At 37.0% G+C, this 106,079-nt stretch overlaps 3 protein-coding genes across 3 annotated transcripts; 1 reads left to right on the top strand and 2 right to left on the bottom strand.

Annotated features, from left to right (window-relative positions):
• Positions 1–2,268: 2,268 nt before the first annotated feature.
• On the bottom strand, positions 2,269–9,980 carry zgc:113531 (uncharacterized protein LOC541359 homolog). The gene is made up of 3 exons (XM_067363410.1): positions 9,448–9,980; positions 6,468–6,597; positions 2,269–3,181 (listed from the first exon to the last, which is right to left on the bottom strand). The coding sequence occupies exons 1-3, from the start codon at positions 9,796–9,798 to the stop codon at positions 3,000–3,002; spliced, it is 663 nt and encodes a 220-aa protein (XP_067219511.1). The 5' UTR covers positions 9,799–9,980; the 3' UTR covers positions 2,269–2,999.
• Positions 9,981–11,014: 1,034 nt separating this feature from the next.
• Positions 11,015–40,362, top strand: ccdc24 (coiled-coil domain containing 24). Its single transcript, XM_067364075.1, has 8 exons — positions 11,015–11,146; positions 12,785–12,954; positions 19,099–19,251; positions 19,340–19,444; positions 25,486–25,540; positions 39,067–39,118; positions 39,738–39,849; positions 39,957–40,362. Exons 1-8 carry the CDS (start codon positions 11,015–11,017, stop codon positions 40,360–40,362), a joined length of 1,185 nt encoding a protein of 394 aa, XP_067220176.1.
• Positions 40,363–47,018: 6,656 nt separating this feature from the next.
• slc6a9 (solute carrier family 6 member 9) lies at positions 47,019–104,766 on the bottom strand. The gene is made up of 14 exons (XM_067362754.1): positions 104,665–104,766; positions 94,232–94,498; positions 60,580–60,736; positions 59,477–59,608; positions 58,186–58,456; positions 56,620–56,752; positions 53,753–53,887; positions 53,562–53,665; positions 53,057–53,294; positions 52,165–52,299; positions 51,979–52,078; positions 51,786–51,886; positions 51,521–51,691; positions 47,019–49,418 (listed from the first exon to the last, which is right to left on the bottom strand). The coding sequence occupies exons 2-14, from the start codon at positions 94,259–94,261 to the stop codon at positions 49,194–49,196; spliced, it is 1,932 nt and encodes a 643-aa protein (XP_067218855.1). The 5' UTR covers positions 94,262–94,498; positions 104,665–104,766; the 3' UTR covers positions 47,019–49,193.
• Between the last annotated feature and the right edge of the window lie 1,313 nt (positions 104,767–106,079).

Genomic DNA, 106,079 nt, shown 5'->3' with positions numbered 1-106,079 from the left:
TTTTAAGAAACTGATAACTTTTATTCAGCAAGAATGCATTTGAATCAGTTGATCAAAACTGACAATAAATATTTTGTTATATATGTTTGTACACTGCCGTTCAAAAGTTTGTGATTGGTACGATTTTTAATGATTTTTAAAAAAAAGTCTCTTATGCTGATCAATGCTGCATTTATTCGGTTAAAAATGCAAAAAAAAAAAAGCAAAAAAAAACAAAAAAAAACAGCAATATTGTGAAAGATTATTACAATTTAAGATAACAATTTTCTGTTTGAATATATTTTAAAATGTAATTTATACCTGTGATCAGAGCTGAATTTTCAGCATCATTACTCCAGTCTTCGGTGTCACACGATCCTTCAGAAATATTCTGATTTGATACTCAAGAAACATGTCTTATTATTATCAATATTGAAAACGGTTGTGTAATTTTTTTTTCAGGATTCTTTGATGAATATATTTTTAAATTTATGTTTTTACATTTATACATAATTTATATTATATAAAAAGTAAATATTTTATATATAAACTATTTTTGTTAAAATACGTAAATGCACATGTGTGTATTATATATACATAATAAATATACACACAGTACACACATATATTATGTAAACAAACATTTTTTTTGCACGCGGTTAATAGTTTGTCATATATATATATATATATATATATATATATATATATATATATATATATATATATATATATATATATATATATAATGAAAGGTAAGGCAAGCATAAATGCATCAATTCATACATAAATTCTTTAGAACTTTCTGTTCATCAAAGAATAATGAAAAAAAACATCAATGTTTCCACAAAAATATTTAGCAGCACTGCATAATAAGAAATGTGAGCACCAAACTAGCATATAAGAATGATTTCTGATATGAAATGGCTGCAGAAAATTTAGCTTTGCCATCACATGAATTACATTTGAACATATTTTAAAATGGAAAACATTTTTCATTTGTAATACTTCACAATATTACTGTATTTTTATCAAATAAATGAAGGCTTGGTGAGCAAAAGAGATGTATTTTACCTACATAGATATAAAATTACTGAGTGCACCTTTAAGGGCTTCTTGCTTGACCATGTGAAAAGTACAGTATATGGTTCTTATTAGTTAAGATGATGAAAAGCACTTTTTTTTTTAAAGTTAGTCTGGTGATACAATTAATTAATTTGATCTTAACTCATTCTTACTTTTTTTATCCAGTGACAAATAAGCTGTGTTAAAGTCTACAATGGAATTCGATAAGATTAGAAATGTTTCATTGCCATTTATAAAAGTATATACATTTGAATCATCTCATCATTCCCTCCATACATTACTCAAACAACGACAAATGCTAACAAATGCAATCAAGTGAAGCTTGCACAACTATCATTACCAACCTTGCGAAGCACAAATGCTGTCCTTGAGATCAGGATGCTATATATTCAGCGTTCACTTCAGCAACTCTCGCTTCATAGTTTGCGAAATCACACCAGTGCCACGGTGAATGCGTTTTTTATTTTGATGCCATTCTTTTATCTCACCCTTGGGTCAGCAAACCCTCCCATCCTGAGAATGCGCACACACACGTACTTTAGATATAATGCTCACCCTCTCTCCTTCATCACCCTTTTTGCCCTCAGTCTTTCTCCAGAAAGAACTCCATCTGCGCTCAGTGCTTGTTTATGTGAGAGAGGAACAGAAGTGGGCAAGTATTCCACACCTACACAATGACTTGCATTAGAAACTACTGACGGCCTCAGGTCTTCATGTCTGGGGCACATTTTTAAAGACTTACTGTGTCTATCAAGGTTTTTTGTATATTGAATGTCAAAAATACTATATCTTATATAGAATGCATTATGTCATATCAAACATACTTTTTGTATACAATCAATAAATCTGATGCTACAAGAATTTTATGCTGGGTTTCTGGGGTTGAACGAGTGTAGAATGACATGTTAACGTCTGTGTGTGTTCAAAATACAAAATATGGAGTCTTTTATGAGGCAAAATGGATCTGAACAAAGTAATAAATCTCATATTTACACCTGATTATTTTAACAGCACCAGTCCAAATCACTGCTCAGGGACATGGCAGTTTATTGGAAAGGGAACATTGTATCTCTACTGTCATCCATGTGGAGGGAACTCAATAATATGGTCCTCAAAAAGTTATTTTTTTTATGTGACAGATGTAGCAATAAACTAGTAGATCTAAATTTAAATATGGGATAATAAGACAAGACACTTAGATCACTTGTGGTTTATTTATATTTGTGTACATTCTGTGTCACTGCTGCAAATACAGACCTCGAAAAAAGTAGCAATGTTCTTTTAACGAAGTGAAATAAAGCAAAAATGAGCCTACTTTATTTATAAATGATTAATTTATGATAGGTTAGTTTGTTTGTATTTAATGCTACATTAGCTGTTTCCATGCCTGCATGGCAGTAATGTAAATCTTACAGTCTGAACATACTTTGGTTTTCATGCACTTGAAGCAGAAAATGATATAAACGTACATAGTACTTCAAATACTATATATATATATATAAAAAAAAAAGATCACAAAGATTAGTGTAAGATCATCACATTTGCATGTGCAAACTTGCACTACACATTGCCCAATGTCAAAATTTTTAAACTACTGTATGTAGATACTAAAAGGCATATAAACAATGTAATATGCTCACTGTGCTATTTTTAACCATGCCAAAAAGGTGTCTCAAACTAAGATCTAGTATCTGGTTCATTAGGGAATAATACCCTCAGTAAGTCAAAGCAATATTATACCCACTCAATTTACATTAACAACTGGAATGTTAAACGGTTAATTAAAATATTAATACACTTGTTTTTAATCATTAAAAGCTTGTAGGCTATATAGCCTCGACGCCTTCATCAGGAAGTGTGGTTTAGATATCTGCTGAGTTTTTGTCATCCATTGTATAAATAGGGATGACAGATGACCCTATTTTTGACCTCTTTCCTCAGTTTAGCCCCTCTTCAGGCTGGCAGTTGCGGACATGGGAACACGTTGCCAGGCGGTTGCCCTCCCAGTAACCTGCATCCTGACCATCATGACATCGACATTTAGTACAGGAGTCGACCCACACTGGCTCACCTCCAGGGATCACTTGGGTCCTAGAGGCATTCACGTAACAATTGGGCCCTGGAGCCACAAAGAGAGGTGATTAATGAGGCACATTATCTGTAGTTAAAGGTGAAGTATTCTATTGTTTTCCTATACCATCTTAACAAACAAAGACAGCTATATAAAAAAACATTCATGGGTTGATTTCTCGGTAAACACTGTAGTGTTATTAAAGGTGCCCTAGAATGAAAAATTGAATTTATCTTGGCATAGTTGAATAACGAGTTCAGTACATGGAAAAGACATACAGTGAGTCTCAAACTCCATTGTTTCCTCCTCCTTGTGTAAATCTCATTTGTTTAAAAGACCTCCGAAGAACAGGCGAGTCTCAACACCGACTGTTGTGTAACTGTCTGGATCATTAATATGTACGCCCCCAATATTTGCATATGCCAGCCCATGTTCAAGGCATTAGACAAGGGCAGCCAGTATTAACGTCTGGATGTGCACAGCTGAATCATCAGACTAGGTAAGCAAGCAAGAACAACAGCGAAAAATGGCAGATGGAGCAATAATAACTGACATGATCCATGATTACATGATATTTTTAGTGATATTTGTGAATTGTCTTTCTAAATGTTTCGTTAGCATGTTGCTAATGTACTGTTAAATGTGGTTAAAGTTACCATCGTATCACGGAGACAAGAGCCGTCGCTATTTTCATTTTTAAACACTTGCAGTCTGTATAATTCATAAACACAACTGCATTCTTTATAAATCTCTCCAACAGTGTAGCATTAGCCGTAAGCCACGGAGCACCTTCAAACTCATTCAGAATCAAATGTAAACATCCAAATAAATACTTTACTCACATGATCCGACGCATGCATGCAGCATGCATGACGAACATCTTGTAAAGATCCATTTGAGGGTTATATTAGCTGTGTGAACTTTGTAAATGCACTGTATTATAGTCGAGAGCTCGGGGGAGCAGGGAGCGCGCGATTTAAAGGGGCCGCAGCCTGAATCGGTGAATAGGTAATGATGCCCCAAAATAGGCAGTTTAAAAAATTAATTAAAAAAAATCTATGGGGTATTTTGAGCTGAAACTTCACAGACACATTCAGAGGACACCTTAGACATATATTACATCTTGTAAAAACTGGTTCTAGGGCACCTTTAAAGCATCGTTTTGACCCTGAGCAGTCTGTTTGTCCACCCAATGGCAGATTTTGACTTGAGGACCCCAACACACATATTATATACGGTATCTTTTCTTCTGGTATGCACCGCTTTCATTATGACAAAGTAGCATTTTTTCAAACTTTTCAAAAAATATAATTTTTATTAAGAGAAACTGAGTGTCAATAATATATGAAATTAACCACAATGAATTTTAAGTTTTTGTTGTTGTTGTTGTTGTTAATAGTTGTTGAGGGAGGAAATTAAAAACAAATAAATATATTTAGTTTATAACTTTCATTTTTATGTTGTTGTTTTCTTAGCATTATTTTACTACAATTTTCATTTTAATCATTTTTAGGTCATCCTGCAGCCCCCTGGCTGAGAATCATAGAGTGCAACAGTCGTTCCAGAAGTAAAAACTCTTATTAATTTTCTCCATAGAAAAATTGTTTTTTTTACGATAACTTATAAACCTTTAAAGACAGCCTTACTGTGAGCTACAAGGTTGTTAATTGATAGTATTTGCTTCTGTTTAAGCTGTCAGCCCGCATTATTTTAACTTAGTTTTAAAATAATCATGTTAAATAGTTGAATTTGTGGTACTGTACAGCATGATGCTGTGCAGAAAAGTTCACCATTCAGTCGAAACAAGCAAAAATGTGCCAAAAGATCTCTTTAGCTCTGCCCACTCCCATGAAGTGCTGCAAATGGCGTTATCTCTCTACGCTCTCAAAATAATTAAATATTTCAATATATATGCATATTTTGCAATAAATTTAAAGTCATCATTTACTCCTCCTCAAGTTGTTCCAAACATGTATAAAGATCTGCTTGGTTACGAAAATTCTTCCAAATATCTTCCATCCTTCCATTTTTGGATGAACTATGCCTTTAACATATAGCCTATTGTTTATATATATTTAACATTTTTAAATGTGCAGTTTTATATTTCTCTATCGTTTTAAACTCGATTATGCTGTTTGCAATGCTTCATGGGATGGTAGTTCATTCTATCGCTATAGCCGTTAAGTACACAGTCTAGTATTTTTGTCCAGTTTTTAAATATTGTTGTTGCTTCAAATCAGAGTTTGTGATGTTATGATTCTCCTCATAGCTGGTTGGCTTGGTTCATGGATTATAATGCTTTAACGAAGACTATGTGAGGAATGAATGGAAAAAATACTTCTGGAACAAACGCTGCTGAAAAAGTGGATGAGCACTGTTGTGATCTATACTAGGGTGTTGCTATACGATTGCTAAAGTGGTTCTGAGCCATTTATTACTGTCTTGTTGTATGTTTGCAATGGTATTCTGAGTGTTGCCTGTTGTCAAGTGGTTGCTTTCTGATCCATGTCCCCTCAAGTCTCTTTAATTCTGGATTTTTTTCTTTCCTGTTTTATCATCTGAATTGCATCTAAATCCAGAATGCTTAAAAAAGAAACATAACAACTCTCCACATAAGGCTGCACAAGTTTGGGTATCATTCATGTCTGTAGCACAAACGATGCTAGACAAGTTATTTGCAGAATTTAAATACTTAAAGTCAAAAGTTTTTGCAAAACCTCAGCCAGCGCCACTAATTAGAAAGCCTTAAAGTGTAGATAATGGAACGTTGCTCTTTTTTCTTTTCTTTTTTTGAGTGTTTAATGTTTAAGATAAAGTTTTACTTTAATTTTGAAGTTACGTTAGATTAACTGAAAACTTAATTTAACATTTTTCACCTCCGAGGCAATTTTTATCAACAAAAATGCAGCATCATTTGAGGAACTGACCATTTATCACATCAGTATATGCTTTGATTTATGTGTGTTGTTTTAGCTGCCTACATGCTTGCCTTATCTTTGCTCTCAGTAAACACTATAATTGCCTTCATACTTCACAGTGTACAGAGAAAACGGTGGAAGCCGAACTCATAAGGAGCGTTATCTTATTTCAGGTGCAGAAACCAGCCTAGCACATGGCCCGGCATCTGAACCTCCCCATCTGTTATTGAATGAATTATATAAAGATATTACGTACAGCATCATTACCACAGACCAAACGCAATTGTGCCTTCCATGTACGTGAGGCTATGAGAATGTCATACTGCATTAGCCGAGACTTAGGCAATTGCATAGAAGTTTAATCAGCCTTACAGACATGCCAGTGTTTTCTCCTTAAATTCTAAAAAAACACTTACCATCCTTGCACTGAGGGCAGCATTTTCCTTTCTGATAGACTGGATTAACACATGGTGGAGGGGCACAGTCTGCGACCTGACAGCGGGCGATGCCGTCGCTGTAACAGGTACACTGCTCACATGCGGAGGGCTGTAAATCAAGTGCAAATCATCAGTTGAAAATAGGTTATCAATTGATGCAATTCCATCAATAGACATGTATCACTCTATTCTTTCAAAAGGCTTTTTAAACAGAACCAGCAGGACTATCAAATTGCTCGCTTGTATACATAATGCAGACATCTGATGTTGTGCCAATCCAACACTTCACTTTAACGTCCTACAATGTGAAGAATGTGATCAAATTCCACTCCCACACGGCTGTTTAAGTAGGAGCCGCATTACCACCTGTGGCTCAGTACTGGAGGTTGGGTTAAATGGACTGGAAGAAAATGATGTCAGCTCAGGCAAAGTGTATTCCTTGGAGTCTGTCAGAAGGCTTCAATTTTCCCCTCAGGGATTCCCCATTAGCCATAATAACCAAATCAAGGAGATAATGAAGCACATATAAGCCCCGCTTCTTCCAAGCCTGTGCCACCAGAGATATTTCATTCTTCAACTCCTTAAACAGAGTATTAAATTGCCCTTTGTGATTCCAGTTTAGTGTGCATCAGATTTGTTCTTCACCTTGACAAAAGAAACCTACTGCATTAGCTTTTAACTTGCACAATGAATAAATATGTTCATGAATGGATATGTAGGAATTGGCTCAAATCAAATGATTATCTAGACAAAGAGCTGCTTTTGTTCTCAGTTTATAAAAAAAAAAGAAAAAAAAATTATAATAAAAAAAAATAGAAATGTCTGTTACTACTTTGCATCACAGGAATAAATTGCATTTTAACATATATTAAAACAGAAAACATTTCTTTTAAATTGTAATCATACTGTACTTCACAATATTACTGTTTTTACTGTATTTTTAATCAAATAAATGCAGGATTGGTGAGCAAAAGAGTTCTCCTTTTAAACTGCCAAGACCCAGGAAAAAAAAATGTTTTTTGAATTTAAGAAACAAATGGAGGAAAATAAATGAAAAATTATATTTTATTCATATATTATGCTATGTCCTCATACTGTCGTACTGTAAGTGGACATGAGGACTCATTTGTTTAAAAAAATGAAATGACATGTATAGGCAAAAACAATGGGATTTTTTTCAATCACCAATCAATTTTTAGGTTTCAGGATTTTTTTAAACTTTGTTTAAAGATGATTCTCAACTATGTTATGAAAGATATAATGGAATAAACTGATACACCATTTTAGTTTATGCAACATGTGGGTAAAATGGCCATTCATGGGTTTTCCCATTCAGTGCAATGTATCTAATTTGCAAATTAATATGTTTTTGGAGGAACATGTAATGAAAAAAAGAAGTGTAATAATGGAAGTAATAGTTGGCAACATTTTCATAAAAATATCTAATATTTCATAGGAATATTGATATGTAATTTATTTCCCTATTCACTTATTGTGTCTCCTAAAATGCCTGATAAACATTGTTTAAGTCCTGGTGTCCTCTACTGAGGACATGTATGAAATCAATGCCTTCAATCAATCAATGCCCAAATCAATATCTTTTAACAAACCATTTGAAAATCAGTCAGATTTAAATGATAATTACAAAATATTATCATATTTCCACAGAGTGCTAAATTTGATCATTCAGACCCACATGAAAAAAAATACTATAGTAATTTATAGTAAATACTAGTGTTTTTAAGCAAATTGTAGTATACTGTATATATTGTCAAATTTACAACACTGTTAATGAATGCATACTGTAGTATTAACTATAGTGAACTGATAAACTGTAATAAATACTGTAGTATACTTTAGTTTTTATTGCAGCAGAAAACTGTAATGTAATGTAGTATAATATACCCTATAGTTGTAGAAAACTTAGTACAGTATTGGGTAAAGTAGTTTGTTTATATTACTATAGTTGTTATAGTACCACAGCAACTATAGAATTACCACAACAAATTAATTCAAGTACTTACTATAGCATGGTTCAAAAACACTACAGTATTTACTATAAGGAGAAGTATTTACTAGAAGGAGAAACATTTGGTATATATGAAAAGCCCTGGATGTGCTATTTACAACTGTGACATGTGTCAGAGAAATTCACTAAAATATAATGTCCTCGTACGAGGACAGAGGGACCCAGGAGGCTAAGGAGCATTTCATTCGATGGAACCCAGAAGCTGCTTGGACATATTGCACCAACATCCCCCCCCTTTTCACTGATTTAAATATGAACAGTCGGCCAAGACTCCAAATTTGCATGCCTACCGATTTACTCAGCAGATCCTTGTTAACAAACTTGATCCATTTTAAAGGATAAGAAAACGGGTATCGTTCGATTCAGTGTTTTAACGAATCGGTTCAGTGAATGATTTAATAACACCCTCACTCATGACACACTCACGCTCTGCCACCTACTGGCGAAAAGATGTAACCTGCCAAAAGAGTCACTGAGATTAATTAAAACCTCCACCACCACTAATGGTGACATTATTTTTATCATGAACCACGTGATGGCGCTACATATATTCTGAAATTTACTTTTGGGACCAATAACTATGAAACAGTCTAGGGAAAAAATACATAAATAAAAAAACTGAAATGTGAGGTAGCTTATAGAATTTGTAAAGAAACATTGAAAAAACAATTATTCCTGATGGAATTACAGTGTAGGCCTATTATTAATTAAGATGTCTTATTTTGTCAGTGTTACGTTCAGTTTGACATCAACTAGAATTACAGGTGTTTAAACTGCAAGCAATTAAAACAAACATTATAAAGGCAGAAAGCATTCAGACCTAAATCAATCAACTTAACACTGTAAAACTATTGTAATTTTGTACAAATAAATGACATAAAAACTTTTTTTCTATATGTGACCCTTGTATGCAGACACACTGAACTCCACCTGAAACTGCTGCCCCAGTTCGTAGACTTCTCCGCCGTACTCGCAGCCGATCTTCTCGCATCTCGGGCAGCAGTCTGTCGGGTAATGGCTGACATGGATGCAGGCGGCCGGCAGGGATGTGCACTCAGTCCGCGCGCAAGCAGACCCGTCTGCTGTACATTCGCATTGGGTACAATGATCTGAGTCTAAAAAGTACCATTCACCCACATAATAAACACTGCCGTTCGCCTCACAGGTCGTCTCTTGTTGTCCAGCGACCGAAAAAGCCAAAGCACACTGGCCGCAGATCAACAGGGGAAGCCAGACATGAAGAAAACTCACCGGGGAACCCCAGAGCGCAGCCATGCCCATCACCGAAAACTTCTCAGTGCCAAAACAAGACTCGCAAACGCACCATAAATAGAAACTGCTACGTTATTTTCAATAACTTGCTATTGCACACGCCTATTTAACTACTAGATAAAGTTTAAAATGCCTTTCATGGTCAGAATAGGTTGTGCGCGGTTTGGAGGCAGTTGCGCGCAGGGAAAGTTTTACGCCTCCTGGGTTATGTTTCAATTTACACGTGACAGCCGAATACCAGGATATTGATAGGTTGTAGTTTTATGAGGCATTCCCTTTTATTGCAGCTTTGTGCGTCTATTGAGGTTTTAAAATGGTTTGCTTTTGAGATCTAAGCTCGTTTTATGCCATTTAACACTGCGCATTGTCCAGTCTTTTTGCTATTAGAGAGGAGTCATGTTGCAGCGACACCAAAATATGCGTTATTTCTACTCTAAATGAAGTTATACATGCTAATGAAATAAAGTAAAAGGATATAATTTGTTTTAATAGTCATTTCCCATGACAAAAGACATGTTCTGAACAATTCTTTAAATTACATATATATATATATATATATATATATATATATATATATATATATATATATATATATATATATATATATATATATATATATATATATATATATATATACAGTTTTATATTATGTTATATATTCAGGCGTAAAACTCTAACAAATATTAAATAATAATATAATTTAATCACTGGTGATTTGTAATGTACACTAGTTCCGAACGGGTTAATGAAGATCACTATCACGAGCCCTTCAGCCAATCATATGACTGCGCAAGTTTGTTTCCATAGGAACAGGAATGTTTACACTGATACAGGAAGCTACGATTGTTCTGGTGAGTGTCCGACTGTGGGGAATGAGCTATTCTGAAACTACTGTAATGCTTTCACAAATGTATACCAGCTTAAATCTTCCTTCAATCATGCTTGTTTCATTGCTGTAAACGTTTAAAGCCACCAAATATTAGTTTAACGTTTTTTTTTTGCCAAAGTTCATTAATAAGGTCGTAATTGTTTACGCATTATGTGTGTTTATCGTGCTCTTTCCCGTGTATCACTTCTTTTGAATCTGTATTGGATTTTTAAATGTATGCAGGGCTATATTTATTTATCTATGTATGTATTTCCAGCTAGTTTCCCTCCAGTATGGACCCACCGAATGCACTCCAGTGATGAACTTTTTGTGCTCGGCTCTGGAAATAACGGCCTCATGGACAATTTCCAACGCCAACAATCTGTGTGGAATTTAGTGCAGGAAAATGTTCCCTGCTCTGAGCTTCCTGAGATCCGAGCTGCACTTGGAGATGCATTGATTGATACATACACAGAGTTGTATTCAGAGGTAATGAGGCATATTTATACATCAGACAGTCTAGTAAGATGCAACAGAATGTGATTGCTGAAAGTATATAATAGGTCAGTCATTTTATAATCATTTATAAAATAACTGCAAAGCCCAGACTACATAATTTACGTCTTCACCTATTGATGTTTAATACAGTACATTTATTTTCCTTCTGGAATGCAAATGGAAATATCCTTTCAGGCAGTGGCTATTCTTTTTTGTGTATTTATTTAAGCTAGACTATGTTTGGAAGGAGGTAGGAGAACATAATAAAATATAAATCTTTTAAACATTTGTGCTTTCTAAAACCTCAGAGATCTTTGCTTAGATAAAGTTTAGTGTTAGGCAACCTACAACTTTGTGCTTTCTGCTCTGCATTCACAAGTGCATTTTATTTTATGATTTTATGCACTAAATTATAACAAGTCACCATTAACAAGTGTGCTAGTATACCTCTGACGTGTAACTTCAAACCAGTTTTGAATTACAACTCCCAAGAGTGAATTATCTCAGTGCATGGAATGCAAACCTTATTTGAACAGATACAGAGAGCTGACTCTTTCAAAGATAAATTGTCTTTCACAAACTGCATAGGCTCTCACTATATGCAGACAGCCATGTGCATATGGAAATAGAGGGTGGAAACTTGTCTGTGGAGAAGATGAATGTGATTCCTCCTTCCTCTGAACATTAAATAGGATTTATGACCTTCTGTTTAAAAGCACCTCTGCTGTTCAAATGTTTACAACGAATAAGGACTTTTTTGACATTGTAAGGCATGGTGCGTTCGAGGGAATTTTATACATTTTTGCTACAAATAGTGATCATGATATTGAATTGTCTCAGCAACCAAGGCCTTCTTACCTTGTCAGTAAGACCTATTTTGAACCCTATGCTGCAAAACAAAAACACAAGAAACTTTGCTCTGCTTAGACTCTTGTTTTTCTGTCAATTTTCTGCCTCACTTTTACCTTTGAGCTTGTCCTTGAGAACATTTTTCAGTACAAAGATGAAAGTCAATAAACAAGAAAAGTGAAGTGCTCTTTTGTATCAAAGTTTGCATTTAGCTCAGCAACACCTGCATCCTTACAGAAATGTCTCTCTGGTGGCTGTGCACATCACAACCTCCAGGTTCTGCAGTGGAAATAAGAAGAAGCTGGCCTGTGTTCAGCAGAGTTATTTAGGCTTGAAGTTGGTTTCATGCAGGCACAGCAGGATCAGAATTCTCAGGGAGCTGGTTTTACTCTGTCTTGCATTGCCTTCGACAAGCTTTGAAGTGTATTTTCAGAGTCCGAGGGAAACTTGAAAGTCCCAAGACAGGTGTGGAGATTGGTAATAGAGTGCAGACATTGTTTGCCGGTGCCGTGACGGGCTTTCATTTCCCTCTCTGGTTTTTCACCTCACGTGAGGTGTTTGTGAGGATAACATGTGGATTTTTTTTCTGTATCCTCTGAAATTTCCAGTTTCTTACACACATTTCAGAGATTAGAGACACTTATGATGGGATTTTAACCAACTGGCTGCATTTCTCTAGTTGTAGAGCAGCTTGTAACATGGATTTGGAAAGTGCATTTCATACAAAGCTGAGCCAAATAGCACTCTCCTGTAACACTTTCTTCTGTTGACCTGTTCTAGGTGGAGATGTGGGAGAAGATTTGGCAGGAGCTCCGTTACTCAGAGCGGGGCAGCAGGCCAGAAGCCCCTCTGTTCCCTCTGGCTGACCCGCCGGCTGTTAAAGAGTTGCTAAAAGCAGAGATTCGGTTGTTGCTGCTCACACTGAGGGAAAAGGCAGTCAGACAGGGCAGGTGAGGAAGATACAGGATTATAATATTACTGCTATGCAACACGGATCCTCAACTGTTACACAAGCCTCAAATATTATATCAACACAACAGTTAAAGGATTAGTTCACTTTCAAATGAAAATTAGCCCAAGCTTTACTCACCCTTAAAGGGTTAGTTCACCCAAAAAATGAAAATTCTGTCATTTATTACTTACCCTCATGCCGTTTCACACCCGTAAGACCTTCGTTAATCTTCAGAACACAAATTAAGATATTTTAGTTGAAATCCGATAGCTTCCGTGAGGCCTCCATAGGGAGCAATGGACACTTCCTCTCTCAAGATCCATAAAGGTACTAAAAACATATTTAAATCGGTGCATGTGAGTACAGTGGTTCAATATTAATATTATAAAGCGACGAGAATATTTTTGGAGTGGCAAAAAAACAAAATAATGACTTATTTAGTGATGGCCGATTTCAAAACACTGCTTCATGAAGCATCGGAGCATAAATGAATCAGTGTGTTGAATCATGATTCAGATCGCGTGTCAAACTGCCAACGGCTGAAATCACGTGACTTTGGCGATGCGAACAGCAGATTCGACACACTGATTCATCTGTGCTCTGAATCTTCCTGAAGCAATGTTTTGAAATCGGTCATCACTTAATAAGTCGTTATTTTGTTTTTTTTGGTGCTCCAAAAATATTCTCTTTGCTTTATAATATTAATATTGAACCACTGTACTCACATGAACCGATTTAAATATGTTTTTAGTACCTTTATGGATCTTGAGAGAGGAAGAGTCCATTGCTCCCTATGGAGGCCTCACGGAGCGATTGGATTTCAACTAAAATATCTTAATTTGTGTTCTGAAGATTAATGAAGGTCTTACGTTACGGGTGTGGAAAGGCATGAGGGTGAGTAATAAATGACAGAATTTTCATTTTTGGGTGAACTAACCCTTTAAGCCATCCTAGGTGTCTATGACTTTCTTCTTTCTGATAAATCAATCGGAGAAATATTAATAAATGTCCCAGCTTTATAATGGCAGTGATAGGGATCAATGAGTATGAGCTGAAGAAAGTGCCTCCATCCATATCCATCCATCATAAACACGGCTCCTAAGGGTTAATAAAGGCCTTCTGAAGCGAAACGATGCGTTTGTTTAAAAAAAATAAATAAATTTTTAACAAGTTATTAAGTAAAATATCTAGCTTCTGCCAGACCGCCTTCCGTATTCTACTTATGAAGAAAGTGTAACTCGTGCAGTTTAAAACGCTTACACTACGTCCTACGCCTTCCCTATTCAGCTTACATAAAAAAATGTAAAAGTGCCCTAGAATCAAAATTTGAATTTACCTTGGCATAGTTAAATAACAAGAATTCAGTACATGGAAAAGACATACATTGAGTTTCAAACTCCATTGCTTCCTCCTTCTTATGTAAATCTCATTTGTTTAAAAGACCTCCAAAGAACAGGCGAATCTCAACATAACACCGACTGTTATGTAACAGGGAGTGCGAGATTTAAAGGGGCAGCAGCCTGAATCGGTGCATAGTTAATGATGCCCTAAAATAGGCAGTTAAAAAAATTAATAAATTAAAAAATTTTGAGCTGAAACTTCACAGACACATTCAGGGGACACCTTAGACTTATATTACATCTTATGAAAGAACGTTGATGCCAGTTTACACTTTCTTCGTAACTTGAATATGGAAGGCAGGTTATACGTATAACCCGATAGTGCAGCACTGTATTTACTACGTCAACAGCTAAGGAGACTGATAGTGAATAAAGTCATTATTTTTGTTTGTCTTTTGCACACAAAAAGTATTCTTGTTGCTTCATAACATTTAGGTTGAACCACTGTAGTCACGTGAACTATTTTAACGATTACTGCCTTTCTGGGCCTTGAAAGTGGTAATAACGTTGCAGTCTATCGGAGGTCAGAGAGCTCACGGATTTCGTAAAAAAACGTAATTTGTGTTCCGAAGATGATTGAAGGTCTTACAGGTTTAATATGACATGAGAGTGAGTAATCAATGACATAATTTTCATTTTTGGGTGAACTAACCATTTAAATGAGCTTGTTAGATGACGGCAAATGTAATCTAAATAAAAATAAAAGATTATTGACAGCTACCAATGAATTTAAAAAATCTGTTAAATGAGCCAAAAAACGATATTGTACCAAAATATCGTGCATCCCTACAATAAAGTCATTGTTTGATGAGCTAACTCTAACTATATTACTTGTATTGTAGTCATTTTAAAATGAACATTTTCAATAGATTCCAACTGAAATGTTTCATCTGAAGATCTACAATTCACTGTTAAGTCTGCGGGTGCCGTGTTGTAATTGCTTTCCCTGACTTGACGAATGAATGTTCTGACCTTAATGGAGACTCGAGGTATTCTTTTCAGCTGACTGGGGGTGAGTTCACAGATCAGGGCTTTGCTTTTGTAAAGCAGCATTGCTTTAAAAAATGCTTGCTGATAAATCATTGACTTTTAAAGCTTGGGAGCACATCACAAAAGGACTGCTTTAAATGAAGAGAATCAGTTACGTCAGCAGTCAAGACAATGTCTGGTTTGTTTGACAGGTCATGTTCTGTTTGCTTTTAAATTTGTAGCCATTTATGATTACATTTCAATTTGTTGCCTAGTGACTTTACTTTCTTGGGGTTCTTTGTTACTTTTTGTGGCTCCTTGTCTAATATAACAATGCACCGGGAAGAAGATATTTACAGGTACAAGTCAGGCAGAGGAGGGTCGATCTTCTCTCAGCAACCAGCTAGACAGTCGAAAGAATGTCTACAGAAGGTCTTCTTTTGAAAGATTTTTAATGTACTTTAACACGTTATTTCAGCAATATTTCAACTTTAGGACGATTTGATTGGATAACTATTTACATTATTCTTCGCTGAGCCTGTAGATCCATTTTTGGCCTGTTTGTATTCTCTCATAGTAGACAAACAGCTCTCTTTTCAACCATGGCAAATCAGGAGCAGGTGTTTGGCGACTACCGGTACAGTCCATCAGAGAAAACACTTTCATTCATTTTCAAATTGCTGAAACGAATTGGCTCTGTCACCCGGAAACAAATATTACATATGAGCATTGGGGTGTAAACTTGTTTGGTTTCAATGTAAGTTTTTGTTCGTTTGTTACCAACTTCCTTTAGTGATGTAATTTAGCTGCTGATCTGCTTTGAGGACAAATCTGGATTGCTTCCCTTTCATATTGCTCCAGGTTTGGAGCTTTCCCGGCACCTGACGCGGGCCAAAGCAGGAAACCGTCGACTCAATGGCATTTTTCGCGCTTTAACATGGGCAAGAAAGCTTTTGAAAGGAGTTAATTTAATGGATCTAGTTTGCAGCACTTTTCCCCCTCTCAGGCGATGGCATCCCCTCCCTCCTGTGTGGTCTAAGTCCTTGTCTGCGTGATTTGTTGTGGCTGTATGGAGTCAAGCTGCACCTGTTTCTTTATGCTAAGTCTCCGTTCAATGGGCATTGAGAGGGAACCTTAGTTCATGCGTGAACTGCGAGCGGCTGAGACTTTAAAAGCCGCCCAAAGGAAGGTTCTTAAATCTCTGGAGAGTCATACCACAACAATCAGCGCAGGAAGGCTGGAAAGAGAAAGCTGTGTGCACAGCGTATTTCACATGTAGGTAAATTATCAGTGCAGATGGAGGGGCGTTTTGAAAGGGCCTCTTATTTTACTCAGATACATTGAGGGATTTTTCTTTTCTCCCTTTTTTTGATGTGGCGGCTCCTCTGTGCCATCTTTGTTGGCAGGAGTGGGGCTCCTCCCTCCTCTGTGAACACCGCTAAGCTGCTTACTGATCTGCGCCCACAATGTAGCCTCTGTTCCTGTTGGTACATCCCCTCTATATGAGCAAAAGCAGAGATGGGCGTCAGACCTCTGCTCGTAATGCACGACTCAGTCAGAGATGCTTGTTAACTGCTCCTGGCTCTGTTCATTAGGCTACAAAAGCCCCACAAACTGCATCCTGTCAGTTCTAAAAAAGAAAGGGGGAAGATGTGAGCAACGATGGGCTGAAAGCGATACACAGCTTTAAGTCTGAATAATGTCTTTGAGCGAGAAAGGACCATCTGCTTGCTTGCTTTATCTTTATTGTATTTCTGGCTATTCAGATTCTTTCTGTAATCTAGCTCTTCTGCCTCATATGTTTGTATTAATAGATTAAAGGGAAGTTGTCTGTTGTTTATAAAGGATTGAATGGAAATGGTAAATTGTGGCTAAACTGAAGCTGTCAGTCTGTAATTGTTACCAAATCTAAGCTTAAGATGTATTAGTTTGATGCATTTTCAAATGCAAAGCTTTGTGCTCAGTTTACAGTAACATTTCAAAGAGGTGTCCATGGACTGTAACATCAAGTCCAGGCTTGATTTATAGCTAAGGATAATAGGCCTTCGAACCCTTGTTGTGTGTTGCCATCATCTTCTCTCATGCACTCTGCAAGGCTGTTTTAAGATTGCAGAGAAGATACTGAGAGCCATCTTATTTCTCACTGAAAACATCAGAATTCTGTTCTTACTATTTGAGATGTACGAAATAACAACACCATAAGGTAATTGGGCAGTTGGATCTTTTAAACCTTATATATGCATGCATTTATAAATCAGTTCATAAAAACTCATATATACATAATCTTATATCTTTCTGTGCTATCTGTAAAACTTATGATTTCTTAGCATTCTTATAATTGTTAGTTAGAAATTCCATACTATGTACCTCATCTATTAACTTTTTCCTAATATACTAATTGGGGTGGTATTAGAATTTTTTTTTTTTTAAGAAATTAATACTTTTATTCAGCAATTAAGGTTGCATTAAATTGATCAAATTTACAGTAAATATATTTAGAATGTTACAAAAAAAAATGTAATTTCAAATAAACGCTGTCCTTTTGAACTTTCTATGCATGAAAAATATTAAGTACAACTGGTTTCAACATTAATATCATTCAGAAAACAAATCAGTATATGTGACCCTGGACCAAAAAAAAACTGTCATAAGTTGCACGGGTATATATAGCAATAGCCAACAATACATTGCATGGGTTAAAATGATTGATTTTTCTTTTATGCCAAAAATCATTAGGATATTAAGTAAAGATCATGTTCCATGAAGATATTTTTTTTCTTGTCTTTTTTTGCACCCTCAGATTCCAGATTTTCAAATAGTTGTATCTCGGCCAAATATTTTCTTATCCTAACAAACCATACATCAATGGAAAGCTTATTTATTCAGCTTTATTATATAAATCAAATTCACAAAATTGACCCTTATGACTGTTTTAGTGGTCCAGGGTCACATATTAGAATGATTTCTGAAGGATCATGTGACACTGAAGACTGGAGAAATGACTTCTAAAAATTCAGCTTTGCCATTACATTTTTAAATATATTAAACAGAAAACTTAAACATAAAATATACACAAAATATTTGTGCTGATATTTTCCCAATATTGCTGTTTTTATTTATTTTTTAAAATCAATTAAATGCACTCTTGTTTAGCACCAGAAACCCCAAACTTTTGTAATAATGTTCATTTATTGTTGCTTTGGGTATTTTACCCCAAACTGTTACAATTCTGATCTATTATTAGTGCTGTGTTTTGGTTGGACATATGGGGTCTTGAATAAATAATGTTGTATCTTCCAAGAAAATCCAGAACTTTTTAAAGTAAAAATAGTTTGCTAGATCAGTGTTTCCCGACTTTTTTTAAGCCACCCCATCCCCATAGCTCCATCAGTAAATCTCAAATACCCCAATCATTGAAACCAAACCAGAAATGTGTTCCTCTTAACTGATATTATTCTGGATATCATTCAGCATCTTTATTATTTTTAGTGCACTTTTAAACAAGAAAACATCAATACAGTGTGGAAAGAGAGCTATTTTGGCTTTCATGGTTTCTTGAGAGGTTTCTTCACAGGTTTCTCAACAGCACATTTATTTATAAATTAAATCTAAATAAGGCGAATTTTCTTTTTAGGTTTAACAAGGCAAAATCAGTTTTTTTCCCTTTCTTGGAGTCACTGTGCTAGATGATCACAGTAAAACTGTGCTAGAACTTTCCACTTTCACCATTCTGTCATTCTCACTGTCAGTAAATGAGTCTGTGTGTGTCTCAGGGATGAAGAGGAGGTCATGTCCCAGTACAATCCTAATGTGGTGAGTTACGCACTGGGCAGCAGTAGCACACAGAGACAGGGAAGTCCAGGCAGCTGGTGTGAAAAGAAATCACCTTCCAGACCCTCATCAAGCCAGAGCGAGATTGGAAGCAGGTCAGTGTTTCAAAAAGATATACTTGTGAGTGAAGAAAGTTGATAATATTGATTGGGTTAGTAAGTATTGAATAGCACTTTTTTCCAGGTCAATCTCCAGACTCTCATCTCACTCCAGCTGTGAGGAAGAAATCAAGGCCTTAAGACACAAGTTAAACATCACCCATATAGATGAAGTTGTGACCCATCTCAGGTGAGGCCATGTGGTCACTTTATTAGTCAGTGAGTGAACTCCATTTTTTTGGAAACTATGGAAGGGGATACTACTTGAAAAGTCACTCTAAATGAAAGTGAGCAACTAAAAACACTTCACGCAGGTCTGTTCCACTTCAAGAAAGTCATTTTGGGTGACGATTATGTTTAAAACCTTGGGTTGTTTATTTATCTAACCTGGGATTTTAAAACCTTTAGTTACTCTTTGACTTTATCAACAGGAAATATTCCTTACATATTTACATTTTGATTGTTATTACCAAGTGGCACACAAAAAGCCTTTGAAATAAATATTTTTTTTGAAAGAAGTCTTTATGCTTGCTGCATTTATTTGATCAAATTTACAGTAAAACAGTAATATTGTGAAATATTATTACAATTTAAAATAGCTCTTTTCTATTCTTATTTTTAAATCATTTATTCCTGTGATGGCAAAGTTGCATGATCCTTCAGAAATCATTATAATATTCTGATTTGGTGCTCAAGAAACACGTTATATCAATTACTCCTTTCATATCAATGTTGAAAAAGCTGTGCTGCCTAAAGGGGTACTTCACCCAAAAATTAAAATTCTGTCATAGTTTACTCACTCTCTTTGTCGTTCCAAACCCGCATGAGTTCATAAACAGATTGCAAAACTAATCCTTATGAATCGAGTGTTACGGTTGCTGGTGTAGAGAGATGAGGCAGATACGGATTTCCACAATATAGATACTTCTTTAATAGATACTGGGCAGGAACACCAAACATACACGGTAACACAACAGTCAGAACGGACCAGGAGTGAAGGGAGTGAGTGTCATATAAAGGGAGTGCTAACAATAGAGTCCAGGTGCAGGTGATCCGTGATGATGGGGAGATGACGAGGGAAGTGAGTGCAGGTGTGGAGAACAGGAGGATCTTGGGAAATGGAGTCTAGGAGAACAAGGGATCTGTAACAGTACCTCCCCCTCCCGGTAGGCGCGTCCTCGCGCCGTAGATGTAACAACCGGGAGGGGGGCGGGCGCCCTGGAGACCTCAAACCGGAGCAGGGGGAGGAGTAGACTGGAGTGGAGGTCTCCAGGGCAGGCTCAAAAACCATGGCGGGTCAGGAGCCGTGGGCAGCCATGGCGGGTCAGGAGCCGTGGGCAGCCATGGCGGGTCAGGAGCCGAAGCCTTGAAGCCGTCGAGCCCAGGCGGCGCTGAAGGACCGGCGGGAGATGGCGGAATCCACGGCTCCGCCGACCGAAGCGCAGCCGGGGCTCCAGAAAGCCGCAGTAGAAGGCAGACGACATACAACAAAGTGAACACCGGGGAGAGTGAGGAGGCCAACTGGAACTGAGGGACGGAGGGACGGAGCAGAGACGGAGGAGTGCAGTCCAGAAGTGAGGGCAGGCCGACGAAGGAACAAGGTGTGAACGGGGGCAGGATGGAGACTGGTGAGACTAGTGGACTGATGGGCCATGGTGGAGACGAGGGAGGTTGGAGCCAGGGTGTAGGTAATCGCCCAGAGGTCCGAGGTGGAGATCTGGGCGAAGGGGCTTGAGGTGGAGGTACAGTGCAAACATAACTGGATGGAGGTGGGAGAGGGAGGCAGGGAGGGGAAACAGTCTTTGGGCTGGAGGGTACAAAAACACAGTTCATAGGAGCAGTTGGTTCGGCGGCAGCTGGAGCGGCTGGCTCGGCGGCGGCGGCTGGAGCGGCTGGCTCGGCGGCGGCGGCTGGAGCGGCTGGCTCGGCGGCGGCGGCTGGAGCGGCTGGCCCGGCGGCGGCGGCTGGAGCGGCTGGCTCGGCGGCGGCGGCTGGAGCGGCTGGCTCGGCGGCGGCGGCTGGAGCGGCTGGCTCGGCGGCGGCGGCTGGAGCGGCTGGCTCGGCGGCGGCGGCTGGAGCGGCTGGCCCGGCGGCGGCGGCTGGAGCGGCTGGCTCGGCGGCGGCGGCAGGAGCGGCTGGCTCGGCGGCGGCGGCAGGAGCGGCTGGCTCGGCGGCGGCGGCTGGAGCGGCTGGCTCGGCGGCGGCGGCTGGAGCTGTGGGCTCGGCGGCGGCGGCTGGAGCTGAGGGCTCGGCGGCGGCGGCTGGAGCTGAGGGCTCGGCGGCGGCGGCTGGAGCTGAGGGCTCGGCGGCGGCGGCTGGAGCTGAGGGCTCGTAGGCGGCGGAGACTGGAGAACTTTGCTCGGCGGCGGAGACTGGAGAACTTTGCTCGGCGGCGGAGACTGGAGAACTATGCTCGGCGGCGGAGACTGGAGAACTTTGCTCGGCGGCGGAGACTGGAGAACTTTGCTCGGCGGCGGAGACTGGAGAACTTTGCTCGGCGGCGGAGACTGGAGAACTTTGCTCGGCGGCGGAGACTGGAGAACTTTGCTCGGCGGCGGAGACTGGAGAACTTTTGCGCGGCGGCGGAGACTGGAGAACTTTGCTCGGCGGCGGAGACTGGAGAACTTTGCTCGGCGGCGGAGACTGGAGAACTTTGCTCGGCGGCGGAGACTGGAGAACTTTGCTCGGCGGCGGAGACTGGAGAACTTTGCTCGGCGGCGGAGACTGGGGTTGAGGGCCATTTCATCCCCTCAAATACAATTAAAATCCCCACAGGCACTGGAGCTGGCTCTGTGGGGACTGGAGCTGGCTCTGGAGATACTGGAGCTGGCTCTGGAGATACTGGAGCTGGCTCTGGAGATACTGGAGCGGGCTCTGGAGATACTGGAGCGGGCTCTGGAGACACTGGAGCGGGCTCTGGAGACACTGGAGCGGGCTCTGGAGACACTGGAGCGGGCTCTGGAGATACTGGAGCGGGCTCTGGAGACCTTGGGGCCGCTTTCTTCCTCCTCCTCCGCTTACTGGGCCCAATGGAGGAGTGTGGGTTCCGTGTGGGGCAGGTAGGGAGTTCGCTGGAGGGGTATGCGGAGGAAGACGGAGGTTGACTGACTGGCCCGGCCAGCCGTGTTTCTGGATGGACTGGAGACATACACTTATCCTGAACCTCATCCACGAAGAATTTGGAGCCATTTAACCACAAAATAAAATTGATTGTTTCGCTTAAGGAGAAACGAAAAACAGGTTCATCAAAACGGATAGTGTTGTCGTCCAGTCCATCCAGAAACAGGGAGATTAAACATGCTTCAGGCCAGTCAGACAAGAAAGCAAGCTCAACGAACTCCTCCACATACCTTTCCAGCGAACGACCCACCTGAAGAAGCCCGATGAGCCGATCGCCAGTTGCCAGATGGGAGAGAGGCCTTGGAGGAGCAGGAGCCAGGGAGCTGGTGAAAGTCTCCATTCTGTGGAAATCCAAAGTTTTTGGTCCGTTCTTCTGTTACGGTTGCTGGTGTAGAGAGATGAGGCAGATACGGATTTCCACAATATAGATACTTCTTTAATAGATACTGGGCAGGAACACCAAACATACACGGTAACACAACAGTCAGAACGGACCAGGAGTGAAGGGAGTGAGTGTCATATAAAGGGAGTGCTAACAATAGAGTCCAGGTGCAGGTGATCCGTGATGATGGGGAGATGACGAGGGAAGTGAGTGCAGGTGTGGAGAACAGGAGGATCTTGGGAAATGGAGTCTAGGAGAACAAGGGATCTGTAACATCGAGTGGTTTAGTCCAAATTTTCTGAAGAGATTCGATTGCTTTATATGATGAACAGACTGGATTTAGGCTTTTATTCACATATAAGCATTAATCAGTGAACATAAACAGAAGCTCAACTGAACCTACTTGATCCGCAAGAACAAACCTCTTCTGGAAGCTCAAATGTGCTGCGTCACATGAGAATGAACCTCATTGGTTCTCACATAAGTCAAGCAAACACGCTTGATGTTCCGTTTACCACAAGTGCATATTAGTTGATGAATGTTTACATGTGAATAAAAGCCTAAATTCAATCTGTTCATCATATAAAGCGATCGAGTCTCTTCAGAAAATTTGGACTAAACCGCTCAATTCTTATGGATTAGTTTTACGATCTCTGACTTCTTTTTGAAGCATCAAAGTGTCAGTTACATAGCTGTCTATGGAAGGACAGAAATCTCTTCGATTTCATCAAAAAGATCTTAATTTGTGTTCCGAAGGTGAGTACTCAATTCAGTTGTTCTGCCCTTTAGAGTAAGTAGGGCACAGTGATGCTCACTTTCAAATGGAACTCGCCCAGACTAGTGTGAGTAAATGTAATTATAACTAAGGATTGTTGCTTTAAGCATATTATGAAAACTATGAACAACACAGTAAATTGTCAGACCTAATTCCATGCATATAACAAACGCAATTACTTTTTTATCGAGCAGATAATATTGGAATTATTTGTTTACACCTGAGGCAATGTAGATAATGTAATGACTTTTTAGCCAGCGAGACTGTCCGTTTGCAGTTTGATCCTGTTGTGCAGTGAAGTTAATATTGTGGAACACACATTCCTCAGGATAGAATTCTCCCAAATTGCTCAACGTGTGCTCATAGCCTCATACTGACTATGACTATGGATGCAAACCAGACACGCTCCTTCTTGTGCTAACATGCTGTTGTGAGAGCAGAATGTTGGATTTCCTCAACTTCCTCTCTTTCCCTTGCTCATGCTCACTTTCATCTACGATTATATTACTTACTGCTGGTTCTAAATTGGTGACTACATTTTGATTTTGGGTTGTCTGTAAGCTGACACATACACTACCGGTCAAATGTTTGGACACACTTGACTCAACTATTTCTCTTGATCTTAAAAAGCTTTTCATCTAAAGTGCTTAAATGCTAGACAAATATAAATAAATTAATTCATTTTAAATTAATTAAACAGTAATTAATTAATTGTCATTTTTAAAATGTTAAATGTTAATATGTTTTTGTTAAATAAGTACAAAAATAAATAAAAAACAAAGATATGACATCCAAAGTATGTGAGGTAGTACAACTAGATCTCTTTTATTGAATCCAAAAGGTTTTAATTATATTTTATGCTACATATAAAAGTATTTTAAAGATTTTGAAGTGTCAAAAGGCCAATTTCATTTGTGATTATATTTCACATTTCATTGTGTTTGAAAATATCATCAGTCGGTACAACCAAAAGTGTCATTCGGTAAAACTGAAATTTTGGTTAAACTGAATGACTTTTTTGGTGACAAATTTTGTCCATCTTGTAAAAAATGACAAAAGCAGTGTTCATTGATTAAAAGAAAAACACATAATCTCATTGTTAACACTTAATAAACCTTCAAAATGAATTATATTTTTTTTTTTTACACTTTTAAAAACCTTATTCGTCAATGACCCATATACCAAAACTTTAATTTATTAATATATTAACCATCTCATACCATCACTGTGTCATGGTACCACCTCAGTCCCTCTTGAATTCCCTCTCTTACCAGTCTCTCTCAGTCCAACCTTTCTACCCAACAAATACTTCGCTCAACCCCTTTTACCACTCTCTCTTCTCTACCTTTCATCCTCTCCTACTCTGCCAGGCATGTGTAACCCTCCACCCAGCTAAGAGGAATGCAAACAGTAAGTCCTGCTCAGCAGGGAAGCAGGGTATTGAGATAGAGGGAGGGGAGCTGGAGCGAGCAGCCCGATCCATCCCTCCATCAGAACAAAAGACCTCATTGTGAGCAAATGAATACCAGATCCCGACATATGTAAGATTCCTCGGCCTTAAAAGAAAAGTGAAGAGAGTTTAAGTGACTATATTGCTTATGTAACAGAAGAAGTAGGCCAGTTTTCGCTTCCCCGCTGATCTAGAAAAGACTTCATGGTGCAGCAGTTTGAATCCAGCCCAGATAAAAACTCTTTATGCTTAAACTTGTTTAAGGGTAATTGCTGCGTTTTGTATGGACTACTTAAATGAGAAGCGGCCTCCCATAATGGCGCAGAATATGGACAGTTATTTATAGTTGCCATAATTATGTATATCTTATTCTTGGTACCACTTATAATTATGGCCGTTTGTTTGTTTGATATTTATTTTCCCCCATTCCAGTCCACAAGTGTTGATTTAGAACGCATACATGCACTTGATCCTTTATAAAAGAAGGCCTTGTTTGATTGACAGGTCAGTCCTAACCGAAGAATCTGAAGCATTGAAAAGAGACGTGCAGGTCCTGCAGGTAAGGGCTCGTTTTGACATTAAATACCGGTTTTGATTGCAACATCAATAGCAGGATTGCTTTAATAACATGTTATGAATCTGGATCCAGAGGGTGGAGGAATCTTTTTTCTTTTCTTTTTCTGCTGAGGCTAAACTCCATTATAGTTAAAGTACTGTACTTAACTCTTCTTTTGTGGTTTCTACAAAGAAAAAATGTATAGCTTCCACATTGGTCAGTGATCAGATTTCCCTTCTGAACTGCTGCATTTTTTTTTTTTTTTATTGTGAAATAAGTATTGCAAGACATAAAAGCAAGTTGCATCCCCATAAGACTAGTGAAGAGCCTAGTTCATTAAAAAAGTTCCCAAAACCCAACTCTGAGTGTTTCTAACACTATATGGAACTGCTTTTAAAGATTAAACAAACTGCTTAATAACCATTTCAAGCAAATTTGTATTTGTCTCTGCATTTGGGAATGAGAGAGTTGTCTTCATATTTGCTTACATGTACTGTATATTGTAATTAAGAAGAAAACAATGTAACACTTTACATTACAGTGTCCAAATTACTGTAATTACTCTCAATTACTCATATCTCAATTGTATTTTTATTTTCTGAGTAAAAAAATCACTGGCTTGATGCTACAGTGTTGTGAATGGTTGCTAGGATAAGTTTTATTTTAGTTTTTATATATTGTTTAGTTTGTATTAAGATTTTGAATTTTCTTTTGTTTTTATATTTAAAATAAGTTTTTATATAAGTTTTAAGTTTCATCTAATATTTTATTTATTTCAGTGATGAAATGAAATTAGGACCGGGAAAAAGCTGGCACACGCACTATAGCTCTATATGACAATATGCACTAATAACAATGTGTAATTATGTGTAACCGCTCATTAATTATACATTCAGTAGATTTATTTGAATTACCCAGTACTTGCTTTATAATTGCACCTTACATGAACACTTATGTAAAGTGTGAATTTTAGAACAGTTGTTCCTTTTGATGTGTTACATAAATGGATAATCATGCATCAACTACCATAGAACAAGCATATGTTTTTTTTTTTTTTTTTTTTATATAATGGATCACAGAGAATTTCTTTAGTATAGTATGCTAAACTAGCCCATTAAGCTCTAAAGCTGATTGGTGTGGGTCTTTTTTCATCTATGCAGCCAAATATACATAGTGTCAGGTGCTTCTCCTCTCAATCAGCCAGAGGAACTTTTAGTTCTTTTTTTTTTTGTTTGTTTCTACTGTACCACATGCCATCCTTGCTTTACCCTCTCCACTGTTAAAGTGCAGAGCTCAGCCACAGATGTGAGCCACTCTCAGTGCTAAGCAAATTAAGAACGCCAGTTGTTTTTGTTTAACACACATATGCACACTATTTGAAGCATGCTGTACTAATGCACTCCAAAAATCTCAACCTGCTACAGATAACAACCCACATAGAAGGAAACGTTCTCAGAACCTTGCGCAACGTTCCCTAAAAGTTCTCAAAAGGTGACGAAAATTCCGAACCTTTACATGTTCCAAAAACGTCCTTTTTTGGTAATGAAAGTGCTGCAGTTCAAGTTTCCTTATATGACTTCAGGGGGACGTTCCATTTTGGTTATTTATGTTCAAAAAAGAACATTGAAAAGAGGAAATTTGGGACATTAACTGAACGTTCCCACGCGGTCCTCTGATGGTCATTTAATAACATTCCTGATATGCGTTTAAGGGGACGTTCTATTTTGGTTATTTTATGGTCAAAAAAGAATATTTCAAACAGGATATTTGGCATATTAACTGAACGTTCCCACATGGTCCTCTGATGGTCATTTAATAACGTTCCCGATATGAGTTTAGGGGGAGGTTCTATTTTGGTTATCTTATGGTCATGCAAGAACATTACAAAGAGGACATTTGGGAAGTTAACAGAGCGTCATATAGTAATAGTCCCCCCAACATTCCCAGAATGTCCTGAATCTCCACCAAATAACATTCCCCAAACCTTAAAAGAACTCCACATCATGACCGTCTCTGAACGTTCTAGGAACGTTACTAGGTGACAGATTACCCCGCTAGAAATTTTACGTTCCCAGAACATTCTCAGAACGTCCACTGTTATTAAGGACGTTGTCTAGTAACGTTCCCAGAACGTTCAGAGATGGTCATGATGTGGAGTTCTTTTAAGGTTTGGGGAACGTTATTTGGTGGACCTTCTGGGAACATTCAGGACATTCTGGGAATGTTTATGGGTCTATTACTATAGGACGTTCTGTTAACTTCCTAAATGTCTTGCACGACCATAAAATAACCAAAATAGAACTTCCCCCTAAACTCATATTGGGAACGTTATTAAATGACCAACAGAGGACCATGTGGGAACGTTCAGTTAATGTCCCAAATATCCTCATTGTAACGTTCTTATGTGACCATAAAATTAACCAAATTGGAACGTTCCCCTAAAGTCATATAAGGAACCTTAAACTGCAGCACTTTCATTACCAAAAGAGGATGTTTTATGTTCCAAATATTCTGTAAAATTTCATAATTTTCGTCACTTTTAGAGAACTTTAACTTTGCGCAAGGTCATGAAAACTTCGCCTTCTGTGAGGGTGTTTTATAGAAAATAATAAAGTTTGAAGTCACCGTTATGGAGGTGAGCGTTTGCTTTAGATGGACTCTTGATTCTTGATATTTTAGTCATAGATTTTCTCTGGCTGTTTTAACTGTGTTTTCAAGACGTGTTTGTTATAGCTAAAAATGCAAGAGAAATTCTGATCAGATGAATTGGGTTGTTTAGTGCTGGTGATTCGATAATCATGGAGTGTCCTGATTCCCTGATTGTCCCCAGAGTCTAAACTATGAGTGTATTGAATGTTAGTTTTGCATTAATTAATGGTTAGGTTTTTTTTTTTTTTTTTGGTTCATTATACTGACGTAGTTTTGAGCAGTGTCTTTTAGACTCACACAGACATTATGAATCAGCGTATGATCCTCAACAATGGTGACAATAAACAAAAATCTTTTTGTGACTTTAGTAGCTTGTTTTGTGATGCTCAGAGATAATCTGTTTATCTGAAAATGTTGTCACCATTGTTGAGGATCATACGCAGAATCTTGATGTCTGTGTCAATCTACATGATCCGGTTTGAATAATTTCTGCATAATGATAAAAACTTTCAAAATATCAAAGCAGGACAGGATTTTATGTATTATCATAGGACTACAACAACATGAAATGAATACAATATTCAGAGATCAGTGAGTAAGACCACTGGTTGAATAATGAGCAACCAAATCCATTTGATTTGATTTTTTGGGAATAAATGTGCTTTAGAAACACACAGTTACAACAATTGGAGAGAAATTAAAGTTAAAACATCAAGGCTCAGGAGCCCAACTAAAGCAAGTGTTTACCTCCGTAACGGTGACATTTATACGTTTTGATAAACATCAACACCTCATTAAGAAGATTTGTATGAAAGAAACAAAGTCAGAGTGGTTTGTAATAAGTGAAGATGCAGAGATCTAGCGAGATCTGTTAGTGTTTAATGTTGTTTCTGTTATCTGAGTTTTGTGAGGTTACCACTGTGCTGGAGAGTAGACTGTGCTTCAGTCAGTGATGATCCAGAAACGCTGATGTTCTGCTGCATGTTGCTTTATTTAAAGATAATAATTGTGTAGTTGCTGATGCAGTGATACAGCAGTTACATTAACTCATGCGTGTGCTGTTTTCAGCTAATGACTTACTGCAATAGATTTTCATTTAAAGAAAAGGTTTTATAATATTAATCCAGGAATTACCTGAAAATAGCTTTTTTTTTTTTTTTTTTTTGATTTAATAAGAATTAGTTTTTGTTTGAACAGCCACTTTTGTAAGTCAATTTAGCTCTAATATTCAATTTTTTGACAATGTCAGCAGGGACGTTCTGAGAACATTTCCAAATAAAGTATGGTTCCCTAAATGTTCAGAGAATGTCTTGAATGTTCTGTGAAGGCCACCAAATAACGTCCCCCAAACCTTAAAAGAACTGCACATCGTGACCGACTCTGAACATACTTGGAATGTTACTAGGTACATTCCCAGTTACATAAAATGGGATTGTTACATGTCCTTAGCACCAGTGGGGACATTCTGAGAATGTTCTAGGAACGCAAAATTTCTAGCGGGGAATATATTAAGCATCAAATATGTTTTGATTGGCTGTGATTATCAGAGGTGGGAAGTCCAGGGGCCAGAAAGTAAAAGTCCTGCCATATTTTTATTCCACCCACTGAAGCATTAATGAGATAAATAAGTGTTTAATTAAGTGATGATTAACCATTATTGAAGACACCTGATGATAACAAGCAGAAATATTAAAAAGTCAAGGGTCAAGAGCTCAACTAAAACAAACCCTGACCTCGATGATGGTAACTTAAAAATAGTGATTTTCTCCTTTGGTGATTCTGCTTGTTATCATCAGGTGTCTTCAATAATGATCAATCATCACTCAATTAAACACTTATTTATCTCATTAATGCTTTAGTGGGTGGAATAAAAATATGGCAGGACTTTTACTTTCTGACCCCTGGACTTCCCACCTCTGATTACATCATGTCACACAGCAGTTGGGCTGATCTTAAAGTTCTCTTAGATCGGCAGAGTTTTTACAGTGCCAAACCAGGACATTTGGACTAGTATGTGTACTGTCAAATACCATTAAATTTGATGGTGAAATAAATTAAACAGTTCCCAGTTTTAAACAGATAAACAGGGTTTTTTTTTTTAATTAAATGATCAGTCTTTGGGGAGAAATCCATGTAATCTGAACAGTGTTAATGAGAATATTAGTGCTAGCCAAGAATTGAATGTCTCATTTAAACACATTTGATCTAGATCAGAGGTTTCAACCAGGGAGCTGGGGCCTAGAGCCGGGGGTTTCAGAACTAAAGAGGCCTCAAGGTGGCTTAATTTTATTTAAAATAATAATAATAAAAATAAAACAGATTTCAAGAAAACATATTATGCCCCTTTTTTACAAGATGCAATATAAGTCTCAGGTGTCTCCAGAATGTGTCTGTGAAGTTTCAGCCTAAAATACCCCACAGATCATTTATTATATCATGTTGAAAATGGTGAGGAGATAAACATGACAGACTGGGCTCAATTTAAGGGGGAAGGGGAAAGGGGGGATGCTAAAAACATCCCCTCTTACCATCCCCATCAGATTAACAGTGTTATGTATACTATGTAAATCTTATCATGTAAGCAAAATTTTAAAATTCTCTGTATGATAGTTAAACTATAAATAACTGATTGACCAATCAAAACTCAGTATTGTAACGTGCTGCGCACAGTCATGCCAGAGTTCTGATTCAAGCAAGCTGTCATCATTTTTCACGCTTGTTCAAAAGGATCAGGACAATGGTTCAAGCGCATCTTTTGACGTTCTTTAAAAAGAAGAGAACAGAAGGTATGATATTATTAGTGTTTTAAGAACGTTCCCCTGACACATTAGAATGAATAATGAACAGCTAAAGTGTAAAGGGATCATTGTCAAGGTGAATTATTGACAGTGAACGTCATCACTGAGGGGATAATGCACACATGTATAGAGGCTATGTTAGCTATATGTACATGTGTTTATTTAATAAAGAAAACTATGGGCTATGTTCGTACTCCACTGTTTAAATCTGCATGAACCATGAGAGAAGAAAAAAGAAGCAAGAGGAAAAAAAAAAAACAAAAAAAAACATAAGCAGTAAACAACAAGCACAGATATGAGCAATCAACATATGAATCTCAACCATGGTGACAACTAAATATTCAGACAGTCAGATCAACTCTGGACATCACAAAAAGTGATTAATTATAACAAAAAACACAGAAAAAAAATTAAATTAAATAGTTAGAATTAAAGAAAATAAAAGTACAATTCACCTGCATAATTTATTCATGCTGTGATGCATGCTGGGAGTTTTGTACTATTGTTCCCAGCATGCATTGTGGCTTGACACTTTTGATTGTCACCTTTGTTGAGATTCATGTGCTGATTCTTGATGACTTGTTGCCACTTAGATTTATTTATTTTTTTAATCATCATCATCATCTTTATCTTCTATCTATCTTCTATCTTCTGATCAGTTTTGTTCCATTATAACATTTTAGTGATGGTCGGTTTTGTTTCATTACGAGATTTCAGTGATGGTTGGTTTTGTTTTGTTACAGGAGTTTAGTGATGGTCGGTTTTGTTTCATTACGAGATTTCAGTGATGGTTGGTTTTGTTTTGTTACAAGAGTTTAGTGATGGTCGGTTTTGTTCCTTCATGAGATTTCAAAGACAGTTGGGTTTTATTCATTGCGAAATTCTCATGTTCCTTTACGAGATCTCAATGAAACATGGTTTTGTTGTTTGTTATGAGATTGCAATGATGGCCGATTTTGTTCTGTTACAAGATTTCAATGACGGTCGGTTTTCAGCGTCAGTTGATCTCGCAAAGGAACAAAACCAAACATCGTTGAAATCTCATAATAAAACAAAACTGACAGTCATTGAGACTTCATAAAGGAACCAAACTGATTTCTTGAGATTTCAATGGCAGTTGTTTTTTTCTTTTATATTTTTTCAAAGACAGTCAGTTTTCAGCGTTATTTCATTTTGTTATGAAATTTCAAAGAATGACTGACTGACCAACAGCCAGTTTTTATTGTCAATCAGTCAAAGTGTCATTGTTTCACAGATATGAGCAATCAGCATATGAATCTCAACCATGGTGACAACTAAATATTCAGACATTCAGATCAACTCTGGACATCACAAAAAGTGATTAGTTATAACAAAAACCACAGCAAAAAATAAAAGCAAATAGTTAGAATTAAAGAAAATAATAGGACAATTCAGCTGCATAATTTATTCGTGCTGTGATGCATGCTGGGAGTTTTGTACTATTGTTCCCAGCATGCATTGTGGCATGACACTTTTGATTGTCACCATTTTTGAGATACATGTGCTGATTCTTGATGTCTTTGTGTGCAATGTTGTTGTTTTTTTTTTTATTATATATATTATTATTATTATTATTATTATTATTATTATTATTATGTCTTCTGGTCAGTGATGTCAGTTTTGTTTCTTTGTGAGATCTCAATGACTGTTGGTTCTGTTTCTTTGTTCCTTTACAAGATTTCAAAGACAGTCAGTTTTGTTGCATTGTGAAATTTCCTTTACTAGATCTTAATGAAAGTTTTGTCCCTTTAAGCTGTGCACACACTTAACGCATGTAAGGCTGAATATGAATGTAAATTGATACTTATGACTGATCGCGCTCAAACGCGTCCAGTCAGAATCAATTACTTTCAGTCGGCGATTACAGTCTGTGTTTAAATTCCGTGTGTAAGTATATAAATCTGCTTCAGTCGAAGGAAGCAGTCTTTGTGTGTTGTGCTCAGTTTTAGAATGTTTTAGCTAGTCGTTAAATGTGTCCCAAGCTTTACGAGATCTCAATGCTTGGAGAGTTCAATGACGGTTGGTTCTGTTCCACTTCGAGTTTTTTTATGAGATTTCAATGATGGTTGGTTTTCAGTGTCAGTCGGTTTTGTTCTGTTATGAGATCTTTTGTTCGATCTCGCAAAGGAACAAAACTGACCAACATCGACATCTCGTAATGTAACAAAACTGACAGTCATTGACATCTCGTAAAGGAACGAGCTATTTTATGAGATTTCAGTGATGGTCTGTTTTTTTTTTCCATTATGACATTTCAATATTGCCAAAATTAATTTAATTCAGTAAGGGTTGTGTTAAACTGATTACAAGTGATAGTAAAGGCTTATAATGTTAGAAAAGATTTCTATTTTGAATAAATTCTGTTCTTTTTAACCTTTTTTTATTCATCAATGAATCTCAAAAAATATTAAGCAGCACAACTGTTTCCAACACTGATAATAAATAAGCATATTAGAATGATTTCTGAAGGATCATGTGACACTAAAGACTAGAGTAATGGCTGATTAAAAAATTCAGCTTTGCATCAAAGAAATAAACAATATTTTAAAGTATATTAAAATAGAAAACCATTATTTTAAAGGTAATAATATTTCACAATATTACTGTTACTGTTGATCAAATAATTGCTGGCCTGATGAGCATATGAGACTTCTTTCAAAAACATAAAAAATAGTAATGAAAAAAGAGAAAGTGCGTTCATGTAAGTTGTAAGCACTAATTAAAATACTACATAACTTGTGATGTGAAAATAAGTAACTACCTGCATGGTATGTGATGTAATGTAGGGATTATTTTTGCCCCAGGGTTACACCTCCTTTATTCAATACAGTTTATTGAAACTATTGGGGTATTGGTCTCACAAGCCTTTCTAATATCTCTTCCTGCAGCTATCTAATCTACTAGAAAGTTTCCCATCCAGATATAGACTAGCTTTAGCTTCAGTGGGTGGCACACAAGTGAAAGCTTCAGGCTGGTCGCTGCAGGACTTCTTAAGCACTGCTCCAACCATAGATGCTCTTATGTAGAAATATAAATCTCAACAATGGTGCCGCAATGCATTCTATATTTTGCAATCTATATGTTAGAGACAGAAATAAAAAACAAGAAGTTTTAGATATTTAGCCTGGAAACAAGACAAAAACACTAAACAAGAAAGACATTTTTTTTACAGTATAATACATTTACATTACAAACCCTGTTAATTCAATATGAGATCACTATGTTTCAGAAATCAGTTAGAAAATTAAAAACACACAAAAGTTTTTCTGACATGACGAACAAAGACATCAAGAATTAGCACATGAATCTCAACAATGGCGACAATCAAAAATGTTATGCAGCTAAATTGTCCTATTATTTTCTTTAATTCTATTTGCTTTTATTTTTGTTGTGTTTTTTGTTTTCTTTTAGTAGCTTTTTGTGATGTCCAGATTTGATCTGATTGTCTGAATATTTAGTTGTCACCATTGTTGAGATTCATACGCTGATTGACCATATCTTTGTCATTGTACTTTTTTTTTTCTGCTCATGGTTTTTATCTTCAATTTTTTAATTGATTTCTGAAATACAATGTGGTCTCCTATTGCAGTAAATCAGGGATTGTAACTTAAATGTATTATGGCAAAACACAATTACTACATTCAAATGACATCAATCATTTTAAAATCATCAATAGCTAAAAATCATCATCTGATCTCATTTCAGTGTTCTTTGTTACTGCAAATGTGTTTGATAAATACACTGTCACAGCAATTAGAAAAGACAAACATATTACAAGAGTTGAGCCCAACTAACTGAAACACCAATCACCATTATGGTGACACGCATGAGTGTTAAACTTCTGTAGATGAATGACAGAAATAAAGTCAATCTTGTGTCAAGCTGTAATTCTGTTTGTGGAGTTTAATACTTCTTTGCTGAGATCTGTTCATCTAAGGTTGAAGTGGCTGAAGTCACTTTTTTCGTTCTCTTCTTTCCTTCAGTGATTCTGCTTGCTAACAGGCTTGGTAATGCTAAGATGATTTTATAAATAATACATAAAGATTTTGTGGCTCAGACAAGGTCCAGTTCTGGACATGTGGCATTGCTATGGCCTACTTGTGGCTCAGATCTGGCAAACAGGAGCGATCCGCACTAGTGCCATCCAAAAGCACCAATTTGGTAGGCTATATAAAGGGATGAATGGTGTGTGTTTGTGAGATAGTACAATACTACAGTGATATAAATAACTTAAAGCTGCAGTCTGTAACTTTTGCTGCTCTAGCAGTTAATAAACATGATAATAAACAGTTTTATTACTTTATTATTAAGTTTTATTTCCTAGTTTTTATGTAGTTTTAGTTATTTAAGTGCTCCAACTTACTTCAGTTCATGTTTATTTTATTTATTCAAGTAATGATTTTTTTTTAATGGTTTTAACGATAATAACCTTGTCCCACAGTCATCTGCTCATCTGAGGTAGTGTGGAGTGAGTGTGTCAGAGGGCGTCCTGCCTCCCGCTGGTCTTAGATTTCAGTGACTTGCCTCATAACTATAGCTTTGCTATTTCTTTTCCAGCTGGCCTCTGGGGTTATACCACTGCCCACAGACCACAGGGCTAAAATGAATAGTCTCCCGTACGCTGGCAGTGAGGGTGCCCTCCTCAGAGAGCTCTGTTTGTTTTTGTTTCATTTAAAAGGAAGAGTGTATAATGCATGTGCTGGGCAGTAAGATTGACTCTACATGATATAGCAGTGAATAAACCGAGGCAGCAGGCAGATTGGTGTAATAATAGTGCTCCGCTGCCATACAACATGTGGGCTAATGGAGATCCATGGCTTTGCAGTGAAAGCATGTGGTTTGGAGTCCTGTTTTATGAGCTGGAGTCTCAGTGGAGCAGTGCTGTGGAATCATTTCGTGGGGCTGCATGAACACTTATGAAGAAGCCTAAAAGATGTTTTTTTTTTTTCTCCGCTAGAAATTTTACGTTCCCAGAACATTCTCAGAATGTCCCCACTGGTGTTAAGGACTTTGCTTAGTAACATTCCCAGGCCAGTACATTCAGAGACGATCACGATGTGGAGTTCTTTTAAGGTTTGGGGGACGTTATTTGGTGGACCTTCAGAAAACATTCAAGACGTTCTCTAAACGTTTAGGGAACCATATTTTATTTGGAAATGTTCTCAGAACGTTCCTGCTGCCCTTGTCAAAAGATCGAATTGAAAATTAGAGCTAAATTGTCTAACAAAAGTGCTGTTTAAACAAAAACTAATTTTACTTAAATGTCTTAATTTTTTTTTTTTTTTTTTTTTTTTTTTTGATGTTGCAGTTTTCCAAGCATAGTGACATTAATGAATGTGGGACAGCTTCTTTATTTTTATTCGAATTAAAAAAGTAATACATTTTGATGTACTTGTCACAAACATAAAGAACAAAAAATTCACAGTGTCCAATAACCTTCAAAGGGCATAATTACCAACATATATAACTGTTATCTAACTGTGTGTTTCTAAAACACATTTGTTACAAAAAAATGTGAGAAAGAAGAATCTGATTGGTTGTCTCTTGTTGATGATTTTATCACACAGTGGTCTTTTTCACTGATCTCTTGATATTTTATTCCTTTCATGTTGTTGTAGTCCTATGATACTACATACAATCCTGCCCTGTTTTGATATTTTGAAAGTGTTTGTTATTCACAGAAATTATTCAAACAGGATCAAGTAGATTGACACAGACATCAAGATTCTGCGTATGATCCTCAACAATGGTGACAACATTTTCAGATAAACCGATTATCTCTGAGCATCACAAAACAAGAAAATCACCAAAGTCACAAAAAGATTTTTGTTTATTGTCACCATTGTTGAGGATCATACGCTGATTCATGATGTCTGTGTGAGTCTAAAAGACACTGCTCAAAACTCTCTTTGTATAATAAATGTTAAAGGTGCCCTCGAATTAAAAATTGAATTTATATTGGCATAGTTATATAACAAGAGTTCAGTACATGGAAATGACATACAGTGAGTCTCAAACTCCATTGTTTCCTCTTTCTTATATAAATCTCATTTGTTTAAAAGACCTCAGAAGAACAGGCGAATCTCAACATAACACCGACTGTTATGTAACAGTCGGTGTGTACGGCCCCAATATTTGCATATGCCAGCCCATGTTCCCAACATTATGAAAGGCATTAGACAAGGGCAGCCAGTATTAACTGTTACTGTTAAATGTGGTTAAAGTTACCATCGTTTCTTACTGTATTCACAGAGACAAGAGCCGTCGCTATTTTCATTTTTAAACACTTGCAGTCTGTATAATTCATAAACACAACTGCATTCTTTATAAATCTCTCCAACAGTGTAGCATTAGCCGTTAGCCACGGAGCACAGCCTCAAATTCATTCAGAATCAAATGTAAACAATATAACAGTATACTATACTCACATAATCCGACGCATACATGCCGCATGCATGACGAACACTTTGTAAAGATCCATTTGAGGGTTATATTAGCTGTGTAAACTTTGTTTAGGGACTGTTTAAGGCAAGCGCGAGCTCTGTGGGCGGAGAGCAGGAGATTTAAAGGGGCCGCAGCCTAAATCGGCTCATATTTAATGATGCCCCAAAATAGGCAGTTAAAAAAATTAATTTAAAAAATCTATGGGGTATTTTGAGCTGAAACTTCACAGACACATTCAGGGGACACCTTAGACTTATATTACATCTTGTAAAAAAAAATGTTCGATAGCACCTTTAAAGAAAGAGAACTTACAAAAAAGACAAAACTACCAGTAAATGCAAAACTACATGATTCAATGGACCCACTCTATTGAATAAACATCATTAAACAAACAAATTCATCTAATCAGAATTTCACCTGCAATTTTTGTTATAACAAGCATGTTTTGGAAACAGTTAAAACAACCAGAGACAATCTAACATTAAAATATCAAGAGCCCATCTAAAGCAAATGCTCACCTCCATAATGGTAACTTCAAACTTGATTATTTTCTATAAAACATCAACATCTAACCTGTCACCTGGTAATGTTCCAAGAACGTTCAGAGAAGGTTACAATGTGGAGTTCTTTTAAGGGTTAGGGGACGTTATTTGGTGGACCTTCAGGGAACATTCAGGACCTTCTGGGAATGTTTAGGGGACTATTACTATAGGATGTTCTGTTAACTTCCCAGATATCCTCTTTGTAACGTTCTCACGCGACCATAAAATAACCAAAATTAGAATGCCCCCCTAAACTCATCGGGAACGTTATTAAATGACCAACAGCAAACCATGTGGGAACGTTCTGTTAATGTCCTCTTTGTAATGTTCTTTTTTGACCGTAAATAACCAAAATGGAACGTCCCCCTAAAGTCATATAAGGAAATTTGAACTGCAGCAGGATGTTTTAGGAACATCCCAAATGTTCTGTAAAGGTTCAGAATTTTCGTCACCTTTAGAGAACTTTTAGGGACTGTTGCGCAAGGTTCCAAGAACGTTGCCTTCTACGTGGGAAATCTGTCAATTTTTCCATTCTGAATCTGATTTTGATATAATTTTCAAATGTAATTTGTTAATTTGATGGCAAAGCTGAATTTTCATTACTCATTACTCCAGTCTTCAGTGTCACATGATCCATCAGAAATCATTCTAATAAGCTGATCTGCTGCGCAAGAAACATTTCTTATTATTATCAATGTTAAAATCAGTTGTGCTACATTATATTTTTGTGGTTTGTTGGTCTTTGCTGTTCTCACAGGGTGGTCTGTTGGCTGTTTTTTTAAAGGGTTTCAACAGGTCAGACTGGGAGACTAACTGAGCACCCAGCTAAACACCAGCTTAAACCAGCTAAGGCCAGTTTAGACTGGTTTAAGTGGGGGGTTTCGGCAGAAATATTGATTGCAAATGCCGTAGAATTGTGGCATTCACACACATATGACATGTTGGAAACCACTTCTACTACTTCTGTATTCTATAAACGTCTGCAGTATTACATTTGGAGACAAACCGTGGAAAAGAAATCTCTGCCATAAAGCTTAGTGGAGAGAGTGAAATATAATTTGATGTTTTATCACAGGAAAACCTTGAGACTGAGAGAGCCAGTACTCAGACAGATCCCACCGTAGCAGGTATGTGATTATTCAGTTTTCATGCAATTTTGCCTCAGACAAAAGCCTGCTGGCAGACTGAACCAGACATTGTTTAACTCTGAAGAGTTTTTGTCCATATATTATATTCAATTGGTGCCCTGTAGTCTCATTTGTAGAGAGAGTTTTTCCTAATAAACATTGCATCATAATGATCATTAAACCATTTTATTGTAAATCTGTAAATGCCTCTTAACATGAAGTGGCCTTTTGAATTGTGTATCACCACCATCTAGTGGTTCACCACTGAATTCTTATGCACATTCTTCCTGTTTGAGTTTCATCAGCCCAACGAGTTAAAAAACAATGTCAGCCAGAGTGTAATGCAGTTTGTTCTCTTTATTGCACATACAAGAACTCATTTATAAAAATAAAGCAGCTAAATAAGTAATTCTGCAGTCTCAAATAAAGAAAAAAAAAATCACAACATTAAGAACTTGTCAGTGAGCAAGCCATTCTTCACAGAGCATGCTTTCATAGCGCAGAATTCTTCTTTTTAATAGGATTTGATATTTCTTTTCCCCCCAGGGTGATTGTAAAAATGTTCATGGTGGAGCAGACTGCTTTTCACTGATTTCTTATTTTCTCTGTTGTCTTTCAGAGCTCAAAGAGGAACGAAGACTCATTCAGAGGGATCTGAACATCAAGGGTTTAATAAGCTGCTCCTACAACACAGTTAATCAGAGTACCAGAAACTCACAAATCCATGCAAGGTCAGATCACCTTTCTACAATAAAGGAAAATGCACACTCATGTAGTTGATCCAGGGTTCATTTGGCCTAAATGTAGTATTGCATTTTTTATTTTTATTTTTTTAAAGGGAAGCGAGTGAAATTGCACTTTCTGCAAATGATTCACAAAGACCAACAGTTCCTCATTTGAAACCATGTCCGCCCAGAGACACAAACCACATCAGGAGCGATCTACCACTAATAAGCTTTCCAAGTGCTGAATCGACGAGACATACTTCTGCTTTGGAACAAGGAGACAAAGAGTGCAAGTACAGAGGACATTCAGTAAGAGCGTCAGCCTTCAGACTGGTCCCAGCAGCCTCAGTCAGAGCATCTGGAGCCGTCAAAGACTTCCTCCTAAAGATGGAGGTGACCAGAAACGGTGACCTTGACCATTTCCAGCCTGCTCCTCCTACAGTGCAGAGAACAGCCAGCAGGGGGAGGAACAAACACCTGTGCATTGCGCAGCCCGATAGTCTGCTCGGCTCTCTGTGAGAATCACTGTATGCGGGTCAGCTGGATTGTTTTTGTCATTAAATTGTTTTTGTCATTAAAACACTTTTTTTTTTTTTTTTTCAGGAAAAAACACAGCCCTTAACCATAAAGATAAAACACAAACCACAAGTTGATCTTTAAAATAAACTTTATTTACCATTTCAAATTGAACAGTTTAAGATATACAGCTGACATGACTAAGACAATTTCAATGAAGTTTGGCCCTAAAATGGAAAAGACACGGTTAGATATGTTTGATAAAGTACTGAGCTCATGTCATTGTGCTTGTCTTTCTACTTCACTGTTTTATATTGCCATGAGCAGCACACAAGTACACACACACTATTGTGATGACATCTCTTCTTTTAGGATACAGGATATGGGAGAGACAGGTTTCATTTTTTGCAGTTATGTATTATTTTCTGTTGTCTTCAAACACATATATATAATATATATTTATAAAGTGCCGTAACAACATGAAAATACATGATGCTGTTTTGAATAAACATTTCGGTAAGTACAGTAAATGAAAAAATTCACAGTTTCATTTCAGATGTGCTGATTCTGTTTACAGTTTACTTTATCCAGCCACAAAATTGTGCTCAATAGATCTTACCATCTAGAACCTAGAGGCATTTATGTGCATTTTTCCCACCAAATTGTAGTATTTCTGTTTTACTTGTTCTAAACACAGCCCTGTCATGTCATTTTACAAACTAACTGTTGAGGGGCAAGTCAAATTAGGAGCGAATTCCATGTAAAAGTGTTTAGTTCTTCTCAGAAGCACTTTTTCCCCCCTTTCCAACAGCAGATTGACATGGCATGTTAATATACCCAAATAAAATTTCACAAATATTAATACAGTTTGAAATTATTCAGAAGATCAGCATATGTTAAAACGTTCTTTCCAAATGTGCTTTCTTTTACATTATGCAGAATACATGAAACTGTGAATGAAATGTCCTTAAAGGGTTTTGCAGCACTACAAATACACTTGTTTACAATACTGAGATGAAGATATAACATTGTTGGCTTTAGACTGTGTCCTTTCTCATCAATAAACGATTTCTGTTTGATCAGACATTTGTGTAAAAAGCATTCCTGTATTTTTCAAGTTTCAATCCAAAGCCATTGTTTGGCAATGTGTTTGAGATCAGCTGGCTTGAGGTTTTGGGGGGGGGGGGAAGTGTAGTGTCACTGAACATAGCTAAAAATGATTACAACTGATGATAAAATACAGTTTTAGTACTATAAAAATAAAAAGGAAAAATCTCTTAGAAAGGTAGATTTCTGTTAAATGGCAAAAACAGATAATTACATACTGATTAAAATTACGACATCAATAGTGACACTAACGTGAACTAGGTTTGACTCAGAACGTCCACTACACAGAGCACTCTGTACACATAACATTAGCTACGTTACCACAAGAAAAAGTAAAAACAACTAAAAATGAACCCCACTACAGCAACCCACCCTGATAAAAACAGAAAACGCAAACATCAGTTGAATTTTTGTCTTTTTTTCTTCTTTTTTTTACATTACTGTACAACGGAGAGAGAGGACTAGAGGTGTGGAACAGTGCAAGAACGGCACTGATGCATAACACGTCTACTGTAATATAAAGAGTTTGCATGTCAAGGTCTGTTCGCATTTCAGTACCTAGAGACAGACACATGGACTTCATGCCACGTTCAAGGTCTGAGGACCAAACATCAGACAAATGAGAGGGCTTCAATCTTGTGCATTCACATTTGCGACAGCGATTAATTATACTGCAGCTACTGTGCACGTAGCCAGCTAAAGTGAACCAGTAAATAAAAGTGCTGTTAGTCTCACGACGCCTAAATTGCTGCTCTAATCTACTGCACCCGCTGTCTAACAGGGGAAAAGCTAGAGTCTGTGACCTGCATGTATGGTTGTGCTATGACCTCACAAAGACCAATGAACCTCTAACTACTCCCCTGAGTGTCTGATAGCTCCTGTTAGGCAGCAGGGTTACTTTTATTCTTGTTGTATCTCTCAATTTGTATTTATTTTTTCTTCTCTCTGGCTACTTTTTAAAGTTAGATTGTGTTTTGTATCTTTTTGGATAAAATCTTTATCTTACGTCTTACCTTCATGCAGAGATTAATAAAATGTACATATAACAATGACTTAGACTATTATGCCATCAGGTTTATAATACTGACTTTATCTGTGACCTGATCTGTCATTTTGAGTCATTTTTCATCCACAAACACAGATTTTTATGAACTAAATGAAAATGTCTATAAAAACGATTATATATAATTATGATTATGCTGATTTATAATTAAATGGTGTCTATCAAAAACACTTGTTTTGACATCAAGTTTCCAAATAATTTCAGGCCTTTTTTATATAGATTTTAGAGATTAATCAAAGTAATAAAGACATCAATAACATGTTACGTAAAATATAACGAATTTAGGGTGCATATATTTACTATTTTACCAATATGCTCTTCTCTAAGGTTGTTTTTTCCCCTCAACTAATTTTATTAGCAAGCAATAAACACTGACTGGCTTTCCTGAGGTAAATGTAGTCAGGTGACGTTTGTCCACGAGCTGTTTTATTAACGTCTTTTCTGAGATTGAAACACAACGATACGTTCAGTAAGTTGTACTTTATCTTTCAACATATCTTCTGATTAGGGTGACCATATGTCCCATTTTTCCCAGGACAGTCCCATAATTCAGCTTCAGTCCCGTATTTTTAGTGTCCCAACTTGTTAAGAAAAAAACGTGTTTTGTCCAGTATTTCATCTTTCCTAAAATTGGGGGGTGCAATTCCGGGGGTAAAATTCACATTTTTGATGGGGGTTCCCTTCGTAAAATTCACATTCCATGGGCTAAATATCATGTTATTTGGGGTCGCAGACATGAAAAACAACCCGCGGCAACAGTTAAAGTAGCCCAATAGGTTGTTTGTAATCACGTGGTTTTGGTGACGCGCGGAATACCGGTGGAGGGCAAGAACGGAAGAGATGGAGAAAAGTATTTTCTGTGCTGGTTTAGAAAGTTATAAACAGAAAATCACAACATATGTTGAACGTGATCTTTATGTTATGAAGATGAGCTACTTTCCTACTGAATTGAAAGAATTTCCTGCCATCAAGGAGGCAGATATAGAGAATGTGAAGCTGAAGTCACGCCGCGTTCAGTTCTACTGTGTTTGTTTATATAGCGGGGCAATTCCAGCGTTATGGACGTGACATTTGGAGTCAAAACTTGAAATATAAATGCTCAAAGAATGCATTTAATAGCAACATATTGAACCGTCTATTTATATATTCATAATCCCTTACCAAAGGAGTCCAGACATTAGAAAAATGTCAGTCTACTCAACTGTTTTATTTTTTAGATGAGGGAAATATACAGCGTTACGGACGTGACAAAAAAAGTCACTAAGTTTTGGGTGACAACATATTTTTTAAGAATTCTGTGAATTACATTGCGCAAACCAAAAGTAATACTGCCCACCGAATAAAGAAGGGTTGGCTCTCCACAGAGCATAAAATAATAATTTTATTTCATTTTTCGTGTTCGCATTAATGAGGAAAAAACAACGTTACGGATGTGACAGTTTTCCGTTACGGATGTGACCGGTCTGAAAGCGGCACAGAAGACTGCTTTAAAACTGCTTTAAAACTTTCACAGAGACCTCAAGCAAGCATGTACACCACCAAATATTGAAATCTGGGATACCAGTATGGTAAGACTCCACAATTGATCAACTTTTTACTAAACTTTATACAAATGTAACGTTATACTCTGTATTGCAAAAGGTTATAGATTAGACCTATTTCTCATGTTGACAAGCATGTGCGTTGTTCAAGAATCAATTTAGAGACCATGATTTTCCTTCTTACAGAACTGCATGCTAAAATACATTGACAAATATTAATGTTTATCATAAAGCAGTTTAAAATCGCATGTTTTCCCCACAGTCAGGTGAACCGATTGACACTATTGCCAATCGCAATCATGTCAGTTTTATGTTTTGTGTATGAATGACCACACGGTTTTTTTCGTCTAGTTTTCAGAGTTTAAAGCGGAGTCTTGAGTCAAAATGATCAAACTTTATTTCAAGTCAAAATTATTGCAATCGTATTATTTTCATTTTGTTTGATCGCGCGGATTGTGATCATTATAGGCTAGGCTATTCATTTTTAACCAACAGGTAACGCGACATCCCAATTCCCGAGGGAAGTGTCCTATGAGACACAATGCTCTTCTATAAGTTGTACTGTATCATATAGGCCTACCTTTTGATGTTCATATTTCGTTCTCTGGCAAGAGGAAGAGAAGATCGATTCATGTGCGCCTGATCCGCCGCTTACAGGCGCTGCAGAAGCTAATCTGTCACACGCCGTAGGCTATTAAAGAGCGACATCTATTGTTTAATTTTTGAAAAAAAAAAAAAAATAAAATCGACTGAATTTGAAAGTTAAACCTTTTTCATATTAAAACTAACAAAGCACAAAGAGTATTGCGATTATTGGGTATGTTCTGATATGGTAAGCCTGAAACAGATGATAGCAATATAAAGAAGCAAACTCATAGGATTTAATATGAAGCGTCCGTAACGGTCACGTCCGTAACGCTTATTATGGTTGTTCACAGCAACGTAGTGAAATGAATTGTTGATCCTAATAAGCATAAACATAATTTAGCTTTGCATATAAAGTTTCAAGTTATTTGCATTTATAATTGTTATATGACATAAACTTAATCATTAAAACGTTACGGACGTGACAGAGCACTGAAGCGTCCTGACCTCTTTATTCTAGCCCTTATAAATTCATCAGGCAGTGCTGTTATGACTAAATGAGTGTATTTATTTCTCAGGCATGTATCCATCTTTCTACACAATGCTTACTGCTAAAATTAAAGTTTAAAAAATGGGGACTTTGATCCCTTTTTTGAAAGCATGAAATATGGTTGGTTGAAAATTTAATTTAAGCATTGTTACTTACCACATATATTGTGGATAAACAAGGCAATTTTCTTAAAATTTCTGTTAGAGCACATTAATACAGTATATTACAGACCTAAATGGACAATTTAAAAAGGGTTTTGTTCTTTTGGTTAAAACTTTTTTTTTTCATAGTAAAGATGACCTTTGCGTGGAATTGCCCAGCGCTGTCTTTCTGCTTGTGACGTTAGGGCAGTATTTTTGATTTTCTGTCGCGATTGTGAAAAATGTCGCCATTGTAGGTCATTTATTTGAATCAAGAATTGCAACAGGAGCTCACATCATCGTTCAAAAAAAAAAAAAAAAAACCTGGACGGTGTAATACCATTGTTGCCTTTTATACGTGTAAAAACGCAGTAAGGGAAGCAGGGTGAGGAGGTGACGGAAAGACGACGTACATCTAATAATGTCACTGATTTAACCCATTCCCTATCACTCAATAAAATAATCACATAGCTGAGTGTTTTTGAAAGTGTTGTCTTTGTTGTTGAATCGACTTCTGTCAGCTTGTTAAACATTTATTTATTTGGACATTTTCTACCATATGATGGCTGAAGCAGCAGCGCGTGAGACTGTTCTCATGGTAACCAAATCAACATTGTGAACGGAATACTACAAAACTGAAGTGAAAACACCAAATTATCTTTCAATGGGATAAAATAGCTTCTCTTCCCTGCAAACGATACCATGAAGAATGTGGATATTTAACCAAGTCAAAAACAAATAAGGTAAACAGGTATCAATATTCATTCAGCAGACGCAAAACGCTATTAAAGGCGACAACTTTTAAAATTAAAAAACGATATAACGTTAGCTAAGTTATGTAAACGATATCTGGGTTCTCGATTTTATCGATTTGAGCAACCATAAATGACGCAAAACATACGAATTTTGGGTTTTTGATAGGATTCCCTCCCTGCCCTCCAGACTCATTCGCGCTGCTGCTGTGATGTCACGAGCAAACAACCTATTCCGCGGGAAAACCGCAGACTTGGCATCACTGGTAGTAGTGTTCTGTCACGCGAGAACAGCCCAATCAAATTCATCACAGAACAAAATTACCATCTAATCAAAATTCGTATCGATTAACTTGCCGTTAGTGAAGGCGGGATAGGCGGAATCGCGCTGAACGACACGCCAGAAGCGCTCTCTCTTTCCTTGCGCTGTCTGAGAGAACTGGGATCGTGTGCGTGATCAGTTCTCCTTGCGCCTTAAAGGTCAGATGCACACATAGTTGCCAAAATGTCCATTGTGTGGAGTATCTCATGTAAATACAGTCGGTTATGGCTTAAGTGGACATAAACAGGTGGGTGAAAACCAGATATGTGTCAGTATATTACATCCATGCATTCGGTCTTAAGGGGACAGTAGCATAATTAAATATTTGTCTGTCATTACTGTTAATCAAACAACAAAATGTGTTAAATCTATACATTGTAAATAAACCTACTGTATCTGAAAAACAAGTTTATTCAATTTTGTATTTCTATTGAATTTGTTGTATTGTTTGTAAACTTCTCTTTTTAATATATATATATATATATATATATATATATATATATATATATATATATATATATATATATATATATATATATATAATTACCATGAAATAAAATTTATCTTATTACAAATAAAATGGTCACATTGCCCACCCTTTGCTCACCCGTCCCATATTCCACCATGAGAAATATGGTCACCCTACTTCTGATGTTTATTCCTGCAATAACTAGTAGTAAAGAGTAAGAAACAATCCGTTCACTTGCGATCCGTGTTGCCGTTTGAATTCCCAAATAAACTGCAGCGATCTGTCAGGCTACATTAAAGAGCGTCAAAATGACATGTTAAATTTCATAATAAAATGAAGCTAAAATGAAAGCTGAGACTTTCTATGTATTATTGGTATTTTCTGCTCACAATCATGTTTTTCCAAACGCCTCATTCCGACTCAAAATAACAGAAGCAGCATGTCACAAATGTTTTGTGTTTCTCCTTGCACAACGCAGAAGAGAAAAACCAATACTACTTTCACTTAAATATACACAGCGATTCGCCATTTAATCAGACGTTTCAATATGTGATGCGTCAGCACATTAGCAGCTATATTGCTAGACTCCCTATTGAAAGGTGTCAGGCAACATCCCAGACAAATTCACAGTGTAACCAGGACTCTCTATCCATGTATATGTGCCACTGCAACCATATGCATCCTAAGTAGGGGGCCTTGTTGATACATCACTGGAATGATATGATAAGCAGCATCTAGCCATACCAACTACCAAGCTCTCAGTCCGAGTATCTCCTCTCTCTATTGCCTACAATACCAAACAAAACACACCTAATAGTCTGTGGTTTCTATTGTAAAAATCAGACCTTTTATTTTTCTTGCAAGTCTATTTCATGTTATTCACAATAATACGAGGACAAACTGCTGACTACCCATCAATTACACAAACCACAGTGATTGTGACTGATGCTTCGTTTACCTCCGATCGTTCTGCAAGCAACCTTAACCCTTATTCGATCACACAACTGCTTGGCTCAGCACAGTCAGATGCCTTTAAATGACACATACACACCAGTTCAAGTCTCTTAACACGCATAGACAACATAAAAGTACACACAAACACAAACATACCAGCTAAAATCATCAGAATACAAAGGTCTGTGCACATGTTTTTGGTAACATGCCTCCTTTTCTGTGAAGAGCAGGGTTAGTGTGCATACTACAGTACTGAATCTAATGAGGAACTAGCTGCTTTTGTTATCGCACACGTGATCCCCTCGATCAGGAGATGCCTCGGCTTGAGATGCCTGGAAGACTAGACAGATTTGGCATTTCATGTGGAAGTTACTACATGAAAATCCCTCTTCCTTCATGTCAAACACTCAACATCAGCAATAAATCTTCTCAAGGTGTTGGAAAATGTTTCACAAAAAAAAAAAGAAAAAAAAAAAAAAAGAAAGAAAATTGTGTGTAACCCTGAGAATGGGCTTGAGAGGTTATATGCCTCGGTCCAGATACCTCAGTCAGTAAGAGCTTAAGACCAAATATCCTTTGTTTTATATTTGTGCTCTCACTTTAAAGGGAAATAGAGTTTATATTTTCTTGGCCTATTCTTATTTATCGATATCAGCCAGTCTACTTGGCCGTTTAACAAAAGCGTTAGCGCCAAAATCTACCTGCAGTCAAGTCAATGGATAATAGACATGTTCTGGTTTGTATTTTTAACCGGATTTTTGAGTTAATTCAGTATTAATTTAACATGTACTATATCATATGCTTGCATGATACTGACCAACGGCCACCCTGCTCTCAGACATCAGCATTGGCTATGGAAAAACCCATATTGGCTTGCGGATGAGACGGTTCCCAATCAAGACAATAGGTACAAACAGAAACTGAAAATAACACTCCCCTTAACAGTGCCATTACAACATTGCCACAAAGAATATTTGGTCTTCAGCTTTTAAACCTGACCAGCACTACCACCACTACACACACACAAGCCAAATCCCACTGTAGCTCCTGTTGCCGCTACAGTCACATGTCCAGACTATTCAACACAGAGTGAAAATATTGTACAATGCGCTATATACACACTGTGTGTATGCAAACACCTCCTGTATATGAACATGTCTTTTTGTATTAAAAAAAACTGCAGTATTAAATTATGTGAACAAAAAGAAAAAGGTTTTGGATGACAACCAATTTCTCTAGAGGTTAGATTTCATAAAGCCCTTACAATATGTAAAGGTCTCCAGCGAGAGTGGCCTGTCCCGCAGTGTGGAAATGGGAACCGTCCTGGGGGTAGGGTGTGGAAGGGGCTCCTCTATGCACTGGGTGTGGGGTTCAATGTGGAGCCATTGCTTCCTGGGATGGTCAGACCTATCTCATCTTCTTTCTCTTTGAGTTTCTCTTTCCCCTCATCTTTCAGATCTTCTTTGAGAGGGCACACCTCCACAGATTCAGGACCCGTGGTGGCATATCGTCCCTTGCGGTGCTCCTGGAGAGCAGGGCCCCAGTCCAGGTCAGGCTTCAAGGAGTTCTTCAAACGCTGCAGAGGTAAGAGTTGGTTTAACAACTGTTGAATTTCGTTTGGAAGGATTGGCATACTTTAAAGCTAAAACCAAAGATTTTTTTCAGGAAAAACATCAATTTCTTAAAGGGTTAGTTCACCTAAAAATGAAAATGTTTTCATCAATTACTCATTCTCATGTCATTCCAAACTCATAACACTTTCGTTCATCTTCGAAACACAAATTTAGATATTTTAAATTAAATCTGAGATATGCGCAACACACGAGAATGAACCTCATTGGTTCTTGAGGAAGCTCAAATGTGCTGCGTAACATGAGAATGAACCTCATTGGTTCTTGAGGAAGCTAGAATGTGCTGCGTAACATGAGAATGAACCTCATTGGTTCTTGAGGAAGCTCAAATGTGCTGCGTAACATGAGAATGAACCTCATTGGTTCTTGAGGAAGCTCAAATGTGCTGCGTAACATGAGAATGAACCTCATTGGTTCTTGAAGAAGCTCAAATGTGCTGCGTAACATGAGAATGAACCTCATTGGTTCTTGAAGAAGCTCAAATGTGCTGCGTAACATGAGAATGAACCTCATTGGTTCTTGAAGAAGCTCAAATGTGCTGCGTAACATGAGAATGAACCTCATTGGTTCTTGAGGAAGCTCAAACGAGCTGCGTAACACGAGAATGAACCTCATTGGTTCTTCAGGAAGCTCAAACATGCTGCGTAACATGAGAATGAACCTCATTGGTTCTTGAGGAAGCTCAAATGTGCTGCGTAACATGAGAATGAACCTCATTGGTTCTTGAGGAAGCTCAAACATGCTGCGTAACATGAGAATGAACCTCATTGGTTCTTGAGGAAGCTCAAATGTGCTGCGTAACATGAGAATGAACCTCATTGGTTCTTGAGGAAGCTCAAACGAGCTGCGTAACACGAGAATGAACCTCATTGGTTCTTGAGGAAGCTCAAACATGCTGCGTAACACGAGAATGAACCTCATTGGTTCTTGAGGAAGCTCAAACGAGCTGCGTAACATGAGAATGAACCTCATTGGTTCTTGAGGAAGCTCAAACATGCTGCGTAACATGAGAATGAACCTCATTGGTTCTTGAGGAAGCTCAAACATGCTGCGTAACATGAGAATGAACCTCATTGGTTCTTGAGGAAGCTCAAACATGCTGCGTAACGAGAATGAACCTCATTGGTTCTTGAGGAAGCTCAAATGTGCTGCGTAACATGAGAATGAACCTCATTGGTTCTTGAGGAAGCTCAAACATGCTGCGTAACATGAGAATGAACCTCATTGGTTCTTGAGGAAAGTCAAACGTGCTGCGTAACACGAGAATGAACCTCATTGGTTCTTGAGGAAGCTCAAACGAGCTGCGTAACATGAGAATGAACCTCATTGGATCTCACACGTCAAGCAAGCTTGAGCTTCCGTTTATCATGTCTGATGTGTGAGTAGATGAATGTTTATAAGTGAATAAAAGCCTAAATTCAGTCTGTTCATCAAATAAAGCGATCAAGTCTCTTCAGAAAATTAGTGAAACTAATCCATTCATAAGGATTAGTTTCACAATCTCTTTATGAACTTGTTGAAGTGTCAAAGTGGTAGTTGCATGGACTGTCAATGGGGGGGCAGAAATCTCTTTCTAAGATTTAATTAAAGTATCGACATGAGGGTGAGTAATTGATGACAGAATTTTCTTTTTTGGCTGAACTAACCCTTTAAGATACATTTACACCAAGAACAAAATGTAGAAGTATTCAGATGGAGAGCAGAACAAAAAACTGGATAAGGCTGAACAAGGATGAAATTTACTTTAGTACTATAGGTGGTGCAATTCAATGGCTTCTCGGACATTTTCAATAAGTATTTGGTTAGTTATGTGATTTCAACATGTCAGCATATGAAATTATCCATTCCACATAAAAAAGAGAGTAAAAAAAGGTCTAAATACTATGAATTACTAAAAACTGTTTGCTGTTATTAGGCTATGAACTTCATTGGACTCTTCGATGCATGTAAGCATACATGAGTTTGAACATTTTTCTAAATCATAGAAATTATAGAATTAAATTATTTCTAGTATTATTAATGCCACTTAAAGCAGAACACATCTTACCTCTACGAACGTAGATCCTTCAGACATAGCAATCTTGAACAGAGCATAGATAGGTATACAGATAACTGAGGACAAAGCCATGGCAAACCCAATGACCAATGACCAACCAGGGTACACATAGTCATTGTAGGTAATAGGCTTGTACTGTATCACAGTAAAAATCAGAATGAACTGTGAAGAGAGAGAGACAAAAAGGATTAGTTTGAACAATATAGTTTTAACGATACCTGATTTGGTCAAATTTGAAATCGGAAAAACCTCTTACAGAAATAATTAAAGGAGACACAAATCTCCAGCAGATCCTGAAGAAGATTGGAGGAGGGAAGCCTAGCATCATCTCCACATCTTTAAAATAGTTCTTGTGACCTGGGTGGAAACACAACAATTAACACCTTGCTTTACATCCAGCTACTGTGGCCTTTATATACAGCATGTAAAAAGTGACTTAGAGGACTCACCATAGACATACATTATACAGATGCACATAATGCAAGAGATGACGACCAGAGAGAAACTGGCAGCGTAGTTGTCCATAAGCAGCAACCAGTATATCCCTGCCTACATCGCACAAAGCACAAAAATCAATCCATGAATAAAGGACATGTGTATGTGTGTGTGTTAGCTCAAATGTGTTTGTTACTCACCTGTGTGGTCAGCGGCACTCCCAGGAGGAAGCCTACTATAGCGATTCCAAGCGTGACATAGGTCTTATTTCTGATAATCCAGTCAGTTCCAATCTCATCTACTATAGCCGTCACCAAAGTCTCCAGTAAACAGAACTACACCATCATTAAACAGAAAAAAATAAATAAATTAGGAATTGTATTTCACTTTTTTACATAAACTGCTAGTTAAACAAGACATTTCCTGAAAGAAATACCAGTGCTGGCAAAGCAGTAAATTAATAACGCAGGTAAAATTGTAAAAAAAAAAATATATATATATATATTACATATTTTACACATATACAGCTATGGAAAAAATTAAGAGACCACTTAACATTGATTTCTGAACTTGGAGTGGTCTCTTAATTTTTTCCATAGCTGTATATATATACATATTATATATATATATATACATATTATATATATATATACATATATATATATATATATATATATATATATATATATATATATATATATATATATATATATATATATATATATATATAGTTTGAATGGAGTCTTCCAAGTGGTTCAGTCTGAACTGTACTTTTTTTCAGCAAGTTCGCATTAAATTGTTGGAAAAACTGAAGACACTTATAAGGATACAAAAGATTTATATTTCAAATCAATAATGTTCTTTTGAACTTTCTGTTTCCACAAAAATACTAGGCAGACACTGGAGAGCCTTGGTGAGCATAATAGACTCTTTCAAAAACATAAAATCCAACCAATCCTAAACTTTTGATCGATAATTTCAGAAAATTGTGATGTAGAAAAGAAAGAATTTGTTTTTTTTTTAATTTAAAAAAAGTAGCAAAAGTTTTTCAAAAGTGCAAAAAATGAAAATGTTACAAAATAAGAGGAATACCTGAGTGCCGAGGCCCAATAAAATGAGCATAAAGAAGAAAAGCAGGGACCAGAGCGGTGATATGGGCAGCAGTGTTAGGGCCTCTGGGTAGGCCACGAATGCCAGGCCTGGACCATGATCGGCCACCTCTGACACATCCACCCCAAGATGATGAGCCATGAATCCCAGGATGGAGAAGATAACAAAGCCAGCGTACACACTGGTACCACAGTTTGTTACACTGATGATGATACTGTCTCTGTTTGAACACACAAATCATTATGTTTGCAATCATATATCTGGAAGTGAAGTTCTTGTATTCCTTTATTTCAGTTAACACGAGTTAAAAGTTCTTCCATGCATGTATCCCTACGAGCCACATGGGGGTGCTACAGAGTAATGTATACCAAAAGCAAGTCACTAATCATGTACAATACAGAGCTCTTGGTCAGTACTCAAAATACTCTATCCTTACAGGTTTTTAAAATGACACATTAGCAGAAAAATAACATGGATGAATTATTACCTGAAACAGTTATTGTGGAACTTGTTATACGATGCCATGGTGATAAGCCCACCCCAGGCGCAGCCAAGGGAATAGAAAATCTGAGAGGCAGCATCCCCCCATACCTACAAAACACAAATATACATTATTATGTATAGCCTCAGTGATTATTTGCCGTTATGCACAAATTAGCTGATGTACAATGTACAGACCTTGGCATCCAGAATTTTCTGCCACTGTGGGGTCAAATAGTATTTGATACCACTGACGGCTCCTTCAAGAGTGATTCCTCTGATGAAGAGAATGGTCAGCACCACATAAGGGAAGGTCGCTGTGAAATACACTACCTGATGAAAGACATAACATTAAAACTCAGTAAGAAAAACACATGCCTAAAATTAAATGTATAGTAAGCAGTGTTGTTTTAGTATTATTTATATAATATTAGAGTATTTATTAATATTTTGAAAAAGCTTTTATATATACACAGGTGCAGGTCATATAATTAGAATGTCGTGAAAAAGTTCATTTTTTTTTTATTGTAAATTATTTTTTAAAAATGAAACTTTCATATATTCTAGATTCCCTACATGTAAAGTAAACATTTCAAAATTTTTTTTTTTTTTTTTTTTTTTTTAATTTTGAAATCCAGTATCTCAAAATATTAGAATATTTCCTAAGATTTAAAAATAAAAAATTAAAAAATCCATTAAATCATAAAAATAAAAAATTGAAATTTTCAATAAAAAATTGAAAATCATAAAAATCCATTAAAAAATGGATTTTCAAAACAGAAAAGTTCAAGTTCTTTAAAGTATGTTCATTTGTGCACTCAATACTTGGTCGGCAGCACATATTACAGCAAATGACTTGATCCTAGCACAAATTACAGCATCAGTGAAGTATAGCATGGAAGTGATCAGCCTGTGGCACCGCTGAGGCACTATTTAGCCTTCAGATCATCTGTATATTGTTGGATCGACTGTTTCTCATCTTTCTCTTGAAAATGTTCCATAGATTTAGGGGTCAGGCATGTTGGCTGGCAAATAAAACACAGTAATATCATGGTCAGCAAACCATTGGAAGTGGTTTTTGCACTGTGGGCAGGTGCTAAAGTCCTGCTGGAAAAGGAAATCAGCATCTCCATAAAGCTTGTCAGCAGTTGGAAGCATAAAGTGCTCCGAAATCTCCTGGAAGATGGCTGCATTGACTTTGCACTTGATAAAACACCAGCAGATGTCACGGCCCCCCAAATCATTACTAACTTCAGAAACTTCCCACTAGACTTCAAGCAGCTTGGATTCTGTGCCTCTCCAGTCTTCCTTCATACTCTGGGATCATGATTTCAACATGAAATGCAAAATTTACTTTTATCTGAAAAGAGGACTTTCGACCACTGTTCACTGTCCAGTTCTTTTTCTCCTTAGCCCAGGTAAGATGCTTCTCACGTTGTTTCTGTTTCAGAAGTGGCTTGGTAGTCCTTTTCCTGAAGATGTCTGAGTGTGGTGACTCTTGATGCGCTGACTCCGGCTTCATTTGACTCATTGTGAAGCTCTCCCAAGTGTTTGAATCGGCTTTACTTGACAGTATTCTCAAGCTTGTGGTCATCCCTGTTGCTTGTGCACCTTTGCCTACCCAATTTCTTCCTTCTAGTCAACTTTGCATTTAATATGCTTTGATACATCACTCTGTAAACAGCCACCACATTCAGTAATGACCATCTGTGACTTACTCTCTTTGTGGAGGGCGTCAATGAGTTTCTCCTGGACCATTGCCAAGTCAGCAGTCTTCCCCATTAGTGTGGTTTCAAAGAACAAGAGATACCCGGAATTTATACTGTAGGGATGGTCATTTAACGAAACTCAAATGTAAATATTCTAATATTTTGAGATACTGGATTTTGGACTTTTATTAGCTGTACGCTCTAATCAACAAATAAAAAAAAAAAAAAAAAAAATTGAAATGTTTTACTTTACATGTAGGGAATCTAGTATAAATGAAAGTTTCATTTTTTTAAATAATTTAAAAAAAAAAAAAAAAAAAAAAAACACTTTTTCACGATATTCTAATTATATGACCAGCACCTGTATGTATATATATATATATATATATATATATATAAAATCAGTTTATGTTTTAGTTTATGTTTTTATGTTTTATTTCTATTTAGCTTTATTTTTTTTTTATTTCAGTTAGTTGCTAGGGCAGCATTTTTAAGTTTAGACTAAAAACCTAATATTTTATATTTTTAATTTATTTCTGCTCTATTTCAATGAACAAAAACAATTTTATTGTATTTTTAGTTATGACAACACTATATAATTCTGGAGTAAATCTCTGAAAGTTGTACACGAAGGCTGTATCTGAAATCGCCCCCTGCACCCTTAAATAGGGCACCATTTAAGAGGACAGCTATTTGGAGTGGTATCCGAAACCATAGTGGACGTTATCGAGTGCACTCATTCAATCCCACAATGCACCTCAATAACGAGTGTACAATCGTTATACGCTAAACGTCGAGAGAATACCCATAATGCACTGTGAGAGTCACGCTGAATGAATTCCCGTGTCTGACCAGAAGATGGCGCCCGCAGCTGAATCATCCATCTATGAACCGCTGGACTAATGTGGGTACAGTGTAATATCATACAGATATAAATTCCTTTTTAATTGATTATTAAATTGTTTAATTAAGGTTTATACATGCTAGTTTCCATGACAGAGTTCAAGATAAAAAATTTCATCTTAATACTGGAGCTGCCAGTTTGCCAAGTTTCAAATAATTATTAAATAGCAAGAACAAACTATGCAAATGCGGCAGCCCTTTCAGCGCACTCAGTGTTTGAATACACTAACTTATTTTTATTTACTCTCTCAAGTGAACTATCTTAGTGGACTAATGTAGGGAATAGTGAATGCGGGTATAGGGGGTGATTTCGGACACAGCCTAGATTTTTATTTATTTATTTATTTTTTAAACTACAATGTCCTGCAAGTGGATTCAAGATCATCCAAAACAAGGATTTTAGCATTCATGAGGATCGATCCTGTGAGCTTGGCGAATGGATGTTCTACTCGCCTTGCCTGATGACTTGACTCCTCGAATAAGACAGAGGAACACAACCACCCATGACACAGCAAGACATCCCAGGATAGGCAGGCGCACCTCCCCAAAGTTCCCAATGCCGTCAGAGATGTTCAGTACATAGTTCCTGAGAGGGCAAAACCAGTAAAGGAGGGATTGTGAGAGACTGCAGGATGTAGACAAATCATTAATAATTCACGCCAATCTAACTTTTTTATTTTCAGAGCTTGCCTTTAGATAAAAAGCATTGTGAGCATCAAAAAATAACCTCAGCCACACAATGAATGAGTTTACAGAAGGCAAGAACAAGAATGTCTTTCATACCACAGGGACAACACAACCCAGAGAGCACAAACCATTTATAAAGATGTTGAACGGTCCACACACGTCTCATGGTCAAAGCCTTGTATTCTCTGACCGCTGGCAGTAAAGTGAAGCATTCATTCCAAACCACATACCACATACAATCACAACCACACTCTTGGAAAAACAAAACATTCTGTGCCTTTCTGGCCCATTGTCTTGTTATGTAGTGTTCATGCATCATTCAACAAACACATCTGTCAAGTCCAACGCACAAAGATCCAAACATCATGACAAATTGCATGACTCCTGCAAACATGGATTAATTACCAGCTTTCAATTATTAACCTGTCATGTATTTTAAGTACTGATAAGTAATGGATTGACAACATATATATAAATGCTGGGAAGAAAAGACCCAGAGACAATTGTGTACAGGGCTTGGCATTAACACCCACCAACCCGCCAAATGCAGGTAAATTTCAGCAATGGGGTGTAACACAGTCACTCCCAGCCACTGGCAGGTTGTTTTTTATATATAATATTTACATTTTTCAATTGTAGTCTTTTAAAAAGGCATCTGAAATAATAAACTAAGTGCAATGTAGTGTTGTCAAAAATATTTTGATTTATATCGATGCTAAATCTGAAATGCTGTGCTCTCTCGCTCTCGCTCTGTTGGTGTTTGCCACACAAACCCACCTCCCCTCACTCACTCATTTCATTTGCTCTGGATGAATATTGTTACAAGGTTTGAATTTCGGAATAATTTTACTCATTCCCGCAGGTTTTGTGCTCACACCCTAAGTGCACGCACAGAAAGCCACCTCTCAGCACTAAATAGAGTTCATTTTCACTGCTTAAAGCGCTTAAACGATCAACCACACACAAAATAATGTCAAAATGCCAGTCTTGGCAAGTATTCGCGTAAGTTTCACAGTCAGTTGTTTTATGTGAACGGAAACATTTGAGAAAGAAAATGCATGTGTAACAGTATAATGGATCCGTGCATAAGGACTTAAAGTGACAGCAGCCAAATATACCTGCTGCCAAATTATGAGATAATATTAAAAATATTTATATGGCAGTTTTTCCCCATGGTATCAATGTCAAAATTGTGGTCATTGAAAATGCTGAGTGATTAGTAACTTTGAAAAACCACTGGCTGGTGAGCAAAAATTACTATTATTTTATTATTATTTTTTTTTAAATAATTAAAACATATACATGAATCAACCTACAAAGGTGTGGATTTACCTCCAGTACTCTTCACTAGGACTGGTCCTCTTGGTGCGGTTGACAATCTCAGTCACCCCAGACACGACAGCAGACATATTGGCGAAGGTGGCATTAGCTCGTGGAGTTCCCACCACCCCACTGCAGTCAGGGGTGTTCCAGGGGTTGTTACAGTATGTCCAGGGAAGCAGGTTTGTCATGGACATGAAGAAGTAATAAAATGCAATGCAAATCACCACATTGTAGTAGATCCCAATGTAGGTAGAGACCACCATCATTCCATAACCCACACCTTGAAGAAGAGAAAACAACAACAGGACAATAAATGAAGCATGTTTGGGAATGTTTAGCTTTCAAGAACCCATAAAAGAATACATTCATCTGAGAAACCTGTAATGCTAATCAAAATAACCATATAGCCAACTCTAAAAACATAAAATAGGGCTGCATGATATGGTTTTAAAAAAAAAAAATATTGCTGAAAATTGGATAATTTTAATAAATATTGCAATTTTGCTTTGCCGTTCAATAAAATAATAAAAAACATACATATTGCTGCTGCTTTGATATCAAAGGGAAATGAAAAATGTAGTTCTGCAGTTCCAAAATTTAAACATTGTTAGTTCAAGTCCATGAAATAATATTTCTGCATATTTCTGCAAGAACCAATGAGGTTTGTTCTCACGCATCAAGCAGGTTCAGCTGAGCTTCTGTTTATGTCCGCCGATAAATGTTTAAATGTGAATAAATGCATAAATTAAATTAAATCTGTTTGTCCCTCTTCAGTAAATTTGGACTAAACCACTCAATTCATATGGATTAATTTTATGAACTCGATAAAGTGGTAGTTATGTAGCTGTCAATGGAGGGACAGAAAGCTCTCAGATTTCATTCAAAATACCTTCATTTGTGTTCTGAAGATGAACGAAAGTCTTACAGGTTTGAAACAACATGAGGGTGAGTAATAAATGACAGAATTTTCATTTTTGGGTGAACTAACCCTTTAACAGATACTATATATAATTTTTGATTTTAATAACATTTACTAAGATGTTTTAATTGATGAAAGTATTTTTCATTCTCAGTTCATGTTATCTTATATAGTAACAGAAACCTGGCACATTTAGCATTCCCATGGCACATACAGTATTGCAAGCCACTCTGAAGTGAAAAAAAAAATACTGTGAGAGTGTATGTTTAAAATTAAGTTATGACATTAATTTACAGCCAAACCAATTCATCCAATATATTTAGTTGTCATGAAAATGCTTCAGAGTTGTTCTCAACCCTCCTTTAATGGCCACATGCTCACCTTTAAACATGGGGCTAACCTTCCAGACTCCCAGGCACCCGAGGGAGGTGAACTGCCCAAAGGAGAGCTCCAGGAAGAACAGAGGGATGCCACAAAACACCAGCATGATGAAGTACGGGAACATGAAGGCACCTGTGATACACACCCACCCACAGTTACATAATCGTTTTATCCTGACACATCAGTCTTCTAGCTGAAGACAGAAATGTAGGTGTTCTCATTTACAGAAATATTACAAATCAAAGGGCAGTTTAGAAATGACACAAAGAATAGCCATCGTATGTTTTCATTATAGTGTTCCCTAATGCTTACGCGAACAAAGTGAATAACACCTGATGTTACATAACATCTAATATGATTGTATGATCTGCATTCCAACGGTGCTGATATTTTGCATAACAGAAAAGGAATTTGAATACAGTGGACGGATTATGGCACGGGGCAATGGGGTCGATGTGCCAGCGGCCTCAACATGAGGGGCCTACAGCAGCCCGGCACCAAAAAGCAAGGCACTTCTGGATACACAGATAAACATTGCTTAAATAATGATATGTATATAATAATGATAAAAAAAATAAATAAAAAAAACACACACACACAAATAGTACGATTAAGTTTAAACTAATAACAAAATAATAAATGCTGGTGCCCTGTGGCCTTGCAGGACCACATTAGTCCTTGTTTTAATAGGCTGGAGTTCAGTTACTTATCTAAATTATGGGCTAATTCAGGATACGGCCACAATCAGAGGCAGCTCTAGGAATATGAGATCATGGGGCAGAGGTTTCCTGGCCAGGTCATTGGGGACCATCTGCTAGACCCTTGCTTACTCTAGCCTGGTCTATTTTAAGTAAGACGTGTTATGAGACTTGATACCAAATGAGTACCCTTTTAGGGGAGTAAGGAACTTGGAAAAGGACTCAATGGCATGACTTAGAAACCCTAAATACCATCAGTTTAACTCTATCAAGTTAAATGATTAACTTTTTCTATTTTAGAAAATATAAAATTCTCAATGAACAGTACAGGACAGGCACTGAAAGAAAGTCAAGATAGATATTACTTAGCAAAGATAAAGAAGAAAAGAAATCAAAACTGGTCACCTCCTCCATTCCTGTAGCAAAGGTAAGGGAACCTCCAGACGTTTCCCAGCCCCACTGCGTAACCAACACTGGTGAGGACAAACTCAATCTGGTTGCCCCAGTTTCCCCTTCTGGAGTTTTCATCTTTCTTCACTGGCTCTCCTGGAACCGCTCCGTTCTGAAACGCAGACACATGTACGAATGAAATGAACACGATGTTGTTCAGTGGTATCGTTCTCTTGAGTCAGAGAGCAGTGAAAGGACGACACATTTTGTTTGCAATGAGCCAAACAAAACAGAATATGATAGTGGATGCATGAACTATTTTTAAATCAACGTCAAGATTAAAGGTTAAGATTTATGAACGTGTGTGAAAGTGTATATTTAAGGTGCTGTGACTGAAGTTTTTCACCTTTTGTAACAACATTCTGTGTAGTCCCTCAAATAACAGTCATCCAAAATGCATGCATAATTATTATAAAATAATTATCAAAATGTTTTTAGATTAACTATATATAGCATGTCAAAGTGTCGCAAGAAGTTAATGCCATGGTGAAGTGATACTGCACATGCTTCCAACACATGGAGTTCCCATGCTGATGCAAGCTTGAATTTGGGTTGTCAATTCATAACCCCGGTCCCACTACTTCCTATAGCTCTCTTCCAATAAAACTGATCTAAAAATGTCTTACAAGAAGATAACTACGAGAAAGTAAGAAGTTAGTCACATGTCAAAAAGTCTTTGTACATTTTGTGTAAACTCCTAAATTGCATGTAGGCACTGTTGTGGGCATGCTGGAGCACACTTGATGTGAACTGAAATCAATGTTGTGCTCAAGACAAACATTTGGTCTTGTCAGCCTAATTTAAAGTTTACTCTCTCCATCTGTTCTCATCAGATGCTCTTCTTGTTGACCTCTAAGGCAAGCTCACGATCTGATCCGAGCACACAGCGAGCACGCGGCGGGAGACGGACATTCAGCAACTATCCTCGCCGCTCTGGGGAGGAATCCAAACTGTACTAGATGATACTACTGAGCAATTTTGCTTACACGTGGATATTTGACCTAAGTTAAGATGCTGTAACTATAAACCTTTTTTTAATTTTATAATTTTCATCAAGTATAAATTTGGTATCTCAATGAAAGTTTATAACAATTACACGTAAAAATTATAAAAAAATAGAAAATCTCGACTGATGTGATGTCAACTGCATAAATATAAAAAGATTATGAGCTGCATGTCTGAAACAATTTTAAAGGCAGCAAAAGTGTCAGCCCTACTGTTTTTTTGTTTGTTTGTTTGCTTTTTGAATTTAAGGTGTTTTAGGTTTGCTTCAGGTTACACAAAGCATTCCATACACACACACACATTAGTCTCACTGTAGAATCTGAGTCTGTGATTCTGCAAGAAGCAATGGCCTAAAGAGACACATGTGCATCATGTAAAATGAACAATAAGATTTGCCTTTCAGCTAAAATGAAATATTCATTGTGTTACATACTAAACAATGCAGAATCTCTGTATTTTGTTCTGTTGAACACAATCACAATAACGCTAGTAAGAATGCTTTTTGGACAACTACAACTTTTATTCCTGAACCTGAAATCGGACTAACTGTACAAGCAGGAGCTGTTTTCAAAACATTCACTATGAGAGCTAAGCAAAAGGGGGATTGTGGGATTGACAGCAAAGGGAGGCAAGCGGTGCAAGTATCAAAACATTGAGAAACACTCAACTTAATTCAAATGACAGGTGCAGTGTCCAAACATTCAGGTTAAAGGGATAGATCACCCAAAAATGAAAATTATCCCATGATTTACTCACCCTCAAGCCATCCTAGGTGTATATGACTATGTTCTTTCAGACAAACACAATCAGAGATATATTTAAACATATCCTGGCTCTTCCAAGTTTATAATGGTTGTGAATGGAGGGCCATGTTTTGAAGTGAAGCAATGGGTTTTTGTAAGAAAAATATTGATATTTAAAACTTTATTAACTATAATAACTAGCTTCTGACGGATGGCCGTAACCTCCGTAAAGAGTAACCACTGACCCATTGCATGATGCAATGACGAACGCGGAAGCGCAGAATATACAGCATAACAAAACACAGGTCACGAATTAGAAGTCTAAAATGAGAAATCTTAAAGAGAAATGTCAGAGGATTTTGATATAAGAGGAGCTTGAGTTTGTTGCACAGCGCTACAAGAGGTGTCTATGCTTATGCTACTCCTACATACTACATCATACATCGCGTCAGGGAGTTACTCATTTGGCGCAAGTCGACTTGCGTAGAATGTGTATGGTCATCCGCTGGAGGCTAGTTATTAATTTATAAAGTTTTAAATATGGATATTTTCTTACAAAAACACATCGCTTCGCTTCAAAAGGCCTTTATGAACCCCCTGGAAGCATATGGACTACTTTGATTATGGATAGATGAATTTTATTTTTGCTTCAAAATGTGGCCCCCCAATTCACAACCATTATAAAGCTTTGAGGAGCATGGATATTTTTAAATATATATCTGATTGTGTTCGACTGAAAGAAGAAAGTCATATACACCTAGGATGGCTGGAGGATGAGTAAATCATGGGGTAATTTTCATTTTTGGGTGAACTATCCCTTTAAGGCAGTGACATCTGTAATAATAAACAACTGAAAATCTGCATAGCTGGAACTGTATGCATATAAATCAGGTTTTTCACCATGTATTGACAGCAAACACTGCCATGCTGCTCTATAATTACAGGGACAGCCCCAAAGTGGCAGATCTCCAGCTTTTTGAGTGGTATTGAACAGATTTCTTCTGCACTTCTGGACACATAGGTTAAGACTGCTTTTAGACCTGAGACTAGTTGAAGCAGATGTGTTGGGTTGTGCTGAAGGCTTTCTGAACAACTGCTGCAGCACAACCGAGAGCCCAGGGTGAAAAGGAGGAGATCTACAGTAGACCCTGTAACAAGTGGGATCCTTGAGGTCAGAACACCTGGGAGATGAACCGACCTTTAAATATCCACCTAAAGTACATATAAAACATTCTTCAACAAAATGCTAGTCACTACTATTATCTATCCATCGATAATATTACAGTCAAACATAACTGTAGCTCTATATATGATATTTTCCAAAACATGGCTCTTCTGCACTCACACATGATGTTATGTCGTCTTTACCTTCCGGTAAATCAATGAATTGTTTAGTTCAATCCTTGCACTCTGTGATCCCTGTCCCTGTGCTCTGTGGAATGCCCAGGTGTTTCAGCCGTTTCAGTTTGCTCCAAGGATCCGTCTTGCTGAGCACAGAGTGAAAGAGAGAAAGATCGTCCAGCTGGGCCCATCTGCCCTTTTACATAAGACCAAGACTCACTCATAAACACAAGATCCCATGGGGACCTAAGTCAAATGAGTGGTTCACCTTTTAGACTTTTTATAGAAAAGAAGCAGATAAAAGAAAAAAGGATAGAGCAAGGAAAGAAAAGAGAGAAGCAAAAAGGCAAAGTGAAAACAGAAAAAAAAAAGATAATAAAAAGAAAAGAAAGACACTAAATATTATCTTGATCTCTTAAGATTGTATTTTTCTCCCAAATTTGCCTGTTCCACAATTTCCTGTTCTACAACCTCAAACAGTTAGAAGAGTATCTATCCACAAAGCCTGAAGCCTGTGACTGACAGCAGCACAGCTCCCTCTGAGTAACTCATTGCAGGTATGTGACCCTGTCAATTTAAGAAGGAAAGTGAGAACTGACCTGTGACTTCTCAACTTAACACCCAGAATGCCTGGAGACATCAATGCAGGATGTGGTGTGGCATAACATATGGTTCAAAAGATCCGTATTGGCTCAATAGGGTATGTGTTTTAGTGTTTATAACAAAGCTATATGTGTGCTTACATGTTGGCTCTCTGTTTAAAATGATCTATCACCTAACAAAATTGACTGTACTTTTACTTTATTCTTGTGATAATAACAGATTATGCCATCTGCTTCAATCAGCTGCATTCAAAAACTCAAAAAATGTGTTGTACCTCATAAAGTGGACCGTGAATTTCAGATTATGTAACGTATCAACTGAAAGATATTAATAAATATTTGATTATATTAAGGATTTTTTGATGCATCCCTAAGAGAAATAAAAATATTTCTAACAGAAATATATAAATATTTATATTACTCTAAGTGGAAATATTTAGATTGTATTCAAAAGCTCAAAAAAATCTCAGATTATATAACATTTCCAGTCAAATGTTGGAGATTACGTGACATACCAGTTGAAAGACTAATAATAAAATTTAGCTGTATGAAATGATTATTGGTGCATCCCTAAAATATATAAATATAAATATTTTTTAAGATAAATATAGCGGGAAAAATCTTTCTAGAGGAAGTATTTTTATTTTTTTTTTCATTTTGACCCCATCTACTGGTGGTGCATGTCAAACAACACACTTACCAGGGGACCTTTCACATGTCAGCTCACCTGATTTCTATGATTAATTCACTATGAAATCAAAATATTATTGATATTAGTCATTGATATTTGAGTGAAAGAGTCATGGAGATGTTTATAGATTGAACATTCTTTCTCATATAAACCCATACTCATACCTATTTGAGATCATTACGGTCCAAAAAGATCTATAAAAACTTCTAATCCAGCAGAAAAAAAGTCTATGGAAGAGGGAGATATAAATACTGTCACAGATCAATGACTTCCAGCTCTGAAAAGTCAAAAAGTCAAAAAGTCAAAGGTGTGTCCAAACTTCGTAAAAATAGCGCAGATTCCAAAACTCACCCAGCGGAACTTTACAAGGTGGCACAGGTCCAGACATAAAAAGAAATTAGAGACCGACTGCTGACTAATGCTGCAAAGCATTTCCCATCAGGCTGGTGAGTTTAGAGAAAGGCAGAGTAGAAAAAAAGAAAAAAAAAATGACTGAAGCAATTAAGTAAATGAAAGACAAAAACAGAAGCAAGGTAGCCAAAGGAAATGTGCTCTCAGCACTTCTGAAATAGTTAAACACCTAAGTGTACTGAGTTCACCATTCATCAGAGCTGACCTTTCCCCTTTCTAGGGCTCTCTATACTGACCTCAGTTCACATTTCAAACGCAACATCCTCAATCTTTCTCCGCTGATGAGGGCTTCATTCTCCCCAGGAATGGATGAGACATATAACAGGCTCATACAAAGACTTTCCAGTAAAACTTTCACATCGAGTTTGTTTATCAAGGTCAGAGGTCAGAGGTCAGACCACATGAGTTGTGAATGCTACCAAAAAGCCTCTTGCAGAGCTTCAGCGTTCTTGTATTTAAAGTTAAATGTGTTTTTTTTTTTGTTTTTTTTTATCATCTTAGGTTTTGTATCTTTTCCTATTCCGGTTTACCAGATTTAACTACAAGCATTTGTAAACAAAAAAATGCTGGGTTAAAAACAACCCAAGTTGGGTTAAATATTATGGACAAACTCAGCGGTTGGGTTAAATGTTTGCCCAACCAGCTGGGTAGTTTTATCTAACTAAACTATTGATTAAAAATTACTTATCAGACACATAAATTACTTAAAATTACTTAAAAATCAGACACATAATTACTAGAGGCAACAGTAATAATCAAAAGGTGGACATTTCTTAATTAGCAATTTAATAAATGTTTATCATTTCATTATTTGCTAAACTTACTAATAAATGTTAATTTATAAAACATATTAATAAATGTTAATTTCTAACCTACTTTGGGTTCATTTTATGTGAGCATTATGCTCATTTTTAAATCAATAGTTGAATTAAATAAAATTACCCAGCAAGTTGGGTCAAACATTTAACCCAACTGTTGGGTCAAAATAACCCAATCGCTGGGTTTGTCCATATTAAAGCCAGCATTTGTTTTAGACTGTAGGAAAACTTTCCTAATTTCTAGATCAGCAAATGCAGTGTTTGATGCGGGACAATCTGTTTTTGTTACAAAGGCAGATGGGGATGGGCAGAAGGATTTGAGAAACAAACAAACAAAAAAAAAAATTAAGTTCATAATAAGGAAAGCTGTTGAAGAGAAGAGAAGAATCCTAGAAAATTTCGACAATTTAATTTCAAGATAGATGAGTGTTTCATATTTCACAGTCCTGGTTAACTTAACACCTTTAGCTATGGCCCCCTAAAAAGTACTCAAAGAGTAAACAAGGGCAAGTTCATTCTCTTCAGCTGGAATGAAATTAACCAGCGTGGACAGTCCTTAAAAAAGCCTTTATCCAATCTCTGTGAGGTGAAAGTAATTCTGCTAAAGATGCAGGGCTGCGGCTTCTCGCCCTGTGAGCAGTGGGTCATATTCTTGCTCTGCCATTGGCTTAAAACCTGAAAACACTCTTCTCATGCTTGATCAATCATCTGCAATAGTGACTTGTCACGCAAGGCACCCCAAAACCGAACAAGGGTCACAAAAGTAGTGAAGTGACGGTGGCCTAAAAGTCAGGTCATTAAGAGTTCAAGTCATTCAATCAACACTCACGCGGTCACAAACACGACCATATATGATAATATGTTTATAAAGACTGACATTAAGCCACAAAAGCAATCCGGTTCAACTAGTGTTCTCACTGTAAGCAACTTTATTATATATATTTTGTTTAATACATATAGACACTACCATTCAAAGGTCGGCAAGAATCTTTTTTTTTTTTTTTTTAAAGAAAGTGTGGATGCATTACATTGATCAAAAGTGAAGTAAAAAGTAAAAAAAAGTAAAAAAAAATGTATCAAAGTTTCCTTTAAAACATTAGGCAGCACAATTGTTTTTAACACTGATCATAAGAAATGTTTCTAGAGCACCAAATCGGCATCTTAGATTCTGAATGATCATGTGACACTGAAGACTGGAGTAATGACTGCTGAGAAATCACAGTAATACATTAAACTAACATTAAAATATATTAACAGGTTAATTTTCTAAGTTTAAATTGTAACAAAATGTCAAATATTACTGTATTTTTGTCTGGAGTTTTGGTGAGCATAAGACCAGGATCACATTACATAATGATTACATTTCCTTGGTCACAGACAGAAGTGTATTGTGCACAAGCTTCACAAGAGAATCACTAGTTGCTAATTATGCCAAGTATGTTATCACACAAGTGAATTCACATTTTTGTGGTTCATGAGTTTCAATTTGAAGAAACCAAAAGTTGGTCTTCAACCCATAAAGCCATTTGTCAGCTGTTAAACACTAGGAACGATCCATAACAGCTCTGGTAGCCATCTTGTGGGAGTCATTACGTCTGCAGATTGCTACAGCTAAGAAATTGCCCATTATTCATGACCAAATGCACTTCAGTGATTCACCCCTTGTTCTTCCCACTTTAAATTAATAGTGGTTTTCTGACCACCTAAATGAAGTCACACCTTCCAGGATCAATCATCATGGAATGTTCAGGAGGACATATATCCATCTCCGTCAATCCTCAAGTCATGTCAGTACACGCAGATCAGAACATGTATAACAGCAATCCAAGAATAATGGCAAAATAGCGGGACAAACCCATCTGGTTTTTATCTCATTTTACCAAAGATTAAAGCTTCTACAGCAATTATTGAGGCTTCTAGGTTCTAATATTTCCAAGTGACTTCTAGAATTGTTCTTAAGATTTTCTTGAGAAGTTACCCCTCCATCGATAACTGACTCACACTTAACCTCACTTCCTTTGCTCTTACCTTTCTGCTGTCCATTGTACACCCCAGCTATCAGAGTTTACTCAAGCAGGAACTTAAAGCATTCAGGCAATCATCAATGTGTAAGTCGGGTCAGAGGCAGAACTCTCCCAGGTCAGCTGGAGTAGACTGACACGGCTCCATGTGGAACCTATTCTACCCTTAAGCTGTGGGTGGGGAGAGGGGTGAGCCTGGAGGTGTGGCTTTGTGGGAGTTTCATTGGGTCACAGAGGATATATTCAAATTAGCTGCTTCTACCTATACTACTTAGTGCAACAGGCTGTCATATATATGGACAAGAGTGTATCATTTTCTGTAAAAGACAAGGGTATACATAACAGTAAACCATTTATAATGTTACCAAAGATTTCTATTTCAAATAAACACTGTTCTTTTGAACTTGCTGTTCAAAAGTGTCAAAAGTATCAGTTTCCACAAAACATTATGCAGCACAACTGTTTTTAAATGTGATAACTATTTTTTATGAGCACCAAAGCAGCATATTAAAATGATTTCTGAAGGATCATGTGACATTGAAGACTGGCATAATGGCTGCTGAAAATTCAAATTTGCCATCACAGGAATAAATTATATATATATAAAAAAACCCAGCTCTTGCTGCAGACACATGCTTCACATAACCAGATCGTTGAATTATTGCTGTTTGAACAATGAGGGAGCGTAGCCTGCGGACGTGTGAGCCATTGCAAGCTGTTCACCTGTTCTTCACACACTTTTTATCACAGAAATGTTGTCTATCATTGTACTCAGGGCTGATTCACATTATTGCTGTGCTATTTGCATTTGTAAACAAAGAAACAAATGAATTTGTTATGAAGGGACTGAATTTGGGGAACGGCCTATTTTAAATTACAATGTCCTCAAAAGGGCCAATTAGAGCACTTTTAAAGGCCCATTCAGGCATTCAGGGTTGCATAAGTCACCCCAGTTTTTGGCTGACTTCAAACATAAGAGATTTAATGTCATGCAACTTCAGCTTCTAGACTGAAAAACATCTTCAGAGTTGATTAGCATCAGATTTTGACAAGCAGGAAGCACAGGAACCAGAAGTTCAGGTCACTTTGTGGTCAGGTCACGATGAAGGCATCGTTTGTGTTGTTTACAGTGCGTTCCTTGCCTGTAAGTTAGACTGCAGACCTGGATAAACAACATTCAAATCCACTGTGTTCCTGACTGGAATTACAACAAAAGTTTATATTTAAAATAAAATCATATTATCTGATATGTAAAGTCATGGAAATCATAATTTGTATGGTTGAACAACCGTTTCAGGTGGATGAATTTCTGGTTATTCATCACTTATGTAATATTTGTGGATACTGCCTTAAGCATGATATGATGATTCATGTTTCCATTTAAACTTAATGACAGGTTTTTGTCAAAGACTATGAATGTATGCAAGATTAATTATGCTGATTTAAGTCAACCATCTTAAACACACAACCTGCTCAAGTCGATGGAGGGTACATAACGTCTCTTCTTAGTATCCTTGTGCAGACATTACGCAAAGTTACCAAGTTTAAAGATACATACAGTTGAAAACTTTTAAATGTTTTTGAAAGAAATCTTTTATGGCATCAAGGCTGCATTTATTTGATCAAAAATACAGTAGAAACAGCAATATTGTGAAATATTACTAAAATTACTAATAAATAATAACTAATTAATGTTTCTATTTAAATCTATTTCAAATGTATTTATTCCTCTGCTGACAAAGCTGAATTTTCAGCATCATTTCTCCAGTCTTCAGTGTCACATGATCCTTCAGAACTCATTCTAATATGCTGATTTGGTGTACAAAAATGATTTTTTATTATCAGTGTTGATAACAGACGTGTTGCTTCATATTTTTGTGGAAAGTTTATACAAACATTTTAGATCTAATCACACACTTTTGATGTTAACACGCATGGATAATATTAACATGTAAAAAGCCTTCGGGTTGTACAAATCCTATGCAATTTAACTTATTTTGTGGCTCAATTTCAATTTAATAAAAAATGCCTTGATGTAACCATTTTTTTTCCTTTACTTTATAAAATACTACAATTATTTGCTGTGGAAATTAACATTATACAAGAAAAGCTGTTGATTGAGCTTAATATCTATTGAATTACCTGAAATATTCCTTTTAATTTCCTTTTCCTATTTCATTTAGACCTAAACAGTAACATTTTATGACAAAATCCCTCTTTATAAACGTAGGCTACCTAGATGTTTTATTTAGAGTATGCTATTTAACACATTGTTTAAAATATGAGCAAAAACCAGTGTATCAAACCAAGACCTACCTGTAAAACTGAATGGTCAGACTATCACAAAAACATGGCAAGTACATAAAGAATGTGGAAAGAGATCTGAGGCTGTTCTTCTGGCCTGACTGGTGTGACAGCTCTGAATCGCTGAGTTTTTCATCTCCCTTGCGTCTGGAGGGCTCAGTTCGTCATGGTATGTGCAAGGCCTGGAATTTGCTGAAGCTCTGACTGAGTGACTGCTTTACTGTGAGACCAGCTCTCTTCCTCAGAAACCCTCAGGCAAATCTTCCCAAATGCATGTGAGACACTAAACTTTCCCCAGTCAGTGAGAGTCAGCAAAGACCAAATCTTCCCATTCAACATTTAGCCTGTCAAACAGGCAGTGCTTTAAATGACATATTGTGCAAAAAGTTGTATTTGTAGAGAGATTCTTTGCCCTTTGGTCAGGAAATAAGCATAGGCTCACTGCTGTGACAGCTGCAGAGGTGGCAGTGGGGTCAGCCAAAACACGCTTGTTCAAAAGACAAGTGTTTACACAGAATGACTCTTAATAGACCACAAAAATAAGAGCAATTCTTTGCTCTAGAGTACACTTCAATGCTAATGCTGCAAGTGAATGTAGAAATACAATTATTATTGTAATTCTAAAAAGAATAAGATTGAGAAATACAGTCTAGAGAGACAGTCTAAAACGGTTTAAAGCACAAGTAGTTCTAGTCAGTTTAATCACCATTCTATATTAATGCACTGCTTACATTGAAGCACATGCACGCACATCACTCACACACAGAAACATTCAGGAGCACAGAAAATTACCGCTGCAACACAACTTTTATTAATAAAATAGCCTTTCTACTGAATCACTACATTATGTTTCTCAGCATCCAAGGGGTAACATTCCTGTTTTTGATGTAATTAAACTAAAGCTTCATTGTTAGTAGTGTAGAGATACTGCACAGACACAGGTAATTCACACACACATCTCTCTCTCCCACCCTCTCTCTCAATAATTCAAATAAATGCTATAATTAATTCATTCAAATAAATGTAATTTTACCGTACTACTATATCTATGTGTCTGAATCAAAGCGAGCTGTGACTGATGAAAGTAACAGCTTAAATCTTTCCCCACCATTGATGGAATTTTCCGGCAATCCATGTTTTCACTGTTGTACGGTAGGGGGCGCTATAGAGTGGTGCAAGTATGACGTCAGAACCCAGACTGGTTCCTTCGAGATTTTCCTATGGGGTTTTATAAAGGCGTTTTCAATTTTTGTATAAAATAAATCCTGTGTTAAACATAACTTGGTGATATTTTGACGTTTTTGTTCTACAAAGTAAATTACACATTACCATAGCAAAAACGAGCAGATATGTTCATTTTTGAAAACACGTTTTTAATCAGTAACTAGATACGTCAGTTTGGGGTGTGAGTGTGTGCAGTGTACGTTGTAGAACAAAATGTCAAATTATCATCAAGTTATGTTTACCACAGTTTTTATTTTACTTATAAATTGAAAAACCCCATTATAAAACCCCATTGAAAAATCTCGATGGAACCAGCGGCGAATTAGACTTCCTGGTTTTGAAGTCATTCCTGCACCACTCCATTGTGCATTTTTTAAAATAGTATAGAATCTCTCTCAAAAACAAGCGAAGAAGCAATTCAGAAAAATCATGAATCTGATGCTATCTATCAGGATGTGTATTTGTTTTAGCTTTGGAAATCAGCAATGTGATAAAATGTAAATAATGTAAAGAAACAATGTAGCTGAACACCGTCTGATAAACATGGCTAATACATGCATAAAGAGAGCAATATGTGACCCGTGCTGGCAAAATGAATCAGAATGCGAATTTCCAGCTATATGCAAAACAAGTGAAAAATGTAAATTTTGGTCAAAATTGAGGTTTTCACAAAAATGTGTCCTTTAAGCCCTCGTCTAGTAATCCCAATACTCCAAATAGCAATCTAAAAGTATCTTTATTTGTACATTTTCTGAGAGGAGTAGCTTTCCTTTGACCATGAAAAATACTGTATTTCACTGTTTGTTTCTGAACGACTGCCGCTTTCATCAGCACAAGTTTGGTATCGCTGTAAAGCACAACATTCCAACTTTGTGAATATTCACAGCAAATTCTCAATGACATGAGTTGGAACCAATGAAATGTGATTTTCAAACTCATGCTGATGTAAACAAAACGATCTTACTCGCGTTGACTGACAGATCCAAAGTGCACGCACAAAGATGCCTCAGACACAGAGGATGCATTAAAGCAGACACAAGGCCATGATATTAGAGGTATACTGCCCTAACAGCCAAGTTTTTAATTAATTTTAATTAATTTAAGTGCATCCACACTGTCATTTTTCTTCATAGCAAAATAGCAGTGACGCACAAAGGAAATAGGTTATAGTATACATAAACCAAAAATTTTAACATGTGAGCATGCCCAAGTTCTCATTTTTTTTCTTTTTGCAAAGGCTCCGTACGTACTTACACATTACATGTACTTACTATTGTAATTAAAACAGTAAATTATGCAATTACAAGTAACTAAACCTCAAAATAAAGTGTAATCAAAATGTATAGTGTTATGGCTATAAAAGAAGAATGGGAAAAGAGTTGAAAATGAAGGAAACAAATGGCTTTGTGAGGTAAAGAATGTCAGAGAGGACAGGGCAAAAGATTAGTGAGATTAGTTTAAAAGTGAGATTTGGCCAGAGGAAATTACCCATGACTGAGTGAGGGTCACTAATGCTGGCAGCTATGACAGCTGTTTAGACAGACAGACAACCTTCACCTACTCATGAAGTTCTGACGGAAGGTCACATGGGCAAAATGACTCTTCAAAACACAAGGGGAAAATTAATCATGCTATCGGCTTTGAAAAGAGTTGAAAAACAAAAACAAACAAACAAAAAAAAAAGTGTAAAGAGAATAATTTCTAAGGTATTTAAAATCATCACATGAAGGGCAGAGAGAAATGAAGCATGATGGACATAAACAGAGGGAGAAAGAGAGCAGCTGGAAGCCCAGGAGCGCAGTGAGTGTGAGACAGGAGAGACCACTGCCTCCGAGCAGACATATGCTTCTTCTGAACTGCTCTTTTCCCCTCTCTCTTCTTTCTCTCTTCTCCATCCAGTGCTGTTTTAAAAGGAGGCAAAGTCCTCATATATATATCAAATGTAAATTTATGTCCCTATTACACTTAAACATTTAATTACCTTTAATTTCCCCAAGCTGATTGCTCACTAAAAAAAAAAACCCAGTCATCATGTTTTCAGGCCATTTCAAGTTTGATTTTGATGTGACAAAGCAGTGATATCTAAGAGGCTGAGTTGTTTACTTACTTTTTAATTAGTCTTCCCATTAACACCAGCATTGTCTTCATTTAGGCTGATGCGAGAATGCACACGGAATCAAGAGGCGGGATTTATTGCACAAACCAATCATATCCAATCATAGTGCGATAAAGGCATTGCCCCCTCTCACATGACTTCCCCCGTTCATTCTCAATTACCCCACATCAAATTCAAGATTTGGGGTGTCTGTTAAAAGTTAATGGGCTCAGGGGAGGCAAGAAAGTGGCTTTTACACATTTTAAAGTCAAATTTTGTAATATTTGTGGTCAGATGTTCTTCCACTAAAGCACAAGATGCTCTTTTAATCATTTTTAAATAACACTGGACAACTTGATCATCAGGTTGTTGACAAACATGTGCAGTTCATGCAGCTTGAGTGCAATGGGAAATTGATGTTGGTTTTTTCAAGTAAACTTAACATACACTGCTATGCTGAAAATGTTTGTGATAAAAAATATTTGTATTCATTTCGAAAAATGCAAAATGTAAACATCACTGCGGTCTCAGATTTTGGACCCCACTGTACCTCCCCCAATCCATATGCACACACACGTAACATCAAAACACACGCACATGTTCAGTTTCGGTCTCAATCTCAGTCAGTATAAATAAATCAATGTTGGTGATAAATGATCCTTGCAGTTTGCCAACAATGTGATAGGTCAAATACGTTATGTAATAAACATTATTGACAGTGCATGCTCACACAAGTCGTGCCACGGTTTTACAGCTACACTGTTAAAGAGACTCTCTGCTAAACTCATTCGCTTTTGCCAAGCATTTATAGAGTCTTTATTTAGTGCTCTTTGGGACATTATGTGCAACCAATCACTACACACAGCATCTCTTTAACACTAATATAAATTATCAAGTGTTGCAATCAAAATGAAACAGCATTTGCTTTCTAAACGCTGATTATCATAGATCATTGTGAAGACATTTTGACCCAGTAATGAAATTACTGACTCATATTATCTCAATTATTATTCAAGCATGCTCTACTCTAACAGATAGCACTACAGGATCCAGCAGAATTAGCCACATCACAGAGTTAATATATGAGCTCCATAAAGCCAAAGCTGTCAAACAGAGCTGAATCTAAAGCATAGCACTAATCAGAGGAAATGGCATAGCTGTGATTGGAGAACGCTGCCCATTTTGTACTTTGGAGCAGTGCTAATGAAAATGACCAGCAATGAATGTCATCATCAATTAATAAAGTCTTAACATTGTTTTCAGAGAACCTCTGTCAATGACGCCACATAAAAAAAAAAAAAAAAAGTGAAAAACTCATTTCTGGTCATACAGTAAGCTATATTTGTGCAATACAAACATTTCTGTTTAGTTGTTCCAAATTTAGCGGTAAACGAAACATGATTGAAACATGATATACATGTATTTATTAACAACAAGTGCTCAGTTTGGCTATGTCGATTCATTCAAATTGTGAAAAGTCTAAAAATAAATTTTAGAGAGACTTAACTGTTTGTGCAATGGGCAAAAGAAAAATAATTGACAATTAGCCCCAGTGCAAACACTTTCCAAAGGATGCAATTTCAAGTTATGCACATTTTGATGATGTTTCCTCACCGTATGCACAAGTGACTGAGTACACATGGGGGGTTTGGAGGCTGGAGGCTCTGGCAGATGCACCTGCTCCTCTGTGTGTGTATGTGTGTGATAAATCTGAGAGCTCTACAGCTGGACACCTGAGTCTGTGGCGCCTCTCAGGGTTCTGGCACTGCTAGAAATCATCGAATAAATCAGTATACCTCATCAAACCCCCAGTTGCAGTGTGTCCATAAAAGTCTTTACAGGGGTCAAATGCTATGAGGAATCATAAAGTGAGATGCGTTACAGATTATGTAGACTTAAAAAAAAAAAAAAAAAAAATCATCCCCTTAAAAGTGTCCAAACTCTTTATCTGATTGTTTTTCTTCTTCCTACTGTAACTTTAAACCTTCTATAAGAGAATTAACATTGTCTATAACAAATAGGTCCAGCTGTTAAATAATTATTTGGCACTGATATGAAAATGTCCTCATGGTTATGACATCACAACCGTGTAGATTTCTGAATGTTCTGTACGGTTTCAAAGGTCTCATCCCCAAATAGGACTGACTAAAGGCAAGACCAAAATTGGACATTGTGTCCTATTGGCCAGATCATAATGGCACTATAAATGCTTCTCGGTACTAATTAAATAATGAATGAGAATTTGCTCATTAAAAACTATACACAAACTTCATGACAATGCAATTTGAGACTGCACATTTCCCCGAACATGAGATATATGATAGAAACAGTTTTAATTAAGCCCACAAGAATGCCATATCAAGATGAAACCAGATGACAAAGATTCCAAAAACTCAAAACCCACCAAATAATGACGTCTACCAATTTAAAAAAAAAAAAAGTACGAAGTTTTATCTTTGTTACCTACAGCAAGTAACCTAATTTTGCCTCATCAGTTTTTATTCAGTCACCAGACTGTCACATTATTCTAATTCGCACACTCCTACAGAACGGTGGAACGGAAACAGATGCAAAGGAAAGGATGCAACCAAAACTGGCGCTGCATTATAAATCCCTCAGGCACAAAGGGCCTTATCGGATATCTATACGTTTTATTTCCAACAAATCTTCCCTATGATTGTTTAAGTGACAAGTGCCTTGGTGACTAAAAAAAGGAGGTGAAGGAAGACAGAAAAAGGAGGAGAAATATGGGCCAACCCTCCATTCAGCCTGGACACTTTCCTCCTTCCTTCTGTCTCTCAAACACTGCTCTCCTGCCCACTTCCTTGGAAACTTTATCACATAGCCTTCCACCAGCGTCGCCAGAACTTCCCACTGCAATTTGTTATAAAAACTTTTCAGTTGGCCCACACGTGGTCTGGTTTTTAAAGAGCTGCAGCCCCTTTCTCACGTGGTCTGCGGGCTATTGAGTCGTCACAGGCCCCCTGAATGATGGCTGAAAAATAAGGCACTGCAGACAATGCTTGGTCTTGATTAATTCAGTTCTTTCAGGACCCTGCACCGTCGTCCGGGCAGCTTCGTACAATTGCCGCTTTGATGCGTCGGGTAACGTGCTCGCTCGCACTCGCTCAACAGACGCGACATTTTCAAATTTCCCTCTCGGCATCTATAGAAAAGGAAAATGCTGCCCGTTTCAAAACAGCACAAATATGACAAAAACACAACTGACCTGATCAGCCATACAAGCTGCGCTGCTGTTGGACTCCGACATGATTGGATAGTGCCCGGTAGTTCTCTCGTCTCAACTCTCGAGTTCTTCATTCACACCTCTCCGTTTGCTTCCGCAGAGAGAGGGGAGGAAAAAAGAACAGCCTCCTTTTGGCCAGGCTTGATTAATGCCTGAATTATTTTCACCTCATTTCATCTGATGGAGTTCTGCTTCCTCTCCGCCTCTTTCAATCATTCGGCATGGAAGGTCCCCCTCCACCGCTGCCACTTTCTCGCTCGCTCACTCCCTCTCCCTCCCTTTCTGTTTCTCTCTCTCTCTCTCTCTCTCTCTTGCTCCCTCATCTTTACCTCGTCCGCTGTACTGCGAGTTAAAAAGTGCCCCCTCCTTTTCTGTGTCCCCCGTTCTACAAAACAGACAGAGGAGATCCACAGCCTTTGCCTCTACCTCCACAATGAATGGAGTCGTTGTCATTCCAACACTTTGGCTGCATACTGAGTGCTAGGAGCTGCTAGCTTAGCTGCCTGGAGTCACAGGCGCTGCCAAGCTTTTCAGCGGCCGGCCCGCACGATGAAAGACAAAAGTAAGGAGAGGTCCGCTTCCATGGGGTGCGCTACTCTCGCTGTCTCTGCATTTCTTCCACTTGTTCTCGAGGCAGCTGCACCCAGACCACCAACGCTCCCATTCAGCGACACTTGACTCTCAAATCCTCATCCCTTGACATTGCCAATTCTCCTGTAAGGTCCTGCAAGAGGCCAGAGGAGGGATATACCCCTCCGTTTGTCTATCGGTCAGGCCGCGGCCTCGTAATTTATCCGTTCGCTGCATGTTACAAGATTTTCTCAGCTATAAACGGGCAAAAATCTACAGAGGACATTATGTGGCAGACTGTGAAAAGCTGCATTACAAAAAGTATCGTACAGACAAAAGAAAGCTCTCAGTGGCAGCTCTTGGCGATGGACCCAACTGAGCATCCTGTTATTGGAGTTAAAAGTTGACAGACTTCTGGCATTTTGCCTAATGAGCATTTGAAAGAGGTGTATAATGGTAGGGATGCAGTCGATGAGCAGACTTCAAGAGGACGCCACAGACATCTCTATCTGCTTCACAATGTGGAATGGAACACACGTGATAACTGCATACTAAAGATTTAAGAGTTAAGAGTCAAAAAAACTAATGTGTTTATTTTCCCAAATGTTCAGCCCATAGTCTAGCTATCAAAGCATTAAGTGGGGACAAATATAAAGTGGTATATTTGGACACTTCAGTCACACTTAAAATGTAATTTCATTAGAAACAAAATATAAAACCAAGTGGCATTTGGAAACAAATGCTGCTACAGCTTATACCAGAATGTTACCATTTAGTTAGTTATTTTTAAGCAATGGAATTGAGGTCATTTTAGTGGATAAATTAAGTCAGTTCTCCCAATCAGAGTAACATCTTTATAGAGCTGCATGATTAATCGTTAAAAGATTGTGATATCAATTCAAACCCCCACAATCTCATTCCTAAATGACAACGATTCGGTTGTGTCTATTAAACCTTTGACAAAATCACACTGGGACATTCAAATCTGCGTAATATATAAAGAGGTATATCATGATTCTGAACAAACAACTAAACAAAATAACATGTCATTTTCCAGAGCTTCTGACAAAATGTAAGTTGCTGCAGTCTATTTAAAATTTGAATGAATTATGAATGAATGATTCAATGACTCATAAATATTTCACTTGTTTAATCACTGGATGAATCAGCGTTCCTGAATGCATCTCTTCAATGACAAATACATATTTTAACAGTCACTTGACGCAAACTACTGGTGTTATGATGTAATCAATACAATCATTAATCTGAAGCACAAAGTTACTTTCAAATGGTGATTTGCTCTATTTTGATCGCTTTTGTAGACATCAGTGTTTATATCCAAACTATAAACTTTTATTCCAGCACTTCTTTGATTTGTAACACAGAAATAATGATACTGTGGGGTTGAAAAGACTGTGAAGTTTTACTATATTTTAAATAGTATATCTTATTTCATCATTTAAAAATCTAAATTATTTTTGTATATCTAAAAAATATGTTTGTGCTGTATTTCTTTAAAATAAATGCCACTTGTTTTTTTTTTTTGTTTTTTTTTTACATAATTGTAAATGGCATTCAGAATTTTGTAGTCTGGTATAAGAGTCCAATTTATGAGTCCAAGAGTCCAAAAGCAAGCTCTTTTTTTCTAATGTCTTCCAGCCATGGCAAAAAAGAATAAAATAACAAACAGAATAAAAATGTATGAAACTAGTTTACATACAAAATTATAACCTTGATAATAAACAAACGAACAAACAAAAATATATGTAAGAATAAATCCAAAAATCCAGAGTTTTTATGCCTGTGAGTTATTGATGGTGGTCTTCCAGCTGAGCTTACACTACATCTGCTCAGCCTGTTTTGACTCTTTGGGCACAGATAGCATCACATATAGAGATGAGCATCTCTTTATGCTTAACTAGACAAAGTTCTTACACAACATAATTATACTGTAAAAATGTCAGAGCCATGACCTAGCGGTTAGCATACATGCTTTAGGGTTAGGATGGTCTTACGATCTATCTTGTCACATTACAAACCTATTTCCACCTTTTCTCCCCAGTATTTTTTCTGTTCCCTATCTTCTTTCTCGATACAAACTGGCAAAACAATCTGGCTTCATAAACACATCTATAATAATGATCTGAAGTCAAATTACAGTACCCTATTTCAAAATTCAACAGCTAATTTGAGAGTGTCCTCTCTATCAGTGTGTGACATTTTTTCAAACATGAGTTTCAGCAACAACAAGCAGCTGGCTGAGACTTTATGTATTTGTGACACCTACCCTTTCACACAAACACACACGCACATAGCTCCGGGCAGCTCCTTGTGTCTGTGCCACGAGCCCGGCTGTAAGGGAATCTGACACAGGCGGTCATTAGAGACTCCTCAGGGGCCCCAGCCAACCCCTATTAGTCAAGCGGCAGCACGGAACCTCGCCTCCCATCACAAAAACACTCGCTTCTAATGAGGATATGTACACTCCGGTATTTGCGCTGCCCCATATCAATAGCATAATAGCGAGTGATGAGAACAAGAGAATGGCTGTGATTGAAATGAAATAAACACATCAAAACAAAACTCATTAGACGGATCCTAAACAAGTGTGCACGCTTGGGAGAGGGGTAATAAGATCTCCTAATTAGACATTTACCGCTCATTAAGGAATTTAAATTTCATAATAAAAACAACCTAACCTAATCACAAACCAAATCATAACCATTTTCAATAGCATTTCTTTTTAAGTCATGTATCTAAAAGCTGTACTTGTGATTTTCTAAGCTATACCTAGATGATAAAGTTGTTCCCAGAAGTTGGTTAAATATAAATCTCCCACATTCTTACACACACATAATATATTAGAAAATTATAATATATATATATATATATATATATATATATATATATTATATATATATATATATATATATATATATATATATATATATATATATATATATATATAAAGAAATATTTATATATTATAAAAAATATAAATAAGATCTTTTATTTAAAAATCAAGCATCACGTTAGTTCAGGCAAGCCACGTCAGGCAAGCTCGCATCAGCTGATAGTCAGCTGTTGCTGACGTGTACAATCCAGTTTCGACACCTTTCATAGCAGGCCATTTAAATTCCCACGCCTTTAGCATCTCTTCTATTGCTTTACTGCTCGCAATTCAAACTCCCTCCTCCAACCCCAACTCAACCCAACCGAACCTGTAATCTAATCTAACTTGTTTCTCTTCTGTACACAATTCACTATGTTGAATTTTCTAGAATGTATTTTGTATTTTTACACAACTCATGTAATTATGAATTATAATTATGTATGCATATACTGGATCTGTTCTGTACCCCAGGGGGGGGTTTACTTGCTGCTATTCCTGCTCTGTCCAAGCATGGCTGCATGGACAGGCGTGGGGATTTTTTCCCAGAACAGAACCATACAGCCAACACTAACTGTATGCTATAATGTAATAAATTTTATACTGGAAGTGGTCCTGACTGAAATATACTTTTATTTACCTGAAATGAACTATGTGACATTTTTGCACATGCATTCAATTCAAAACGATTCACAGTACAGACATTCTAATAATCCCTCTGGAACTTTGAGTGCACAATGAAGAAATAGCAGGATTTTGAGCTTAGTGACTGCAATTACTGGGTCACCTCTACTTAGGAACTTTCCAATCTGTGAGTCAGCAAACCTACTTCTAATCATTAGGCTACCAGTGTAGCATACTTTGCAGCTTTGTGTTTTAGGCACTACTACAGAACTAAAGATATAGACTTTCTAATATAGAAAAATTAATGGATAATTCTTCTATTTTTCATATAATGAAAGTGAAAGGAAATTTTTGACTTTTAAAGTCTAAAACAACAAAAATGATGGTATATATCACTTATGTGCTGCATTCCAGGTCAAGGTTATAATAGTTAACTAAAACTAATTCTAAAACCATAAAACAAATAATTGTTGTTTGAAATAAGATAAATGCTAACAATAAATAAATATAAATAGTTTTATTTCAGTTAGTAGAACATCTCGATTTACTACAAGCCCACACATAACATAACATAGTTCTTGAGAAAAACCTCAGGGACAACATGACATGCTGCTTGGCTTAAACAATAGGACTTGCGTGATCTGATCGTGTCGCAAACATAATGCAATGTTTTCCAACATCATTTGAAAGTTCAACCTATGGAAACTGGATTTCAGGTGGGTGGGGATTATGTAAATATATTTATGCTTTTAGTTTTATGCTTTGTGGCATTTACGCGTTCGTAGTTCCTATGTTCAGTTGTTCAGTAAAACACGCAGATCGCTTGTTTGGAGAGGTTTTTGGAATTTTGATATGTCCACCATGGTTCCAAATACTAATATCAACACAATTTGTCCCAGATGCAGTTGACAAGCCAATTGAATTTATGACCTGTCAGACAAGGCTTAAGCCGGGTGTGTCTCATACGTTCTGAAAAGTGAAGCCGCGGGCTCTTTGATCGCCCCCTGGAGGCTGGATGCAGTACAGGTCATAAACCCCGCCCTCTCAATGCAGTCGAATGAGACTTCAGTGAAAACTTAAAAATAAATTCTGTTTCAAATAAAACTTTCTTAAAGATGGTTTTGGTCTTTTAAGGTAGTTGTTATCACGCTGATATATATTCAATTGTTCATTTTTGTGATGATTTAGATTTTAGCTAGCAATTTGATGCTATAAAAACGGGGCGTGTCGTCATGATTCGAAGTTGATTGACAGCTTGTCTGAGGACTGTCGGAGCTTCGAGGGGAGATTGAAGATGTATTAACTAACTATTAATTTTCAATTTCTTTGTTATTTAACACCAACAAAATGAGTTGTTCAGCAGTAAACTGTACTAACCGACCTAAAGGATCTGACGGATCAATGAACCTTTTTCTGTAACATTAAATATGGGTGTTACTTACAAGCTAATTAATAAATGTTATTAGTTAAGATAACACACCTAATGTTAACCATGTCGGGAAAAAGCAGATGATCATTATCTGGCAGTTATTTTTGTTATTTTTATGGGTATAAAATAATAATTAGCAGGACAAAACTAATGATAGCTTACTCTAATTACAGCAATCGATCTCCTGTAACGTTAGTTGAACTTGATTTAAAATGGCAGGACCGTTTCTGACGATTTAGAGTTGTTTCTAGTGGCATATTATATTGATTTTATCTACTGAATTTGCTGTTTCAAAAATATTATTGCTCTAGAAACAGAATAGCCTATTATTTATAGGTAGAATTTTAAATTGTATATAATTTTTATAGTCTATTTAAAATACATGAATGATGACGCAGTCGTCTGGGCAGAAGTTTGATATCGCTACTCCGCCTCCGGGCTCCACTGACAATTCCTTCTGCGCATGCCCAGGCTCCAAACTTTTTTTTTTTTTTGACGTATTGCGCAACGTGTCAGCGCCCATTCAACGGCCCATTTTGGCTTCAGTTCAGTACAATGGAAGGAAGCGGCGTTGCGTCATCCATCTTTTTTTACAGTCTATGGCTTAAGCTAGTCCTAGACTAAAATGCATGTTAGATCTGTTTTAATCGAAAGAAACTTGCACTGACATACTTTAAAATATGTCAGAGCCATTGTTTTGTCTCAATATTCACAGCAGTAATGTTTTTTTTTTGTTTTTTTTTTTGTTTTTTTTTCTAGGGTATGTTAATAAAAAGCTACTTAAATATCCTAAGGCTTAATCCTGGCTTAGCCTAAGTGGGCCATATACCTTCTAATAGTCATCATGTCAAGTATGAATAATAACAAAATAAATCAATAAATTGCATAATTTTTTTTTTCTGGGGTTTTCTCAGCAGTCTTGTAACATAAGAACCTCCAAACATTATCAAAATCTATTTTCTCTCAAATTTGAAAGGTTTTCTATTAAATGAGAACATATACTCATTTGATTTGTGGAGTTATAAGTTATGTTACGGAGGTTTTTGTTGTTGTTTTGTTGTTGTTTTTTTGTAGAGTTATGCCACTTGGATGTGAAATGATAAAAAAAGCCTTCAGGGTGTAAGGGGTTAACAGTGACAGTCAACAGAGAGCTTTTACACATCACTAATACAATAAAGCTTGAATGATCAGGATTGGTTTTGGTTGATCATGATGACAAGAAATAGGTAGGCGGTATCTGTCACTGGGAAGGAATTTCCCTTGCGGTGATTTTGAGTGGCTCTTTATCACAATATGAGGATTTTTTTTTTTTTTGCTATATAAATGAATAAATGTTACAATGTGGTCAGCAGGCATGAAGATGAAGGAGATTAAAAAACAACACAGTTTTTATGAATAATCCAAACGCAAACCACACAATGCATAAACGAGAACTGACCAAGAACAACTGAAACACAGGGCTATATAAATGGTAAAACAAAGGAAAGTAAACTAGAAATGTGAAACTAATATGTAACTATAGGAACAAGTGAGGACATAATCAGTAACCAATGAAACCAAAACTAAACCGAGCAGGGAAAATAGGAACTTAAAGGAAACTGAATGTCAAAATAAGGGTCCAACATAACACATCATAAACCTGACAATTAGGTTGTTGGGCTATTGTTACATGTATAACAATTAGTTTTGATCCTTGAATCTGGCTGAACGAGAGGCTTTCTTAAAGGAACACTCGACTTTTTTTGAAAATAGGCTCATTTTCCAACTCCCCTAGAGTTAAACAGTTGAGTTTTACCGTTTTCGAATCCATTCAGCCGATCTCCGGTTCTGGCGGTACCACTTTTAGCATAGCTTAGCATAGTTCATTTAATCTGATTAGACCGTTAGCATCGCGCTTAAAAATGACCAAAGAGTTTTGATATTTTTCCTATTTAAAACTTGACTCTTCTGTAGTTACATTGTGTACTAAGACCGACGGAAAATGAAAAGTTGAGATTTTCTAGGCTGATATGGCTAGGAACTATACTCTCATTCAGGCGTAATAATCAAGGAACTTTGCTGCCGTATCATGGCTGCAGCAGTGCAATGATATTACGCAGCGTCTCTCACAAACGTCTCCATGGTTGCAAGGCACGTTCCCTGTGCAAGCAGGGGCTCACAGGCGCTGCGTAATATCATTGCGCTGCTGCAGCCATAGAACGGCAGCAAAGTTCCTTGATTATTACGCCTGAATGAGAGTATAGTTCCTAGCCATATCAGCCTAGAAAATCACAACTTTTTATTTTCCGTCGGTCTTAGTACACGATTTAACTACAGAAGAGTCAAGTTTTAAATAGGAAAAATCTCAAAACTCTTTGGTCATTTTTAAGCGCGATGCTAACGGTCTAATCAGATTCAATGAACTATGCTAAGCTATGCTAAAAGTGGTACCGCCAGAACCGGAGATCGGCTGAATGGATTCGAAAACGGTAAAACTCAACTGTTTAACTCTAGGGGAGTTGGAAAATGAGCCTATTTTCAAAAAAAGTGGAGTGTTCCTTTAAGACTGATATTTCACCAGTATCAGCACTGCTGGTCTCTGCGCGTTCTAGACAGGTGGTCAGTCAGTGCAGGTTACATTGTTATGCCACTAGGTGGCGGCAAGGAACTTTCTTTGAGTGACTCTTTAAACCGTCCACTCAACTAGTACTTCAAAAACGCTGACTCATTCTTGAAATAAAATAGGTGTTGAAATTATTTCAACTTTGAGCGTCACTTTACAAGGCTCAATCGATGAGCTATCCGTCAAATAACGCTGAAGCACTTGATAGAGACCATGGCATTGATTCAATGCAATGACCAGTGCTGACACCATCCATGGGAAATACTAGGGCTGGGACAATACTATCAATGCATCACAATTTGTGGATTGTTTCTGAAATTTCCCAAATGCTCTGCAAATCGATTCTGAGCTTAGTGTTGAACTTCAGAATGCTTTTATGACACGAGATTAAAGGGATAGTTCACCCAAAAATGAAAATTTGATGTTTATCTGCTTACCCCCAGTGCATCCAAGATGTAGAGGACTTTTTTTCTTCAGTCGAACGCAAATTATGATTTTTAACTGCAACCGCTGCCGTCTGTCAGTCAAATAATAGCAGTAGATGGGAACTTCAACTATAACAGTAAATAAAACTTGCTTAGACAAATCAAAATTAAAACCTGCGGCTCGTGACGACACATTGATGTCCTAAGACACGAAACGATCGGTTTGTGCAAGAAACCGAACAGTATTTATATAATTTTTTACCTCTAATACACCACTATGTCCAACTGCGTTCAGCTTCCGGTTAGTGAGGTCTGATCGCGCTCTGACAACGGAAGTGATGTCTCGCGCTCATTGAAGTATATGGGCGAGACATCACTTCCGTCATCACAATGCGTTTTTTGACCTCACTAACAGGAAGCTGAACGGAGTTGGACATAGTGGTGTATTAGAGGTAAAAAATGATATAAATACTGTTCGGTTTCTCGCACAAACCGATCGTTTCGTGTCTTAGGACATTAATGTGTCGTCGTTAATTTTGATTTGTCTAAGCAAGTTTTATTTACTGTTATAGTTGAAGTTCCCATCCACTGCTATTATTTGACTGACAGACGGCAGCGGTTGCAGTTAAAAATCATAATTTGCGTTCGACTGAAGAAAAAAAGTCACCTACATCTTGGATGCACTGGGGGTAAGCAGATAAACATCAAATTTTCATTTTTGGGTGAACTATCCCTTTAATGTAAACAGCCCACTGCAAACGCCCCCGTAATTCGCTTCAACCTTTTTGAACTTTATGAATGATTATTTTATAGAAAGTTCATGTGATGTGTGTGTAAGGAATTGGAAGGAAGCAGAATACTGCTGTTTCTAAAGCACGCAGTGTCACCTACTGTTGAAAACTAAGCTCAGAATTGATTAGAAAGAGAATAGCAATACATATACGGAAAATATCAGAATCGATCCATCAATGTATTGTCTCAGCCCTAGGAAATACCCTTAAACATTGAAATGATGCTATGACAAAGATTGTCATATGTCGGGTCAGAGATCACCCTTCCGCCGGAACTTGACACTCTCGTGAACGCATGTACGGCTGTTGCTGGAAGCTAGTGATTATAGTTGATAAAGTTTTAAATATGGATATTTTTCTTACAAAAACCCATCGCTTCGCTTCAGAAAGCATTTATTAATCGACTGGAGTCATATGGATTACTTTTATGATGGATGGATGCACTTTTTGGAGCTTCAAAAACTTAAAAAATGGGTGTTTATTCAATGCCATTACAAAGTTGGGAAGAGCCAGGATATTATTTTATGTAACTCGGATTGTGTTTGGCTGAAAGAAGAAAGTCATATATGGATGGCTATATAAAAAAAGAGTGACCAAGACATACTTAAAAAAAAAAAAAAAAAAAAGTACTACTTTAGAGACCCACGGGTCATTTGGACCTCACAACAAGGGTTAATTCAGAAGCCTCTACAGTGTAACCTAAAAACAGGAAAGTAACACAAGAGGTTTCCAGATTCACCAGGGAGTTTCAGTAAGTGTGGTTTCCAGCAAGAGCCCTTAAGCAGGTGTTTCCCATTCAGAGCACGTTCGTTCTATTGACAAGCTGAACAAGAGGGCCTCAGTGAGGGCTAAAATACTACTGCTGACTAAAAACGTCACTTTTTCAAACTTAGTGCAGGCTTTGATGAGCCGTCTCCTTCCGGAGCTCTCTTTTGCCCCATTTACAATCTAGAGTGGTATGTCCAACACACAAAAACAACCCTAAGCAAACACACACACAAAACAGAGGACCACGGTTTTAGACAATCAACTCACATGATTTTTACCCCCTGCACATGACAGCACACAGACTGAAAGACCGAATGCGTGACATCCAATTCTTGTAACAGATATATTAACTGATTGCTAATATCTAAAATAGGAAATATAATATTTGAGACATTTCCATTTTCTTATTTAGCTTTCGGAGAGACTTATGATATAAGAATTCTGTCATCATTCACTTGCCCTCATGTCATGACTTTCTTTCTTGGTGGCCACTGATATCTTCTTTCTAAAAATATCTTATTTTTGTGGTCTGCAGAAGAAAGTCGTGCGGGTTTAGAGCGACTTGAGGGTGAGTGAATTATGACAGAATGTTGTATTTGGGTGAATATACACAGCAAACTAAGGGGCCCATCTTCATAATAACAAACACATGATCACTTACACAACTTTGTGTTGCTAATGGTCTTTAGCAACTGTCTTGCTAAACATTAGATGCACTTGGAATAAATACAACAGAATATAAAAAGGAGAACTAAGCTGACAAACAATGTTAGGTCATAATTAGCATCATTACACAAAGCAGAGTGAATTTTTCATTTTAAAATAGTAACTAGCATTATGACTATACATTTTATATACTACTAATTGAATTTGCTATGGTTGGAGTCATAATTTATCACAATATATGGGAACTGAACAAAAAAATATACAAAAATAATGTTTTTTTTTAAAGGTATAAGATCATTAAAAGATTGAAAAAGCTGTCAAATTGACCCTTTATTTTTGCTTTGGAAAATCAGATGAATGCAATGTGACTTACATTACAAAATTGAGAAACATTTGACCTCAAGCTTACAAAAAGGGAAGCTGTTGGCAGGCTTACGCCTATGTTCAAGACCTAAAACTAACACTGATAGAAAGAGAGAAAACTCACAAATCAGGTCTATTCAAAATTTCACTGAACAATTAAAAGCATTCAAATGCATGCACAATAGCTTAATAGAATTGGCTACTAATAAAGGAATAATTCAAATGCAATGAGTGTTTTCTTCACCAGTTCCCATTACGTCACACTAAATTCATATTTATGTCTATCATTACAAATCAACTTAATATGCTCTCACTATGTATTACGCTTCAATGGTGGTCACGATACTAAAACGAGAATCAGGAAGGAAGTAACACAGTGAATCTTAATTTGAGCCTATGCTGGACCAGACACTATATAGGGAAGTCAGTGAAAAGTCTGGCACGACCATTGTAGGGGGTAACAGAGACATATTTATGGACCTCTGTCTGAAAACGACTTCCTGCCCCATTCCTTTGGTGTGCGTATGTGTGTGTTTATGTGCGTATAGGGCAAAGAGAGAATTTGTGACGTCCACCTGGTCCAAACGGCTTTCGGGACACTGAAGAGCAATTTCCAACGCTTGGATTAACCTGAAGCTTCTATGATTATCCCACCACTCCCCCCCCAACTGCCATAATTTGGCTGGAAGGGCCCCAGCTGCTAATTCTTTATAAATAGCGTGTAGCTCAGACCTCCTCCGGGGAGAATGGGGCTCAGAGGAATGGCTTGGGCACAAATCAGGCTGGAAAAAGCACACAACATACACATTTTGACAAACATATGGGACCATCACTGAGGATGAACTTGAGGTACATGTGACTTTGTCTCGCCTCACGTGGATCTGACAATCGGCCAATTAGAAAAGTGACAACAGGCAATCAAGCTGTGGTTGAGGTCGAGAAAAAAAAAAAAATAGTAAAAAGTTCTCGAAATCTATAAGCTGAAAAGGCTTGTATATGGCCATCTATGTTTTGACAAACGGTTGAAAATCTGTTTGAAAGAGGCCAGAGACCCTGAAAAGGGTTTACAAGTTGTCTGTGGGGTGGATGCTTTTTCTCTCAGCACACAAAGAGAACTAGTATAAAAAGCACCAGATGAGACTCTGACATTCGAGTGAGGCTTTCTGTCAAGAAGTATATGAGAAGCAAACAGTTTACACACACAGAGAGAGAGATGTTACATTTGTAATTTTCATCGTTTGCCATTTTATATAGCAAAAAAGAGACTAGTATGACAATTTATAACTGTCTAGGTCAAATTAGCAGGCCTCAAAACCCTCTAAAAAAAGAATTGTTACAACAACACTCTGATATTCCTGTCAAATTTCGGTTTGCGTTTGAAATTGTGTTTTCTCTGAATTTATTATGGATTTCCTGGCTCTTAATTTAATGCATGAGCTGATCAACACAAAAGCATAGGTTGTGTTGCTGTGATCTTTCAACATGGAGAGCTTTAAAATGATAAATAATAGGTCAAGGGGCTGTTTCTGTGGAGAAACCCTGAGAACAGCGGACCCCCCCTCATCCCATGCCTTTTTCTCCCATTCACAACGCCACGGGGGGAGCAGGTCGGGTTCAAGCGCAACAAATTACCTAAATATGGGCTGAAAAGGCATTGAGGGACTTCAATTCAACCGTTAAAAATAATATTAATAAAAGAAGATTTAGGAAGCCAGGTGGGTGGAACACAATGCTAAACCGCAGTCCATAATTTCAGCTAGCGAGGAGAAAAAGTGGCTCTTTCTTGGTCAGTATTTGTGTTTAGCCTGGGTAGAATAGGGGTACCTCCACATATAAAAGCGAGAGGAAGAAACACAGAAAAACGAAATTTTCAGCCTGAGTGGTTACTTCAAATGAAATCTAAAGGCTGAGGCTCAATGGGTCCTTTTAGCGGAGGGGAGTGTTTTTTAAAGGAATCGCAGCAGTGGACGTGTTTGGCATTTGGTGGCCCTTGTCCCCCAATTGTGCGTACTCCATGGTGGCTGCCTTCTCTGTGGGCTTGCTACACTCCACAGACAGTACAGTCTGGGGCTCAAACATAAACAGAAATCATGTTTGACTTCCCTTTTGCTCAACCACATCTGTTCCCATGCCCCTGAAGGCACTTCGGTTGCGCAGCTACAAAGATGTGTACGCTGTAGTTAATGTGAGTGAGTGACAGCTCAATATGTTCCTTACATAAGTCTGAAAGTGCTGTTGACCTAGGCATGGCCTTGAACTTGATGCTCACCTCCTATAAACGAGACTCGCACTTTAACATAAATATGCTTTTTATTAAAAACTCTGAGACATCTCATAAAAAGATGATTGAGATGTAGGCTCTGTTCAAAACAGACAATATTGTTGTGTTAAAGAGATAGTTCACTCAAACATTTTAATTCTTTACTCACTAAACTGTATGATATTGAAAAAAAAAAGACTATTGTCTCGCTGTTTTTTTGGGGGTTTTTTTGTCCATATAATGGAATTAAAGGAATATCACATAATTTTCGCACCCTCAAGCCACTCTAGGTGTATATGACTTTCTTCTTTTAGCTAAACACAATCTGAGTTATATTAAATAATATCCTGGCTCTTCCAAACTTTGTAATGGCATTGAATAGCGCCCGAGTATTTGAAGTTCCAAAAAGTGGATCCATCCATCATAAAAGTAATCCATATGACTCCAGTCGGTTAATAAATGCCTTCTGAAGCAAAGCGATGGGTTTTTGTAAGAAAAATATCAACTAATAATCAACTATTAACACTGGCTTCCGGCAAAGGTAATACGCATGTTCACGAGAGAGTTCTGGTGGGAGGGTGACATCTGACACGACGTATGACGTACAGTAGTCGTAGCGTAAGCTTAGGTGAGAACTGACGAACAAAGAAGCGCAGAGGATAAAACAAGACAAAATGCCAGTCATGAATTAGAAATCTAAAATCAGACGTTTAAATTAAAAATGTTGGAGGATTTCGATATAAGAGAGGAGGAGCTACGTCCTACGTCGGGTCAGAGGTCACCCTTCCGCCGGAACTCGACTCTCTCGTGAACACGCGTACGGCCATTGCCAGAAGCCAGTGATTATAGTTTATTAAGTTTAAAATATGGATATTTTTCTTACAAAAACCCAGAAATGCTACAGAAAGCATTTATTAACCCAATGGAGTTGTGTGGATTACTATTTGATGATGGATGGATGCGCTTTTTAGAACTTCAAATACTCAGGCACTAATTTTCGGGGTTTATATGGTGCACGCAAGTCACCCTTTAACATTTCCTGGAACCCTTAACGGACATTTCAAATCAGTCACTTATAAATTTCCAATTTAAGAGGACAGTTCACCCAAAAATGAAATTCATCCCATTATTTACTCTCTCTCAACCCATCCTAAATGTATATGACTTCCTTCTTTCAGCCATTTTAGAGGTTCTATATCAGTTAGGATGATGATTTAGAATGATGGATGACAGTGAGACAGCTCACTACTTATGAATGTAATTCATGTTGCTTATTTTGTTTAATGCTAATTAATTGACCTTGCTTTGAAATGTTTGTAAGCCCAGAAAGCAGAGTTAAAACAAGCAGCAGTAGTTCAGCATCCTGAGGGACTATGGGATCCAAAATTTGTTTGCGTTTAATTTCCACTTCACAGACAGCAGCACACATTAACAACCCTTGGGAAAGGTTTGAGTGCTGCCAGCAGGACAAAAGAAATAGTGAGTACGGCATAGGGTCATCACAGCTACATCAACCGTTCCTCCACAACAGTTTCTGAATGTCTGACAGCTCCAGCATTAATTCCTATCATGTCATTCTACTCGGCTCCAATTATGTTTTGGGTTACCGCAGCTCTTACATTCTCTACTGTCACTGTCAGAGGGTAACAATGGGCTTTTCGCTCTTGATATCTCCTTGTCAATGCGTCAGGATATTCTTAAAGCTGAATAGCTTCTGTCGGAAACAAAAATGATCACCGATCAAAGCGCTGACGCAAGCTTCATGCCTTTTGATAGTATACAAAACCATATACTTGGTCAGATATTGTACATTAAGCAGAACTATTTTGTGTACAATGAGGTGCCACTACCTTAATCAGTAAAAGTCATTTAGAGTGATGAGCAAACAAATGTGCCGGTCTGCTTTCCCTTCTCGGGAGCCAACCGAACCTCTGTACTGAGTAAGTCACATAAATCACTGACAGCCAAAACCATATTTCAACACAAAAAAAAAAAAAATTAGCTAGCAGGTCTCTATGGGGTGCAGAGCAATTTAGCATTTGGATGCCATCATATAAGTTATAAACATCTGATAAACAACAACCGTGGAAGACAAAATAAAAATATAATAAAATTAAAATTAAATTTACGAATAAATGTTCAAAATGAAGACTGTGATTATGCCAAAACATATTTGATAATAATAATACAAATAATAATAATCAGAATTTTAGAAACAAATTCCATCTGCAAACTGCCCATTTACAAAAGTAAAAATACACATGTTTAGATGTGCAAAATGTACATAGCACAGTTCAAGGCTACAAGTACAGGACAATACAGATATATGAACACCGAGAGCCACACCATTACAATCACTATAACCAATCACATGAGGGGAGGACAAGGGTGGGGAAGGACCTCAAAGGTTTATTTGCTATAGGACCCCTACAACAGTTTTCCCTATCTTTTACAACCTGTTTACAATATTTTCCTCATATGGACTGCCATATCCATTCTATAACCATATCCCAGTCCTAAAAGGCTTTTGAGACCAAATTTAGAAAGAAAATAAGCAGTGAAACACTAATTCTGCAGTTACAGAACGACACAGAACCAGCAACACATTATCCACTTAAAATCAGACAAGAGAATCACTCATCCTGACCAAAAGTCCAGCCAAGCAGCTGCTCTATGAAAACCACTGACACTGACATTAAATTGCATATAGAAACACTAAAAATAACAAGAATGTATCTTGCTATAGCTATAATCACACCAAAAATGATTAAATCTATATATATATATATATATATATATATATATATATATATATATATTTTTTTTTTTATATATTTTTTTTTTTTACTGAAATTTAAATCATTAGATATTCGACTTACAGAATCAAGTCCCCTTGAAAAACTACTTTTACAAGTATTATGACAGAGACAGTGTTGACATCTATAAGACGTCATACATCTCTGACTTGCGTTATGTTGTTTCAGAACTTTTTCTCAATACCGCAAACACTTTGGAGATCATCTCACGCTGCCAGATGTGTGTCTTCAGCACAACAATGGTTAAAAAAAAGCCATCACAGTTTGGAAACAATGCTATAGCCTCACTCAGAAGACATACATAGTTTTAAATGACTTTTATAATCATTAGGAAAAATGTCTTTATTTAAATGAATTAATAGTAATTTTTTCACAACACACAATAGTCTTGAGGTGTCACGGAATAGCAAAACATTGTGAAAGTCCTCTTTTTCTTCTCTAAATTATACTACATCAACAATTACATTTATCAAAGTTTCTTTATATTCTCCTAATCATGTCTATGAGCTGTCAGGGCATTTTGTAATACTCCCGAGAGTCTCTATTATGAAAGCTTTATGTAGAAAATCACTGCAAGTAGGTTTAAGCTCTAATATTTCTCTTAGATCAACTCTCTGAACCAATTAATCATTGTCTCAACACTTTGAGAGGAAAATGTTAAGTGAACCATAAAAATTATATAAATGGCCTGATATAAAATGCTTTGACTTGCTTGAGTACTAAATTTTAAGAGAAAAAAAAATTGTCAGGTCATGTTACTAATAAAATAAAATTCTAATACAAGAATAAACTAACTTTTTAAAAATATATATAATCTAAAAAATATAGTAGTGAAAACCTGAAGTGGAGGGGAAAGGAAACAAAATGACAAAGTTACAAAATGCAAGTCAGAGCGACTCACCAGTATGCCAGAAAATTGTTTTGCCTCCATGCTTTTGAAGCTTTCTTCGGCGTGGGTCCCCTTTCCAGAAGGATGCCCGTCCTGGTCTGTCTCTGTGCTCTCTGGGACTCGTCTTGAGCTGCTGGGGTATGTGTCTCAGTCTCTGGTGCACACTGCTTCTCCCTCAATCGTTTCCTCTCTCCACTAGTTCAGTCAGTTTGCAATGTTGGGCTGAGGTGGCGTCTTTGCTTTGTGCTAATTCTGCGTTAATCCAGGAACTTTTCTATGCTGTGAAAGGAACATGTGACAGGGAGAAGGAGGGAGGAAGAGGGGGGAAAAGCAACTATTAGCCCCCAAACGTGTTGTTCTCTCTTTAAAACAATGATTTCATAACTGCTGATAAGCCTCCAGTAACACGGTACATGTACTGGCTGGAGTGTGTCTGACTACAAAGTCTGAAATTCTGAATTACACGAAGTGATGTAGAGGATGCTTATATGGTAAACTAGGATGAATAAATGTACTTTTTTCAGTAAATAAGCAGAACAAAGGGTTACAGTACCGATGGGTACAGAACAGTTTGTACTGAGAATGCACAAACAACCAGAACAAGAACATCTAGAAAATGACAATGATTTACCAAATTAACTAAAAGCCTACAAACTGGCAGCATGAGTACTATATCATAGATTGGTTAGACAACTTCCCACAGTTATTCTGTTTTACTACAAAAAAACAAAAAAAAAAAAAAAACTTCAGAAATCCAGCACATGAATACATGAATACATGAATGAATGAATGAATGAATGAATGAATGAATGAATGTTTAGATGCTGCACTAGCATTTACATAATTTACATAGTACAGCAATCCAAAATTTAAAAGTGAAATGTTTCTTGGCCTTCCTCACAATAACAGACATACTGTCAGTTAAAGGTAACAGCAAGACTCAAGTAACACTTCACCAACTGGAGCCTCTTAAATCACTCTAATGTTGTTGTGATCTACTCATCTTGACACAAGCCTGTAAACCAGACATCCTGTATTAAAGTGAACACTTCTCCAGGCCGACTATTTGAAATTAATACCTCAGCCTGGACGAGTGACCGTTTACTCATATATATATCAAGTGAGGTAGCAGTAACATTCAAGTGGAAAATTACTGCTATACAGTTTTGTCAATGAGAACATCAAACAAGGAGGGATGTGAAACAAACTATCCAAATAGAATAACAAATTAACAAGTGTACACACACATATACACATAACCACATAGGGAAAAGTTAAAGTTAAAAAAAAAAAAAAAAAAAAAAAGTAGGTTAAGAGACAAGTGTTCCACCCCTCAGCACCTCTTACCTTCACAAAAAAAAAAATGTTTTTATGTACAAAAAGCAGATAAGACATAAGATAAGCCAAGCAAACTCTCTGAACCGATGACTCCCTTATCAGTATTGAGTTGTCTATTGCACCACACAATATGTTCTGTTTACTGAATGATTTGGGGACTACCTATATGCAAAAATACTTAAAACTGTAAACAATAAGCACTTTAAACATAGAAAAGTCTCCGGAAAGGCCAGGCAGCATGAGTTAAAGGTGTACTATGTAGGATTTCTGTCCGCTAGAGGTCGCTAAAGGCCTATTCAAAACAATCTTAGGACATGTGGTCTTCACCCTAACAGACAATGCAAAAGAATAGGGATAGGAAGAAATCAATGTTCATGGATGCAATTATTAACGTTACTGTAGTATGAAGCAGAGCAGGAGCGAGTGTTGTAGGAGCTGAACGAGGCCGCTGGAGCGATTGCGCAACACACGCCTCACGAGCAGCAGGACTTTTATTATGACACAGTCGCCGGCGCTGCTTCTGCTTTTCCAGTCATGAGTATGAGGTAACGCAGCTCTGTTTATCATATTAGATACATTTGAGTGTGTTGAAAATGATCTTATAACGTTACTCTGTGTATTTGCTCAGCGGCTGCAGTAAGATAGATCGATTTTAGAATATCATATTAAATACTGGATGGCTTGTGTTGATAAATGGTATGCAATTAATTTTAAAACGTATTGTATGAAGGAGAAAATTCTGTATTACTGTTACTGAAAATAAAGCTGCATCTGATTATTCTATGTTAGCTACTTCACAAAACAGTGTTTTTCTCTGAGGCATGGTAAAGCATGGTACTCACAAAAAAAATCAAGAAAATTAGATTTAAACAATAAGACTAAACGTGTTGAGCTATATAACAATAATTAGTTTTCTGTCTATAAATATATCAAAACAGTTATTCCCTTGTCTATTAAAGCATGTAATATATTAAAGTGTCTTCTTTGGGGTTTCCATGGTTTCTATAAAATAAAACCGGAAACCGAGGTTAACGTGGGTATGATGCAATTGACAGGCATCATTGACACACGTCCCGGAGCCTTGGTTAAAATTGCAATTTTCTCACGATTTACATATAGTTGGCAACATTTGGGATGTTTGTAAGTACTCAAGTGAACAACACTGGCCTAGTGGTTTTTGGATATTTTACTGCAAAAATATTACATATTGCACCTTTAACAACACCAAAAATAATATTTAAGAAATATTAATTGTTACCAGCAATTATTATATTCTAAATGCAGTTTCTGAACATTTCTAAAAGTCTAAAAAATATTGGAGCACATTGACTTTTTTATCACCACCCTTTTACAAATTTTATTTATTTTTTTTTTTTTCTGTCACTCACTAATAAAACAAACCCAAACAACAGTGTCTATCAATTCATCAATAATTCATCAGCCAAATCAGAAGCGGGATGTTATTTGGTAGCAACATCTACTGGTGACACAAAACAGTTATTTGTTGTATTAAACTAAAGCAAATAGAGCTGCAATAAGTTGCTTGAGAGGAAAAAAAAAATGGCTTGTGCAGCAGGAGGTCTCTGGTCTTGTTGTGGCCGGATGCTACCACTGCACCCAAATGTCGAGTGGCAGTTTCCACATGTACCTGAGTCAATTCAACACTACAGAAGAGACCATTTTGAACATTCCTGTGGGTGTAAATTATACACCCTCCAACAGAAGGTAACCATTCAGTTCTGGGGAAGAGAAAACCTCATTCATTTGTCAGCTTCATTAGAATCTCAAGGTGCTTGTCCTCTTTACTGAGAAATGTATGTTTTAAATATCTATTAATTTAAATGTATTAAAATTAGACTGATCACTGTAGAAAAAAAAAGACTTCAAAAATATTATTTCTCATTCTACTCATAATAATCATTGTCACAAATGTTCAATAGCCAATCAATTCAAGTAGATAGAAAAATTGTTCGAGCATGAACAATTCTGAAATTAGAATTCCTAAATGGTAGCCTCCCTCTTATGTTTTATTAAATTAAGACATTCATAGTTGTATTTAGTATAAAAATATATATTTTTAAAAGTGTTTCAATCAGTGTTGGGGATAATGCATTGCAAGGAACTTGCGTTACGTAATCAGATTACTTTTTTCAACTAGTAACTAGTAAAGTAACATTACTTTTTCAATTTACAAAAAAAGTTACTTTTCAAATAAGTAATGCGAGTTACTTTGTTTTCATAATTATTAACCGACAACTCTCTTGTCCCCATGTTGAGAGCAATAGAGTAAATGCAGAGGTGTTGTGCGCTGTGTGAATGGTTATTGTAGTTCTAGACTAAATGTGAACATGCATTTACTCATCTCACTTGCACAAAAACATTCATTTTTCCTAAAAATGAATAAAAACATTGAACTACAATGTCAGAATTTTACACAAAACTGTAATAATTAAATATATTAAATTAAACAAATATACTTTATATATTTAATCTCACGTCATTAACCAATGTCTTTGCTGCTGACCTTCAATTATCCAATTTAACCAAACTTATTTAGTCTAAAGTAATTTTTGCTTATTAAAAATAAAAGTGTTGAACTTCCTTCTTCAATCCAGAATGGCAGCACAGCTGAAAGGTTTGTTTGAGCTGCGCCCTCTACTGTACATGTGTAAATATGCATTACCTTCAGACTGAGGCTTATTCATTTCACTTTTGGTGTGAAAGGGCCTTTACATTTGCCAAAAATAGAACTTTTTTTGTTGCTATTAAAAAACAAACAAGCAAGCCCAGCCGAGAAAAGTAACACAAAAGTAATGTAACATTACTTTTCTTAGAAACTAACTAAGTAACGCAATTAGTTACTTTTTTAGGGAGTAACGCAATATTGCAATGCATTACTTTTAAAAGAAACTTTCCCCAACACTGGTTTCAAGGAATGTGAAAAAAAGTGTCTTGAGCCTGCAATGGTGGCAATGTTAATGAGTATTTTGCACACCCGGAATGCCGCTAATATGAATGGCATCAGAAGACAATGTAGTGTTCCAGAAACCCAGTTGGATGTGGTGGGTGGAAGTTGGGAAGTCACCTTGCAGACTCTGCTTGAAGTGGCTGATGAAGTGTCTACACTTCAAAGCTGTGGCAGGTCATAGGGTGGCTCTCATTAACTGTGACTGGTGGAAAAGGCAGCTTCCAACTGCCACAGAGACTTAAACCGTCACATCGAACTCCCTCTCTTCAGTTTCATTGGCATTCACAAGCCTTGGCTAATCACGCAGGCATCATGCCTGGCTTGAACTGAACAGCACATGAGAACACAATTCTAAAAACAAATTATATAGAGATGTAAAATGTGTCCTGGGGCCTGTACCATGATGCTGGATTAGCTGGCTAGCCAGGTAAATTTCAGATTAGTTTGCACCAATCCTGGGTTTTAGGTACCATGAAAGTGACTTGGCTTTTAGCGGTGTTCATCGCTATGGTAACTTACGCTCCACGGCTAACCTGCTCCGGGGAAGGTTATGTTCAGGGTTAGAGATCTCAAACTGAAATTGGACCAATCAGGTGTAAGCTAAGTGACACTGACACACCCAACGCAATAAAGTCAATCCCCCGGTTTCTCTTCCTCCAAATTAAAGGTCATTATATAGTAAAAACAAATATTTAATGATGAAGTTGTCTGGTTTTAATGATAATATAATTTATATATGATTTGTATATGATCTATATTTTTATTAATCCATTACACACATGCAAGTTTAGTTTAACAGTTGTTATTAAGCACTTAGTTTCAATGAATATTGATCATATGTAGGCTAATATAAATAAGGTGTAAATATACTATTTAAATATGACTACATGTGAGCTTGTATGTTTGAGTCTCTATCTCTATATATTATTAACCATATAAACTAACTTCACTTGGACTGATAGAGAAAGATCATTTCTTTTATTTGTCCTCTTTCAAAGATAAGTATTTTCCATTAGTGTAAATGCGTTTAAATTCTTAATTTTCAGTGAATTGAATCTCACTGGCTCTCTCGTGAGAAGTGAATCACAGTTTATTTCTGTTGCAAGGCATGTGATTGGCTGCTCACCACTGATGTCACAGATTCATGTGCACACACTTCACAAACTCAGGATCAAAGCCTGAGTTGACAGAGAAAGTTGATGATCAGCATCATGGTACCAACAAAGCCGGATTGGAGTGGTTTGGTTTTGTCAACTCGAAACTAATCCTATAACCCTGAGTTTGTTCATCTACCATCATGGTACAGGCCCCTGGTGTGGTTTGATGCACACAAACAAGACTTTATCACTGAACCAGAAGTGAATAGAAAATAGTAAAAAAGATTGTCAGCATTATTTTACTGTCATAATTTGAAAATAATAATAATAATCCCATTATTGTAACAAACCAAATTATTTTAAACCAAACTCAGCAAACCATGTCAACCCAAGGTCTTTCATCCCAAAATCTAATTTCTATTTACAGTGAATGTCATTAGACACACAAAAGTCCTGGAAAAGGCAAAAGAAACACATTTTCCCAGCAAGAGCAAAACATTCTTGAATGGAAGCTATTTTAAGGTGTATGCTTCTCCTTTTGGTCTTGAAAGAAATGATTACAAATGAGCATCTGTAGGAGCATGATACGATGTAGTGGACCTCCTCGACTCCACCCAACACAGATAACACAGAGCAGCTCCAAAACACTGCCATACCTTTCCACTTCAGTGAACTTTATCTCACACATATGAGCAGAAATCGAGACTCAACAAACCATTAGACTATTCTTCAATAAACCACTGCAATATTTTGCTAAGGCGGCGGCTCTTTTCTACGATTTGTCCAGTAAATGACAGACACTGTCAAGCATCAAATGTGGCAATATTGTGTGACATTGCCTGACCTTTTGCACGACAAAACATTAATAGCAATAAAATGGATTATTATATCTTTCTTTGGTTTTTAATTATTTCTTTTGATATATTGTCTGTTTCTGTTGCTCATCCGTGAAATGGATGCTATCTGAGGTCTGCTGAAATGGATGCGATATGAAGCTGGTTTCAGTTGCTTGCTACCCAGGTGAGTTTGAGATTAATAGTGAAAATTCAACTCAACCTTTTGCTGCAACAGCAGTGTTTTTTTTCTTGCCTTGTAAATGTGTTTAAATTCATATTTGTCATATCCCATCTTTTTAATCTTTAACAAAGCAAAGCAAATTGCGCCGACTCTCTAGCGAGAAGTGAATCAAACGGACACTTCCCATGTTCCGTGTGAATGTCACTTTCAGGTGCACACGCTCTAGAGTTCATGACAAACTATGGATCAAACCCTGAGTTAACAGAGAATGTTTACTTTATACCAAGCCAGGTTGGATTTATATGGTTTTGTCAACTCTAAACCTACTCTGAAACTTTTTGTTTAACTGGCTTCATGCAACAGGCCTCTGGAGGTGTTCTCTGCAGATAATTTAAAGCACATGAGTAACTGCCTATCTAAATTCATTAGAATAACAAACTTTGCACAATTTTCTGGCATATGTTAAACTCAATCCATCCATCTGAAGTGCTCGGTCCTGCAAATATTGTACATATGGTATAACTGGATAAGCAACAACATAGATAGAAAACTAAAATTAAACTTATTACATTGATGTGATTACTGATTTGTGTAGAGAGGAGAACTGGGAAAAGTTCTCATTAACTTTACAATCTGACCTTTTTTTTCTCTCTCGCCGTTTCTACCCCTATGTCTCTGCAGTTTGTCCAGTTTTCATTCCTTCAGTTGAAGCAGTTTGTTTAGGAGGGATAACTACTGAAAATAGACATGATAAAATGAACAGGAACTTATCAGGTCTTGTCCGCTGTATTTCCGAAAAACAATGACTGGTTTACAAGGAAAAATTCTTGAATCTTAACATTGGGAAGTTCAAGCATGACAGCATATCCCACAGAAAAACAACAACATTCCCAACTTCCACTCATCCAGCAATGAAATATTGTTCGTACAGCCATTTAATCCCATTTACTTTTCATTGTGGACAAAAGGTGGACAGTCTGTCTGGCCAGGAAGTTCAACGTTTTGATTTTCAGTCTGATGAAGGTGCTCACGCATGGGAGCACTAATTGCTAAAAAAATAGAACTACCTTGCATAAACATTCATTTTTAAAAGGCTTCAAAACATAATCCTAAAATTTCCTCATAACTACTGCATCCTGGCATTCAATACTGAACACCGTTAAAACAACTCTAAATATGCTATGGCCAGAGGGCTTCAATAGACATACAGTAAATCTAATGATAGATCACCATAGTTTGCAGTGTTTTCTCACAGACTTTTAACCCCTATACTGCACATACAACAAAATGTACAAAAAACTTTAAATGGTGAATTATGGCCATAGCAAAAGGTCAAACAAAAGCAAATACATTTCTTTTGAAATGCAATAAAACACCACACTCTGGCACCTTACCGGCAGAATGTCAACACATGCCATTTTTTTATGTGTGGGAGCTAATCCACACGATGTATGGCACAGAGGGTGTGCTTTGACAGCATGGTCACTTAAAGGTGATAGAGAGGATTTTTTCGTCGACTGAGAATCCAAAGACTGTTACTGAGTTTTTGAAATGAGCGCATGCGTAAGAACAACCCCGCTCCTTCACAGCTCATTTTAAAGGAACGCCTCCCAAAACTCGTGCAAGAGTATTGGAACACGAGTGTTTACCACCGGCATTCGCTCGCTGTGTCGTGTTAGTGGATTCATTATGTTGGACTCACCGAAGGTAACTCATAATCTGCAGTTGTTACTCCTGTCTCCGGACAAAAACATTGCATGCGGCGCCTGCGGAGTGTGGAAAGTTACTGGAGCGTGCAGCCGCGCTTGTCTCTCACAAGGAACGTTGTGGCAGTGATTGACAAGCTAGAGGGCCAATCGTTTACGCGATCATGATTGGCTGATGTTTTTAAGGCCCTACCTCGTGCACAGATGATGTATATTAATATTATTCCTTTCAGTGCACCTAATAAATAGTCTTTTATCAGTTAGTAAAGACAGTTTCAAGTAATATTGCAAAAATTTATAAAACAAAACATCCTCTTTAGCACCTTTAATGCATGATTTGACACACCTCTATGCACTGCTCTGCTCAATCATAAATGATCTTGACATGTTTGCGCACAGATTAGGCCCAGATGTTGCTGTGTGGTATGATTATCCTGCATCTTCTCTTCAGTGGTAAAAATGATCTCAACGTGCCAAACATGCATTTAAGCATGATGGATAGGCATGTGCAAAGTATGCTATAACAATCTGTTACATCACAGGTGAACCTCATTTCTTTTGAGGCCTGTGTGCAACTGAATGTTGGAGGTTGGTCTTTTATTTGTTAAAAAATGGCCTTTTCCTCTTTTTTTTTTGAGTAAACTGGATAAAATGGCTTCAATGTTTTATGGCAGAATGAAGCAACTACAGCTTCAGCCCCATCAATGCAAGTGCCAGATTGATGCATTTACAAAATACTTATTTTCTGTCAAGTATTGTCTAGTGTTTAATCTATAGTAAATGTGTAAAATAATGTATTTATCTACAGTGGTGGTCAGAATTATTGGCACCCTTGGTAAATATGATCAAAGATGACTGTAAAAATAAATCTGGATTGTTTATCCTTTTGATCTTTAATTCATAAAATGAGCAAAAATCGAATCTTTCATTGAAGAAAAAGAACTGAAAGTGGGGGGAAAGTCACATTATGAAATAAATGTTTCACTCACCCCCCACAACCCCCCCCCCTCCCCTCCCCTCCCCTCCCCTCCCCTCCCTTTCAATTATTTTTCTTCAATGAAAGCTAAGATTTTTGCTCATTTTATAAATTAAAGATCAAAACGATAAACAATGCAGATTTATTTTTAGTCATCTTTGATCATATTTATCAAGGGTGCCAATGTGACCACCACTGTATATATGTTAAAAAATAATAATAAAAAAAAAAATAAAAAAAAAATCACCATTAAAATGCTGAGTCAGATTTCAAAAGTATTAGCCTGAAATAGTAAATCAGTCCAGAAATCTCTATTGTCTAGCTTTAAAATAGCAGCATCCACAATATGACAAAGCTTCAAATTAAGCAAAACTTAACATGTTAAAATAATATAACTAAATATCTGAGACTGTGTTATCCTGAAAAGCACTGGAAAGCATATGCATGTTAATACTGTATTATTTTACTACTAGTCAGGAATGCATGAGAAAGTATTAAACCCAAACTACAGAAGAAGTTCTAGACATACAACATCAAAACCACCTGACATAAGAGTAGGCAGATACTTAACATATCTCATTTGTAAGTCACTTTGAATAAATGTAAATGTAATATGGGAAACCAAAGGTTATGTGTAACAACATTCTATGGCAATATATGCTCACATATATAATGCTATATATATATATATATATATATCATTGATTCTTGGTCCTCTTCATGAACGTTGTACTGAATGTATGACTTACTGTCACTTCTTGAGATTTATCTAATGCTTGTAATTTAAGAACACAGATTACACATGCATCATTGAGACAACTTTAGTGCCAGAGTGTTAAGTAAGAGTCTACGGGTGCTAGCTGTCATTAATCACTGTAAATCATTGCAATGAAAACCATTCAAATCTGAAGTCATTTAAAAATTGAAGGTTAAACTGAAAATGAAAGCAAGAGAAAAAACCCTTTAAACCACTGGAATAATTTCCACCACCTGATAGAGTGCAATGGAGGAATTTAGTTCCCGTCATTTTCAAGTTTATAAAACAACAAGCCCAAAAAATAGCTAACATTAAAAGATAATTATTCTAATTATTCTATAGCTTATAGGGTACAAAATGTATGAACAGCATCATGCTGACGTTTCCCGTCCTGTTACTAATGCTAGTAGAATGAAATCTGACAAGAAACAAATAAACAATAGTTTAACGTTCCTATTAAACTGCTCATTTCAAACAACTGAATACCTGTACAATTACAGTAAGTCTTTAAACCGAGGAACGTCTTACTGGTGGTATGAAATAAAAGACAGAAGGATTATTCAGCTGTAGGCTACACTGGTCTTACCATCGCTTGCTCCTCGGTGTTACTGTCAGTGGATCTGTTACCAATGGTCTGAGAGTATTACCGGCGTCTAGAGAGTTTTGAACACAACCTCCTCATTAAAATCATGGACACTTCTTTGTTACACTTCCAATATTCAAAGTTACATACTGTTCAGATGTGGCCCAGCCCCCCTGATAAAAGACCCTCCCACATACACACGTGTAGTAGATAGTGTTTAAGTTTTAGGGCTCTTTAAAAGCTCTTCATAAATAACTTAAGCATAATATAACTACCAAACAGTACCTCAAATGACCGACTAATATCATCTGAAAATACACCACGAATTAATTAAACTCTCAAATGATTTGGACATATAATAAACAGTATACAAATTAAATTCACCCATAAGCATTGGTTATGATTAACAGCCTAGCTAAGATTAAAATGTCGTAACTAAGTAACTTCAAGAGGTTATTTACCGGTAGTATTGTTGAGCACGTGTGTTGCTGCGGTTGATGGATGTTTCCGGGAGACAATAGACCTGCGATATAGTCATTGAGTAACAGACATACATTCAAATTGCAAATAAAACCTGATATTTTTATTAAGCTATTACTTTCTAAATACGCTATTTTTGGTTTCTGGACTCTATAAGATGTGGTCAATGTAAAAAGAGAGGTGTGCTGCCAAAACCTTATGCTCTGTCGCATAGCAACACATGTCGAATCAAACACAATAAGTGAGCGTGCGATGAAAATCATGGGTGAAATGAGGACATTTAGACGCAGACGCACATTCATTACCTTTTTATTCTCTAAAAGATGCTGGAAGACGATATAAGAAGGACAAACATGCTTCCCCATTCAGGCGCCGTTGCGCAGCGTAGCGGTGGGTTTAACAACTGCTAGCAAGACAAACGATTGTACTGAGTGCTTCAGCTGTAAGATGTGAGGACGGTGTACCATTGGTCCCTATCTAAGTTTGTCAAACTTAAGTATTCAGAGTCATAAAAGTGTGTTGGTAAGCTCTAGTTGTGATAGGTATCAAAAAGCCTTAACCTAAATTCCCTTGATGGCATAAACCTGTAACCTAGCCTAATCTTTGTTGTCTTTGGTCCTCCATTAAACCTCTCAGTCATAAAATCTCTTTAAGAAAATGGAATCTAGTTTTAAGCTTTGATGAAAACTTTTAATAATGTTAAAAAAGGGATGAAAGTCTAAATCATCAGAAGTCTGAATATTCTGTCTAGATCATTTCGATAATTAAGTATAGCTAATGTGAATAAGATCTGGGCTGGTTGCATAAACCACTTAGGCTAGTCTTAAAAGTTGAGACACTTTTTTTTCTTGAAGACTGGTCCTAATTTTTTAAAATCTGTTACATAAAAAGGTAGATTGGTGTAACTGAAATTGGAAAAATAACATTGATTACCCCTA

The sequence above is a fragment of the Chanodichthys erythropterus genome, chromosome 16 (genome assembly GCF_024489055.1).
Source record: "Chanodichthys erythropterus isolate Z2021 chromosome 16, ASM2448905v1, whole genome shotgun sequence".
NCBI classification, from domain to species: domain Eukaryota; kingdom Metazoa; phylum Chordata; class Actinopteri; order Cypriniformes; family Xenocyprididae; genus Chanodichthys; species Chanodichthys erythropterus.
The sequence above is the reverse complement of the archived record's forward strand: the minus strand, read 5'-3'. Positions and strand labels throughout refer to the sequence as shown.

Coding starts and splice junctions, on each gene's coding strand:
- zgc:113531 (XM_067363410.1), bottom strand. CDS start 9,798: ATGGGCATGGCTGCGCTCTGGGGTTCCCCGGTGAGTTTTCTTCATGTC. Junction 6,598..9,447: donor AACTGGGGCAGCAGTTTCAG/GTGGAGTTCAGT, acceptor CTTGATTTACAG/CCCTCCGCATGTGAGCAGTG. Junction 3,182..6,467: donor CTGCCCTCAGTGCAAGGATG/GTAAGTGTTTTT, acceptor TTGTGGCTCCAG/GGCCCAATTGTTACGTGAAT.
- ccdc24 (XM_067364075.1), top strand. CDS start 11,015: ATGGACAATTTCCAACGCCAACAATCTGTGTGGAATTTAGTGCAGGAA. Junction 19,252..19,339: donor CAGAGCGAGATTGGAAGCAG/GTCAGTGTTTCA, acceptor ACTTTTTTCCAG/GTCAATCTCCAGACTCTCAT. Junction 19,445..25,485: donor GAAGTTGTGACCCATCTCAG/GTGAGGCCATGT, acceptor TTTGATTGACAG/GTCAGTCCTAACCGAAGAAT.
- slc6a9 (XM_067362754.1), bottom strand. CDS start 94,261: ATGGAGGCAAAACAATTTTCTGGCATACTG. Junction 56,753..58,185: donor CCTAGTGAAGAGTACTGGAG/GTAAATCCACAC, acceptor TTGCCCTCTCAG/GAACTATGTACTGAACATCT. Junction 53,666..53,752: donor AGAAAATTCTGGATGCCAAG/GTCTGTACATTG, acceptor TGTGTTTTGTAG/GTATGGGGGGATGCTGCCTC.